Below are 144,179 nucleotides of genomic sequence, written 5' to 3'. Positions count from 1 at the left end.
TACTTAACGTGTAAGCAAGCAGATTTTACATGGTTAATAGTCTCTTTGAGGGTGATACTGCCATAATACAGCATTTCAAGATTTCTAAATTATACACTGTTTGCCCAAACATTAAATACCCATTTACTGACACACACACACACACAACATTCTGGAGCAGCCACAAGTCAACATGCCCAGTGCCAAGTGTTGGCTAGAAAGTAATATTCTAGACTTTGGAGTAATAAAGCTGCACACTTTAGCACTGATGGACATTTAATCCAGTACTTTTGAGATGGTTTAGAGTGGCTTTAGTCTTCCAAAACTAATAAGTCCTCATCAGCATCTGACATTACTAAAATTTTCCTGCCAGAATGCCATCAAATTTTACAGCAATGTTTCTTCATCTGGTTTAAAGTATACAGATAAATATACTCTTTCCAATGTAGACCAGAGGAGGATGGGTTCCAATTTTGGGTCTTGGTTCTGATGTTTTGAGGAAGTTTTCCTTGCCACTGTCACATCAGCAACACACATTTGGGTCCAGGTCCCGAAACACTGAATTTAATTGGATCTCTAATTGCAGAAGAATATTGTTTGAACAGGGCCCTATACTTCTGGCCCTATGGGATAAATCAGTCAAATTGATTAATGGTATGGTGTTCATTCTGGAAGAGGTCTTTTTGTGTCGCACTACGATCCGTCAGCAAACTTGCAATCTTAGCCTGAAGTGGACAAGAGAACGTGGTTCACAAAACAATATCTCAGATCATCTGAAGTGATAGTGGTTGATGTATTTGTGTACACAGTCACAGTGAATCAAAGTTTGAAGTCAATTCTGCTCTTGTTCTTGACTCTGCTGGGTCATTTTTAAATGTTCATGACCACAGTTCCATCAATGTGATTGACGCTGTGCTTTTATAGAAGCAGACCTTAAAGATATCAGGATTCTAGATTTCCAGTCCTGATAAAAGTCTAAAAAGGTGTGTGAAGTGTGTTAGAATATTCAGCCTGTTTTGGTGATTTCAGTGAATGAGAACTGAATTAGGATTCAGTCATTTCTTTACAGTGCTCGTTCTTATCCATTTTATTTCTGAATTCAAGGGCAGTGATGGGACATCTGTAACATACTCGTCTAAAAAACTTTAGACTAAATGTTGGAGAATTACGGTTGGGTTTTAATGGCACTCATCCAACATTAGTACAATCAGGTACTGATGGTGGATAATTAGTGATGGATCATAATCACAGTTTAATCACATCCCAAAGGTATTGAACGTACTTCCACTGATGCACAGCCCAAATCTCTCTAGCTTTTTTTTTGTGTTTATCAGTGTAGACCATAAACATGTATACATGCACATTTGAACATCTGAGTCTGCAATGGCTGCTGAATATTACTGAATGATAAGGTGACTACAAACATTGGGATGTAGTACAGTGTACTTGACCTTCCTAGGAGGTGTTTATCTGAAGTGTTCCTCTGAAAAAGAAAAACAGTTTTGAATCTACTTTTCATCACTTATTTGTTAACGTTTTGTTTATGTTTGTGTGTGAATACAGGATGCTGAATTTTACTCAGTGGACCTGGAGAGAGACAGTAAAGGCTTTGGCTTCAGCCTGAGGGGAGGGAAGGAGTATAACATGGATTTGTATGTGCTGAGACTAGCAGAAGACGGAGCTGCAGTGAGAAATGGCAAGATGAGGGTGAGAGAGAATTTCACACTGAGCTGCACAAGGCCACAATCAACAAGCGTATTTTAGTGACCACCAAAAATGCATCTCTTTCCACCCATTACAGTACTAACAGTGCAGGAAAACACCTACATAACATATCATGCTGTCGTTAATTTTATGTCCATATAAGGAGGACATATCTAGGACTCATCTAGATTTCTGTATGGCAAAGTTTTAGAGAATCGTGCCTTGGAGAATAATACGTTTTTTTTTCCTTTTTGGACAGTCATATAGGCTCTAACTAGCTAACGCTCTTTTCAAACGTGACCAAAAGTAATGATACCCTGCTTTCCTGAACCAGCAAAAGCTACACATGATTTCATGAAGCAATAAAAGCTAGTGCCAGTGGCATCCACACCAATTTTAACAGGGTGCACTCATTATCCAGCTCTTTTGGGTGGAGCAATTAGTTTAGAATGAGTGGGGGAGTGGTAGCAAGCCAATTCCATGAGGTCCTTCACATCTAAATACAACTGCAGACTGGTAACACTGAATCTCTCATTTGTTCACATTTCACAAGCAGTGGTCACAGATAAACAGATAGATGGTTTGTTGTGGATCCCAAATGTTCACATGTGAATAATAATAATAATAATAATAATAATGATTAGTTCCATTTAGTGCCTTTATCAAACCCAAGGAGGCTTTACATTGGACTAGAAACTGAAGCCTTACACCACTTGTTTTTAATTTATTTATTATTTATTTATTTATGCTTAAACCACTCCCACTAACCCAGCTAAATCAATATATCATTTATTATCATCACCATGGATTTATTGAATTTTTTTATAAACAATATCCAGCATCCAGTATTTAACAGTGTAGGTCCAAAGAGGACTATAATGCCCTTTATTGTTTCACATGGTCAGAATAATTTGCCTGTTTTCATGGATTTTTCTTTCTACTATTTACACATATGAAATTAATCCAATTATGTATCCACAGAGCATTTATCAGTGAGAATAACATACACTCAGTATTTACAGTAGCAGTAATTAATTAATCATTTACAGCAGGGGTCTCCAACCTGTAACTCATAAGCAACCCATAGTTTGCAGTTTGCCAGAGAAGCTAGCAGAGCTGTTTCTATGTGGAAGAAAGGATATAAAGGCAGTAATTAATCCACGTGGACAAATTATGTGCACAACTGAATTACATGCATCTAATGTGCTCTAATAAAGTAGATAAAGGGTTAGGGTTAGGTATACCTGTAACATAACTGCACACTGAGTATATAAACAGTGTCTGTGAGAGTGGTTTGAGGACAACTATAAATTTCAGAGTTGGAGAAGTGAAAATTGCTAAGAATAATAGAGATGAGAACCAGACATCCAATGCTTTTGAAAGCTCTAAATAAATCAATATTAGAATCTGTTTTGTCTGTACTGGAGAACAATTTGAATGAATGTTTGGACTGAAATGCCTTGTAAATGTGTTGTTTACACCAAGCAGTCCCCCCAAAAGACCTTATGTTTGATATTTACCACTATTTTACTTTTACCTACATTGCTTATAAAAACTGTGATTTGATTACATTGTCATTTTTGGGTAGCAGTATAATGACTGCATTTCCTCTGTGTGCTTTCACATAATCTATTTTAGCTTCTGTCAACACCAGTTGAAATAAAAACAGCCCCAATGTTACTGTTGACTTTGTTTTCCTCGATGACTGAGTTTGGCAGAAATCCTGGGATAAACAGCTGCATACCTTCTGAATACTCATTGAACCCAATGTTCTTGAGAACTGTGGTTTGAAGATTTATAACTGCACACCTTGCAGAAAGTTTCAACTTCAGCATGCAGTTCACCTAAGAAAAGCTTTGTGATTTACAGTATGTACCACATCTCCTTGCTTTCAGGTAGGAGATGAGATCCTGGAGATTAACGGAGAGAGCACCAAGAATATGAAGCATTCCCGAGCCATTGAGCTCATCAAGAACGGTGGCAGACGAGCGAGACTCGTCCTGAAGAGAGGAGACGGTTCTGTCCCAGAATATGGTGCGTATACACACCAGCAGATCTCTGTTCTATCAGTGTATGTTTATCTGCTCTGAGATACTCTCTTACTCTTACAAACATTCCTTCCACTTTTTTGGTTCCTTCCCTTTCCTCCAGTAAAGAAAAACAAAAAATGCTGTCCTTTGTATCAGGCATTAATAGATGCTGATTTTTTTTTAATATTATTGTCTGCGATCTTTTAAGGACAACTTTCCTCTACATCAATTTTCCCTCCTCGTTTCTTCCTCATTTATAGTGTCTGATATCCCCTTTATCTGCTATATAACTCTGGGTTCCCCTTTTGTATCTGACATTATTTGAAACCCAATTATTGGCTGTGTTTGTTTGTTTGTTTTATTACATTTTAAGATTTTTAGGGCCTACTTTGAAAAAATAATCCTCACACAACCCTTGTCTAAGCCATTCTCTTTTGTAAATGTCTCCTGAATTAACTACTAGAGCAATTAGTCCTTGTTTTCATCAGTTTTTAACAGAAACCTCAATGATTTTCTCTCGGTTAACTTTTAAGAGTCATTTTATTAGTTTCTAATGCCTGTCATTTTAGAATAAAATTGTACTTTTTTTTTTAATCAGGCTTTAACTAAAATCATAATATTTTTGGGATTTTTTTGAGGATATATTTTTACGAGTCTGGAGCTGTTTTCAATGAACAATCACAACTTCATTTCTTTGGCTCCTAATGTCTCCTGAAATGACTTATAGGAACAAAATGTTCTCCTTTTTTGTTTACAGTTTATATTAAAGAACTTCAAATGACTTTGGTGTAAACTAAGTCTCACAGAGATCAACTCTTTCTCTCACTCTCTCTTTCTTTTTGGTCTGTCCAAGTCAAAGGTCTAAACATTTCTCTCTCCCCTCTCTTTATTTTCTCTAACTTCTCTCTCTCTCTCTCTCTCTCTCTCTCCCTTATTCTCTTTCCTGGTGGGCACTCGCTCTCTCCTCCCCAGCGATGATGGCACCCCATCTCGCTGCTTGTCTAAGGAATGATAAGTTGGGAGAGCCCTGCTTCTACCTAATGGGCCAAAACCAAACCACGGTTTGTAGAGCGCCATTCATATTTGTGAATCCCCCCCTAATGCCCAGTGAAAGCCTGTGGACTTCACTTTGCTTACACCATCCCAGATCCCACCTCACCTCTGCTATGTATTCATCTTGCCACTGTGAACCCATACACTGCATTAAAATGATGTTTTGGCAAGTGAAATCAACTGCCATCTTATCTTTACAGCGTATATGTAGACATTTTGGTATCGTAATATTTTATTTTAATTTATAGATGTTTAATTTCTTATTTTAATGGAGAAATTAGTCCAACCCACATTAAATCAAATTGTTCGTACAAAATGGAGGCAGCCAAGTTTAAAGTAAAGTCTCTGATACATCCAGGTCACTAGAGGTCAGAATAAGCACTTTATAATATTAATAAGACTTACTGGGGTAAAAAAAGGCCTGTAAGTAAATATAATTTGACCAATCATTTTATTGTTTGTAGCATGTGTATTAATAGAAGAAATAAGCCAAATAAATTGTACATGAGATATATAAAACAAGATATTTTACATGATAAATTAACTGAAAATATATTCAATGTTTAGAAAAAAACATAATTTTCAATATCCTGAAACCATCTTAAAATGAGAAAAAATACATACATCAACTGGATTTAAAGTTGATACCTCTTGCCAATACATAATCAGTTTTTTGCAGTGTGTTACCCATAATGCACTGCGTTGACTATGACCCTGCTCTAGGATCCATGAGGAAGCATGGATCTGTACCCTTAAACCCAAAGTTCTACCTTAAATGTGCATGTTATTGGACCGCTTGAGTGCGATTGCTGATGTTGTTGAAGTTGTCTTCTGTTGCTGAATAGACTCATGCTGACCTCTGTTACACGGCTTATTCAACACCAATAACATAAGTTGATGTAAGTGCTGTATGAGTGACGCATACAGTAGTATAACAGTCTAGAGTTCCTTTGTGTGTAATCTTACCACCATGCATTATGCTAACTAGTTGGCCACTTCAGTGAACTTAAAGGGGCACTCCGGCCAAATGAAATATGTAGCTCTAGCTGTCTATCCAGCTAAACATAAACATTCCCTGTGCTATTTAAGTGTCAGAGAAGTGAGATTTGTTGTTTTAATGATAGGGAACAACCCTTAGTCTGTCTTGGGATCTTAAAAGTGTGAGGGGTTTTGATAATCCAGATGAGATTTGATCACATATGTATATATTAGCCTCTATATAACAGTATTTCAAATGGTTGTATAGTGTATTGGCGTATGTCATGATTACGATTTATTGTCGGAAATTTGAGGAATACTACACTCAGAATACCCCTTTAATTGTTCACAGATGTTTAGAAGCCCCTTGTCCACTCCATGCCACATATTGCCTTTTTAAAGCCTAATTTTAAACATCTAAGCTTGCAATTCAGTTAATATTAATCAGTATTAAATATCTAGAAACTACAGAGGGGGCACCTTAAGGAATTTGTTTACTTAAAGCAGTGTAGTAATATTAGTTTATAATCTGTGAAGTGCACCATTTTGGGACCAAGCCAACATATTCCACATATGAGAAGCGCCTCCCTTTTCGTTTCCTATTGGATTATGGGACAATAGTGCCTTACAGTACAAGCGTCCTTATCGTAATGAGCATTATTACCATATTCAAAAATCAACTGGTTCTAAGTGTGCAGTGTGAATTTCTTAGTTTATTCAGTCTTGACCCCTGTGATTATATTACAAACTACATACTCAAACACTCGTTATAATTTGTATTAAGTGCACAATTAGGACACAGCTTATATTTGCCACTGCCAATGCACCTGACTGGCCAAGTATAGTCTCATACTGACTGACCTTTTTAAAATCCCAGCTTTGATGACCTCTGGCCTACAGTCTAGATAAAAGTGGGGGGGGGGGTTCTTTGTCTTGCTGTAAAATGTGTAGATGTGGCCTGAATGTACAGCACATTAGCTTTGGGTTAAAAAATAAATAAATATAGTTTTTCTGTGGCAGTGTTCACACAGCAGTTAAAAGAGGCCCAAATCGGATTTGTTTCTTCATATGTGACATAGATATGTCATTTTGTGTCTTTGTGAACGGCAAAAAACTGAATGTTTAGATCTGATTTGAGCCACCGTCACATGTGGTTTTGATATCCAATCCAGAAACACCCAGCACATTTGCACTTATAGTGGAAGAAAGATCAGTTCATGTTTTAATATTCTTTTAAGTCTTTCATTTATACTGTGTTTTTAAACATATAAATCATCTTGGGGGGAAGGGTCGGTTTGCGATACAGTGTTGTACAGTAACCTATTCACTGCTGTGTGAACATAGCCTCATAATCGCTGCTGTGGGCAACCATGCTGAACTAGTTTTAATATGATTACTGTCAGTATGAAGGCTTCTTGCCACTTGCCAAGTTAAACTTAGAGTGTTCTCTGCTACTCATATAATCTCTGAAGAGATGCTACATATAAAGATGCACACACAAGAGCATGTATGAAGTCCAGTTTGTGGAAGTCTGTGACGTTTGTGAGGCTTTGCTCAGTGCATGTCCCTGTTTTGCATGGACTGTTACTTGTCTGTGAGGTGAGAGATGTGTGAAAGGAAATGAAATTTGTTGTTCGAGGATGTTTTTCGAGTGGTGTTCAAAAATAAAAGAAGAAAATTCCAAGAACATCTCTTTGGAGTTCTACTAAATGTACTAAATGCTTCTGTAAGAGGCTAACACCAGAGGCAGCTTATTATTTCTACAGCAGTGCCTAATGTAGACCAAATGTGTTTTGTTGTAAGCATGTCCACTTTGATTCAGATCTTTTTTATTATTAATTCAATTTTTTTATGGTCAAAAAGTTATTATTTCCTGCTAATATTTCTTATTAGCTGGGGGTTATTGAAAATATGTAGTTTAGTTATTTTAGGAAGGTATTAAGTATGACCATATTGTTGTTGTCCATGCTTACAACGAATGTTTGTTATAGACCTGAAATTACTAACAAAGTCACTGAAACATTTCCTTAAGACAAATTTTCCATCATCTTTCTCCCTGCTCCTTTCCAGACGGGCCCAATGACGGGTACCCTGCCCCACCCGGGCCACAAAATCTTTCGGAAATGAGAACCCTGCCGTCCAACGGCCGATTTCACGTCTCATCGGAGTCCAGCTACACATCAGACTACCATCCACCACCCTGGCCCCAGGAGCAGCGGCTTAGAGAGCGAGAGCGAGGGAGGGAGGATTATAAGGACTACGCCCATTATCCCAAAGCCCCACAGCAACAGCAGCATCACCTCCACCAACAGCAGCAACAACAACAACACCTCCACCACACCTGGAACAACAACAACCACAACCAGTCTGGCCCCCGCGCCCGCTCGCCCTCGCCGTCCCCCGAAAACGACAAAAAGAACTCACGCCGCAAGGTCAAGAAATCCGAGTCCGAGAGCGGCATCGCCAAACTCTTCAAGACGCTGCGGAAGGAGGGCGGGTTTGGGAAGAAGTCTTCTGACCGGGACCTCCGGGGACGCGGCCACGAACGCTCGCCCGACAGGAAGGGCCAGAACAGGCCTCAGACGAGGCAAGGCTCTCTGGACCGCTCCACCAACCGTAAGCGCAACTCTTCTCCGGATCGCCGCAGAGCCAAGTCCATGGACAGGAGAGCAGACCGCTGGCAGCGTGACTATTCCCCAGACTCTCGCACGTCCAGCCAGATCCTGCTGCGGCAGGCGACCACGCCCGAGAAGCACCTGCGTCCCCAGAAGGAGCCCCAAACTCCAGGCAGGAATTACCTCCGGGACGAGAGCTACCTGACCTCCACTCCAGAAAGATCCAACAACGCTCAGGCACTGATGTTGGCCCGGGGACGCACGCCCGAAAGAGGCCTGAAAAACGGCAACCTGCTGCGGGACGTCTCTCCCTCCAGCCGGACGGACAGCCTGAGCAATGGCACGCCGGACAGACGCTATCGGAGAGAGTCGGACAGCAGCAGCAGCAGCAGCTACCTGGAGGAAATGGTCAGCCCTCGGCTGAAGGACTACTACAACGCACTAAAGGCCAGCGGCGCAAACGGGAACAACGCGGCCAGAGCTCCCACCCAGCTCCCTCAGTCCAAGAGGAGGCTTTACAAAGAAAACCACACGGACCTCAGCATCTGAGCGCGGGGAAGCCTCAAGACCCCACTCACACACAAACACACTCACAGAAGCACTCGCCGAGCTGGACAACTGACGACATCACACCTTTTTAACCGAGCTGATTGAGTGAATGCTTGATTGTTTGAATGAATGAACGAGTGAATGATTTTACATGTTTCCAAGCCCGAGATTTTCCAGAGATCAGCCACAAACGCAGCAGCGAAACAATTTACATTTCCTTTTTTATTTGCTTTTTTGCTTGATTTGTTTTTTTTCTGTAGAGTTGTACTTTAATGTAACTCTACGATGTTGTGTCGATCAGAGTGTGGGCTTCGTACAAATCCTTGTCACTTTTATTTTAATGAAAAACAAACTTCCTCTGTCCACTCTCGAGTTCCTCAGCGTGCACCAGAAAAACTGTGTAAAACCTTCTCAGACTTTTTATTTTTTTTGTACCATTCCTTTTTTTGCGTGCTGCCTGTCCTCACGTTTCCTCACACCTGCGACCTCCGCAGCAGAGAGCACAAGCCTTGAGTGTTTTGTTTCTACATTTTCTGGATGAATACATGTGTTTACATACGTACGTGCGTGATCATCTCAAGTGAAGGCGAAATAAATAAAATTAAAAAAAAAAAAAAAAAGGACAAAATAAACAAATGATGATGCTACTGTCTTAATGAAGTAATATATTTGAAGTGTATTTATTTGAAGAATTGGCACATACAGGAAGTGGACAGGACATGGTTCTCTCCTCCTTAAATCTGATGTTCGATTCTGACCTGCTGTGGATGATTATCGTACTGAATTTTTTTTTTCTTTTTCTTTTTTTTCCTCCTGTGAAACGCTGTGGACTGCTGCACAAGGGCAGAGCGCTCCTCCTCCCAGACCTCCCCAAATATCACGAAAGAATGCCAATAACGGCAAATCCATTGTTATTCAGAAAGTCCCCGACCCGACGATACTCATCAGTAATCACAGAGGGAACAATTGGAAAGAGATTGTATCTGGGTTCGCTAAGGATATTACCTGTTGTCCTGAAGGTCTGAAAGAAAGGAAGACGAAACCGAACGGAATAACGTATTAACGGCTGACAGAGCTTGACCTGAGTAAATGACGCCTGTGTGTTCAGGCCCTGAGGAAGCCATACGTGCTCGTCCATGGGGTCTCTTTTCAGAGCTCGGCAAAGATTTCGGAGCGTCTAGACTCTGGGTAGCACTTTGAAATCAGTGAGATCAGAGAGCCTGCCATTCCTACCACACAAAGACAAGGCCTGAACCACGGCAGATGATCTGGTGCAGTCTGTTCACCTGAGCCATTCTGTGTCTTTGCACTGGAGTATGATTAAGGCTAAGATATGTGTGTTATTGTATGAATGTTGTTCCTTTGGTTTTGTTTTGTTTTTTGTTTTTCGTTCTGTGCGTATGTGTCTGTGTAACACGACCTGGAGGTCAACACAGACGTGATCTCGGAACACAGAATACACAATGGCAAAAGCAGAATTTTTCATGCCCTGCCCGTCCTCATAGCACCGTACGGAAAACCAATAACCCGTCAGCCACCATCTTGTGTACAGACTTTTACTACTGTATGTAATTACTAGCAACCTGCGGAAGAGAGGAGACCGTTGCCTTTTTCTTGTACAAAAGAGAATTTATGAGAGATCTCCACTTTGAGGAACACGATACTGCGTGTGTTTCTACTCCTCGAGTGGAGGCTGCCAGTCATAGATACTATGTGTAATTTATACTCCGAATCAGGCATGTGTAAAGATGTTTCGATAAACCAGAGCGGGCCGAATGTGGATCCGTTTTTGGGGGTGTAGGGGGGTCACAGTGAATAATAAAAAAAAATACATAAAAAAACAGAATGGGGTTGATCTGACCTATCTTTTGGGGGAGGGGGTTGAATATCTTCGTGATGCATAGCCTGCCTTTTTATTCTGGAGCACTTGTATACTGTCTGTGGTCTCTCTGCAATGTTATCTGGACTTTGAATTGCTTTTTCTGTGTCGATGAAAAGCAGTACATGTATATGGGCCAATCTTTTTTATGAAACACTATGCATATATAGATACAACATTGTCCATAGCTTTATTTGACTCATGAAGCTATACATAACATTTAGTCTAAGTACAAGTAGATGTTGACTTATCCAGTAAAGCTTTTTTTTCCTCCTCCTTCAGATGAATCGCAATGTATATGTAGCTATCAAAAAGAAGTCTGTGAATGCTATTTTTATTATCAAATAAAGTTTTCCATACAAAGTCACAAATTCTCTGTCCCTCTTTTTCACTGGACACTCAAACTGAAATGCCGGTGTGATACAGTAAGTGACACTTCAAGGAGCCCAACTGAATGACCCTTCATAACTCATAACTGAGCCACTGGACCATCTCACTATTGGGGTGAACAATCAGACCTGCACTGTTCCCATGGTGGACATTAAATTAGCCCTCACCAACATGGCGTACACTTTTCCACATATCTCTAGATCAGATTTATTCACTGCTGCTGTAGAAAGACACCCTAACATTTCCATCTTGAAAGTTTACCAGACTATTTTTAACATAGAAATAACCTCAAATGTGAATTCAATCATTTTTTATTATTATTTATTAGCTCCCAAATGTCGACGGATGGTGCTTAGATTTAGATGAAGAAACATTGTTCCCACAAACGTTAAATAAACAGACCTTACTCAGACCTTGCTGCCCTCTAAAGGTGTCATAACACTCTAAAGGTTTTATCACAGCAGACCTCTTCTTTTTTTGTTTTTAACCTTTTAATCTTCTATCGCTTCTACCATTCTTATTGTCTCAGAAAATGCAACATTCTCATTGTGACATCATCATAAACACATTAACAGTATTATAAACAAATGAAAAATATGAGGTGTTTCAATAATTGTGACAAACCTAAGAACTGCTTATTCCTTCACACAGTGATGCACAAATGTCATTAAATTTAATAATAGCATTAAAATAGTAACTACAAAAACTGATTTTGTAATAGTAACAGCAATTTAAAAAAGTGGAGATATAAATTCCTAGAACCTTGACCTCAGTTTTGCAGAGCTGCGCATGCTGCCCCTTTATAAACTGACAGAGTTTGAATTGACCAGCTGTTTGACCAGGCCATGTGTAAGGAACATATCACAAGGTTAATCAAGTTGCCTCATACGAAAGTGACATCATCATTAGACAAGCGCTCCCAGGACAGAACGAGCCCGGCTGACCTTGATGGCAGGTTTCCATGGAGACTGAGTGAGCCATGTTCTGCACTTTTGTGGAATGTGAAGGCAAGCGCTACAGTCACCAAATAATCAATATTCATGTGGAGTGAGGCACTGGGCTAGTGGTCCTCTAATAGTTTTTCATAATAAATGACATGGGCATAACTGAAACACACATTTGTACAACACAACAAGGACAGGTTACTGAATTATTAACTGATCAATAAGCACATAATTTATGGCTGTAGAAGGAATTTTTTACAGACACCAGAAATTTACAGGCTATTTTCTTGCTGTTATGCAGGAAAATGCATGAATATAAATCCAGTTTAAATGCAGATGTGTCATTACAGTCAGAATCTTGTAACTCCAAACATGTAACTAAGAATAATAATAATTATAAATTGTAATTATAAAGTGCTTTTCAAGAGGCCAAAGGAGTAACAAAGAAAGCACAAAGTACACCAAACAACAAGCAAAAACACAGTAGTACACGGTACAAAATAGCAGTGGTGAGAGTATGTAGCCAGCCAGTGTGTAGCACCAAATCCCAGTAACTTTTAATACTAATAGCATGGGTACCGTAATGTAAGGGCAAGGATGACTTTAAGGGCCTGTGACTGACAGGAGTTTATGTTTATGCCAGTTTGCCAGTTTGGTGTCCAATCCTGATCCCCTCCCCAAAGACCCTCGGGCAGCTGAGCTGAGGCCTGATAAGAAATCTTACTCATTGCTATCAATAAAATACGCAAACCAGTCCATAGCTTCCTGAATGCATACTGTGTATTAAACATTTTATTTTTATCCAGACTGCAGTTATGGATAAAAAGCACATACAGTGTCACATTTGTTCAAAGCCTGGGACTTTTACATAAGGGACTGGAACAAACAGAAACACTAAAACAATTTTAGCAGTAATATTAACAGTCCAGAGTATCCTGAATGCATTCTGTGTTTTAAAAACTTATTTCCAATCAAACATCAGTTAAATATAAGCACATACGGTATATTTGCTTAAAGCCTAGAACTTTTACCTGCAAGAACGAAAACAAAATGGAGTCGGAGGAAGCATGACCTGATGCTAATATTTTTAGTGTTAATCAGCAGTGATAATAACTGTGCACAGACTTCTGGATGCATTCTGTGATTTAAATACATTATTTCAATGAACCAGCAGTTAAAAATAAACACATACAACCCAGAGATGCAAACATACTCCCCTTCCTACCAGTTTGTCAATAGCTCAGCACTCCCATTGGACAGAAGGTCTAGATGTTGTTGGTAACCGTAACCATAGTAATGGTAACCGATGGGTTAAGTGTGACGTCACTGTGTAGTAGCCCCCCATATTGAGGACCTACACATTACTCGAACACACAACTCAAATAAAAACTGTGTTAATATCCTCAAGGATACAAGAACACAACAGTTTAGATCAAACTAAAGTTGGTAAATGAAACCTCATAAAATATAGGCTATATTATGTTTACGTAGTCTTTTAGCGTAGCTCTTCTCAAACCATTGGATCACTAGGTTGGTTCACAATTTTAGAGCTTTACAGCTATGTGTGCAGTAAACTACAGTTTTATGGAAAAAAATAGATCATATTTAAATATAACATATTAAAAAGGAATAAACAATAAAGGAACAATAAGAACATTTGATAACATTTTATGTTCAAATAAGGTGGGCAGTAACGTGCAACAAAGGCAAAAAAGCAGTCAGGCTTTTAAAATAACTCTCCTGCAAAATACAGTCCACAGTAAAGTGTTGTATGCATAGTGTTCATGTTGCAGTCCAGTGATGTGTGTGTGTGTGTGTGTCTGTGTGTGTGCCCTTTAGAGCTAATCACACAGTTGGATGGATAGTTTCGCGTCAGTGGTGGTCATTCACAAGTTTGATAGCCTGTGCATAAAAGCTATTTCTGAGTCTTCACACTCCTGCAGCGTCTCCCTGAGGGGAAGAGTGGTAAGAGGCTGTGTTGGGGGTGGGCTGTGTCCCTAATGGTGATATTTGCTCAGCTGTCTTGGTTGGCAGTGTCTGGGGTAAAAAGAAATGCTGTAAAAATATACAAGTAAAAAACACATGCTGGTAGGTGCATCGGCTGTGTGAAATTGCCTCAGGTGTGAGTGTGTGAGGCCCTGTGATGGACTGGCGCCGTGTGCAGAGTGTGTTCCTGCTCTGCAATGTGTAATACTGGGTAGGCTCCAGATCCACTGCAACCCTGAACGGTACGAAATTCATTCGTTCATTCAATAATTAATTCTCCCGTTCGTTCTTTTTTCGATTCGTTCGTTCGTAAATAAATAAATAAATAAATACACATGAACATATGCAAGGGTTTTTTTCAACTGAGCCAAGCATACAACACCCGATGACACCCTAAGCTCAGGTTCCACCCTCATCAAACCTTTGTAATAAAACTAGAGCTGGAGGATTGTGTGTGAGAAATGTGCACCAAACTGAATACGTATTCTGTATTATTAAGCATTCTGACATCGATTAAATGTTGAGCGTGTCACTATGGCAACCATGACACGTCATTGCTGGCAGCTCTGAAAGTCTTCTGCTCTGATATGATACAAACGCCAGATATAAACCAACCACACAACAATACATTAGTGAATAATGCTTTGCTGATCACGCCTCATTACAGCTAAAGACAGCATAAAAAAATAACATTTCTGCCCGAGTTCTTCAACAACTTTAGATGTTTATTGGCTGCTTTAGAGCCCATGCTCCAGTTCGGGAAGTGAAACACGGAAGCCACAAGTAAACGGATGTTTTTAAGTACTCTTCAGTGACAGTCAAGTTTCTGTAAATAATGGAAACAGATTAAGAAACTATAGCCATAAATTATGATTATGAATCGTGGGAAAAAAATCATCTAAATGCTGCTCGAATTTTTTTCCACAGTTTACAAATATTAAAGTATCTCTCAGTAGTACAGTAGGATATCGCTTTGGCTGCTGGGAAATGAGCAAATAAAACTATGGGGGATAATGGGCTACATCTAAACTCCCTCGTTTAGAAGTCCTGGAAGTAGTTGTATGCTGCATGAATTAATTTCCCCAATACATTTATTTATATACGGACTAGGCTTAATGTGTGTATCAGAAACCAGCACTAAATTAAGTCGGTTATTCATTTTGCTTATCTTCTGCTTTCTGTACAATATCCACAAAGTGACTGCCTCGATGAGTGTGTTGTTTGAAAACAGTAAAGCTGTGTTTTCTTGAAGGAATAGTGCCTGCAGGTCATAAACAAGTAGAATGTTATGGACAGACCGCATGATTATGAATAGCAGTGGAGTGAAAGTAATGGGTGTGTAGCGTTGCGTGAGTGCTGTAGGATGGAGAGTGCCCGCTTTCCCCAATGAGCCCCTGCCCAACAAAATTTCTGTGCAGAAGCCTGGCAAAAAGTAATGCTGAACCATTTCTACTGGGTCATTTATCATGAAATTCTGACATGGTGCAAAGAACAGTAAAGTATGTTTCTGCATGTATGTCTACACACTTGAGTACAGGTGTTATCTTCTGAGAATTATTTATCCATAAAAACTGTACATAGGCATATGTGACTGAGAAAATGCAGCTGTAATGTGCCTCTGATGTCAAATACATGACCAACTTTATTTGATCACTTACTGAGCCAGCTGTGTCCTGTAAAAATCTGGATCTGTAATTAGCCCAGCTCCTGTGTGTGTGGGTTAAGAGGACTGAGCTCACCCAGCTCTAACACCTGTGGATTTACTGACTCACACACTCAGCTTATATTTATACAGGAATGATACAGTCAGCTAGTTAAGACATATACATTTGTTTTAATATGCATGAGCAAAGCTGGGTAGAGCAGGGGTCCTCAAACTAGCAGCCTGCACCCAATACTGGGTGTCTTTAAGAGCCACCACACACAGAAGTATTCAGGACATGGGCTACAACTGTTGCATTCCTTGTGTCAAGTTACTCATGACCAAGAGACAACGCCAGACGTGTCTTACCTGGGCCAAGGAGAAAAAAGACTGGACTGTTGCACAGTGGTCCAAATTCTTGTTTTTATATGAAACCTTTGGCCACAGATTCTGGAAGAAGAGTGTAGAGGCACACTATCCAAGCTGCTTGAAATCTAGTGTTAAGTTTCCACAATCAATGATGGTTTGGGGAGCCATGTCATCTGCTGGTGTTGGTCCACTGCGCAGCTGTCTACCAGGACATTTTAGAGCACTACCTGCTTCTCTCTGATGACAAGCTTTATGGAGATGCAGATTTCATTTTCCGGCAGGGTCTGGCACCTGTCCACACTTGCAAAAGTACCAATACCTGGTTGAATATTTACAGTATCACTGTACTTGATTGGCCAGCAAACTCGCCTGACCTAAACCCCATAGATTGCCAAGAGGAAGATGAGAGACACCAGACCCAACAATGCATACGAGCTGAAGGTTGCTATCAAAGCAACCTCGAGGTTGGATTTTTAATATATAATAGTCTACGAACATAGCCACGGGAGTATATTTAAAGGTGGCATACATTGCTAACATTAAATGCCTCGCAGCGCCACAGGATCATAAACCAAACTTTGTAGCAGAAAAGTGAAAATTGAACTGGTGATTTTATACTGTCCATTTCTTGTTGAAATTTCCCCAAACACAAAAGTACACTCTAATATTCCTTATTCCAGTCCACATTAAAAAATGATATAGTTACTTAGTGCTAAGTTTCTTCAGTGTTTCAGTTTCACCTTAAAACCCGCATATTTGACGTTATAAGATGACACAGTGCGGCAGCTGTTACAGAATTCATGTAGGAGGGCCCTTATGAAAACCATGCCTTTTTTGAAGTAAAGTTATCAGAAATCTGTTCTCTATATAAGATATTTCTCATTGGCAAATTGTTGTAAGATTATTGTTTTGACATTATTTATTTGGTTCAAGTAAGTTTAAAAAGTGAATTTATCTGGCTATTGACAAAAACAATTGAAAAATCACTTGAAGTTAGCTCTCGATGCAGTGAGACCATTACAAGTGACGTTTGCTTGAAATTATTAATGTCAAAAATATTCAAATAAATTCAATAATAAAGCAATATTAGACCTATCATGAGCCTAAACATAATTGTGAAGTCAACATTTTCTGCAGCTGTGAATAATGTAACTAATGTGACCAATCACAGAACAGTGCAGGTAAAGTTGTCAAGGTAACTGGATAAGAAAAATAAAAAAAGATTGTGTTAATATCTAGAATGTAACTGAATAAAATTAGATTAACAATATTTTTAAGTAATTAAAGCTTGAGTAAAGCTATAATATGATTATGATTTGACCACACTCTTTTGACAATACACTATTTGACTTAGTATGTGTATTTGATAAATTATAAAACTATTAATATAGCAACTTTAAATAATTATTTAATATTCATCTCCTATTATATCTTAGTGCTTGTTGTTTAAAAAGCAATGGCTTTAATTGGAGTACTAAGCTAAGGTTTTACACGGGTGAATGGAAAATCTCCATTACCATAAAGATAGCAAACACCACTATGTTTATGTAAGAGTATTTAAGCTCCTGTTCATCTTTCCCTGAGACAGTAAATATATAATGATAATCTGCTTAACTATCATTTGACACACTGACCTCAGGTAAGATTAACCCTTCAGTGCTTATCCTACATCATCCATAGTCATAACTACCTGAGACATAATTCCTCAAATTCCTTGGGTTGTTCTTAATCCAAGGTGACTGTCACTTAGATATTAAACTAGGATAGACCTACTCTTGCCATTGATTACAGCTCTCCTATAAGTACCTTAAGGCTTTTCCCCCTTTTTACATGTTATATATAACGTATTCTCTTTATTGTCTGTGTACTTGAAAAACATATTGCAGTATTATAAAAGGTGTGCTCAGGTAAGCAAGCTGTACTCAGAGCTTTCTAGAGATGAGATTAAATGAAACTAACAGTAGTCAGTGTTCAGTAAGAAGTTGAATAATTTCATACACCACATTGGACATCTGATTTCAGATAAGTCTGTTTTTATTTTATCATTTGAAAACACTAGTTGGACACGTCCAGTTAACAGTGCAGCCTCAATTAAAACATGAACAGGGCAAGTAATTTGCAAAGTGCATTTTATTTTTTACATTGCCTTGATTACATGCCTCTACAATCACAACAAAGCCAGTAACATTAAGAGTCCAACGGTAAAAGCGCTAAGATGTTTGTGTACTTCTCATCAAATCTGAAAAGAAAATAAATAACAAACCACCTTATGCACTGTTACGTTGGGCTTTCTGAATGTACAGAAACAACTCGGACGAGGGTCGTCCGATCTCTCGACTGTCTTTAGTTTGGACCAATTGGGTTTGGTAGAAATACAAAAAGGTGAGATGACAGAGACATTACTTTTGGGATTGGTAGCGGTCGCTTGCTTCTCTTTGCTGAAGTCTTCGTCATGGTCTCGGTTGCCGTTGCGCGAGGAGCCTGGCGGGTTTTTCGAGGTGGAATGTGTTTGTGAGTGTGCGATTGGCGGATGACCGGTGCTGCTTTATGCTGGGGACACTGAGCTGGAGGAGACAGACGAGGCCTCGGTCTTGGAGGCAGTGGTGGAGGCACCCTCCTCTTCTTCGAATGGGTTCTTGCCACAGCACAGGGTGGTGATCATGCAGTGGCGGAACTGCTTGTTCAAGCAGATGTAGATGACAGGGTTGTAGACGGAGGAACTCTTGGCAAAGAAGGCCGGGAGGGTCATTAAGACTGGTCCAAAATCAGCGCCCTTGTGGGTGAAGATCCACCAGGCAGTGCCGGCATAGGGCAGCCAGCAGAACAGGTAGGCAAGGAACATGATGATGACCATGCGGGTGACCTCACGCTCAGCCCTCTGGGTGGTCTCGGACTCCTGCTGCTGGGCGGCAGCCTCCTTGACGGTGCAGACCAGACGGCCATAGCAGAAGGTGATGATGAAGAGTGGGGTCAGGAAGTGGACACTGAACATGTAGATGACAAAGGACTCATTATTGAAGCCCTCGGCGCGGGTGTAGTAGTCGATACCGCAGGAGCACTGCATTCCCTCGGGGATGTAGCGGGACCAGCCAAACAGGGGTGGGACGACGCAGGCCAGTGCCATGACCCAGGTGAAGGCCACTCCCATGATGGCATGGTTCTCTCCGAAGCGGAAGTTGCTTATGGGTTTGCAGACGACAACCCACCTCTCAATGGACAGCACTACCAGGCACCACAGGGAGTTTATACCACCGAAAGTGGCGAAAAAGCCCTCCAGATTGCAGCCCAGGCGCCCGAAGACGAAGTAGCCGTGCAGTGACGTGTACATCGTGGTAGTGAAGCCGCCGAAGACCATGAACAAGTCGGCCACAGCCAAGTTCAGCAGGATGTAGTTTAGGGGCGTGCGCAGCTTCTTGTGCTCGATGGTGACGTACAGCGTGAGGAAGTTGACGGGGAAGCCGGTGATGATTAGGAAGAACATGTAGGCAGCCAGGCAGGCATAGGCCCATGGTGCCACCAGGTAGTACTGAGGATAATCATAAGGACTCCTCACCATCCCGGTGGCATTGGACATGGGCACATAGAAATACGGCCCCTCTGTACCGTTCATGGCTGCGGTTGAGTGCTGGCGGTGCCCCTGCTGAGGTGGTCTTTGGCTTTGCCGGAGGAACAAGTCAGGACCGAGCTACAGAGGAACAGTGAGTGAGGCCCTATGCTTTATAACGAACCCAGGATTACTGCCGCTTTCCAGGCTGTCAGCACAAAACGATTTAGGGCACAGATAATAAAATAATCCCATCGTTGCTCTGCATATCTAGCAACTCATCAAGTTATTAAGGTTACCTGTCCATCCAGGTGCTTGGTCCAATTCTCCCAGAGACCTACACCTGCTGACTGGTTAAGTCCTGGTTTGATAGTCAGCAATTAGCTTCATTAAACTGGTGAAAATGGTCACTTGGTCAGTAAAAAACACGCTTTTTACACTTTTAGCATTGGAATGCACCGGTATCCATGGGGTTTAAAACAAAGTGTGCAAGTTTAATAAAGAAGTTTCTGCCTCACGTACCACACTAACATTAGGTTTGAATGATAGACCCTGCTAAAATTGAAAGATTAGGTTAAAATAACATCTAAATATAATAGTTTATTTTGATTTTTTCCCCTATGAAATACCACCTCCTAAAGGTTACATCATTTTTAAATAAGAATAAGGTTTAATGTTAATGAAACCTAACATAATCAGACAATTAATCAATGAATAAATATTCTGTGTACAATTAAGTTTTGAAGCATTTTTTGTGTAACATTTTAATTCAAAATTCAAACATTTTCTTTTGTCATTTTATGGTAAGAGCTGCATATTGTTGTCATTGTATTTAACAAAAATAACATAAATATTAAGTAGTTTAAGAATGGCAAGTGAGAATTTAATCAGCACTGCATTTATTATGAGTTGAATCAAGGAAGAGCTGCAAAAGCATTTGCATTGATTTGTTCTGTTCTTGAAGATAATATTGTACCCAAAATTAATTGTGAGGTTTGATTTAGACGAATTAAAGACTGTGATATGATGAATACTTAATTTTTAGGTTATATTTTGTTAAATAATTTGACAATTGTTGATTTTAATACTATGCAACAGTTTTCATAAAATGACAAAAGAGCAGGGCAATGTTTGAATATTGAACTACAGATATACATTATGCCAATCCACCTACCAGTGTTTGGTTTTGGTCTTTTGTTATACAAATCTAAATAAAAAATAAGAGTTGCCAGGATGAGCAGTACTCCATGTATAATTCAGAGTTAAATAAAGAAATAAAGAAGGAAGACAAGAAAATGGAGCTCTTAATTTGCGCAAGTTGTCCCTTAGAAACAATTTAGATATTGGCTCATTAAATTGGTCAAAAGATGTATCTCCACAAATTCAACAGGTTTCCAAAGAGATACGTTTAAACATTCTGGTTAAAATTCCACCATCCATTATAAACGTACAGAGCCTCGTCCTTTAGATAGTACCAACTTTTCCCAGTGCCTGAAAAACTCCATCCACATTGTTTTCATCGTAAATTTGTGTGCTGTTTTTATTCATACACTTGATGGCTTGTATTTTGGGGACAGTTAGGTCTAGTGTGCACAGTGTACACAAATAATGACAGTGCTTTATAATGAATGAAATAAAAAAAATGGCTGCATCATATTTACTTCAAGCACAGAAAAGAGAGATAAGAGCAGTTGTCTAAAATAAACACAGAAATTCGCTAACGACTTTTTCAGTAAACTTTGACCATTTTAGTGTGTAGTGATGATCCAGATTTTAAAGCTGGAGCTAGTTTGATTTAATAAAGGAAAGATAATGAAGAGGGAAATTGATAGAGAAGCAGTAGTTCTGCCAGAGTGACTACATTCACTGATTTATTGTCTGATGTCCACAAAAAAATATTCCGAAAATATTTTACTATATATTAATTTATTTTCATTGTGAAGTAGTAAACACAGACCTCTGTAGCTAATATCAAAACATAAAACAAAATTTTTAAAAAAGCTCTGCTGGGAGTTTCTAAAACGCGTAATGTGAAAAAGCTTAACGTGACTTAATGTACTAAAACAACGACTTAGGAGCACCAAATTTTTCTCATTTACTACTGATAATAAGTACTGCTGAAATATTTAACCTGTAACTCAAACGGAAAGTAAAACAAAATTCGTTAAGCTTTTTTTCTTCCCATTTAAACCCATTATGAGGAAATATGGGTTTCCTTATGGGTTTCCTATGGGTTTAAGTGGAAGAAAAAAGCTTAACGAATTTTGTTTTACATTCCATTTGAGTAAAATGTATTATTTTCTGTTGGAGTTACCAGTTTATTGTTTCAACAATACAGAGCACTTGTGATCATTAGTAATTAAGAAAAGTTTGGAGTTCCTAGGTTGTTGTGTTAGTACATTACACCACGTTAAGCTGTTTCTTCATTATGGATTTAAATGGGAAGAAAAACGTAACATATTTTGTTTTACTTTCCGTTTGAGTTACAGGTCAATTGTTTCAGCAACTTGTTAATAGTAATTGAGAAAAACTTGGTGCTCCTAAGTTGTTGTTTTAGTACATGTCACGTTAAGCTTTTTCGATTCTCCCGCTCTGCTGTTACTCGGTTACTCTCTTCTATAAGATACAAAAGTAAATAAATAAATAAATAAATAAATAAATAAACATGAAATCATTAATGTGGCATGTGGCCACAAATGGTCTGTGATGTTTAAGTCAAGGGAATGTAATGGCTATTCCAAAAGCTTCAGTTTGTGTCTCTTGCTGTTCATTATCAATATTGTTGTAAATGTTAAAAAACAGCTAAAGCTTCCTGGAGGTTCATGGCAGTCATAGGGGCATATTTATTATTTATTTCCCTTTCTTACCAGCATACAAGCAGCTCTTTCTGACGGTTTCCTTGGTTTTCCATATTTCACCTGACATTATATTCCACACTGTAGAAACCACAAGCTAAAAATTCTTGGCTCTTATAACCTTTCCCTTTTTTGTGTCCATTGATTACTTTTGTTTTGTCTCATTTAGAGGAGCCCATGATTGTGAGAGTTAGCACAAAGTTTGTAGAGTCAGGGAATGTATCTAGAGCTTGGAAACTGAACTCCAAGTCAACAGTTCTTAACAACAACTAAATCCATGCCTATATATATATATATATATATATATATATATATATATATATATATATATATCCATGCCTTTATATTTATAAAACATATTGTGTTCTCTTCAAAGTAGGTTTATGTAACATGGAAAATCACTTAATATTTAGGGGTTGCCTATGATCCTGAGCTCTGGACTCTTTCAAGCAGAAGTATCTAAGCGGCAGATTAGCAGCAGATTGTAAGGGATGAAATTCACTTCACATCAAAAGATGCATTGTGTGATCTCTCTGACCTTAATCTGCAGACATGCCATCACAGTTCGGATGTCTCTTTACCCGAACGCAGCTTGAGGTTGAGGAAATTAGTGTTGCCCTCACGACACAGCTCACAGTACTCTCTGTGACTCTCCATCACACTCCATTTTCCACCTGGATGCTCTGCAGCACGGAGATGGAGATATCAGCACAGTCGGAGTGATGGGGGTTCTGATGGTCCTGCAGATGTAGAGAGATTTCGATCCCTTGTGATGGACTGGCACCCTGCCTTGTGTCCAGTGATTCCATGTAGGTTCCAGACACTTGGCCACACTTATATAGATGACATGATTACAGAAGATGAATCAGTGTCCTGCTTATATTATTCCTTGATTTTGGCTGATCTACAAGCCATATGGATCCACTGATTAACCAGCGCTGCCAACATTTTCACTGAGGCTATGTGATACAAATGTAAAGCAGGAAGGGATGGAAGCTTTATTACACCTATGTGGATACAGCCATTGAGGTACACAGATGCACTGGCGCTACAATGGAAAATGGAAAACAATATAAATTTTGTTTATGGTTGTAAAAGCGTGTGGAAGCTCTGCCCTACATTGCCAAAAATGTTCTTAATGATACTGATCAGCTATGGTCTAAAGATCCTGTGGTCTACTTATAATACATTTCTCTCAGGGAAAATATGTCATTTTTCATTCATTAATTCATTATCTGTAAGCGCTTATCCAGTTCAGGGACGAGATGGGTCCAGAGCCTACCTGGAATCATTGGGCCCAGGAGGGAATACACCCTGGAGGGGGCGCCAGTCCTTCAAAGTGTGACCCACACTCCCACCTCTTGACACTTTTGAGTCACCAATACACCAACCAGTTTGTGTTTTTGGAACGTGGGGGGAAACCAGAGCACCCGGAGGAAACCCACATGGAGGACACACCAAATTCCTCACAGACAGTCACCCGGACTAGAACCCACAGTCTCCAGGTGCCTGGAGCTGTGTGACTGCACCGCTACCCCGCCACCTATGTGTCATTTTCATTCATTCATTCATTATCTGTAACCGCTTATCCAGTTCAGGGTCATGGTGGGTCCAGAGCCTACCTGGAATCATTGGGCGCAAGGCGGGAATACACCCTGGAGGGGGCACCAGTCCTTCACAGGGCAACACAGGCACACACACGGACACTTTTGAGTCGCCAATCCACCTACTAACGTGTGTTTTTGGACTGTGGGAGGAAACCAGAGCACCCGGAGGAAACCCACGCAGACACGAGGAAAACACACCAACTCCTCACAGACAGTCACCCGGAGCAGGAATCGAACCCACAACTTCCAGGCCCCTGGAGCTGTGTGACTGCGACACTACCTGCTGCACCACCGTGCCACCCTATGTGTCATTTTATTCTACCTAAAAAATAAACTAAAAACGACAAGTGTGAAGAATTTTTCTCTGCATTAGTTACGTGTTGCATCGAGGAAAACATTTGCAGCATGTGTATCAATTTGATCTGTTTCTGGGGATAATATTGGTTTTGGTTTAGATGATTTTAAGATGGTGGCGATTGTGAGCATAGCGCATTAATAATTAATTTATAGGCTATTTTTATTTTAACAAAATGACAATTGTCAGTTTTAATACTATGCAGCAGTTCATCATAAAATGACAGGAATAATGCTTGAGACAAGCAAATAATCTTTTTAGAATTGAATGGAATGGAATATGGCTCTTTCTATAGATAAAATCACTTAAACCCAGCAAAGAATCATCAAGTTAAAGCTGTATGATCCTTGTGAAATTCTTGCTGTAACCTCAATATTAGACATATTTGTTAGATTTAAGCTTATTTTATACATGAAAATGTCCTTTGTGGATTGTTGTGTTAGTCCTATAAGCCCAGGTGTTGGACAACTATCAGACCTAAGTCTTCCAGACTGGCTGCACTCTGAAGTCCTGCCACTGATTTACTGTACAACATGTAAAACAGGCTGCTGAAGCCATTTATGTGTCATTTACACTCTGTGTGTTACGGCTGGGTTCAAGACTGTGGCCTTGGGCTCAGCATATTTCCAGTGGTGGGTTGTATATGGAGAGGATTTAAAGATTAGTAAAGAGGGTTGTCACAAACTTAAGCTGCTTGTTAGTCTGTCACACATTCACCCTTCAGGCCCTATAGAGGATTCTCTGTTGGCCTACACTTCCCCAGCACTTTCCATTATTACGGCATTAAGAACACTGCTCTCCTCTGAAAGCATCTTTGCTGTTGCCAATGTGTAATTTAGAGGCTTTACAGTATTTTACACGGTTTACAATGTTTAAACACAGACTGGCTAAACGTTCTAACTGTGTCAAGTATGTATGCATGTGTGTATATACACACACACAGAAGGAGAGAGAGAGACTGACTTGGTAGGACTGAGCATCCCATTCTTACACTGAAATAATAGCTAATGTACTGAACTAAATTTAAAGGATTCCTCTTATTGAGTCCAGTTGAAAAGATAGTGCACACAGGCCATTTTAATTATTTGCAGGCAACCTACAGCCTCTAGTGGTCACTAAGGGTCATTAGAATTTCCCACGGTGAAAACGGAGAGCAGGTTTTTTTTCTTCTTCTTCATCCTTACTGTCATTTTCTTATTTATTTTTACATAATTATTGATCATTTAATAAATCACGCATGGTTCTGCCCCAGCTGACACTTCCATTTCAGGCGAATAAATGCTTTGCACTGGGGAAAATTTAAATGGGGCCTTAGATAAAGTATCTGATGGATCAGTTGTTTTGAGGTGCAGTTTGTCATTGCCAGATCACTCGTGTAGACATTTCTCCAAATGAAGCCTTGACACAGTAAACTCATTACAGTGGACTAAGAGGGCGAGGGGGAGGGTAAGCAGTGAGTGACCCACTGATCATCTGGATGCTGTCATAGTAAGCTTGAGCATCTTTAAAAATACAATTCAGCAGGTATTAAACATAACTGTACTGCTGGATAATACCCAATGTACAATTTCCCAAGTCTCTTTTCAGATGCAAATGATTACATTTATTAAACAGCAGTATGTATTCCACACCTGACCACACAGGAGCGCTTTATAGTTCTACTATTACAGACTGTAGCCCACCTGTTTCTTTGCATACTTTCTTATGCCCTTTTCACCCTGCTCTTCAATGGTCAGGATCACCACACAGCAGGTATGATTTGGGTGATGGAACTGGTGGTGGTGTATTAGTGTATTACTGGCACAAGTGGATCAGACACAGCAGTGCACCTAGAGTTTTTAAACAGTGTGTTGGTTTATCTTGAAGAAGTAAACAATTTGTGTTGGTTGTCCTCTAGATCTTCATCAGTGGAAAAATGACCCTGTTGGCAGGACACACTAACACATCACCACCACGTCAGTGTCACTTTAGTGCTAAGAATGTGAGAATCAAACTTAGGACTACAGCGATGTGACAGTAAAACTAAGCTACTATACCTCGCATTAAACTTTAAAGTGAAGCTAAAGAAACAAGTTTTGCTGAAGACAATATAGAGTGCAATAAACCTCGCAACATTCATGATAAGTTTGCAGATTGGCCTTGAGTTATCTGCTGCGAATCTGATTTTGCTTTGAAAATAGTATGAACAGTTTAGTCTTCAGTAAAAATATTGATTGGATCAATTTCAAGGAGTTAGATTCAGATTCAGAGCCACAGCACAGTGTTTCTTAGTGTGTGTGTGCGCTTGCTTATGCACTAGAAGTGATGCTCCAGATAAAATATTTAAAAAGTGCATGGAGCTTAAGAAAGACTAGGACTGAATTTGAAATGACTCCCTATAGAGTGCTTTATATAGACCCTGAGTTGTGCTTTTGATAGCGTGTGGAATTCAGTATATGTCAAACTGTGTGCCATATCCAGGTTTTATTCATTCCACATGTCAGTTATTTACTCACATATCAGTTCCACTGTCTGATCACACACTTTTCTTTGTATTAGGTGTTGTTGTCTGTGACCACGTTGCTGTCTGTGACCCTGATGCTCTTATAAAAAATGGGTATGAGGTACAGATATTATTAAACTTATTGGAAGTGCAAGTATCTGCCTTGTTATGGACCAGCAGTTAAAATAAACTATTGAAACACCATAAAAAATGTTAACTCTTCCATGCTGTATAAATCTTCATTAAATACAGTACTGTACAAAAGTCTTTGGCACCTAAGGTGATTATTCATTCATTCATTCATTCATTATCTGTAACCGCTTATCCAATTCAGGGTCGCGGTGGGTCCAGGGCCTACCTGGAATCATTGGGCGCAAGGCGGGAATACACCCTGGAGGGGGCGCCGGTCCTTCACAGGGCAACACAGACACACACACACATTCTAAGGTGATTATTAATTAAAATAATATATCTCCTCAATAAGCTTGGTACTTGTATAAAATTATATATAATTACAATAAATACAAAAACAAAAATCCAGATGTTCTCCTTGATTGCATGGATTTGTTAAATCAGCTTCACACTTGATTTAACATAATGGATGTTAACCTTAAATAATACTGGACTGTCCTGAGGAGAGTTTTGGAAAGGGTTAATACTTCTGTTATACTCTGTGTAGAATTATGCTCATTTGTTGTGTTTGCTTAAAGAAATACAATCACTTTATTGACCACTGTGCTTGAGGAATTTGTTCTCTGCGTTTACCAATCCGTGCAGTGAAACATACATTTTACACACACATTAGGGGCAGTGAACACACATGCCTGGAGCAGTGGACAGCCCTAGCCAGAGCACCCAGGGAGCAGTTGTGTGTTAGGCGCACTTCAGTCATGACCTGCTGGCTCTGGGGATTGAACCTGCAACCTTTCAGTTAGAAGCCCAGTTCCCCAACCACCAGGCAAGGGCAGCCCCAGCTCATACTGGTCATGATGTTGTGTTAATGGCAACATGAAAAGAAGCAGTGACTGGATTTGCATGTCTCAGGGGAAGCATATTGTAGCTGTCAGCCTTCCAGCTTGACATGTTTGAGGAAGACTAGGAGACCTAGACAAATTTGTGAGAATGTAAAATGAGTATTTTAAATATGTGATGTTTTATTCATGCCTTAATTCATACAAAACGGCCTGAAAAAAACTCATCTGGAACCTCTGATGTTGATCAGGAATTCCACTGGGTAGTATGAGGGCTTACATTACTGCAACACACTAGTGCTGCCCTAACTGAATGGAGGTGATTTCACAGTTCACAGCCTCTTAAATACATTCTACACACTGATACTACATTTTATTAATTAATACCCCATATACAATAATGCTTTCCTCGGAGGTGAGTCTCATTCACTTCTGCCTTTCATTTGCTATTATGTCTTTCTGAGTTGGCTCATAATGTTATCAAGCATGCAATGAAAAGCCTCTAAACATTGCAGCAGACAGGGCATGGTAATTTGGACACATTATGCATGCCGTCCCTTCTCAGTAATGGACTGTTAAACCAATTTCCCATAAGAATGAAACACCTCACTGTCTGGCTGTTCATAAAAATGATGTTGTGTCTGTCTATGTGTCTTGTCTGTGTCCCAGAGCAGCCTGATGGCTGTCATGGTAGCTGCCATCATATACATGCACTCATGAATAAAGGCGCCTAAAAGATACATTTGGTTCTCTAAGGCACCAGTACATTTTTCCTTTAAAAACTCTTCTTGTTTTCTCTAAGTTATTTTTTAAATATTTTAATGTTAATACAGGCTAATACCATCCATCCATCCATCCATTATCTGTAACCACTTATCCAATTTAGGGTCGCGGGGGGTCCAGAGCCTACCTGGAATCATCGGGCGCAAGGCGGGAATACACCCTGGAGGGGACGCCAGTCCTTCACAGGGCAGGCTAATACCACATGTGCATTTTCACAGTTTAGAGTGAAAAGTATTATGTCTTAAACCACATAAACAGAACGGTATAACCTTAACTTAGACCTATCTGTAGATATAAGATTCTCCTGTTAAGATGAGCTTCCTTGAGCAACTTTAACCTAGAGTTAAATCAATAAGTTACATTTAAAATGGAGTCAATATGGAATAAAATTTATATAATATAGAAAATGGAGTGCTAAAAAAGAGCATTCAGTCATTTATTAATTTATTCACATTTCATAACCACTTCATCCTGATTTTAAGAGTAATGTATATAGACTATATTTTAAAAAGGTGCCACTGAAATAAAACTTGAGCACAAATGCATAAGAATAATGTAATATTTATACAAACATTTAATCATAAAATCTTAAACATACGTATAGAAATAGTTCACGCGGACACCAGCAGAGGTCAGTGTCGACCACAGACTATGTAATGTTATCTCACGTAATCAAGAATCTACATTTTCATAAGAAAATATGCCTCCATTTTAATTGTTGTAACCGTCGCAAACCAGCTCTGATTATTGTATCACATTAATTAGTTTTTTAAATTATTATTATTATTATTCCTGTTACAGTTCACCTGTTGTGTTTGTCCATACAAAGTAGTCCACTGAAAAAAACATCCCCCAATGTGAAATTATTTTAGTTTCCCATTTTTCCCAAACGTAGTCTAAAATACAATATGTTTGTAACTCTTCTGGAAAATGGATAAAAGCCTGTTAAGAAACTATGGTGTATGGTGTTCAATACAATTAAAATTGTGTATAATCTCAAACACATTGCTATACTAGAAGTCGCCATTTTTGTTGTGGCAGGAAATGAGTGCTCTAGCTTGTCTAGTGACGGAATAACAGCAAGCTAATTAGGCTATTTTACTTAAAATATTTCACTCAGATGAATACATCAGCGTATCCAACTTCAGATAAAAACATTACTTCACAGAAAAAAACTTTGAAAAGCATTGGAAACAGAGGACATGCTTTATTTAAACAATCTCAGACCACAAACACTGGCTGAGTGAGTATATATGGGGTGAGTAGGGAATTGCTCTTTTGCTGAAATGTAACACATGTCAGTGATTTAGACTGTTCACTGTCTTGTTTATGTAAATAAAAACTGTAGAAATATGACAAAATTATCATTTTAAGTGCCTTGTTTAATATTTATGTAATTTGGAACACTAATAATTGGCTGAAATTATTGAAGCAGTAGATCTCCGTAGCAGCCTTGGTGCCCGCTGCCTTGCACTCCACCACACCTGATTCAGCTCTTGAAAGCCTTGGTAATTATTTGATGAGTTCAATCAGGTAATTTGTACATAAACATGGGGGAAAAAACAATAAACTAACAGTGGGTGCCAAGTCCTGGGAATGGGAACTGTAGTAAACATTTATCTTCTCACATTAAGACCATGGACACTGTTGATGACATAAAATGGAAAACAATTCTTTGCTTTTATTTGTTTAATTGTTTTACACCATCTGCCTTTTACTTTTTGTAATCATATCATGCCAAATGGATAAGTAGAAATGGTTCAAAATACATGATGTCTGATAATGGTTTAATGTTCATTATTAATATATCTACTAATGCCCAGTTTTTGGTATGAGAACAAGTTGCACCTGGCAGTACAGAAAATGGAACCTTTACATTATATGGTCTAAAGTTTGGGGATATCCAACATTTCTTCTGAAAAGGTTTTCAATATGTTGTTGGCTGTAGTGACAGCTTCTACTCTTTTTGGAAGGCTTTTGTATTGATGATGGAACAGGTCTGAGAGAATTTGATGTGACATTTTAGTTCTGGTATGGTGCTGTATTGATAGTTTTGGATCACAAACGCCGACATCTCTCCAAAAGAACGTCATCACTACATATAACTCATTTAAACTGTTCTACGGCCCAGTGTTTTATACCCCTCTAGCCAATGCTTGATACTGAGCATTATTACCTTCAGGTCATGAGCAGTTGTCCAGATCCTTTCTATTTCATTTCCTATTACTCTAGAGGTTAAGCAAGCTGTGTCTTGCACAAGTGAATGTCTGGGTCAACAGTGGGTTCTCTTTTAAATAGTGACTTCCCTTATTTGTATATGGTCACAAATGTTGCAAACTTTATAAAATTCAGATCTATTTCTTTAGAAGCCCTTAGAATGTTGATCAAAATTTTCTGTGAAGACAAATCTCATTGCAGCTCAAGTATGATTTAATTAAAATGGCCTAAAGCCTATACTGGGCCAAGCTGTCAGTCTATCTGCGTAGAGCTGAACAATAATTATCCTACAGTATTTATGGACAAGCACTATTCTCTAGGACCATCTCATCTTCAGCTTCAAACGGGCATCGGCCTGGAGTCTCCACTCTTCATGCACCGAGATTTGCATTTGCCTGAATCATTTACATACTGCAGTATCATAGCACCTGTGTGGCGAGACTAATAGCACCAAGTCTGGTTTCCATGGCGTTTGAGTGTCGGGGGGGAGGAGCCTGTTCTGAGCAGTATACTTATCCTAGCACACACTCTAGTGCCAAGACATGGCTTACTTTAATCAATCCACCCCCTTCCCTCCCCCCCCTCTACCTCAGCCTCCCTCCTTCCTGCTGTGGAAAGTGAAGAGTCTGGCCCCTCCAGTGCATTCCCAATCAGCACCTTTAAGCCGGGCCCCTACTATAGAGCTGCCGGACATATCCGCTCATGGTGGACAAAATAATGTGCTGTTCTGTCGGAGCCCAATACACTGTAGGAAATTAATCACGCAGCCAGGGTGCTTGCAGGCTCTGACTCACTGCTGAAAAATGGTGTTATTTTGTTCCTGGTGCTTTGATTACGACGTGTATGTGTGTGTGTGTGTGATCATGAAAACGCATTGGGGTACTGTGCGCTCCCTCTCTCTTGTTGCTTGAAAATGGTGCTGAAGTGAGTCTATTACCCTCTCTCACACACAGGAAATTGGCCGAATGGTGGCATTGTAAGGTCAACACAGCTAGTGGGGTCTCAGATGATTACCATAATTAATTGTGGTTAATTGCATCAGCATGGAATTTTGTGTAATTGCAATTGTAATTAATTGATTTATTTGCTCATATTTGACGCTATCGTTGCTCCTATTTAAAATGTGTGTTTGTTATAGACATAAAAGTGAACCAAATGAGCTTCATCCGTATGTATATTTACATCATTTTCCAACGTGTAGGTGACATGGTGGAGCAACAGGTAGTGTCAATGTAACAGCTCCAGGGCCCTGGGTTTGTGGATTCAGGGTCTGCTCCGGGTGACTGTCTGAAAGGTGTGAGTTCTCCTTGTGTCTGTTTGGGCTGCCTCCAGGTGCGCTGGTTTCCTCCCACAGTCCAGAAACAGACAACTGAGTGTGTGGTGCTCTGTGATGGAGTGGCACTTTATCTGGTGTGTGTCCCCATCTTGCACCCAATGATTCTGGGTAGGCTCCAAACCCACAGCTAACTTTGGATCCAGAATGTAATGAGCAGTCATATTATGGAGTCATTAGGCCTGAAGATTGTATGATTGTAACAGCCAAAGGATATTAGCCATATTCAGTTGATATCACATATCCTACACTTCATTTCACAATTCTGCCACCAAAACTGCAAAGGCTGCAGGCACTTACCTTGGAGATTGTTCTTTATTTATTTGTTTGTTTAAGAGTTAACAAATAATCAGACCAGCAACTTCCATTTATTCACAAACAACTACCCTTAGCAACAAACAAATAAATTAATCTTTATTTTCACCATGGAGCCACAAAAATGGCCACTTTTTTTGGACACAGAATTTGGCAGCTGTAAATTTCCGATTGTATGATGCTGAGTACAAAAACTTCCACAGTTCGGATTCTTTCCTCATTGCCTGCTGTGATGGCTCGTTTACTTACATATAGCTTTATGGCCAATGACAATAAAAACCTGCTTTGGAAAAACCAGTTGCTTCTATGAAATCTTTGTTTTTTATTTTGTCCATTTCTTTTTCTCATTGATGACCTTTTGATAGGTTTGTGCTCTTTTAAACCCAGTGTTGAGCTGTGCTTTTGCAATATAAAAATAGAATGATCTTTTTTGGATGTTTTACGAGTGACCCTTAATTCCCCCCTGCACCCCTCTCTATCTCTCTCTCCAGGATAGACATTTTAAGGACTATTAAACTGATAAAACAGTGTTCCATTTTCTTCATATCTTTTATTCATTTTTTAAACCTCAAATTTTAGAAACTTTTGAGGCTTTCTTCTTCACTTATTTTGATTCATCTCCATATGAAAGTGGATTATCTTTTGTTGAATCTCCATAGAGATATCTCCTGAAAAAGGAAAAACTTGAACTGAATGGCAATTTTAATTGGAAATTAACTGGTCGCTTTAGCAGTGACTTTAAGGTGAGATCATGCAAAGGATTCAGTGATTAAATTCTGTAATTGTGGAAGTACAAAGGGCACCCGTATGGAAATTAGATTTAGATTTGATCAAATAAATCGTATGGACTATATGAGTGTAGCTACCAGGTACAATGAATATTTCCAGTATAAATGTATCAGTTCAGCCCTTCCCATGCAAACGATTGAAAAGTACACATCTTGACGTCTTACTTGCATGTGTTACATGAATCATGGAGTCACTCTCCAGACAGTGTTGCTACACCATCTGCTTATGTCTGGAGTCTTTTTACAATAAGATGCTGAAAACAAGACTGCAGCTGAAATATATATAAAACATTTATATGTGTATGCATTAGATAGACAGTCTAGTGTTCAATACACCCAATAACTAGCTAAAAGATAGGTACACAGTGCCAATTCTGCAGTGCTGAGCCTGGAGTATCAATGACAGAGGCTCTGTTCTCCCTATTCCAGGTCAGTGGAACATCACAATGTTTTTGAAGCTGTTTTAAAGTAAAAATAGTGCGTAGTTTTTAAGTGTAATATGGTATTTTTGCCATAAGCAGGTATCACTGCTGTATTTGATTAAAAGAATATCGCATTTTTACATGCTGGAACCCTAGAAGAGCAACAGAGCAATAAAATGCATACAAAACATGCAGAGTTCAGCTTCACTGGAGTGGAATAGACGGGTGGGTGACATTCTCAGCTGCCCACTCTTTCTCACAGGATGGTGGAAGAGCCCTGAACGCCACTCAGCCTGCCACTCTGTTCCACTTTCACATTTCACGATTCTTTTGGCTGAAGGGAACAAGACTGTGAATCATAAGCCCCCAGTTTGGATCCTCAGGAACAATTAAACCTCGATTCTTTAGAAATGACTCAGCGGAGGGCCCAAAGGCCCACATGAAAAGGGGGGAAAAAAGAAAACTGCAAATTTATCACTGGGCGTCTAAAATAAGTGCATTATTGATGAGAAGAATCAATCTCAATTAAAGTGCAGTTCGGTAAGCCAGCCATCTTGGACGACAAGAATGAATTACCGTCCAATACCTCTCAGATGGGCTAAACAGATTCTCCTCATTTTAATAGCCATTTTAAAAGCTGGAGCCATTTAATTTTTGGGGGTCTTTGATTTAGACAGCTTTGTTTAGTGGGAGTTCACCCAAATCTGGATCATCCTATTAAACAGAGAAGCAATCACCATTAATGAGAGTTCATTCATTTATTGTCTTTAACCGTTTGTCCAGTTTTGGGTCGCGGTGTGGCTGGAGCCTACCCGGAATCACTGGGCGCAAGGCAGGAATACACCCTGGAGGGGGCGCCAGTCCTTCACAGGGCAACACACACACATTCATTCACACACTCACACCTACGGACACTTTTGAGTCGCCAATCCACCTACCATGAGGACACCGGAAGGACACACCAAACTCCCCCCGGAGCAGGACTTGAACCCACAGCCCCAGGATCCTAATAGTTTATAAAGCTAATAATTTTAATAAATAGTGTTTTTTTTCCAGTTTTCACTTAAAAAAGGAGAAGAGGTGAAGAGAAACACACTAGATTTACTCTAAGTAACCTACTTAACCTTTTAAATATATTTTAAAGGGGGTACATTATCAGAGGACCCTTTATATTCTTAAATTCCTTTATTAATCCAAACATGTACATTTCCCTTCATTACACAAATCTAATTTCCTCCCAATACATTATGTGGTGGACTGCAACTTAGCTTCTGCTGCTATTTCTACTGAAAGTATTAGCACAAATGAACCATTCTGTGTTCCTGAGGGTTGTTACCAAGATCATGAGCAACAGTACTGGAAAAGCCAAATGAACATAACAGTCTTCAACTATTTACTCTAAACACATCGGTTCCTATCGCTGCAATTCTACTAGCTTAAAGAAACGCTACGTTGGATTTTACCTTCCAAATCTTGTTATGATCCACTGATAATAGAGACCGTGTTGTTGCTACTCTGGGCTCAGTACTCAGTTGTAATTTGGGAATGGGAATCCTCCCCTGCTTCCTCTCCCTATCCCTTGATTTCAGAATAATGCTTTAAAAGTTAATTACACCGTGCAACTCTAGGGGGAGCACAAGAGCGAAAATATATCTTAGCTAGTGTTCCTTTAACTTTTTACATGATGCATATCTGTTTAACACTGTAACAATTTTTATCCTGATAATAATAATAATAATAATATAAAACAAGTTGACATGACTTTACAACTAGGCCTCTGAGGTCATCAAATTGTAGATCACCATTAGCATCTGGACAGTTCTGGGGCTCCCGTCCTCTTACATATTTTGATCACACCTGAGCCATTAGTTTTTCTAGGAGAGGGAATTAAGGGGGAAAAAACTCAGGTGGCTGTGCCAGAGTTATACTTTTTTCTCCCAGACTATCACCAAACTGAATGTTTATTTACAAAACTCCAGCAGCCATGCTTGGCCTGATCCACTCACACCAGTGCAACTAAAGGAACACACCACCACTGTCACTACTGTGCTGGGAATGATCTAAATAATATCTGCTGAGTGCTCCTCCTGTCGAGGTCCTTATACTTGAACAACATGGTGAAACAAAGTATGCAGAACAACAAATGGATAGGGGCCTTTATTTATATAAGTACATTTATAAAAGGGCACCTTTATATCAGTGAAGCTAATCAAATGTACAATGAATGTAGAAACACAGAATTTCTGTGGCTGGAGACTATGAAAAACCGCTATTCTAAGTGAACATTATTTTTTTCCCCATAAAGAATATTAGCTGTGTTTATAAATAAATAAATAAAAATATTGTATAGTATAGAGTATTAAAAAAAGTTAACAATTTGACCTTATTTATCTTTTTTCACTTATCCATTTGTGTGATGAGAACCTGAGCATTGTCCACATGTTCACAATTGTGTGTTCATTTGGACTCAGCTGAAGAATAAAGTAAATGTGTGTGTGTGTGTGTGTGTGTTGATTGGCTCAGCTGGTGCTCGCAGCAGGTCTGGAGAGGCTGTGATAGGATTAGAGCTGAGATTGGGTTGATTTCATTCGTCAGGGGGTCTTACATAGATTGGCTGTGATTGATGGATGAGGTGAAATGTTCGAGCATGAAATAAGCAAGATAGCGATTAGTATGCCCCTCGACACTGAAAAAGAAAGGCTTACTAATGACTAAAGTGATGGTTTACAAACCATATAACTCACTATTTAATCACGGCCAATTTACTGTGCATGATTCACTATATGTCCACAAGTTTATCGATTCCCCTTATAATTACTTATCATTAAACTGGACCTATTGACTAGTTTCTGTATAATTGCTTCTATAATGGGACTATATAGGTCTGCGGCACATGACCTTAATGTCATGGGTTGGCTAGAAGAGCATGAAGCCCCTAGCACTGAGCTGCAAGGCCATGTCTCTGGAGTGTCCACTATTGAATACCTTTGGTTAGAGCTGGAGTGGTGATTGTTTTATTGATCGTTATATTTATGTGGTGTTATGTTATGTGGTAACCTCAATGTGGTATGTTATGTGTCACCTCAAAAACCACCAAATATGCAGCAATCACACTTCAGAGGTAGGGGGTGAGTAGCAGGCCAAAATAGACCACAGTGGTAGCTTTATCAGGATGTTGGGGGCACACCCCTACTTATGTTATTTTAATTGATTTACTAACTTGTGAGGGACTGCCCTGTAATCGTTTATGTCTTCAGAGAGTCAGGACCTTGGTTTAGGTCTCATGGATCTAATTGTTCAGTACAGTGTCCCCATCACTGCACTCTGCCATTGGGATCCACACAGACCACAGGAAAGTTGCTCAATGCCAAGTATTGGCTAGATGGGTATAAAGCAAAGGAATCTTTTGGGTCCTACATCTGGGATTGAGACTGATCAAAAACTCATCATCCAACTTAAAAGAGGGCTGCCAGTCGTTTGCAGGGTGACACACACTCACACATTCACTCTTTTGAGTAGCCAATCCACATGTGTTTTTGGACTGTCGGAGCAAACCAGATCACCTGCAGGAAACCTATGCAGACACAGGGATACCACACCAAACACCTGGTGTAGATAGTCACCCAGGGCTGGGCTCGAACCCACAACCCCAGGACCCTGGGGCATATATATATATATATATATATATATATATATATATATATATTACCCTTTTAAAACCCTTAACAGATTATAGGCCATAAAGTAGATCAAAGGATTATGTAAGAAGAAACAAAAGTGGAGTTTGACAGTTCATACTGGGTTACTGTCGTCATACTCAGGGTCCAGATTCAGTAAAACAAAAAAAAAAAAAACGTGTTTATTGTGTGTAGCCCACACACACGTGCACATTCAGTGCTGAGAGACAGCTTTTGGGGACAGAAGGCGACATTGTCGCTGGATCAGGGAGCTTTAGTGGATTTGCTGTGATTGTCAGAGTAACTCTGTTCAAACCAAAGTACAATGCTACAGCAGCTAAAGCCGTTTCCCCCACTGACAACATCGTAAACATTGCTGACAAATGGACCTCCTTATTGTCTCAATGCTTTGTGCTCCGGTTTAACATTTTTTCAGCTAACACTGATTCCACAGTGGCTGAGCTTTAAAGCTGGGCCATGGAGTAGTTGTTGTAGTGGTTTGTAGAAACCTGCTAATCCAAAATGTCTTCTAAAACGAAGGTCTTTAACAAGTAGTTTTTCCATCTCTACACTAGATGTTGGAGTATATCTGTGAAGTTCTTTTGCTTATATGTCAGGTGTTGGTGTTGGACAATTAGTTTTGTTTTTTTAAACAATACTACATGCTACAGTTGTTGCTTTTAAAGACTACATTCAGTGTAGTTTAACTAGCTAAAAATCTATGCTAATGCTAGCTATAGTTCCAGACTGGCTTGCCGTTTCAGCTGGATGTGAACTCAGCTGTGAATCAAATTCGCAAGTTTTGAAAATATGAATTGTCACTGAGAGCTGCCTCATGTTGTGAAACTGGTAAATGATGGCCACCCTGTTTGGGAATGGAGCATTAGCAGTAGCATTTATCTAGAAGTAGCTTTAAGCTAGCTTATGCCAGGTTCACACTGCTCACATGACTTTAGGTCAGAGTTTTCAGTCAAGTGTTTTTGGAGACTACAGACAAAATGAGCAGGTGAGAGGCAAATCCATATTTGCTCAATATATCTGTGTGTGAACCGCTGACAGACATGATCCGAGAGCTCACCAAGTAATCTAAATACTTCACAAATGCCCAGCAAATACCTAGCAGGCTGGACCTGTCGGCGACATATGGTAGTGTGAAAAGTGTTGTGACTGGCAGTGTGTGCAGTGACCAGCTAAAGCCAGTGATAACACCAAGACACGGGGTGATGGAAGGCACTGTGCTGTCTCTTTTCATTGCTGTGCCTATCGTGTTGTTTCCTGGTTTTGGAGGTTATGCAGTATCATTTCACTCTGTACTTGTACCTGAAATGACAATAAGGCCTCGTGAACTTGAACAATAGTTTCTATCAGAATACATGTGAATGCACATGTGTTTTTCAGTAATCCAAGCAGGCAGCTAAGTTCTTACTGCAAAAATATATATTTACCTCCAATTCTCTGCAGAACAGACAGTCCCTGCTGCCAGCGTGTTCTTATCCATTTTCTCATCCATACCAACATCCATTTTTTTTCTTACCTGCTTTTACTGCAAATCAGTGTGAAAACAACTTGTACTGCTCTCTGGGAATTTAGAAGAAAAATAAAATGTCTCAGGCATGGCATCACGTCATTTCTCGTGTATGTTTTTGTGAGAAGACATTTTTTGGAGAGGGACTTGTTGCGGTTTCCTCCTCGTGAAAGATATTGTAATTCCTGACCCCATGTTGCTGAACAGTTATGTGGTATTTAAACCCAAAGACTCCAGATTACAGGAAAACAATTTATGTAATGTGAAGAGGACAGCGATCTGTTGAAAATCATGTATATGTTGAAAGTCATGTATTGTGTACATGTAAAATTGGAACACAGTAACTTTTAACCCTCGTAAAATTATTTATTTCATTATCATTATCTTTTATTATCTCATTATTATCTATGTTAATAATGAATATATTTTAAAAATAAATAAACCAAAGTAGGCAAACACTGTGATTTTGAAAACAGACAGGCAAACTCACCCTTCTCATTAAATATTAAATATTGAAACCAGTAAATACTGGATTATGTTGGAATTACATATTGATTTAGATTCTGCCAAAATTATTTGTAGCAAAGTAAAGCCCATAATTATTAAATTAAAAGGTATTGCAACATTAATTACAATGCCTTTATGAGCTGAAATGTTATGTATACCGAATTCATGACATCAGTCATGCTTTAGAAGGTGTTATGTGTGTGCACTCTGTTCTTTATTTTGCATTTCTAAAGCTTAGACTGTTAAAATGCAGTGTCTCTACGCTAATATCAGGTTGAAGTATTACTTCTGAAGCAGAGGTAGACCCTGATCCTGGGAAGGAGTTTGAATCCCAGTGGTGTCATGAGCCATTCGAAGCTGAAGAGCGCAGTTGGATGCGCTTTGGCTGGAACGGATTTCATCCCTGTCGCTAAGCGACGCAGCAGCCAATCAGGCACAGCACCACCAGTCTAGGAAGGCAAATGTTGCACGGGTGCATGATGCAGTGGCAGGTTTCACACACATCTGAGTCACATCCATTCAGCAGAAGTATCTGCTCCTCACATATCTGAGGAACTTCCCTTCTTTAAGTCGACTTTGAGCATGCATTATATATTCAACCAAGTGCCAACGTATAGTGTATTGAAGTGGATGCACTACATGTCAAAAGTGTAGACATTTTGTATTGAGTGCACACCATATGCACATAAGTTTGTAGACGCCTCTTATAGGTCCTGAATTAATAACTGTTGAAAATCCATAGAAAAGCATGATATGAAATGGGATGCTCTGGAGCAGTTGCACCTGACCCTAAGATCACCATCCTCACTTCCAAGTATTGGCTAAACCTCCAGGTTCTGGGCTGCAGTGCAGTGGATCTGTGTTCTCTCTAGTGTTGGTAAGATGAGTTGGAGTGGTATTTGTGATTTAAAAATATTTTTCCAATATTATAGTTCAGGGTCATGGTGGGTTCCAGAGCCCACTCAAAATCACTGGGACACCATTTGATCACAGGGCACAACACACACACACACACACGTTTTCTTCACTTTTTGGTGGGTACAAGTTGTCTCTCTGCTTTTCCCCATGGAGGTCCTTGCATGAAAAATTTCAAGACCCCATTCTAAGGCAATGCTTAAGTGGAATGTTTCAAATGCTCCCATTTGGCACTTTTAGTTTGAAGTGTACAACCACACTAAGTGTTTTTCAGTATTCATGTCCCCCTTGGCTTCTTTGATATGGTACTTGCAGAAACCATTATCTGTAGTTTGCAATTTGTGGAGGCAGGCTGTGTGTGTGTGTGTGTGTGTGTAGTGGGAGCAGTTCTGTGTGGATCATCTGATGGATGATGCTCTGGACCAGTTACAGTGTTTGACTTTGCCAGATAAAATAACATGGCTTAAACACACATGCTGTTATCCAAGTACAGTGAGACTGGTGCTGAGAACCAACTGGTGGGTTCAGGAGTGGGCTTTGGCTGTGGTCATTTGCAACACTTGACCATGTGTTTTCATGTGGGAAAAATGCAAAAAAAAAAAAATAAGTAAAAAAATTAGGAGAATCTATTAGTATTTTGTTATTTGTGGGTTTAGTGTTTACACTATATGTGAAAAATTGTACCTCTTGTAATTCAGCTATTTTCAATTGTGTATTTCATTTTGTATGAGGTTGTGGGTTCGAGTCCTGCTCTGGGTGGCTGTCTGGGTCTGTGAGGAGTTTGGTGTGTTCTCCCCGTGTCTACATGGGTTTCCTCCGGGTGCTCCGGTTTCCTCCCATAGTCCAAAGGTGGATTGGCGACTCGGGAGTGTCCAAAGGTGTGAGTGATGAGTGTGTGTTGCCCTGTGACGGACTGGCGCCCCCTCCAGGGTATGTTCCTGCCTTGCGCCCAATGATTCCGGATAGGCTCCGTACCCACTGTGACCCTGAATTGAATAAGACAATGAATAAATAGATTACACAAAAATGATAAACGTATTTGTACACCTAATACTTATCAGTGAGTTGTAAAAGTATGTAAACCTCTATAATTAGGAGTTGATCTGAAGCTGAAATTAGATTCTGGTGTTTTCAATCAGTGGGATGACTGCTAGTTGCTTTGTTGCATTTAACAGACAAAGATGAATTATAGTTGTGTACAGCACAGGTTATGGAACTCTATCATGGCATGGACAAATGAGTTTTTTAGGACCTCAGAAAAAGACTTCACTGAACCACAGTCAGACAGGCTGTGTACAAATGGAGGAAACTTGAGACCTTGTTACTCTCCCCAGGAGTGTTCGACCAACAGAGAGCACTCTAAAAGCAAACTGTGTAATAGTCTGCAAAGTCACAAAGGACCCTGGGTAAGTTCTAAGCAACTGAAGGCCTCTCTCACATTGGTTAATGTTCATGAGTCTACCATCAGGAGAACACTGAACAACAATGGTGTGTGTGAGAAAGGGTTGCAAGGATAAAGCAACTGCTCTCTGGACAATTCATGGCTGTGCCTGTGCAGTTTGCTAAAGATTACATGGACAACACAGAAGGCTTTTGAAAAAAAAAAAAGTTTTGTGGAAGATGGGACTAAAACAGATCTATTTGGTTGAAATGAGATTTGTTATCTGGTGAAAAGGAAAGCACTGCACTCCCATTTGTGAAACATAGTGCTGGTAATATTATGCTTTGGGTCTGCTTTACTGCATCTGGGCCAGGAAGGCTTGCCATCAGTGATGGAAAAAATGAATTTTGAATTATACCAGTGAATTCTAAAGGAAGACATCAGGACATGAGCTGAATCTCAAGAGAAAATGGGTCATGCAGCAATGCAACAACAATAAAAACACAACTCGTTATACCAAAAAAAAATTAAAGAAAATGAACATAATATTAAATGAATGATTGATAGAAGATGAACTAAATGATTTTGGATTTTAAACATCACTTCAGAGAATGCAGTTCCATTTGTCCACAGCTCAGTGCGTTATACCCTTTGTACCTGTCAGGACCGGGTGGACTGATGGAGGCAGATGCAAAAAGATAACAATACAGAGACAAATAACTAGAAAGGAAGCCTAAAGAAAGACCTGGACAGAGGGATTTGGAAAGAGAAACAGACTAAACCTAGACAGAGAGAGCTAAACAGACCTAGACTTGAGAGACAGATACATAAGACACCTAGACTGGAAGACAAATACAGACAGACCAGGATAGGGAATTACTTACTGACTAGAGACAGAGGGAAATACTAACAGACTAGAGACAGACTAACCAAACAAGTACATGGAGCTCAAGGAAGGAATAATAAAAAGAAACAGACAGACAGACCAAACAAGCATACTCAGGGAAGGAGAAACAGACTAGACAAAGAGGAACCGCAGGTGTCAAGAGAGGAACAGATGAGACAAACCGACTTGTGAAACAGACAAAAGAGGTACAAAGACTGACAAGAGTTACAAACAGACTAGAATAAAATGGTACTGGCTTCAAGGGGAAACAGATGAAAGAGAGACACTAACTGACTTGAAAGGGAATGAGCAACCAGGAAGCCACACAAAGGAACTTAAATGTACTATACTAACAAGGAACACCTGAGACATAACGAGGGGGCAGGATTACAAAGAAGACACAGATGTAGACACTGACAAGGGGGTGGAGCTAAGGCGAGACTAGGGCGGAGAGAGGAGCAATAACAAACAGAACCATGTGCTCTTGCACATGGTGGGGAAAACAGACATATGACAGGGACAAGGCGTCCCTACCCCTACTACCCCTCCAGCCAGTGATTGGCATTGGGCATGATGACCTGAGAGTCATCTGAAGCTCTATATATTATGCAGATAAATGTGCACATGTCCACAGTGGGTGCACCTTTTGTTTTTTTTAATTATAAAAGGTGTTGTCTAAGTTTTGGACATACATAAAATGCACTGTGAGCGATTGCCCCCTGAGTGTCTGTGCACAACCATTCCTATTTGTTAGGAATTAAAAGCTATTATTTATGTGTGTATTACACAGGGAGGGCAGTACATTTCTGTTTCTGCCACATCTCTGGTGGAACTCATTAGACTGAAGTCACCTGGGGTGATTTAGCCAAGCTGTGAATTTCTCAGAAACAAGGCCAGAATTCTGCATGCTCCAAGAGAAAAAAGAAACAGCAAAGACTTAAAAAGGATAATAAAATTCCAGGTGTAAGCTAAGACATTATTACTGAAGCAATGAGAAGAATGGTGTTCTGTGGGCAGCTTCCTGTGTCATGACCAGCACAAACTGTGCAGCAACAGATGAGCTCCTGTCTGTGAGTTTAAATCTACTAGGTATGTATGTCCAATTGAGTAGACATTGTGTTCAAAAACTCCAGCAGCACTGCTGTGCCTGATCCAGTTGTATCAGCAACATACACTAACACAAATCCACTACAGCAGTGTCATTGCAGCACTGAGAATGATCTACCACCCAAATGAAGCCTGCTTTGAGGTCGTCTGGAGAGGGTCCAGATCACTGAAGAACAAGGTGACAAGAGATTAACAAAGTATGCAAATCAATAGCTGGATTCTGTAACACCTACATTGTGTACCTACGGTCAGTGGAGCTAAAAAAAAAATGGACGTGTAGAAACAAGGAGGCTTTAATGTTACGGCTGACTGCAAAGAGTGAACCCAAACTGACTGCATTATAGGTACGGGGCAAACAAAATAATTGGCTGTATGGATGCACACTGCCAAAGGGATCTTGTTCTCCAAATCCCTCTTTTGGAACGACTGAAAAGATTGTGTTCTTGGAAAGAAAGCAAGTGTGACATTCCTTTATCAATCCCCATCATCCTTCGCTCCACCAGGACAGTCTTGGCTTACCTCACTGAGCTCTTGATAAGCAGTCTGTAAGCGCCAGATAGAGAGCACAGTGTTACATTGAGAACAAGCACTGAGGTTCTCTTAGGATTCAGATTTTAAAAAAACCCTAGAGATATAGATCATACATAAAGGATCAGCTTTTTCCATATACTGCATTCTTTAAAGACTACTAAGATTGTGTGCAGTGGGAGGGCAGTGGGGTTGAAAATATAGTGACTTTTGCCTTACTCTGAAACATCTTCTGATTTTGATTACATCAGCGTGCACCAGCAGGCTGAGAAAAGTAATAGTTTCATCTCCTCTAACTATCACAGACCCTCCCCTGATACTGAGTTTCACAGCGCTCTGCAAAAGTCAGAGAAAACTCTGATTTAATTCCCAGTAAAACAGACACTAGAACAAGGTAGTCACTTTTTATGATCAGATATTAGATAATCATTTTGGAATATTCACTCATTCATTCATTCATTCATTATCTGTAACCCTTATCCAGTTCAGGTTCGCAGTGGGTCCAGAGCCTACCTGGAATCATTGGGCGCAAGGCAGGAATACACCCTGGAGGGGGAACCAGTCCTTCACAGGGCAACACACACACATTCACACACACGGACACTTTTGAGTCGCCAATCCACCTACCAACGTGTGTTTTTGGACTGTGGGAGGAAACCGGAGCACCCGGAGAAAACCCATGCGAACACAGGGAGAACACACCAACTCCTCACAGACAGTCACCCAGAGCGGGAATCGAACCCACAACCTCCAGGCCCCTGGAGTTGTGAGACTGCGACACTACCTGCTGCGCCATTATGCTGCCCCATAAGGAATATAAATGCAAATTATGGAAATATAGATATGGGACTCCTGGTAAAACCAAGCAAAAGCTGGCTGACCAGAAGAAAATGTCACTAATACCAAAAAATTCTTGCTTTGAATCTAAAAAAAATCCATAAAAAAATATCTAAAAAAAATCTAAAAAAAAATACTATAGGTCTGAAAGGATGTGGAGCTCTGAAGAAGCTGTTACAGAAAAGGGAATGTAGAAGCTGCTGCTGTTCTCAGAATGATAGACTGACAGCTCCTTAGCACTGGATTGACATGAATTGTGAGGAAAAGGAAAAAGGAAAGGAACCAAATTCTCGGACTATATATTGGAGGGGTTTATGCTTAGTTTATTTCTTTAGACCAGGTGTTCTCAGATGTTTTGATCAAAGAGCCAGCTCCCAGTTTTTAGTCTTTTGGGAGGCTGGACTGAAGCAGAATATTAAAACATATAGTAAAAGACTTATAATTATTTTGAAATTAAAGTGGTAATATTTCGAGAATGTCACTAAGCACTACCGTATGACATTTATTTCCTCTTGTGCATATTTGTTGTGTTTTACGGTACAATGTGAGTGAGGTCTAGGGAAACGTGTTCCTTGTTGATAGGCACAGATACTGAATCTCCAAAAGAGCTGGATAAAAGTGGCTCTAACTCGCGGTTGAACCCAGTGTCTAACTTTTTTGTTTGTTTGTTTGTTTTTTTCCCACTATGGCTAACGTTAGTACTGTTAGTTCAAAGATGTAAAATGGCCAAACAGCGTGCATCATTGCTGTTGAAAGCAGTGGGCCGCATTTGGCCCGCAGGCCATAGTTTGAAGGCCCCTGCTTCAGACTCTTTGAAAAACTGAAAGCAGAATTCCCAAAAGGAATGGAAGCTTTAAAGCAGAATTAAGGGGCTAATGGTGCTAGGCGATAGCACTGCAGAGTAATATCACTATTAATTAAAGATGTTATGTAGAATGTGAGTAATGACCGATTATATTGTTTTTGTTTCTTGCCCTCATAGTTCACTGATAAGACTTGTACAAGGCTGTAAATATCCTCAGGTATTAAAGCTGGGATATATATTTTTCTAATGTTGCTAGGAGCTTGTCTGTCTCTTTTGTTGAGCTATGCCTTGTTCATATCTGGTGTTGTGACTGTGCTTCAATTACTGAAACACACTGGTGAGATTAACTTTGTTTGCTGAAGCAGTTTTTTTTCTCAGTGTTTACATTTGATTTGTCTCTAAAAACAAAACATGTCCAGGTGAGAGTCACAGCACTTTTCTTTGATAGTGTGGTTTTAAGGGGACAATACATGAACACACAGTGGGGGACATAACAGAATTTAAACAAAAATTGATATATTTAAGGTGATTAGAAGTTCTGAATGTCAGTTTAGATAAATAGCTTTGAATAGCTTTGTCAAAGGTGCACAAACTAAATAATGAATATATATATACACACACACACACACTAGATTAGATATTTAAACTAATGCGTTCTCTGTAAGTGTGGTGCTTGTATAAAGTTATATATAATCACAGTAAATACGAAAAAAAAGTGTGTTTGTTTTTTTTAGCAAATAAACACTTATAGCTCAGGCTCAGATAAATATCTTTTTAAATCTTATAATCTCTTAAATATCTTTTAATATATATTAATTCATAATAAGGATTAAATATGCTGATTAGACTCATTGGAGTTTACTAAATGATATACGTGTTTGTCAGTATTTGCTGTCTACAGTAGTTCATTTTACATATGAAACTTTTGGACATGCTTCCCAATAAAGATATTTTTACATTTCTGAGCTATAAATAGTGTTATATATATTAGCAATATGCAGACTGGTGAATTTAAAAGCAGTACTAGTACTCAGATTCACTTGGAGGCTTTGATTACTTAAATATGAACAAATCAGACTCAAGCATTCATTCAGAATCCAACAATGCACTGTGTATGTGCAAGTGACAAACAGGAGCCTGCTGATTCAGTGAAAGAATCAAACAGAGCCTTATTCATGATTTCCCTATCCCTTGTGTTCGATTGATAGAATTTTCTTTTTTAAAATGACACTGGCTTACATTAGACACACAGCCATTATCTTACATTTAGGCAAAATGTGTCAGGGAACAAGAAAAAATGAAAAGGAGGTAGCGCTCTCTTTTCAGTCCACTACTCACGCTATGCTCTTTGTTTTCTGACGTATTTATTGTTCCTTGCGGCAGCAGCCTTGAGACACTCTTTGTGACTGTGTGTGAGTGTGTGTGCTTGTGTGTATGCACCCACGCTTTTGCGCATGTGTGAAAATTTGTCTTTGCAGCTGAGTTCCCAGCAGTACTTGTTGATCGCAGGCAATATCTAGGATGACACTTTCCCTGTCTCCTCCTGTGGTTGAAAAAAGGCGACTGGAGCCTCTTTCCGGTACAGACCTCAATGCTAGTATTCAGGAACAAACAGAGAAATAATATCGCTTTTGCTCTTTCGGTCACTGAACGTGTTGTGATGATTTCTAAAAGTCTGTTTTTAACAACTGCTTATCTAACAGTTCTTCTAAAATTAAATACAACCCTAATTCCAATGAAGTTGGGACATTGTGTAAAACATAAATAAAAACAGAATACAATGATTTGTAAATCCTTTTCAACCTGTAGTCAATTGTATACACTACAAAGACAATATATTTAATTGGAATTGGGGTATTAAATATGTCTGTTCCTACTTCCTGTAGTGACAGCTTGTTCTCTTCTGGGAAGACTTCCGTGAGGGTTCGGTCACATTTAGGAATGAGAACCTTGGCAAGGTCAGTTACTGAATTTAGATCATTAGTTTTGTATCACAAACTTTGCTGCAACTTCTCCTAAATATATGAATGGTGCTCCATCCCTCCAGAGAACAGAGTTCCCCTGCTACACAACCCAATATATGGGGAGGGGGATTTATACCCCTCTAGCTGACTCTGGGACTTAGTGACTTTTGACTTCTGTGCAGCTGCTCCTAAGCATTCCAGTTTATTTAATGATTTTCAGATCAAGTTTCCTCGAGCAGTGGGTGCATAACTGAGCTTCATTTATGAGGTAATTATGACTATCTCAGAGGTATTCGATCTTTTTCACTTCTTTCAAGTAGTAGGCCTATGTATTTTAGATGGTATGTAGTGTATGAAGGATTTGTAGCACTGAATGTACAGGTTAAAGTTGAGTACAGTGTTTGATGTTTTTTTTTTTTTTGATGCTCGTTAACACACTTATTCAGGTGTAATCAGAAAATTTAGATTTCCTGTTGTTTGGTAAGCATACATGACTGTGATGGCTTGATTTGGCAAAGATATACTCTTGAATGAGAAAAACACATCACACATATCATCTGTTAAAAAGAAAATGAATGGAGCTAGAATCATTGATGCTTAAAGCTTGTTAAAAATGCTAAGACAAAAAACCTCAGTTTACACCTTTTTATGTAAAAATATACATTTTTAAGATATTTTAGCTGATGTTAACTATATATTTACAGAATTAATTTTGGATATCACATTAGCAGATGTTTTACATTATATCTCTTGCTCTTTTTTAAAATATATTTTCTAGTTTTTGTGAATGGGTTTTTTTTTGGCAGTGTTTTACTGCTGCTAATGCTCTTTGTCAAATTATGGATCAACACCACAAGTGACAGGTTGATCACAGGATCCATCTGGGCTTGTGTTAGCCGCAGTTGCTATTTCCATGCTAGGAGCACACATTCAAAATAGGCCTAGCACAATGTTAAGAAGTATATAACAGAGAAAACACTGTCATATGTCCACAATACAATATATTTTTAAAAGTAACTGCTAGTGTATATATGCTAAAGTTTGTGTCCTTTTAGTGCCGTGTTAGCTAGTGAGGACTTATAAACAATGCTCCCAGACTACACTTATGAGCGTACATAATAAAGCTACAATTACATTTTACAGTGTACTGGTATGTGGGCAGGTCATTCAGATTCACAGCTAAACTGTCAATATGACTAAGAACTCAGATGACCAAGTGAGTTCTGTAGGCAGGAGGTCCACATGTTACTTTGACTGGATAGTTTTCTGAGAAATTACTTCACAGACACAGCTCATGCTAGCTCCATTATTTTTTGCACTATTTTTCAAGAAAAATTTTAAAGCTTGTTGCTTGATTAATAGTCTTGTGGAGAATGTCTTCTAAAGCTTTTAGCAACCAAGTTTTTTGAGCTTTTTAGTACTAGGTAGTTGATTCGATTATGAAGGAAATGCTACGCTACCCTTTTTAACACAGGAACACATTAGATTTGCTCAGCTAAAGTAATGGTCCTTAAAGTTCATAATTTTTAATAGTCTTTAGGTCACAACATCTGTTGGTGTATTGAAATACAGTTGGCATAGAATAAGGATCTCTGTCCTTTCACCCTTTTTAAAATAATTAGATCAAGCCATGTGGGTGTCGAAACAGATTGTGTCACTGTCACACAGCTCCAGGGAGGTGGACTGGCTACTCAAAAGTGTCCATAGGTGTAAGTTTATGAGTGAATGTGTGAGAGTGTGTCACCCTGCAATGGGCCCCCCCTGTAGATTGTGTTCCCGCCTTGCACCCAGTGATTCCCACTGCAACCCTGAACTGAATGAGCGGTTAAAGACAATAAATATATATTTTCATGGATAAGCATATAACAAAATGAAGTAGGTGCCATGTCAAGAATGTGGTACACATCAAATTCACCAGTGTAAATTCAGCACTATTAGTGGTAAATTAACACTGGCAGTGTAAAAGGGTGTTCATTTTAACAGCCACAGTGATAACGTAACACTAATGATGTTGATTTAACACTGGTGAATTTGCTCTGTAGAGGTGTATAAAGCCCCTCAATCTGAGTTGGTTGTTCAGGTAAATTGCATTCTCTTGAAAAATAGGAAAACATTTTAGTACATGTAGAAAGCTAATTGGGAAATAAAACCAATCATCCAACATCTGTATCTTAATTTGATTCTGTCTTTGAGTCCTTGAAATGTGCTAGATAATAATAAATTATTATGTTCATATAAGTAAAGTTCTTGTAGCTGAATGCAATTTAATCCACATAGCAATGTTGCAACCTCTAGTGTAGAGCCTTCCCAGAAGAGCAAGAAGCTTTTACTGTAGTAGAGGGGACAAACTACTTATTGATATGCTAAATTTCAAAAGAAATATTGAATAAATAGGTAGTTACAAATGTATGGCATGTATTCACATGATGCAACAATATTAACATCAAGTGGCCAGGAGGCATCAGAGATGTACTAAATGCACTAAAGCTAATTTAAATGTTGTTACCCCCTTGTGGGGGACCCAATATGTGGGGCGTAAACTGGTTCATTTAGGGATTGTGTGATGTACAGTACCTCTGACACATCACCAAGAGAAATCATTATATGTATACTTACCTGTACTTAGTCACCTGCAGACGGGTCATGTGAGAGGGAAAAGAGTACTAGCTCTTGATGCTGAGATTTACTTACCTGGTTGAGTCCATCCTCCATGGAGAGAAGGGAGACTTAGCACCTAGAAGAAGGAAAATATATTAACTAATAAATATTGATATTATTAATAAATGTAAAACATGCCATGGCCGTAAATGAATCTTGGGAATGTTGTTAGTTCATTGTTATTTTTATTGTTTATGAAATTTGTGTCTCCAAGATACAATACCTTTTTAGGGAATGGTGTATTCTAGGGGGCGGGGCTACCTATATATATACCACACAATGGTAAAAGATGGAGAACACTCTGCTAGACCGTAGCGAGAGAACATAACTTTAAGTGTACAAGACTCAATTGACTTTGTCGTCGTTATATTTTTTGGTTCTGCTAATAGAGAGTTTTTGTTTTGTTAATTTCCTGTGATCATGGAGCGCGCTTGTATATATTGTAAATAGTGATGTAAAGTCTGGTGTGTAAATAAAGGTGGAAGGGAACCAAAAATCGAACCCCTCTGTGTTATTTCGAGTCTACCCTACATCGTCTTAGGCCGATCGCCCGAATCTACCCATAGAGAACACCTCCCACCATTTCACCTTGCGATGGTTGAGGGGTGAGCTTTATCACAGATTGAAAACTATTTTCATTCATCATCTCATGTAAGAATAACAACAAGCATGTTGATAAATGGCTCCATATTTATATTTACAGCACTATTGAGTACAATGGACATTTGGGAGGGTCCAAATTGATAAAGCAAATTTGATTGTAAATTTAAGGGCACTACAATCTCCCACAATGCACCCATGGTTTATAGTAAACACCTTAGTTCACTACATGAGCCTGATGCACCAAACTGCATTGTGGGTTTCTTTGTTACTAAGCAACGGACACTGAAAATGTCCAAATTTACTTGTGTTTCTTAGTGCTACTTAATGGACTAAATAGTGCCTCACTGAATAACACAATACTAATGAGGGAGTTGGGAGCCATTTCGTTCACAGCCCTAGTTTACTATTTTGTACCTGCTCCATTTGAAACAAATTTTTTACTTGAAGGCCTAGATATAAAAGTCATGGCTCATATTGGTGTTGATATTACCACATACGAAGCAGTCATAGTACATCATAAATCTCAGTTTTGTGCACTGGAGTGGAAATGTATTTTCAGTGACAATTATTGTTACTGTTTTTATTTCTCTATAACATTTAACACTGCCGTGGAGAAAAGGACTGGCGGATATATACACGGCTTAGGAGCAGAATGGGGACACTGATAATGAGCGAGACGACAACTTCAACAGACTGTAATGTCTCACAAGAATGTAGTCAGTTATATTCAACACAGAAAATACCACTAATCCTTTTTCTCTGTATGTCTTTTCTTTCCATATTAAATTAATGAAGTGCTGTTAGCAGAGACTACAGTATTCTGCTGCTGTGTTATAGATTGCACAATCAAATCCGCTGAAGTAGAGATTCGCTTACGCCACACTAATCAAAGCCATTCTGCAATCATGAGTGTAAGTACCCTATATAGCTATTATTGCAGGTTGTTGTTGGCTGCTGTATTACATTTCCTTTTTATGAATTTAATAAGTGGGTCAAGATACTGATGACAGTATTCTTGAAAATCAGTCATTGCATTTTCTTTCCCACAGTAATAAGCACTGATTCTACAGCTACACTCCCAAGCCCTGGAGATGTTTCATGGAAAGCAGTACACGATTGGATTAGTATAAATCATCTTTAATGTTGTTTACTCTTCTCTTTCCGTAGAACCAGTAGGCATTCTGTTAAGAGTGTGTCATTTTTACATGTTGGAGTCTGTGTCATTCTCAAAACCTCTTCTGCCTTTGATTTCCACGCCTTGCACTGGCTGTACTTTCTGTCATCAGCTGAGAACATTCTGACTGATGTGGCAAAAAAAAAAAAGTCATACTTGGAGAAGAACTACTTTGGGCTGATGTGACATAAGGCCAGCTAAAAGCTGTTAGGGGCAAAAAGAGATCTTAATATTTCACTACTTTCTTTGACAACAGTAAGTTCAGGTGGAAAGACAAATGAGACTAGAATACTCCTGCTGCTCAAGTGTCACTCCTGAGATAAAGACTTCATTGATTTGATTTGATCTCTCTCTCTCACTCTCTCGTGTCCATCATTTTGGCTCATTGTTTTTCTCCTAAGGAATTTGAGAAGAATCACCATTATTTATCCTCAGCCATTACAGAGCAACCTGTGAGCTATATCATTTTACTCTAGGTTTTCTATTTTTAAAAAATTCTTACTTATGCATAGAAAAGAAATACTGTTGATTGGTCCTAATTTTGAATGGACATCATTATGAGCTTTATTTAAATGTACCTGAATTTATTAAAAACGATGTTCATATTTTTGCTCAAAATCAGTGTAATGTGTTTACAAAGCCCTGGTGATCAGTAAATGGCTAAAAGAAAAAAGTGTCTCTGTCTGCTCTGTAAGCATTATCTTTTAAAGTGGAATGGTATGTTTGAGGAAAAACATGTTAGTTCTGTAACACTTTGGGTCTGTGTTTACTTTCATGCAGTTAGCCTAGCATATCAGACCAAGACCCATTGTAAAAACCCATTTACTGACACTGCAGCTTCGTTAACACTTTAGAAAACTTTCAAACACTCAAACCTACTAGAGAGCTAGCAAATGGTGAAGAAACATTTGAATTTTATAAACATTTTTAATTTCATTTTAAAAGGTGATCATTATAGCATTACCTTTAATGAATTGGAGTCTTTAGAAGAAGCCCCTTACAGAATGTGCTATTTTTTATTATACACTTTATACACATTTTTTTATTCACTCCATTTTACAAGACAATATTCATGGTGATTTGGGGCCATTACTATTGCTCTGTTCATCAGGAAAGGTTCAAACAATATAAAAAATTGTGGAATTTTGGTCTAAAAATCAAGAAATGGGGTTTTTTAATGATTTGTTATGACAAGAAATATACACAAAGTATAAGATGAGAATTATATTAAATGTATGAAAACAATGATATTAAAAATCTGATAATTTCCCCTCTTATTAAAGTAAGAAAGCTTAGGCCCAGTGATTCCAAGTAGGCCCCAGACTGGGAATAGGATGAAGAGACAATGAATGTATGACAACATTTAAAAGTTTTGATACTGGTATGCATTGAGTCAGAAAGACACATATCCTTGGATGTTGGAGCTGGAGAACTTTGGGACTTTCAGTAGTTTCAAGCTGAGCTTATGAGGCGAAATCCCATTGCCACCTGGCCTAGCCGCAATTCCAGTGGAAATGAAGGTGATGTGAACACAAGGCTCCAAATAGCCAGAGCTCAGGTGGTGAAAATAGGCAACAAAACTTTACCTCCCCTATTCTGAACACCCTGTCCCCAATGGCTACAGCCAGAAATCACCCCTTTCTTCACATTATATGACCACAACGTTTTGGCCAAACACTCATTCGACACAAAATGTAGTCTGTTAATAGGTCATTTGTTCCTTATTTCAGCAGATTCTCCCTTTCTCAGGAAACTTTTCACTAGATATTGGAACACCTGTATGAAGATTTGACAACAGTCAGCCATGTTTAGTGAGGTCAGGTACTGATGTTGGATGGTAGGTTCTGCATCCCTAATGCTACTCCAACCCATCACAGAACTCTCACAGTCCATAGTTTACACCTCTCTAGCTGACACTTTGTATTGGGCCAGGTTACCTTAAAGGCAATGTAGATGATTCTGGGGAACTACTGTTCTCACAGCAAATCTAACTCCATCCCCCACCCCCTGCCATGTTTCATGTATTCATTCAGAATCTCTGCATATTTTAAGGTGGAATGGTATGTTTGAATAAGGTAACTGTCTGTGAGGAGTTTACTGTGTTCTCCCCGTGTCCGTATGTGTTTCCTCCGGAAGCTCTGGTTTCTTCCCACCCAAAAACACACGTTGGTAGGTGGATTGGTGACTCAAAGGTGTCCATATGTGTGAGTGTGTGTCGCCCTGTGAAGGACCGGCGCCCCCTCCAGGGTGTGTTCCCGCCTTGCACCCAGTGATTCCGGGTAGGCTAGGATATGTGGTTACAAACCAAGAATAAATGAATGAATGAATGAATAACAAGTCATCTAGGGCAACTTTCTCATCTCTTTTCATGCACTAATTCTAATGGGTACCCACAAATGTTTGGACATGTAGCACAAACTAATATGGCCCACTTTAAATCTCTCAGACTTCTTTTTCTCCTTGGTTCTTATTTCCGTTTTTAGTTTTTGGCTCTTACCAGAGCTCCAGCTGATAAGGCAGAAATGACCTAAATCTTTTACAGTTCAATAAAAGTCTCCAGGATTCCACCACAAGCTCCTTTCAACATGACTCTCCCGTAAGTGTCTAGACAAAGATTATTCCATGAACTTTAGATCTTCAAATTTGATTCCCAGGGGAGAAAAGAAGCCCAGGACTTCACTTCCTCCATTTCAGCAGTAATTCTCTGCTCTCATCTGTTTTGTCTGTATATTTGAGTGTTTTGACCCCGTGTCTAACCGCTGGCTGCTGGAAGGGTGGCGAGGTTATTAAACAAGCGGAGGCTCCTGGCAGGGGTCTGTCGCTACATTGGATGAATCTCAAAAGCCCAACAGTGTGCAATTTCTTCAAGGCGAGAGCCTGGGGGGCGATCTGCTGATAGCTGCATCTACAGTTTGTCCTTGACCAGTTTTTGCTCAGACACTTTGTAGCATCATCTTAGTTTGCTTTTGGTCTCTCTCTCTCTCTCTCTCTCTCTCTCTCTCTCTCTCTCTCTCTCTCTCTCTCTCTCTTCTGTTCCCCTTTTTTTACTTTCTATGTTTTATCTTTCCTTTCCCTCTTTCATTCACTACCTTGCAAGCTCTCACTCCTCTTTCTTCTCTCTCTCCCTCACTCTGTTTTGTCTTATGTCTCCCCAGAGAAAAAAGAAAACATGTTAAACATGTAAATGTTTTCTTAGGAGGGAAATTATGAGACAAAAAAGAGACCTGAGAGATAAAGGAGAGAGTATAGTTCATCTGGCAAATCTGAGCACAGATTGGGACTTTACTGAGATCACTAAAACCCAAGAGGAGACATGTGTGAGATAACTGAGTGCTTTATCTCAGGAGACATAATTGAGCAGTAGAAGACATATGCTATTGAAACTACAGAGATATTAACGAGGTCCTCTTTTTGATTTCTCTCTCTCTCTCTCTCTCTCTCTCTCTCTCTCTCTCTCTCTCTCTCTCTCTCTCTCTCTCCTGTTCCCCTTCTGTGTGAAATTGATTATGATTTCTTGGCCTGGCAGCAGACAATATAAGTACTGGCCTGCTGCTGCTCAGGGTTAGTGTGTAATATGTGTAATGTGTGTGTGTGTGAATTTTATTGAATTACTGTCCAGGTCTTTTGTTGCAACATGCTGGACACTGGGCACTCGAGCGGATCTCCTGTAAATGCAGTATTATATTAAAGACACATTCAATCCAGCCTCAGCCTGCAAATTATAATCCACCGATCTAACTGACCGTCCACTTCTCTCGGCTCGGTCAGTCAACACAAATCCAGTTTACTCTCGTCCACTCGGCCCTTTCTGACTCCTTATTTGATTAAACTTGATCAGAAACGTGGGGTTGGGTGCACTGAAATTGAGCGCTGATGCACTGCCCACTTTCTCTGACAGTGTTAGGGACGCTATTAGAAAATGTAAAAATATTACATTTCTCAAATATTTGTAGAATTAAGCCATCATTTTTTGAGAATGATATCTTAGTTTTTCAGAAAACTGATGTTTTAACAGTTAAAATTTAGCCATAACTGTTTGAGGCATGTGCTGCTGTTTGGAAGGTTTGGGGTGATTTGTGGCTTAGGGGAACTTCAGACTCATCTCCAAGGTGCTGTGGAACTTCTACACCTGCACCAACAAAAAGATCTTCATGGGGAACATCACTGTCTGGTTTGGGAACAGCACAAAGCAGGATAGGCAGGCCCTACTGTACGGAGGGATATTTGTGATATTCATTCATTGTCTGTAACCACTTATCCAGATCACGGTGGGTCCAGAGCCTATCTAGAATCAGTGGGCACAAGGCAGGAACACACCCTGGAGGGGGCGCCAGTCCTTCACAGTGTGACACACACACACTCACTTACTATGGACACTTTTCACGAATCCACCTACCAACGTGTGTTTTTGGACCGTGGGAGGAAACCGGAGCACCCGGAGGAAACCCACGTGGACACAGGGAGAACACACCACACTCCTCACAGACAGTCACCCAAAGCGGGAATCAAACCCACAACCTCCAGGTCCCTGGAGCTGTGTGACTGCGACACTACCTGCTGCGCCACCGTGCTTTAATGTATTTAATTTGAAAACAGAAGCTTAAACATGTCAATTTGATATATTTAATGATTTAACATGCTTATTAATATTTTATTAGTATTGAAGCTTGTTAAATCTGTTTAAATCTGTTTATAAAATTATTAAATCTGTCAACATCACTGGTGGGTGGGCAGCACGGTGGCGCAGCAGGTAGTGTCACAGTCACACAGCTCCAGGGACCTGGAGGTTGTGGGTTCGATTCCCGCTCCAGGTGACTTCCGGGTGCTCCGGTTTCCTCCCACAGTCCAAAAACACAGGTTGGTAGGTGGATTGGTGGCTCAAAAGTGTCAGAGTGTGTGAGTGAATGTGTGTGTCTGTGTTGCACTGTGAACCCTCCAGGGTGTATTCTCACCTTGTGCCCAATGATTCCAGGTGGGCTCTGGACCCACCGTGACCCTGAACTAGATAAGCGGTTACAGATAATGAATGAATGAACATCTCTCGTGAGAATGTGGGAGGACCTAACTCTTTACAGCTTGATTGCTTTGGCCTGTTGTTATTGTTTTCCAAAACATGAACATAGTGTCTTGGCTTACTGTGCCTCAGAACAAATCAACTTGTAGTGATCGAAATTAGCCCCACACACTGACTCTGACAGGACAGGTAATGTAGGCAGGTTGAATTATTTCATGGTACATAGTAGCAGCAACTATAACTATTGATAATTAAATAATATAATTATTTTGACAAATTTCATAATTCATAAATAAGTAATATGCATGTGTGAATAACAAAAATATATATTGGATTGACATTTTAGCTTCTTTTTCAAAATTAAATAATATAATCCATCATTTAATGAATTAATTAATAAATTATTTACATTTTCATTTATTTATATAATAATGTCACTAATTGCTCCATAAACCATCACACAGTGGGTGTTAATGTCCTTTTCACTGGACATTAATACCTAATAAATAAATATTAATTTTATTCTATGTTTTTGTTCTATATTCTGTTTTCTCTGCACTTTAAATAGGACTCTTCACCACTATATTGCAAAATAGTCTGATATGCAATTCTTTGCATATTTTCCATTATTATATTACATTATTGCCTCTGTATATATCTTATTCTATGTTTATTTTATTTTTTATCTATATTTGTATTATTTTATTCTTTAGTAGATCTATACTTTATAGTCTCAATCCCCACCCTTATATATCTTTTAATATATTGATTGTATTGATTCTTTTCTATAACAGCAGGGTGGTGCTACAGGTAGAGTCAATGTTACACAGCTCCTGGGGTTGTGGTTTGAGTTTATTTATCATGTGGGGTGTTTATCATGTAATATAAAGAGTGGTGTGAGGTGCGGGGTGTGTGAATGTTTGAATTACTTGGGTGTTTGAAACAGTTGAGTGTTGGATGGTGTTTGGAGAATGTGGGTGTGTGGGGATATCGATTGTGAAGTGCTGAGATTGTGTGTGTTAGGGAGGTACTGTTAAATGCTTGTGTTTGACAGCAGAGATAATTCTGTAACACATGAGGGGCTGACTGTGACATTATGAAACCCACTTAAATTACCCCCAGCTCCACATTCACAAAGGCCACTCATCACTCAGCTACTGATGACCAGCACCGAACATGAATTACTGTAAGTGCTCTCTCTCTCTCTCTCTCTCTCTCTCTCTCTCTCACTCACTCACTCACTCACTCTGATTATCCCAATATCTTTTTCTCTCTGTCTCCCTCCCGCTTTTTCTCTTTTCATTTGATTCTGTCTTTTCTCTTTTTTTGTCATATCACTCTCTCCATCTTTGCCTTTCTTCTTCTATCTTTCTATCTCCTTCTCTCTCTCTCTCTCTCTCTCTCTCTCTCTCTCTCTCTCTCTCTCTCTCTCTCACTCTCTCTCAGAGCCCCCCTTGTGCTTCTAATTAAAGTCATTCCGCTGGTCTCTGATTGGCCGAGAGCAGATGACTCACACCTACAGGGCTTTTAGAGTTGGGGCGGGTGCTTGCTCCATCTCCCTCCCTCCCTCTCTCTCTCTCTCTCTCTCTCTCTCTCTCTCTCTCTCTCTCTCTCCAAAGAGAGAATGCATGCTTGTTTCTACCATCCACCGTACACACACACAAACACACACAGACACACACATGCTGAGCTGAGCCGAGCGTAAGAGAAGGGGGTGAACGGCACAGAACTAAAGAAAGATCACTGCATCCCCCTGGGTTTTCAGAGAAGAGGAAGAGTTCAGGCATCTCTCTCTCTCTCTCTCTCTCTCTCTCTCTCTCTCTCTCTCTCTCTCCCCCCCCCCCCCCCTCTCACTCTCTCTCTCTCTCTCTCTCCGTCTCACTATATACCTTTATCCCTTTCTCCAACCTCATCATTGTACCCTGCCATCACACACACAACAGGAGAGACAGCAAGAACAACAGTGCGAGGGGAGAACAGAAAGACAAAAACAATTGGTGAGTCTCTCTGCATGCCTCCCAGCTTATGAAACTGCTGCATGGATCGGGGGTGTGTGAGAATGTGTGTATGTGTGTGTGTGCGTGTGTGTGAGTGCGAGAGAGCAAGTGAGCAAGTGTGTTTATGATTTAATAAATATCTATTCAGGTTTTACCATGTGTACCAAGGGAGCCTCGCAGTGACATGTTATATATATAGTCCTTTACCTGGTGAGACCTGTGATGGAGAGTCTCTGTTGTTTACAATTCTTTAAAGAGGTTCTACACAGCACAGAAAGGGATTCCACTTTTGGAAGAGGCCATAGGACCCCCGCTGGCAAAAGAAAAAGGTTCTTTAAGGATGAGTTTTTACAGCAGAGAGGGAAAACAAACTCTTATTTAAGTTGTCACAGTTCTGTACACACTTATAAACGAGGGAGCCAAAAATGATGCCGTCATCAATGCGTCATAAAATAAAAAGAAGAATCTCTTTGGTTCCCCTAAAGATCCCTCAACTACTACATACAAATGAGTTCTGGGCAGAAGCCTCAAACTGTTAAAGATATTGACATTTTGAAAGGTTCTTTACACATAGTTGTTCTTGGAGGAACCAAAAGTGGCATCCCTTGAAGAATCCTGCCACCCTGTGGCATCTGTTTCTAAGAGTGTGTAATCACTAATATGTTCTTCGCCTGGTGAAATGGACCTTAATTATGATGGAAACCCTGCATATATATATATATATATATATATAACAACATTTTAAAGTAGTTATTTTACTATATATACACTACTGTACAATCAGACACTCAAGACACAATGCATAGTTCAGCCTCGTGTGTGTGTGTGTATAATTATTATTACTATTATTATTATTATTATTAGGTATACAATTGTAGTATTGTAACTCTAATAATGATGTACTCAGAAAATATTTGTCCCATTGTATACAATTGTATATTGTGTTTGCATAATATATTTTAGCTGGAATTGCTGTGTGTTTTTTTTATTTATTTATTTATTTATTTATTTTTTTGCTGAAACATTCAACTGGTTGTTGTGTTGGGAGTGTCTAGAAATCTCCAGAAAGTTTCTCGGGAGTGCTGTTGTGGCGCAGTTACAGTTCAGCCCGTGTGTGATGCAGAGAGAGAGAGAGAGAGAGGGAGAGAGAGGGAGGAGGGGAAACGAGGGAGGAGAGGAAACGAGGGAGGAGAGGAGGAGAGCATGTGTTATGTCTGCATATGTGTTTGTCTGTCTGTATGTATATGTACATGGATGTGGGAATGTAAGACAAGTGTGTGCGTGCGTGTGTATGTATTAGTAGGTACTTGCATACGCACATTGGTTTTGGTGTGTGGGGAGGGTGCGAGTGTGCTCTTTTGGGTCTGTGTGTGTGTGTGTGTGTGTGTGTGTGCTCGTTCAAAGCCTTCTCTGCTCTGCCAGAGCGTGGGTGGGAACTGAGAGATCTTTCTGCCTATGAGTGTGTGTGTGTGTGTGTGCATGTGTGTGTGTGTGTGTGTGTGTGTGTGAAAGAAAGAGGGAGTGATAGAGTGAGAAAAAAGCGACAGTTGCAGAGGAGTGAGAGATGTATGAAAGAACGGTTGAGAGGGATGACTGTTAAAGCAGCTCTTTCTCTTCTCTCTTCCTCCTCCTCCTCCTCTTCTCTTGCTTACCTCTCTCTCTCTCTCTCGCTGTGTGAGCCTGAGGGGCAGCTGCTCTCCTGCGGCTTTTTACGTTTTCTTTCACCTTTCCACTCTGAAACTGAGCTGCAGGAACTGACCACTGGCAGCAAAACATACATAAACACACTTAAACACACGCAGAGTGACCAAATACCTTGTACATTTAATGACCTCACTGAGCCCTGTGTGTGTGTGTTAAACTGAACAGTTTACTTTCTTATCCTCATTTTACCCTGCCTTTCAATGGTCAGGACCACCGCAGATAAGTTTGAAGAAGATGATTTTGGGTGGTAGATCATTCTCAGTGCTGCAGTGACACTGACATGGTGGTGGTGTGTTAGAGTGTGTTGTGCTTTTACAAGTGGATCAGACACATCAGTGCTGCTTGAGTTTTTAAACACTGTGTCCACCCACTGTCCTCGTTTGTCCATGTTGTTGTAGATGTAAGGTCAGAGACAGTAGCTCATCTGTTGCTGCACAGTTTGTGCTGGTCGTCTTCTAGTCCTTCTTCTGTGGACTCAGGATGCTGTAGGCTGGATATATTTGGTTGGTGGACAGTTGTGTCTAGCAGTGACCTGCTGTGTCTGATCCACTCGTACCAACACAACACACACCAGCACACCACACACACAAGAAAATGACTCAACAGGTGACAACTAACGTGATCTAAACAACTTTGACGAGGGCCAGATTGTGACAGTCATAATGATTGGTCAATGGTAGTTTGGTTGCAGTATTCCTGGTATGTAGTTACAAGTACCTATCAAAATGGTCAAAGGAAGGACAACTAGTGAACATGTCACAAGATCACAGACGCCCAAGGCTCACTGATATATGAGGGGGAGCAATAACTAGCCTCCGTCTCCCAGAAGAGCTACTGTCGCACACATTGCAGAAACTGTTAATACTAGGATAGGACACTTTTAGAATACACAGTACATTGCAACTTCCTGTGTAAGGGGCTCTGTGACTATACAGACCACTTTGCATGATCCCTTGTGTGTCAGAGAGCCCTGGGCACCCCTGAGCCTGTAAGCAGTTCACATTTCTATAAATAGAAGTCCTATAAATTGTGATGTTGGGTTGTTGGTTAGTTTATATATATATTTGTTAGGATTATGGCAGTAGGGAACTTACTTCTAGATATTTTCTGACCTCCCCATCCTCCCACAACACACAAACACAGATTTACGTCACATTTCCCATAAATATGATGGAGTGTTACGCACTTGCTGCTCCTATTTCAGACTTCAATTTGGAGCTAATGATGTCATCCTCACCACAAGACTCTTGAGTATAATGGGAATGCATGAAAATGATTGAAATTCATATGGATGACAAACACAATCCATTATACCCAAATGAGAGCATGCATTTTCAGCAACACCAGCTCATTTATATTTGCTGGAAGCTTCAGCCAAATCAGGGTTGTTGTTTTTTTTTTTTTTTTGTTTTTTTTGCTTTTGGCATAGAACTGCCTTATGTTAAAAGATTATAGCTTTATGCATGAGTCATGAATATTGCATTTGGCCTCTTGTCCTTTTCTTTTGTTCTGACTTTAGACTTCATTTGTGTCTCTCACACACACAAACACACACACACACACAGCTAGGGGGTCCACGTCACTGCGACGAAAAAGAGAGGCACATTGTTCTAGTCCTCCCTCTCATTCCACCGTTTCTATCTTTCTTCTGAAATTTTGATGCTGGATGCCACAGCGCTGTGAAATTGCATCATGCCTGGGTGGACTGTGAGGAGACAGCAATGGCCATATCTGTCCAGCAATAAGATCCTAATGTCCCTCCTCCTGTTTACAAACAGCCACCCACTTCACTTTATGGACACAGCTGTCCTCCTGACTATATCTAATTTCAATGGATGCCAATTTCCATCTGATTTTCAGTACAAATATGGTCAGAACACATATAAGAATATCATATAATAGTGATGCAAATGTAAAAAAAAATAACCTGGCTTATCAGATTTATATCATTTTTGGAAGCCTTAAAATGAACTTTAAAATTGTCCAAAATTGGCCATCGCCCAAAATGTACATATATTTATGCTTATTCTATAACAGAGGGGCCAAAACTGGTTGTGAAATAGGGACCAAAGAACAAAGCTTATAGAGTGAAAATATATGGTATGAGGACATTCCAATTCAAAAATATAAATTGTTCATAAAAATAAATATTGAGTAGGATGTATTATGTCATAATTTACATAATTTGAAAACACAGTCATTTAAACTGACCTGAAATTTGAAATTGACCTGTTGTCCTAAAGTTCTAGAAAAAAAAAATGAAAACACTTACGTACATTTTACTGTGATGTTACAACTCTGAAAATACGAATTAATTAAAACTGACAGTGACAGAAACATTAATTCATTCATTCATTCATTCATTATCTGTAACCACTTATTCAGTTCAGGGTCACAGTGGGACCAGAGCCTACCCGGAATCACACCCTGGAGGGGGCGCCAGTCCTTCACAGTGTGACAATCACTCACACACTCACACCTACGGACACTTTTGAGTCGCCAATCCACCTACCAACTTGTGTTTTTGGACTGTGGGAGGAAACCAGAGCACCCGGAGGAAACCCACGCAGACATGACAGAAACAATATATATTCATTCATTGTCTGTAACCGCTTATCCAGTTCAGGGTCGCGGTGGATCCAGAGCTTACCCAGAATCACTGGGCACAAGGCAGGAACACACCCCGGAGGGGTCAACAATATATACATATATCTCAATTAGTTCTGGAGATGCATATATAATCTCAAAAACATTCCAGCCATACTAGATTTATTAATATCATATGGACTGAGTTTGTAGGGTAAATATCAATATATTCATGGTTCAGAGCAGCCAAGTGTATGGGTGACTGCACTTTAAATGCTGTAGCAATTGTTCAATTTTGCAGTATTTGCATACACCAAGCTGTACTACACCCCTATATATCACAGACACAAAATAAAGTGTGCTCCTTTCAAGGCAACGGCCAGCCTTTTTTCCTGCTGATAACCCCATTACTTCAAGTCTGCTGACAAACAGGAAAAGCAGAAATATGGGATTTTGCAGCAAATAACATAATTTCCAGTATCTACATTCATCCAGCAATGCTGAGCCATAGTGTTCAGCTCAACACATGATTTCACTGTAAGGAGAGTGTGGTGATGTCACAGAGTTGACTTACATAACATCTGTAAAGGAGAACAGACTGGGCCTGAAGTCTGCTTGATCCTTAGCTTAACACTTGAGCCTTTCTGGAGAACCCGGATATGGGCTTTTCTTTCTTCCCTGTTTCTGTCTTTGTCCATTTCCTTGCACCATACTATGGATCCTTGAGAAGATGGCTGCCGTCACAAGGACATTTTGGTAGCTGTCAAAAAACAGCATCTCACCATTGATTTCAATGAGAACAAACGTTCAAAACTTTATCCTTTTCTGGTTGCAGCATTGTGATGTAACCTTGTGCCAACCAATAAGAGGCGCTTCATTCAGTTACACTGAGGGGAACGTATTAAGAACAAATCTTTTCTGTTCATTTGCATATTAATGTGGCTTCAACACAGTTTGGCACAAACACTTACAAACAGTGCGGAGCCCGGTTTCCTCAGAGCATTTCGCTAATCATACTCAGGGCCACAGTAGCGTTCTGAGGGCGGGCTTTAATGAAATATCAATCTGCTGATTGGCTTTTTAAGACTTTTGCTGCACAAACAAAAAGAATGCGAAAAAAGATTGTCCCACCCCCTCTTCTGTGAATCTACCAATCACAGTGTTGAGTGTTTTATGTGAGAGCACAAACATAAGGCTAATCAGTGTAAAACAGACACAAATAATATGGAGAAATGAGTACTGATTCAATATGGTGAAAATGAGAAGCTATAAAAAGTGATGTTTTGGTAAACAGTGGATCATTTTCATTTAAAGGAACAGGCGCTAAAACCGGTCATTTTGAACAGAGTTGTTTAGACAGACGGGAGACTGGTGCTGTGGTGTTGGATCTTTGTGGTATTTTGAACAAGGCAGATCACATCTGTTTAATCATGACCCCAAGTAACTGTATTAACAGCTGGAAAAGGGCTATGATATGTCCCCTTTAGTGTAAAGTAAGCTGGATTCAAAACTAATCATAGGTGTCATGTCAGGAACATCATAATCCAACTAAGGACTGTTTAAAATGAATTTGATATTGTATGTAAACATTATTAAAATTTAATTCACTTCCCCAATCATGTGGTCAGTGTATAGTGTTGACTATATAGTGGAAGACAAAAACCTTTCTAACATTGCCTCTTCATGTAAAGAGATTTTATTCCAAGTAAGTTAAGGGCATTCCTGTTCGATTTATACTTTAGACACACCCAGTCATGGTGAAGTTATATATATATACGATGTATATGATGTATATGTATATGATGAATGAGTGTTTCATTCAATATAAGTTTTGGGATAACGTCAGAACTAGTCTTTATACATTCAAATCTAAAAGGTTCATCCTGATTAATTCTGGAAGTTAATGGGTGTTGTGAGAGGATCATGTGATCACATGATTTTCCACAGTTCTTGGGGCATAAAGTCACACGGATGCTAAGTTGACTACAGAGCAAAGTAGATAAAATACAACAAGGAGTTGTAAGATTCCAAGTCACGAGTTAGGATAAGGTCAGCCTCTGTCCACAAACATGTCAACAACAAACCAGCAATGCTTATTAATACATTTCTTTGGTCAGATCCCCTCATGTCCTTGTGAAATGGGCCTAATTGCTGCACCGGTTGCATCTGGACACCCAGCCAAGGTTAGAAACCCCTGGATGATCTTGTGGGGATTGCAAGCACGCTTCCATCTCAATCCCAGGTGGGCTTCAAAGTGCCAAGGGAAATCCCTGAAGAGCAAAGCTCACAGGACAGGACAGGAGGCATCAGCCGCCATCTATGAGCTGAATTAGTAAGAGAACACGTGCGGACATTCACACCAAAACCAAGACTAATGCTCAAAGGACATTGAGAGCAAATCCAGAAATGGCCGCCAGATGAAGACGCTTTTTTTTTGTTTGTCCCACCACCAGCTTGGACAGCTAACAGCTGCAGGGACATTGGATGGACAGGGAGAGAGAGAGAGAGAGAGAGAGAGAGAATGAGCACAGTGGGTGTAGTCTTGCCAAGCTGCCCCACTGGTGGTAAATTAGGGTGTAATGAAGGTTGTTCATCTCTCTCTCTCTCTCTCTCTCTCTCTCTCTCTCTCTTTCTCTCTCTCACTTTGTTGTGATCGCCAGTGAACTCCAGCCCTTGGCAAACTGTCTCATATGCAGACACGTCCAGCTCACAATAACGAACGTTCAGACAAACAGAACATCAAACACAAATCACTGCAAGTGATGCTTGACTCAAATTGTTCTTTCAACCTGGTTCCTTTTAATAAATCCTTCAAACCAATTCACAAAGTAGCAATATCAGATTCACTCAATGACTGTTTTCTTTAGATTTGTTCAGATTGTCCCTTTGTAGAATGTAGCTGACTCCCAATTTCTCTGTGATGTGGTTCTGATTTGAATCAGTGAATCATTTTGGTAGTGGTGATAATAATAACAAGATTCACTAACTGGATCTAGTGCAACTGCACATAAAGGAATTTTCAGGTCATTTCTGAAATGTTTGATTGAAAAGAATAATCTATTAAATCGAATTGTAATTCTGGTCATTAATCTTGAAGCAGAAGTAGCAACATTGAACCTGCTAAATATATCTCTTCATTATATAATGTCAAAATAATTGACTTATTGTTGTAATAACCAGTGAACCAAATCATATAAATGAGTGGCAAAGAATCAGTCAAGTAAACTGCAACAAAATTGCATTACTGAACTAGTAAATAAAACTTGCAACATCAGACTCATTGAAGCAAAACTTACTGCACATAGAGGAAGTTCATAGATTACATTTGATTCCTGAATCAATAAACTATTGAATTGGATCTATGAAATGACTCATTCCAAAGAATCAGTTAAGTAAAGTGAATAATAATTCTGATCATTAATCTTGTCAGTGGAAATAGTGAGATCATACTCACTTGTTGAATCCATTCTTTCTGCATGTAAAAGAAGCAAAAATAAAGTTGAATCCTTGAACGATTTAACTGAATCACTGAAACGAACAATTCAAATGCATCCAGATGCAGATGTAGACAATACACTGCAAAACAAGTGACGTATAAAACACACAAGAATGAACCTAAGACATGCCTTTTGATCCCCACTGGTTGTTTATCAGAGTCACAGCAGTGGTATAGTCTAGCACCCAATCTGGTGCGGTGTGTAAATGCCAAAATCTACTGCTTGATTATGCAAAATGACCTTATGGCATGTCTGAGGTCAGATGGAGAAGCTCTATAACCAAACGCTGGCTGACCTAAGGGATCCAACAGTTGCTCGGTGAAGTGAAGCATGCTGGTCCATGCTTGTGGAGTGAGTCTTGTGAATGCTGATGAGCAAATAATGAAGTGCTCTGTTTTTTTTCTCCTGAAATGGCTTGCCTTGGTAATTAAACCTTTCCCCATCTGTGTGTGGGCTTGTGCACTGCATTAAAAACTTTACAGTCTGGTTGCAAGTATATATACAATATACATTATATGGTCAAAAGCTTGTGGAAACCTGCTCATTTCTTCTGAAATGAAGGGTATTATTAGTAGTGGTGCTGGTTCGCTCTTCTTTGCGCTTCAGTTACATCCCCTGTTCTTCTGGGAAGGCTTTAAACTAGATGTTGGAAAATTATTGCAAAGATTTGAGGGCATTCATTATTTCTGAGGTCACAATGTTGGAAAATTAGATCTGGACCACGAAAACCTCTCCAATTCATTCTGAAGGGCCTGAATTGTGCTCAATCATTCCAGGAACACAGCTCCATCTCTACTGCTGCTGAGAGGCAAAATTTCCAGTGGTCAATGCTTTTCTATGGAGATTACATGAAAAATATGTGCCAATGTGCACACCTCATTTCCCAAACTAGTTGGGACATGGTGACAAATGTCAATAAAAACAAAGTGTGAAAATCATTTAAACACTATATTTAATTCACAATTTATAAAAGCTACCTTGCAACACATTTCATAGAAAATGGGACGAACTCGTCTTTGTAATATTTTCAAATAAATATCAGGTTTAAAGGAACACTAATGTAATATTTATCTTTAAAAATTACAACTTCAAAATTATAGTAATGCTTCACTGACCTGCAATGGGGAAAATAGAACCTATGCCATTGCTATTCCCGACTCTACACTGCAGAAACTGCAATATGTAACTTTTGGAGGAGGGTAGGAAACACCCCCCCCTCCCCAACTCCCCATTGTTTTTATTACACTGATGTAAAATGGAACACTAGGTGGAGTCCCTGGAGCAAAAACCCAAATGTTACCTAGTGTTACTTTTAATTATTTGTCCATCATTTCATTCTGTTTTAATTGACATTTTGCGCAGCATTACAATCTTTTCTGGAAATGGGGTTTGTACTCCTGGGTCAGTAGTAAATAAAAATGCATGACATCCATAAATGTTTGAATATACTGCTGTGTGATTTATAGCATGGATGTGTAAACATTGCTCTCATTGATTAAGTTTAGGGGGAGAGGCCAAGGAAGGCCTTGCACTGAAAAGGTTATGTGTAAACAAGTGTGTGGTCAAACTGTCCTTCAAGTTGAATTTCCACAGCGTTTTGAATGATGTCAGACTCGTGCTTCTTTCTCCTGTGGACGGATGACATTTACGGATCACTCTATGTATAGGGTCTGCCTGACCTTCGGATCTTGCAGATAAAGTACCGTTCGGATTAGTTTTGATACATAATACATGATACAGATCAGACGGCCTTCTCAGTGCTTCAGGTCAGAAGTAGCTGAATGTCTGCTGAGTGTCCACTCTCCTGTCTCTCTCACTTCTACATCCTGTGGCGCTGAGGGAGAGGTGTGACAGTAACATGCTAACCTTCCTGTTGTCGCCTACATTTCCCATCTGTCCCTCTTCTCTAGCCATCTGGCCCTTCCTGGACTAATTAGCCAATCAGCTACTCCGGTGAGAAAGCCTTGTATTAGATTGTTTGTACCATGTTAGCAATTTGGCAGTTTTACACTAATGGCAGTTTAAGAGAACTAGAGGACATTTGTTCTAATGGAAAGCAAGTGTTTTGTTTGGTTTTGGGCTTTTTTCAACATTTTTTCAACAATTTCTGCCAGACTGCCATCAGGACTTTGGTAAAACTTTGCAGTAGCCTAGTTAGCATTATAAACATGAATATGGAAAAATGAACTGAGGCATATATCAAAACTGTCATGGAACCCCATGTTAATATATAATCATCAATAAACCTTCATTCATTCAGACATGTTCTATAAACACTTCATCCTGCTCAGGGTTGCTGTGGGTACAGAGCTTTGCTGGGATCACTGGGAGCAGGGCAGGGCCCCAGTCCACCAAAGGGCATTAGGCTGCATCAGAAACTGTGCCCTATTCACTATATAGTGCACTATTGTGATGTTCCACCATTTGTTAGTACTGTCTAAAAACATAGTGGACAATATTCAGTGCACTCAAACAATCCTTCAGTGCATGACAACTCATGTACACTAGCTCACACTAATGGATAGCGTATACCCATAATGCACTGTCTGAGGTAGTATATGATAATTCACTGTACCCTCCTGGGTTCAGTTCCCTATAATAGTTTATTGCACAGTGAGAAATTAATTCACACATTCACCCCTGTGGACACTTCTGAATAGCTAGTCCACCTACAAAAATGTGTGGGAGGGAACCAGAGCACCAGGCAGAAACCCACCCAGACACAGGGAGAACACACCTCCTCACAGACAGTGACCAGACACGGGGGTTAAACACACAACCCAAAGACCCTGGAGCTGTGTAACAGTGACACTACCCTTTGTTTCACTTATGTCAGAGCTTTACAAAAATATTAACCCATAAGAGCCCAAACACATTTTATCATAAAGCAAAAACATGAGAAATATAAAATAGACCAAAGATACAAAATTGAACAGGTTTTTTTTTTCAAATTTGTTGCCATATTTTGTATTTTTTGTGGTTTAAATCCTGATGTAGCAAACATCACAACAAACATTTTGTAACACGTATTTCAAAATTGTGTCCTTGAAATGGATTCAAAATGGGGCATATGTAATATAGGACAGGTTACTAAACATTTGATTTGTTAAGAAGATTTTAAAATGATGGTACTTTATGTACTCACCAAGCCCACGTCATGTGACTGCATCCAGGATATTCAGTACATGTTACTTAGGGGCACCAAAGTATGCCACAACCTGTCAGGATTTTAATTACTCATTTTGCTAGCCTAGTTAGCATGTACAAACAAAATTTTGTCATACTTATTTCCAGCAATGTCATATGTTTCAGACAGATTTCTCTAAAGTTTATAAACACACTATGCTAGCTTTGTTATTAAAATGAATTTATTTTAGAATTGCCCCAATGCCTTGTGCCATTTTCTTACTGTATAGCATTATAGCTTAGCTTGTTCCAAAATAAGGAAACAGGACAACTGTGTTTAAAATAAAAAAAAATAAAAAGACTTGTTAATTATCAGTTGAGGATAAGGACAATAAAGGGGTGTAATAAGAATATGTTAGAAATGATTCAGTATGACGGAAAAGAATGAACCATGAGTCAAAATATGGAAGAGAAAGAGGTTCAAGAAAAATGGTCTTTTCCCATTAAAAGGGACCTTTAATACACCCCCTTCACAGCAAATCAGTTCCAAAGGGTAAGCCATCATATAGTGTTTGTTTTGTAAATGACTTATGGAAGTCTAAAGAACATTTATTAAAGTTTAAATAATGTCAAGATGTCAATATAAAAGCTTAACATAGTTCACTATTCACATGGTGTTGAGCTGAATGTTCTCCTTACCCATCAGAGCTTCTTTAGAGAAAACATGTTTTTTTTTAAAGATAGTTTTATTTTATTGCTCATTGAACCTTGTGTGGCACCTTTTTTGCCATCTGTAGATCCTAATAGGGTATAGAGGAATGTAGTAGTATAAGAGAATATGTGTATTTACCTTGCAGTTGTGTATGTGTGAGTATATGGTGGGTATATATGATGGGTTTGTGTGAGCGTGTGTGTGTGCGAGAGAGAGAGAGAGAGAGATGAATTCTCCCTGTGGCACACAGACATGATGTTCTCACAGTAATTATTGTTACACCACCGAGCTAAGTTCACTCATGAGTCAGAGACGTAGGAGCGAAGAAAGCGAGGAACGATGAACTTATGACTACAGATGTGACGACAGTAATGACAATTTCTGCAATGATTAAAACATAAAATCTTCATGGGCTTACTTCACAGACCCAGATTATGCATAACCTTGGATTATGTTACTCTGTGGATAAGAATTTTCTACTGAAAACCTAATATAGCTTTAGCTTAGGATTAGCTATTAGATATGGCCAGAAAGAAAATAAAAAAAACATCCCTATCTTCTCGTGTTGAATCAACTGAATCATACATTTTTAACAACCTTAGGAGGTGAAGCTGGAGAATGTTTATGATGGAGTTTGTAGGATTGCTTGCAGGCTAAGGAGCAAGCAAAGAGCTTTTAAATGTTCATCACTGAATAATAGTCTAAATTAATCTTTTCATTGAAGGATGAAAGCTTGGGTTAACTTTCATTAGATAATAACCTTACATTTGTAGAAGAAATGCTATGTATGCCATGTTTTATGTGAAAAATCGGACAGATTTTTCTCTTTGATAATAAGTAACAGAGGACAGTCAAACAAATTACAGACAGGAATCAGGCCAACTGTGGCTTCTAACGGCGCTTTTCCACTGCTTGGTACCTACTTGGCTCAGTTTGGCTCGACTTTTTTGCTTTTCCACTAGGCAAAGTTGATATGTGGAACTGGGGATTGTGGTCCTAAATGAGTTCATGGATTAAACATTATGTGTAAACGTTGTTGAAAGCTGGTTGGCCAGAGTGACTTGTCAATCACTATGCAGTCACCCAGCACAAACTGTGTGTAAAATCTTCAAGTTACAGCAGTGGTGACATTTGTGTTTATCTGACTCACAACAGCAGTTCATAAAACTGCACTGTAGGCTTTTAAAGAGGTCAAACGCTTCTTGGATCTGTGGCAGACAAAAAGCTCCAGCAAGAGCTGGTCATGCAACAAGAAACGAAAACACTGTACTGATCTGTCTGAACTTGGATGCAGCACTGTGTTCAATCCCACACATGAATACATGAACTATGGGTGAACAACGATTTACATTACCACCGCTGCCATAGTGGTTTTCAGAGCCTGCATTTCCCATTAAAGATGGTGTTTTGCAACGTCACTGGCTACATACATACATATATGAGGGGAGGTGTGGTAGTGGAAAAACTACCAGGGAACAGGGACTGAAAAGTGTGTAGAGCCATGCCAAGGTGAGTAGATGCCATGCATTGGAAAACCATCATGGCTGTTAGCTAACCTTGCCTGTTAATGTTCTCCTAAAAAGCAGCATTTCAAAATGACCTCAGAGAACACATGTGCTACACCTTCCCATCTTGGTAGTGTCATGTAGGAAAAGTATTGGTTAGCAAGTGGACATTTTGGTCCTACTAGAGTATGATTGGTATTATTCAGGTCATCTGTTAGGTCACGTGAAAGAATTAGCAGTTAGTGTTCTCCTCCTAGCATGTTCAGCTACCCATTGATGTTTCATGTCATGGCATATGCATCTGCTAACCTTCATTCTCCTAGCTTGTTAGCATGGTAGGACAGGGTGAAAGCTAAGTAGTAGGTGGGATGAGACATGATTGAAATGGGGAAACAAATTGGAAAGACATATATACCCTTAAAGGCGACATTGAAAATTTTAATCAAAAACCACCTTTTATAAAATTCGGAGGATTTATCCTCAATATTTGCTGGCTCTCCAGTCTTTTTGTTTGCTGAAAAAAGATTTTATATGTTTATGAAACCCTTGTGCCAGTAAATAGTTAAAAAAAAAAAAAGGTCTCTGCCCGATATGCTAGGCTTTCTCTCTCTCTCTCTCTCTCTCTCCCTCTCTCAGCAGAGAAAAGGCATCTAGATCAATGGAGAGGGCATCTAGATCAATAGGCATCAATTGAGAGAACTTCAAACTTTAAAAAGAACAGGCTGAGATGAGGATATTGCTCTATTCCAGCACTATCGGTGGGTGATATTGACCTTTTGTGGTTTTTGATTACTTATATCTCCAAATTCAGAGGATGGCTAACTGCATTATCAAATGTGCTAAACATCTCATATGTGTTACAACGTATTAATTTCTCTTGTAACAAGTTAAACGTCCGCCACGTACAAGCAACAGTCAATTTTTCCTCAAACATACTATTCCACCATGAGAGACGTGGAGCTTCTGAACGTTAACGAACCAGAGAGAACAGCATTTCCCCACCATCGTTGATGTCCCCCTATACGGCAGCAATAAACAATTTTAACACTACAATTTTGATTGTAAACTCAGCAGTGGATATTTTTTTGTTCACTGAAGAAAACACTTTTGTTACCGTCCCCGAAATGGACGTGCCTCCCTCAGCATTTCCTCAAGACCTCCAGTCCACTGCTTCTGATTTTCTGCGAACATGACACGAACGTCAAAATGTGCCTCTTGGGTCAGGGCATCTGCTGGCTATTCCAGATGAGTTCCTCGCTGTCTATAATGGAAAGAGTGCCATCAGTGAAGCACTTTGAATTCTCTGTCTATTTCTGCTCTGACAGTTCCCACAAGGACTTGCAAATGTCACGCTTGGAAGTACGGGGGCTCTCTTTGAGGCCTGCTGTTCGAGTGTTCTCAGCCTGTGGGACGTCTAAATGTCGAGCCAGCCGCATGACCTCAGAATAGCTGGCCTGAGACTCTATCAATGTAATCAACAAGTGGGGACGACGTCGTATTGATGATAATTGAGTTAATGCTGGCACTAATGGTTTTTCCTAGGTTCTGGAGTCAGCTCTATGGCCTTTTCTTATAGCTATGCCCTCCATCTCTGGCCGTGTGTTTGTATGTGTTTATGTGTGTGTGTGTGTTCTGATTGATCTGTTAGCGAGTGTTTGTGATATTTCATTGATCTGTTGTGTGCCTCTCCTGTAGACCTTTGACAGACGATGCCACAGTGTAATTTGATGGTTTGCTCATGGAACCCTGTATTGACACTACGTTTTGCGCTGTGGAAAAGTGGCAGCAGGCATTACATAATCTGTACCAGGCTGAGCTCAGTGTGAGTGCGCAGTTGTTTTTCTTTTTTTTTCTTTTTTTTTATGGGGGTGGGGGGGTGGTTTATACATAGGGACCATCTTTTGCTTCCTTCCTGTTTTCAAGTTCCACATTTAGTCTTGATGATGTCACGCCCACTGAGTTCACTACCCACAAACACCCTGCATGTGGCCCACCCTGGAATCGCACATATACAGCACTAACGAGGAGCAGATTTCCTCATTAATTAATCCCCTTCGTCAACACAATCCAGGAGCCGCTGCCCTGACATTTAAGGTTATTAATAATTTGTAACAGTGGAAAGCACATCCACGGCACACAGCACACCTTCATTAACATCATTGTAATTTTCTTATGTAGCTCAAGCTTGCTCTGTCTGTGTATTAAAAGGTTGTTCTCTCTTTATTAGGACTTTTATTAATAAACCACTTCCGTTTGGATCAGGGTTTTTTTTTTTTTTTTTTTTTTTTTTTTGCAGACCTCATTGCTTTGTGAGCGTTGAGTCTCCAAAGGCTGCATTATACAGAAACTTAGAAACTGATGTGTGTCATAACAGCCTTCAGTTGCCATGACAACTAGCGCAACCTGTCATCAGCTTTCTAAATGCATATTCCACTGGCGTCTGAAAGAAATAACTCTTCTTTTGCATTCCAGTATATTATTGCGCTCCTCAGAGGTGTTTCTGTGGATCATACCTCTTAACGACGGAAGTGGTGGTTATTTAAATCAACCAAGACCTCTGTCTGCTGGAGTTAAGTAACACGGTGGCTTCGAGATGCTGATGTATACATCTAATAATTGCTCTTCCTTCATTGTCTGCGGCGTGATGCAAAAAAGAAGGAGTGACACTTTGAGACGACAGGCCTTTGTGCTGTGGAACGACGCTGCCACTTGTTATTAAAAGCGCTTTTGTTAATTGAAAGCGTAAAAAGCATGGAAAATCAAAAGGCAGGAAAGTGAGTCATGGTCATTAAACAACTCTGCTTCTGTCTGTGTGATCTATAGGATTGTTTCGATGGATGGATGATGGATGCATGGAGGATGGATGGTGGTGGCAAAGATAGATGTTCAAAGAGATGGATGGGTGAATGAATTGATGGCTGGATGGATGTCTAGAGAGTTGGCGGTAAAGATGGAACAATGGTTGAACATATGGACGGATGAATGGAAGAATGGATGACTGTTTACCCAGAATATGCATAGATGTACAAGGTGGCTGATAAATGGATAGGTGGATGACCTTTTGAATGGAAGATTAAATGCACAGATGTATGGGGGGAAGGATGTACGAATGGATCGGGGGATGCATGAATGAATGGATAGATGGATGGATATACCGATAGACAGATACAGGGATGGCTGATTAGGACAAACTGACACAGCAGCTGTTGTGGTGTAAAAAGTCTTGCAGGCATTTTGTTTCTGTTTAAAGACTTGTTATTGGTCAAAAGCCAGGCCATCTGTTTGCGATATTATTCCCCATAAAAACAAAGCAAAACTAATTCACAAAGAGCTTATCAAGCCCTGGGGTAAAAAAAAAATCTGACGTATATAGTGCTGTGCTTTGGTGATGTGTGTTCTAAATATTGTTTAAAAAAATAATAAACCAATAAAAAAGTTAAACCAAGGATTTCTAACATGAGTGTGAGTGACTAAAAGCTACCATTAGAACAACGCTATGCCACACTACAGTTGTTTGGTTTAAGTATCTCTTTATAGATTCCATTTTTAAATGTAATAATTCACTGTAATGTACTTGCCATTGCCTGGGATTCCTAAAGCACACTTTGTAAAATAGTCTATTTGACTTTGTTGTCAAAGAAAGCCAAGAAGGAATATTTTCCTATTTTCTGGGAGGAAAGCTCTTTTGTTGCTTTTGCTTGTTCTTAATGGCACACATATGCGCCTGATAAATGGCTCACATATGGAGGAGCTATTGCCTGTTCCCTGATCTGAGACCAGCTTGAGAAAGCGCTCCCACGCCTGTTATCAGCCAAGGGGTGGCTTGGATTATGGGAAATGTATTTGGATTTATGAGAGGCTCCATCTCTGTTGGAGAGAGGCGCTGTCACGACTGGCCCGTCTGTCCCACTGAACACAAGCATGCATCGGTCAAATGGGATAATGGCTAATATGAAATGCCATTTCGCGGATGAGAGGACAAGAGGTGGGAAGCTCAATGCAGCCAAGGCAGTCGGCCAGAGGGAGAGTTTGTGTGTGTGTGTGTGCATCGGTGTGGCAAAGTGTGACCAGTTTAAAGCAGGGGTGTCCAGCATTGGTTGGCTGGACTAGAGTGTGCTAAATTTGTTGAGCTTCATTGTTATAGTAGAATTATTGAAACAGCTTTAATCAATTATTGCTCTTTAGGGACCCCCTCTGGTGAAAATCAAGTTTTTTACCTTTTTAACGCGGCCATTTAGTGTTAGAGGTAATATGCAGTAAGTATATCATCTTTAAAAATCCCAATGTTCCAAAGATTCAAGCAGGCAAATTCAGACAGCCATGGTTTCTGATGTCATAAACCTAAAGAGCCAATGACGTCAACTTGCAGATGGGGCTTTCAAGCTGCAGGCAAGTGATGGAGGGGATGAGGAGCTAGAGGCAGGGACTAACTGCATATTTATATAGATTTATGTTTGCTGAATTAAGGCAAAGGACTGGTGTTAAATTTTAAAAAATCCCTTTGAATATGTTTACATTTGGATAAACATAAATGTGGAGTTTTTTAACATAACAGTAATATCACTTCAATAAATGGTTCTTCCGCTTTTTTATACCAGGCACAAATTGCAGTGTTTTTATTTTTGTATTTATTTATTTATTTATTTATTTATTATTATGATTTTTTTTTTTGTTTAAACTGCTGAATTGTAGGCTAGTGGGCTATTTCAGTGGAACTGTGTGTAAGAAAAAGTGTTAGCAAACTGTATTATAGTCATATCAGTCATATAGTCATATATTCATATCAGAAAAGCTCCAGTTCTGTTTATTTGGAGCATTCTTTGTGGAAAGGTGCACCTTCTCACAGTACAGAGTTCTCATGTTTTTTTTTTCCTTACACACCTCATTACTTGTTAGCATTTAGATGCAGAGCCACCATATTTAAATAACAGTGTCCTAATTATTGTGATAACACAATTACACAATGAATATTTTTATTTCATTATGTTACTTAATATGAGCCTAAGAGGGCCACTAGGGGGCATGCAGAAGCAGGCCACTGAACCAGCCATGGAAACATTAGCTAACAGTGTTTGTTTTAGGGCTCCAAACAATTATTTATTTTTTAGCATAGTTATTTATAAAAGAGTTGTGTGTGAGCAGGGAAGCTTAACAAACTGTACTGAAAGTGGACTGTAACAGACTTGAAATTGTAGACTTAACTGTGCGGAAGAGTGTTAGCTAGTTGCTAACTCTGCTTGTGGAGTAGGTGTTGGAAGAAAGACATAGAGACAGAGTGAGGGAGAGAGAGAGTAGGAGAGCTTTAAAAAAAAAGTGCATAGCAACAAGAGAGCCTTTTTCAGTGGTTGTGCTGGAATAATGAAGCTTGGATGTGAGGTGCCTTCAAGCTAACAACTGTGTGTGTGTGTGTGTGTGTGTGTGTGTGTGTGTGTGTGTGTGTACAGCTTCGCAATGCGCTTTAGCATCAGTGGCTGAATCACGATTGGCCAAAGGAAGATGGTGCTCATTGTCAGTGCATACAGAGGTGACCTGTGTCTTCTATATCCATCTGACAGAGACTCGTGCCACCTTTCTCAGAAACACGTCAGGTTACCAAATTTGGCTCGAGGCCTGGATTTAGCATCACATCTTAGCCACTTAGGGAATGGGCAACAAAATGGTAACACTTTGTGTTTTCTTTCCTCCATCCCTTCCTATCCTCTGCACTGCGTGAGTGCAATTTGACTGTTGAAAAGCTGCGTTCCTATTTCAGGCCATCCCACACACTTCTGCTGACACACATACACACACACACACACACACACACACACACACACACACACACACACGCACTCCAATACACAAAGTCATTGTGTGCGTTTCCCACACATGGTAAGAAAGGGAACTGAAAATTTGTCACTGCCTAATTACAGTGTTCTGCTGCCCAAGGAGATGTTTTCTTTTCTCTTACTTATTTATTTATTTCTATCTATTTTTCACTCGCTGGAGAGGATGATAGCAAACACAAACACACACACACACACATACACACAGACACACACACAATTTCGCATCAGCTTTCAGGAACGGTCTCATGGCAATTAGCACATCAAGGAATGGTAGAGAGTTCAAAAGCAACTGAACTGCGAGTGTGTGAGACAGAGAGCTATGTGGTTGGTTTCATTCGTCCTAATATGAGACAAATATGTGGTTATGCAAGATCTGTTGCATATAATGTGCTTACAAACAAACATTGAATATTTGTGATGCCAGACAAACACTGAGTTGACAGATATCTCTATCAACTTTGACAATGTCTCTATTAATGCTAGAGGCATGCAGCAGTGAAGCGGAATGATAGTATATCACAATGATAAGTGATGATTGCTTTTTGTTATATGGCAGCAATGTGGATTTTTCATGACAGATGCTGTAGTTGTGCTGGGTTTTTTTATTTGTGTTTGTTTGTTTGTTTGTTTTGTTTTTAATGGAAAAGAGTTCCTGGTCTGTCTCTTTTAACCTCCCTTGTTCACTAGCAGCACAACACATTTCATACATTGAAAACCAAGTGTCCTAATTAATCTGATGGAAGAATGACAGGGAACTACTTCGTTATGTAATATTTGTTCCAAATAACCTGCTTACAAGCAAACGCCAAGCACTCGTGACACAATATATTGCAGTATCTCTATCATCTCACAGTTTCTTTGTTAATTCTGGAGGCACAAGGCAGTAAAGTATAATGATATTGGATCATAATGATAAGTGCTGATTGCTTTTTTTAATGTGGTAGTTATGCACTACAGCTGCAGTTGTGCTGGCTTTTTCATCAGAGCATAGCCAGCTTAGTCTAGGTGCATTATTTTGTCTAAAGAAAAACACTCATCCAAACACTTTCCTCCAACATTGCTCACTAACAGTTCACCACATAGGCACTTTACCATTCACAAACTGATAATCAAGTGTCCTGCTTAAAGCAACACTAGGTGTTATTTTTACCTTAAAATTATAGGTTCAAAATTATTCTGATGTTTCACTGACCTGTAATGAGATGAACAGAGCCTCTGTTGTTGCTGTTTCAGGCTCAGCCCTGCAGTAACTGCACTATGTAAATTTTTAGAGGAGGGTAGGACCCCCCCACACACCCCATACACAATTTAAGGACAGTACCGTAAAGCCACTTGCACTTATCAACTGTAGAGGGCAAGAATAACAAATCTTACCTAGTGTTGCTTTAATCTAACGATGGGGCATTATATTACTTTATAAATAATTACTTTGTTATACATATTATACTGAATAATCACTGGATTAAGAACACATACACTCATTGTCCATTGTCCATTTCATCAGCTCTACTGATGTTTAGAGTGGATCTGACACAGCAGTGCTGCTGGAGTTCTTAAAGCCCTTAGTGTTACTGCTGGACTGGGAATAGTTCATCAGCCAACCAGCCAACAGCGTTCTGTGGGCAGCGTCCTGTGTCCACTGATGGACTAGAGCATGGCTAACACAAATTGTGTAGCAGCAGTTGAGCTACTGTCTTTGACTTTACATCTACAAGGTGGACCAACGAGGTAGGCGTGTCTAACAGAGTGGACAGTGAGTGGACACAGTGTTTAAAAAACTTGAGCACCACTGCTGTGTCTGATCCAGTCGTACCTGTGGAATGCACACTAACAAACCACCACAAGGTCAGTGTCACAAAGTGCAGAGAATGATCCACCACCCAAATCATATTGGGGATAAGGAAGTATGCAGAGCAACAGGTGGACTACAAAGTGCTCCTGTATGGTCAGTGGAGTTGATAAAATTTACAGTGAGTGTAGATACAAAGCAGGTGTTTCTAATCCAGTGATTGTTGCAGGTATTAACCTGTTTGCATAACCTGAGAGCATTAATCTTCCATTGCTCACAGTGTTATTGGCTTTTCTCAAACACACATTCTTCCCCATTTTCAATTTTCAAATTAGCTTGTGAATGTATTGGCATTTATTCATAATTCTGAATGATTTTGATTCCTAAGAAACAACGTATGATTTATAGCCTCATTTATCTTAGGGTGTTCATTACCCAAAAATAATACTGTGTAAAAGACTGGTGCAGGTGTGAGAAGCTCTCTGTTTGAGGAATCTGCATGGAATTGAAAAATTCATAGTGATGTACACCTGGCTTCAGTCAGCAAGGAGGTACTGAAGATAATGGTCAGCTCTGGGTCCTTTGTGCTTCTGAGTGTGCTGTGGCTAATGAAGCCTGCTTATAAATATCAGTTGGTGTTTAAGGACTTTAGTTGAGAGAGAGAGAGAGAGAGAGAGAGAATGGTAGTTCATGTTTTTTGGGGCTTTTGGCTCTGCATTCCTCATCTGCTCCTGGTGTGTGTGTGTGTGTGTGTGTGTGTGTGAAAGACTGCTAACCCCAGCGGTTTATTCGCTGTTAGCATGGATGGCAGCGCCCAGCCTTCAATAACAAAGTGCTGATCTTCTGAGCTGCTGAAGGGAGCGGCGCATTGGAAGCGAAGCGTGTGTGATTCCTATCCAGTATCGCAACACTACACTTATGACTAGACTTTATCCTTATCCTATACTCCATCCTGTATTAACGTGACTCATGCTCATCCATTATGGATGATCAATTTAAAGCATCCAATGACATCAGGAATGAATCTGCATAGATTTGCTTGAGGATGGCAAGATATAAAAGGACATCGTACATGAATGATTCATAATAGGTAACATCGTTTCATCTCTCTCTCTCCCTCTCTCTCTCTCTCCCTATGTTTGCACCCTCCTTGATTTCCTTTGTAGATCCTGTGTTGATGATTATAATGTGTTGTGTATCGAATTGATTAGAAGTCCTCCCACTCTCTCTCTTTCTCTCTCTCTCTCTCTCTCTCTCTCTCTCTCTCTCTCTCTTCACAACACACACATGCAGACACTCTCAGAGGTCATGCCTTTTCAATTGAGGCCTTGTTACATGTGATCGAGATAAGCAGTGTTCGGAATGTAATGGCTGTGATTGGATTATTGTGAACAGGGCTGTGAAGTGAGCTCCTCATCCTTTCCCTTACCCAGCGGGAAAGCTAATATCTTGATGAATTCATATCTATATAAGATGGTTAATAATCACCAGGCTGTTACTTTTAGGCGATTACTTCCACTTGAAGAGATGACAATTAACACTGTAGCAAGCTAAGTGTTTTTTATTTTTATTATTTTAATTCTAACTGAGACGTACTGAGGTGATGCCTTAAGGCCTCGTGATTTTATTGATATGAACATGGGCATGTTCACAGCTACATTTGTATGCACCTTAAAACTTCATTATCAATGTTGATCTTCAGCAATGACAGCATATTAAATTCAGGAAATAAATAATATGTGCACAGTGTGTATACTTACCATTGGCCCCCATTTTTCCCACTGAGGCCAAATTAATCAACACAGATACATATTGACTCTTGATATGGACAAAATAAATACATGGTAATGACAGTAGTCAATGTGATCTTTTATCATAGTTTGAGGGAGAATGCTTGGTCTTAACCAGGAGTGCAGTGTCTGTGGGCTGTGACCTTGTGGCAAAGCAATTAATCCAAACTGTCTGACAAGACTAATGTTCTTGAACAGTTTCAGATTTTCTGGAGCTAGCACTTGGGGCACAGCAAATGTACACTCCATCACAATCTCACCTTTAGTATATAGCCTCAGTCGTTTTGCGATCAGTTCACTCAACACATAACTTGCTTCTGTCACATTGCTCAGATCTTTTTTAAGGTCAATGGGAAGAAGATGGCTGTGTAGTCAACTTATTCTATAGTTGTTTTCTCCTATCTTTCCTTGTAAACTGACATAATTTTGCGTGATAGGGATTTTATATTTTTGAGTATTTGTTTTCTGAAAAAAAAAAAAAACAATACTAGCCTTTCTTTCTCTTCAACCAAAAAATAAATCAGTAGTCCACATTCTTAAAACCAAAAACACTGCACTTTTTTATTGACATTCTTTGGCCTAGAAGTTTTTAGACAGACCTAACTGATGACCGACACAGCTATTGAATGAAACTGTTATCATTGTTCTCTCGCCTGATTTTATCATTTGAAGTGCTTGTATTATTTGCACAACATTAATTTGCTATTTAATAAATCCAAAATATATAAAAAATATATACATAAAAAATAACAAATCTATGGCTGGTTGAGTGGAGGGCTGTATATGACTCACAGGCCATATGTACTGCAACTTTTATTTTGAAAATCAATAAATGTAAAAAATATGTAATTTTGACAGGGGTGCTAAATATTTGACTTGACCCAAGTAACCTGACAGTAGGAGTAGACGGACAATATTAGGTACAGTCCTAAACAGTGTCTAATACATATCAGATTCCAATGAAATAAATAAATAAATAAACAAACCTGAAATTTCCACAGGCTTACATTTAAAATGGCTGCCAGCAATCTATCAAATCCCAGAACTTTGGCATATTATATTAGATGTTTTTTTTCTGCATTTATTCCTTCTGGTTTTTATGTAGTGTGCCTTGTTACTTCTTCTGATTTGAGCCTTTTACCTGGCTTTGTTTGTTGATGCCTGATTGACGGATTTGTCTGCATTTTTCCCATCTGCCTGGTTTGTTGTTGTGATCACTGCTGCTCAAAATTCATCCAGTCTAAATACATATCAGCATTTGACCTTCTGTTTCTGATTTTATTTTCTAAGCCATATATCCATTTTTCCTACGTTAATTTAAATAATAATTTAGTTAGTTAAACAGAATATGAATAGTTTTGCTAACTTGCTAACATTGACAAGCTGGTATGATACTTGCAGAACTGTTTTATGATATAAGGCACTGAGAGACCAGTGCAAGAAATTTGTGTAGCTCTTTTGTCTAGTCATGAAATCCACTCTAGTCACTAGAGACCCATTTAAGACACATGGATATGTCCGGTGTAAATGACTATTCATCTCTCTGTCCAGTTCATTTCATGTTAATACCAGCCTATGCTTCCACTCGCAGCATAAGGCCCAGTGTTTTTAACTTTTCTGACCACTCTTAAACAGAAGTATCTCTGTGGTTGCCACAAAGAGAAAGTGAGAAAAGGAGGAGAGCATCCAAGTGAAACGTGCTATCAAAGAAATGAAATGGGTGGTCTGCTTTGAGAGTCTGCTTCTCCAAAAATCCAATCTGATGTTTGGCGGGAAAGATATTGAGAAGGGCAACAGAGGCTCTCGGGGTTGGTTTGTTTTTATTTGGGAAGGTATCTGAAAGAGTGAGTTCCCTCCATCTTCATTACTCTCCCACTGTGTGCGGATTAAAGGCACATCTCCTGTGCTTCCTGGCGAGCTTTGTTTCCTCGCAGCTGCGCAGGGTTTCCACGGAGACCTGTCGTCGCAGTGAGCTTCCATGGCGACCGGCGCAGAGAGAGGGATTGTATGAACAGCTATGTCTCACTGAGAGAGAGGCAGGGAGAGGGAGAAAGAGATTTGTAGGCCTAACCTCCTTAATCATTAATACATTCGCAGCAAGGGTGAGCACTCCAAATGCCACCGAGCGACCAAGTGTGCCTCTGCACAGTGGTGGGGTGAGTTTACATAAAGTTTAACAGTGGGTAGCCTATGGTTGAGCGGGCACCATGCCCTCTGAGAGCCTGCGGATCTTTAGGTTGTGCCTTTCTGCCGCCGTGACGCCACCTCGGCACTGGCCGGTAAATGCCACCAGCTCTTGAAGCTTATTGTAAAAGTGTCAAAGAAAAATGTTGCCGGCCCTGCGACACCTTTTTATATGCAAGAACAAAATGAGAGAGAGTGGGCGTCTGCAGCAGGGCTAAGGCAATATTTTTCACGACATGACTGTGCGATCGAACACTGAGATTCTTGCTGCTGCAGTAGGACTACTGGCAGCTTCTTATCACTATGAAAAGAAAATCATTTTTCCGTGTTAGATTGCAGTAGGTTAAGAGATGCCAAAAATAAACAACACAGGATGTCACGCACATTCTTCAACTGATTTCATCATGTTGCCATTGTAAGCAGTTACTTATCTAGTTTGGGTGTATACCTGCAAAGCGTTGACCAGATCTAGTAAGCTCATCTGACATTGTGACATTTTGTCATACACTCTCAAAAAAAATTAACTGTCACTGTACTGGTACCTTTTGGTACCCTCAAGCATACATATTCAGTAATTTTAGATAGAGGACATATCATTTTCTATATTAAGTGTAATAAGTAGTGTTGATTTTTATGTTGTGTTGATTACATATGCCCCATTTCTTCTCCAGGACATATATTTTAATATTTAGTTTCATATAGTTTATACAGAAAGCTTACAACGCTTCACACCTCCTTTTTGTTGGTGATGAAAATATAATGTACCTTTAAGGAACACAACTGAACTTCAACACCACTGTCGTACCTTTAAAGGTACATTTACGCTGTTTCTAATCTTAGTGACCAGTGATGTAGTGCTACAGTCCCTTTTATTCTGACAGTGTATAAAAAAGGTTTACAAAGCCATACCTACACCTTAAACTAAGCTTAATATGTCATTATTGTATTATGCAACTTTGTATCCTCAGCATCATCTATACATCATTCTCAATTTTACACTGTGCTCCTGTTTACATTCATCACTGTTCTTTCACAGTGTTACCAATATATTATGCTAAAACAGCCAATGCTAACTGCTAGTGTTTCCATTTTTACCTCATTCATGGAACAGAATAGTAAACAAAATTACAAAAAAACAAAAGTATGTTTATATTTAGCACAAAATGAATCCCAGGATACTGTTAATGCTCTTTCAAACTGAGAACTGAGGAAGAACGCTTAACTGACGTAATAATTAGTTACTAGAAATGGCAAGATGGCTTCCTCATTGCTCTTAGCTTTTTGTCCTCATCTCTAAAAAACTGGACAATTTTACACCGTAGACTACAGCAACACTAAAATAGGATAGCAATAAGATGAACTGTAGATGTTTACATGTATTTATTTATTGACATTTTGATAGATTTTTGATAGACTATTGAAGGCTAGTAGCATTTACAGCAGCACTTATTCTGTCCTTGCTCAACATTTGTCCATCATTACCAAACAAGAACCCCAACACCCCAGAAAACCATACATTCACTTACAAACCGGATTCCAAAAAAGTTGGGACACTAAACAAATTGTGAATAAAAACTGAATGCAATGATGTGGAGATTGCAAATATCAATATTTTATTCGTAATAGAACATAGATGACAGATCAAACGTTTAATCTGAGTAAATGTAACATTTTAAGGAAAAATATGTTGATTCAAAATTTCAGTGTCAACAAATCCCAAAAAAGTTGGGACAAGTAGCAATAAGTGGCTGGAAAAAGGAAATGGAGCATATTACAAACAGCTGGAAGACCAATTAACACTAATTAGGTCAATTGACAACATGATTGGGTATAAAAAGAGCTTCTCAGAGTGTCAGTGTCTCTCTGAAGCCAAGATGGTAAGAGGATCACCAATTCCACCATTGTTGGGCAGAAAGATAGTGCAGCAATACCAGAATGGTGTTACCCAGCGTAAAATAGCAAAGACTTTTAAGTTATCATCATCAACTGTGCATAACATCATCAAAAGATTCAGAGAATCTGGAACAATTGCTGTGCGTAAGGGTCAAGGCCATAAAACTCTACTGGATGCTCGTGATCTCCGGGCCCTTAAACGTCACTGCACCTCAAACAGGAATACCACTGTCAAGGAAATAACAGAATGGGCTCAGGAATACTTCCAGAAAGCATTGTCAGTGAACCCAATCCACCGTGCCATCCGCCGTTAACAGCTGAAACTCTACAGTGCAAAGAGGAAGCCATTTCTAAGCAAGCTCCACAAGCTCAGACGTTTGCACTGGGCCAGGGGTCTTTTAAAATGGAGTGTGGCAAAATGGAAGACTGTTCTGTGGTCAGATGAGTCACGATTTAAAGTTCTTTATGGAACACTGGGACGCCATGTCATCCGGACCAGAGAGGACAGGATAACCCAAGTTGTTATCAACGCTCCGTTCAGAAGCCTGCATCACTGATGGTATGGGGTTGCATGAGTGCTTGTGGCATGGGCAGCTTGCATGTCTGGAAAGGCACCATTAATGCAGAGAACTATGTTCAGGTTCTAGAACAACATATGCTCCCATCTAGACATCATCTCTTTCAGGGAAGACCCTGCATTTTTCAACAAGATAATGCCAGACCACATTCTGCAGCAATCACAACATCATGGCTACGTAGGAGAAGGATCCGGGTACTGAAATGGCCGCCTGCAGTCCAGATCTTTCACCTATAGAGAACATTTGGCACATCGTAAAGAAGAAGGTGCAACAAAGAAGGCCCAAGACGATTGAACAGTTAGAGACCTGTATTAGACATGATTGGGAGAGCATTCCTATTTCTAAACTTGAGAAACTGGTCTCCTCTGTCCCCAGACGTCTGAGTGTTGTAAGAAGAAGGGGGGATGCCACACAGTGGTAAAAAATGGCCTTGTCCCAACTTTTTTGGGATTTGTTGACGCCATGAAATTTTGAATCAACATATTTTTCCTTTAAAATGTTACATTTACTCAGATTAAACTTTTGATCTATGTTCTATTACGAATAAAATATTGACATTTGCCATCTCCACATCATTGCATTCAGTTTTTATTCACAATTTGTTTAGTGTCCCAACTTCTTTGGAATCCGGTTTGTATATAAACAATGCATGTGCAAGATGGCTTCAGTATTATTTTTCCACAAGTCATCATCAGCACACAGCAGAAAGTTAAGGAATATAAAGAGAAAAATTAAAAAAAATGAAGATTGATTTTCAAAAAGCTGTGGGCAAACAGCAGAAAAACAGTAGTAAAATTATATACACTACACTAGGAGCATGGCACAGCATTCCTAAATAATAAGCAATAGCTCACAATATAACAGACCAAATAGCATATATATTGGTACTAATGAGTCCATAAACAAGGAGCAGGTGCAGTTGTGAGCAGCTGTTGCCAAGGCAGAGCTGAAGCTGATAAGTGCCAACCAGGAGTTGAGGAACATATTGTGAGGTCTCATAAAAATCTCCTCCTGCCTTAGAGCCTTTTCCTGAAGGTCCCCTGGTAGCCATTCTGCTTGGGAAATGGAATTTGTTAATAAAAATTATGATTTTTCTGTAATATCATATTAATAGGATGTTTTCTGTGATGTTATCTCGAGCTGCTGGTGAGTAATTAGGTTTAAAATTGGGGAGGTGTTGAAAACCTCCTGTGATTACAGTAATTTACACTTGTCCACATGGACGGAGGCATGCTTAAATGAAATGGACACCGACTCAGCTTTTTTCAAAGTTAAAGTACGAAAAAAAAGCATTTCTACTGAAATTGCTTATAAACCTGCACAAAGGAAAACACAGTTTTGTAAAACTATTATATGAAATATGAACAGTGCAAAACCTTAAAAAGCAGAAAAAGTAAACCCTGTAGCTCCAGAGTGGTCAGTAATATGTCAGAAAAGCAGAGTCAGCAGGAAAAGCTACCTAAAATTAAGCTTGACACTGGAGGTCGATGGAGAAGGATTAGTACTGATGGAGAATGTAAAAAGCGATCCAGCCGTTATGGACACTACCGTATGTCTGTTGACCCTGAATGAACAGGTAAGTATCGGGCAGAAACGGAAATCCATATTCTCCTAGTCAACAGTAGGTCAGCAGTGGCAGCAATGGAAGCAGCACCATCCACATCTCCAGCGTAGGCAGAGCAATGCTCTCCAGAACTCCAGGTAGTGTAGGTGGTGCAGAATGGATTGGAGCTGGAAGAGAACCAGACCTGAAGGTTGGTGGGACCTGAGCCTTGATACTGCCTAAGCTGGAAGCTGGAGGCAGAACCTAGTACCCATATATATATATATATATATATATATATATATATATATATATATATATATATATATATGAGAGAGAGAGAGAGAGAGAGAGAGAGAGAGAGAGAGAAGGGAGAATACAGAGCCAAGCATAGCAACAACCCTCTTTAATCTTCAGTCTGAACCGGACCACAAATGGAACCCAAAGCTGGAGAATCCAGAACAGCCAGAACCACTGCAGGACACAGCCAGAGAAAACTGAGACCTAGACAGTGCCAGATTCTCAACCCCCAGGCCTTCTGTCAGGTTGGAACCAGGAATGGATGGTAGCTGGGATCAGCAAAACATGGACAGCAAAGCCAAACAAAGCAAAGAAGGAAATAGTCAAGAGCTGAAATTACAACCAGGAGTGAAGTGAGATTCATTTACATGAAACACAGTATTTTGTTGCTGTCAAATCCAAACAATATCTCCATTTCTCTCTATCAATTTTATATAAACACATTATGGGACAGACTTGTAACTCACTCATATATTCAGCTTCACTCAGTCAACTTTAACAAAATTCTCAGCAGTTAGATCTATTTAGTGTTTCATATCAATGAGTCTTTATTCTTGTTACCTTAAAATATCATTTGCTAATTCCAGGGCAGCATGGTGGTGCAACAGGTAGTGTCTCTGTCTCTCAGCTCCAGGATCCTGGGGTTGTGGGTTCAACTCCCACCTCATGTCTCTGTATGTGAGGAGTTTAGTGTGTTCACCTTGTGTCTGTTTCAGTCTGCAAACTTAATGTGGAACCGTTCGCTGTATTTACACCAACATAAATTGGTTCCTGAATAGAAAAAATAAAATTCCCAGTCGAAACCAGACTTTTCAGCGCAAATCTCAACAGCATCTTTGGGGGTGTCAAGCTAAAGAAGCTCCAGAAAGAGCACAGAGACTCAAATAAAGTATCATGCAGTGGAGCTGGACATGGTCATTCACAGGATATTATATAAGTAAATAAAAAAATAAAAAACAGTAAAGTACTCCTGTTTGTGTTTTTTCTGAGGTTGTGTTCAGCACATCATAAGGCATGTTGCTTAATTTTCTCCACTGTTCACAAGCTCAGTACAACGTTTCACAACTAATCAACATATACATACCTCTATCATATGTCAGCATGATCAAAACCCATTGTAAACAGTGGGTAGGCCAGTGGCATTATCCTGACTTTATCAGTTTATCTTTTAGCTCTGCCACTAAAGTTAGCCACAGCAGCGCTGGACTCAAACAACCCTGCTAACAATGTATCCTTGGTTCATATCAAAACCGGTGAAAAAGAAGGCCAGTTGTCCTTTGGGTGTTTGTGAGCTTAAATTGGATTAAGTGGTTTCAGAACATGAATGAATTGGATGAAGCCACTTGTCCTTTACATGATGAAAACCTTTCATGGTGAATGCACCAAGGTTTATTATTACTTGTAATCTCCTGTAAAGTAACCAATTTGGACATACGTATTTTAGTTGGGGCAGTGAAGATTTGATGTGAAAACTGGATTCTGAACTGGATGAACAAAAACCTCAGCAGGCACAGGAAAACTGGGCAGGACTTCTTGTTTCTTTAATCCCTTCCTTGAGCACTGCAATAGGCCCCTCAATTGCTCTATCTGTGAACAAGCATACAAAAGCCACCCTAGGTTATTCTTATAGAGGGGTTCTTGCTGTGTGAGCAAAATAAAAAGAGCTGGAAAAGCAACCCCCTTGGAGCTGATGGAAGACTTGTCATACTTGGCAGCACAAACAAGCAGGACTCTAAAGCAGGCTTCTTGACAGGGCCAACAGATGCTGGTGGACAGGGTTGATTACCAACGCTCTGCACACATTTAGATGTGATGGAACTGTTGTAATATTGTCCTCACTTAATTGTGCTGTGCCATACAAATTTGCATTGTTGTTGATGCAAGCAAAAATGATCTTTCAGGAACGCAAGTAAATGTGCTGAATTCGAACAGGTCCTTTTTCAATATGTGAACACAGGCTACTTAATATTGTCATAATACATGGCTTAATATTCTAGAAAGGTTTTACATCAGTGGAACATTTCTATGAGGATTTGATTGCATTCCATTCTGACAATGTTTGTGAGATCAGTTACTGTTTGAGGCTTAGGTTTGGATCACACAAGTCATTCCAACACATTTCAAACCTTTCAAATGTTTCTTCATCACTCAAGAGAATGCCGTTCCACTGCAACTCAGCCCGGCTGTGAAGGGGCTTTATACACCTCTATCCAGTGCTTGGCATTAAGGGTATATTTAGGCTCAAGGACAGTTACAAAGTCATTGCATGCTTCACTGTATGTGTTTTATATGCATAATTGAATAACCAGTTGACTAAAATGGGTAGATTTTAAAGTACCTGAATTCACTAATTATAATTACAAGGGGTATCTACAAAGGTTTGGACACACTGTGTATGTTAAACTTGTGACCACTTGCTGCAGAAGTAGAGGAGTGATTAGCAAGTAGTGTAATGGATTTGCCATTTTAAAATGTGAATCATTTTGGACTCTACTTTGACTAAATATTCTGGCTTAGTTTACCTTATTTTCTTTTTAGTTTTTAGCTGTGCACAATTTAGCTTGCTCACTAGCAAGCTAGCAGTGTTATGCTAGCGGTTATTTTTCTGCATTTCTGCTTCAGTCATTAACTAATTCTGCTCAGCGTTACTAGAACATAATAGGCACGGTGTGTTAGTGCTTACTGGTAGAATTTTCTCCAAATGAGAGAGGAAGACGATTCTAAAAACAATGCTTTTAAAACTACATTATGGTCATTAAACATTAGCTTTATCACAGGCAATGAATATTTATGAGCTCTTTGCGTATCCATGCGGTGCTTGCATCAGCAACTGACTGCTAGTGTAATTGGAAAAGTATTTTCATAATTTCAGCAGTCATTGTCTTTAAGGTCACTTTACTCCACCATTACAAAAGAAAACAAATGCTGACACATTTGATGTGCTTAAACTGGGACATAAAAAAATATCTACTTTTTTTAATAGCATTGGAATGAATGATAACTAGATTTTAAGAAAGGGTACCAGTAGATGATGTAGTAAATGTCCTAAGGTAATGGAAATAATATGACTAATGGGAAAAGTAAGTGAACCATTAAGATAACCACTTCATGAAACTAAGGTGGGCAAATTAGTGGTAGGCAGCTCAGGTTCAAAGGTTTGACCAAGTTTGCTTTATATAGTTGTTAAAATTCTCATAAATATTTTTTTTTCTTCTTTAATGGGGCAGTCTGGCTTATAGATAGCATGTGATGGAGTATTTTTTCTGTTGTTTAACATTCTGTAGGACAGCATAGCATTCCTCAGTGGTTTGGAAGGATTCCTAATGTATCTTTTTTTTGCCCCTATCCATCACTGTTCCCTCACTACATTACCCAGCATCCATTATGCAAAGACATCAAGTCATTTCAAATGTAGCCAAGCTTCTTCTGAATTAACCAAGCACGCAGGAAAGGCGTCCCTTTAAGTATCCACACCAAAGCCCTTCTAATTTTTAAAAGCACCTCCCACCTTCAAGGAGAAAGGTTCCCGAATCCAGAAAGTGGAAGATCTCCATGAATTGACTATTCTGACACTGTTATTCTGAGTAGATATGATTATATATAGCAGCACTAAATGTTCTGTTAGGCCAGTATGCCCCTTATTATTGCTCTAGGAATTAAGGCAGGTTTATAGCAATTACTTATGCTTTTAATAAAATGTGTGAAAGAGTTCCAGTGGAAAACAAACAGATTTCACATGCAAGAACATTCTGTCTTGGAACTTTTCTATGAGTACAGTTTATACTTTATTCTTAAGCTTGGTGGAGAATGTGACAATGTGATTATTTGTCAAAGTGAATTAAGGCTGGAGCTACTTTTGTTTTGCTTGGTTTTCTGTTTCCCTGAAGCAAGAGATAGTTAATTCTTACATGCCACCAAAAGATGATCATCCTTCAAAGTTCCCTTCTAAAAAATGACCCCAGATCAGCAAAGCTGGTCTCCAAAACAAAAACGTATTGTCTGTTGTCAGAACAAAATGTAGTTTTGATTTAATGAATATAGCAGTTATTATTTACACAGTAAATAACCCAACCCATATGGACTGAATCTGTCTTAAGTTTGTTTATGTATTTATTTATTAAATAATTTAGACATGCACTGAAAGTTAAAAACATTGTTTCATTCTGCTGAAAAGTTAACATTTAAAGCAACATTAGGTATGATTTGGGGCTTTTGCTCCTGGGTCTCCCCTAGTCTCATTGATTTTTACAGAACTGTATTAAAATTAAATGGGACGGCGGTTTTCTACACTCCAGCAAAAGTTACATAGTGAGGTTTCTACAGTGCTGAGCCCAAAAGTAGCAATGACAGAGGATCTTGTTACAGATCAGTAAAGCATCATCAAAGATTATCTTTGAGTAGCTGTAATTTTAAAGGTAAAATATACATATATTTAAAATATACATTTTACATAGTGTTCCTTTAACATACAAGATGTTTGCCCAGTGTGTTGAACTGTGGCAAAGGGGAGGCTGATATGCCAATTAGCAACAAAACAAGCTTATAATGTGTTTTGAGCACAGTTATGCTTGTCTTCCAGTAGGACCCAGTAAAAGACCAGCATAATCCAGTTTAAAAAGCATGGAAATAACCTGTTTTTTTTTTTCTTTCAGATGGGTTCACATTTGGGCAGTTAGAATTCTCACTTAAGAGAAACTCATCTGCCTTCCAGCTCTATTCGGTAATTGACATTTGTTGTATACTTGTTGATTATGTGTAGTGCGCATCTTATTCAAGCATGCCTGTGCCTCTTTCCAAAATGAAAACTGATTGGTATGCTGTGCAAAAAAGCAGGTGGAAATTAAACCAAGCCTTTCAGGATGAGGGCCTCTCACGAAAACGCTAAAAGTAGCCTCGAGGGTGTCGTTTTAATGTTGATTGCTTGTGTGGTTACGTGAAGGGTTAATTATTGACTTCCATCCAGTGATTACTGGCGCGTTATGAGACGTTGTTGTTCGCGTGTGGGCTCTGGAGTGGTTTCTCTTCGCCAGATTCATTATTTTTACCCCACTAGTTTTCAGGCAAAACTTGGGCTGGGATTGAATGGGGGATTTTGCCTCCTGTACTACGACCGACTGATAGTGGAGGTGATAGATGGAAATGGTGTGTAATGCCCCTTAAAGAAAAGTATTCAGTTATGTCTACTTTTCTGGTGAATCATATCTGTGCATTTACAAGATGAGACATAAGCCTCCACATAGTTAGGGGAAATAAACTTAAATAGCAGTAAATGCTGTTTTTAATAGCACAAGAAGGATATCTTCTCAGCCTGAGATTGAAACTTGTGACAATTTGTCATTTCTAGTCAAGTGTGTTATTAAATCATAGCAGTAATATATCATAGTTTGGCATTAAATTGAAGCTCCTTAGATTGTCTTAATTATTAATGATGTATTAAGCTATAAACAAAGACTAATGACTAATAGCTTATGGGATTATTCATTGCTCTGAATATTCTTTTAGGACTCCATAAGTTATGGAACCTCCAAATGGTTTAGTACTTAATCCCCATACCAAATGGCACTATAAGCCCTACAGTCCTCCCCGAATTCCACGCTTTGGTGATATCAGCCACATGCAGACTTCCAGGGCAACAGGCCTCAAGGTTGCAGTGACATACTGGTCATTCAGTTTATATTCCAACTATGAGTGTAATTAAAACACATATGCATTCTTACCTTGCCTCCGATGTATCTTGTTCCAATATTATTAATAAAAATAAAAAAAACCCTCTCCATTCTGATTGGTCCTCACTTGTACACTATGGTGAGCTGTGTAAAAGGCTGCTGCTGAGTCTGCATCATTGTGGTTCTTGCCAAAGACTGCACTAAGGGAGCACTCCTTTGATCGCTGTAATGAGACATGGACACACTAGAGCCTTTCTGTCCTCACTAGGTCCTGCAGATATGCTTTTTGAGACCTCAAGTGCAATGTTTGATTGCAGTTTAGTGAACATAAATTTTCCAGCACATTTTCCACCAAAGGAACATGATGTTCTATCTCATCTTTCCACCTATTTTTTTGGGAGCCGAGGATAAGTCATCAGCAAGGGGGGGCACAGCAGGGATGCTCAGGTCCAGCATTGTTGTGACTGAATTCGATGCCAGTGCTGGCACCATAGACATAGAAAAACTGATAGAATCAGGAAAGAGTCATGGTTAATCCACTGTTTACAGTGGCTTCAGATCATACTGATGTATAATAAATATATAAATGTTTCAGCATTCTGAGCCATCGTACTGAGCTTATGAACAGTGAGAAGAGCAGAGAAATGTAGCCAATGTGCCTCGTGTCGTAATTAACACAGCCCTAGAAAACACACAGAAGAAGCACTCTCCTGTTTTTATTTTATTTTATTTATTAACAAACTGCAAATATACTCCATCCAGCTCCACTGCATTTTAATACTTATATGAGGCTCTGTGGTCTTTCTGGAACTTCTTTAACTTGACACTAATGCCATCAAAGTTTGCACCGAAAAACCTATTATTCCTAGGTTCCAGCTGGGACTGAACATTTCTGATTCAGGAACCAATTTATGTTGGGGGTAACACCAAAAGGTTCCTTGTTGGTGGAAACAGGCTATTAGTGGAGCCTACATGGGTGGAACAAGGTGTTCCAGGGCTTAGGAGGGGCTTAGGCTATGGGTGTATTGGTACATGGCCGTTACCGGGGCCCAGGTGGGCTGCCTATATCAGATTTTGAGCAGCAGTAACACTCAATATATGGGACCCATAGTATATTGTATACAACCCAGACGGCCTTATATTTAACCAATCCTATTTTTGACCCCGGCAGGCATCATATGCAGGGCTAAGATCTACCACATGGAAAAAAACCTGCTGGCACACATAGGTAGGCTGCCCATATGGACCCCACATGTGTGTTGTCTGGCTAATACATCCTTGACAATAGCAGGTAACACTACTGCACTTTATGTGGGTAGAGTAGGACTCAATTTCCAGCTCAGACAACCACTACATTCTGTACAAATAAGAGACATTGGGCAAGACTCATAATACTATGATCTCCCACATCTATGGTTGTAAATGGTAGTCGCTTTTTTAAAAAGGGTGTCTGCCAAGTGTAATATGCATATCATAGAGAAACCTGGCCTGATTTTATTCTATCATCTTTCTCTTCTAAACTGCTATTGTTGCTTTTCGTCAGATGTTGTATATCTAAATGAAGGTTTCTTTTTTTGTTGTTTTTTTTTTTTAATGGCTTTGGCTTTAGAGAGGCAGCCGCACCTCCAAGAGTTAACCTATTTCAGCTGAAAGAGCCTCCTCTCACGTTGCCTTTTACATAAATAAGAGTTCTCTCTCTATCTCTCTCTTTCTCTTTTCTCTCCTCTCTCCTGTTCGCTCTCACACACACCCACACAGAAACAGTCAAATCCACTGGCAGAGAGAGAGAGAGAGAGAGAGAGAGAGAGAGAGAGAGAGAGAGGAGGATGAGGCAGGACACGTGAGAGAGAAAATCGTTTCTTTCAGCACGGCTTTTGCACCTTTCTCTCTCTCTCTCTCTCTCTCTCTCTCTCTCTCTCTCTCAGCCCTCTGGTTATTTGTGGGATGCTGATGAGAAGATGAGATCTAAAGCAGGTCTGTGTGAAGTCTTTCCTTTTGCCTTGATTCTGTGCCGTGTGTCGTAGTGAGCTTTACACTGAAATGGCAAAAAAGAGGGTTGGCATTGATCTCTATTTGGAAGTTCGTTCCTCTTTCTGCCTTGGAAATATGTCACTTCAGGCCACAGCAAAATGTGAAGTCAAATATTAGCTGGTAGGTATTGATTTCTCTCTCTCTCTCTCTCTCTCTCTCTTTTTCTCTCTCTGTCACTGTGTATCTGTGAGGATAGGAATATTGGGAATACCTCAGTGTAGTGTACATAAGGCTACGTTATACCCACATTAGCCTTTTATAGACCTACATGAACATCAGTTATGATGTATGTTGCATTTGCCAGCTTTGATGACGTCTGTAGTTAGGTGATGTCATAATACTTTGTGAGGTGTAATGCAGGCCCTGTAAAAGTGGGGAATATACTGAGGTAGTACCCCACTAACTTATTATCAACCTCATCTAAACCCTGTACTAACATGCTTTTATTGCTGGTGGCAAAAATATAAACTAAAATAAAATACAATATAAATTAAGTGAAACCAATCTTTAAAAGTTTACATCAATTAAAATAATTTTAAATTAATTTTATTTCTCTGTATTGGTTGCATTGTACAGACAAATAAAAACAAACATAAGTGCTGAAGATGATAGGACAAAAGTTTCTTGTTTTATTTTAAAAACTGAAATCACCATTAAAGTCAAATTAATTTTTTTTTAATTAAGGAACAACAGTTTTGAAAAATAATAATAATGAATGTGAGAAGTGCTTGAAATGTAATGCCCAAAAAAACCTAAAACTAATTTTGTATATATTTTTGTCTAGTTATCTTACTTCTTTCTCAATTCCAGTCAAGCTAAGCTTACAATTTTCTGCACTATGCAAGCAGACGAAGTTGCACCCAGCAAATCTAGCTGGATTATTTGCTCTTTGCTGCTCTGCTAGTATATCTCACTCTGCACAAGTTTGTATGGCCTTTATCAAGAGCTTGCAGTTTTATTTTCTGGGCTTGAGCTAAGCACAAATATTTTAAAGTGCTGTATTTGAAAAAAAAATCCTTTGGAAAGGATTTTAACCATGATTTTATGTCACAAACAATAACATAATCCTTACTGTATGTCTAAAAGGTCCTGGAAATACCTTATAATTTGCAAATTCAGCTACTTTAAGGTGCACCTAGGGGTTCTTTTGTGCCCACACAGCTTTTATGATCGCTTTCATGTGAGCCAGATATCACCATGGCAATGTCAAGTTTACACTAGTAGTTATGGAGCCATCAGCATTGGTCTGTGGAGTAGTAGAACAGTCCAAACTGCAGTAATGGAGCACTACTCGATACATTTGGGATCTGTTGGGGTGGTGGTTGTGATCTACAGCTGATCATCCAACATCAGAACCTGAACTCAGTAATTCTCACATGACTGAATGCCATCAAATCCTCACACAAGCCATGTTCCTGCAGCTATTATAAAGCCTTCCCAGAAGAGTAAAAACTATTACTGCAACAAAACTACCTAATATCTTTAATATCAGAAGAAATGTTGGCTGAGCAGATGTGCAAACACTAGTATCCAATATCCAATAACTGACCAGATTAACAAATGCTAGCTGTTATTCATTAAAATATTTGTCAGGTGACTGATTAGAAGAAGTGCACATTAATTTCTTTTGCATTTTTTTAAACTACCATTGACAGAGCACCTGTAGACTATTGACAGAAATTGAAAGAGAGCTTTGACAGCTCAATTGACAGATGCCTCTGATTGGCTTATTGCCCTGTATCAACTGGTAGGGAGGAACTAAGCCATTCTATCTACCCAGTGAGAGCAACAGGGCCAAATGTGCTCTTGTAGACTCTCTTCCATGGTTGGCTTGGACTTCACTGGGAATTCAGCTTAGGTTTAGGTGTTTATGTGGATGCCCATAGGTCTCAGCATGCCCAGAATACAATAACAAATATTCTGTTCTGTCACAGCAGGCAAACACCCAATTGGCTGGGTATTCACAATTATAGACAAAAGGACCCTGCCATCATTCTCTCCCAATTGCTTCCCAATAGGCTTCACAGGCATGCCTAGGTATGGACAGCAACATGACATAACTAGAATTTCAGCTGTAACTAAGCACAGTTAAAAGATACTTTTCCACCAGGGTCTTTCTTGACAGAGCATACCTCACTCTATTAACTGGGGGGTTTTACTTTTGTTTTTTAAACCCAAACTGCAAGTATTCTGACAAGGTGAGAATTGTTCAGTGCACTAAATTTTACTGAAAGTCAGTATGAGCTTATTACTTTTGGCTAGTCAAAGTGTCTTGTCTATTCTGTGGTATTTATGCTCGGAGTGAAGAGTGGAACACCTGCACAAATATGTCTTGAAGTTGATATGGTTTGGTATATGTATTGTTTTTACAATATACACCCTTGAATATGTGTAATGTTGGTGAATGTAGCATCCTTGGTGCTATCGCCCCCTGTGGTGAGAAAATAATGACTGCATTTGATCTAACATTCTCTGACATCAGAAAATTTGCAACTTCACCAATGTACCTTATACCATCAGCTAGTTTTCTCAGATGATATAGCTAAGAGGCTTTGGCACTAGTTACTTAAAGTCTGTTTAGTGGATGTTGAGATATTATATGGGCCATAATTCATACAAAAATTGAGGTCAAAGGAAATAACAGGATGACAATAACATTTTTAATATTAGGATAGCAACAACATTTCTAATGATATTACGTTGATGTTAGGAGCTCTGGTGGTTTGGTATGATGATGTTAATGGACTCATAGACCTTGGTGATGATAATCAGAGTTGTTGTCATATCATTTATAGTTATCATAATTATATCATAATTTAAAATGCACCATTGAACAATTTTGCCATAAGCTAAATTCCAATGGTGTGTGTAAGAGAGAATTCAGCAGGCCTTATTGTACATGACATAATGTTCTTCCACAGTAAATTTAAAAAGTAAATTTAGCAAAGCTAGCTGATTGGTTCATTTGTGCTAGAATCTGAGGCATCGCTACAGGCGTATGCACATTATTCTAAATTACCAGATAGTCATTGACTCCAAATAGGAAACTGTAGGTGCTGAGGCTAACTGAACAAGTCTCCTTTTTAAAATTACTGGCTTATGCATAATATATTTCTCAGTGTATCCCAAGAACATAGTGAAAAGAGGTTACAGTCTACAGAAACCAGATACAGTCTCCACAAATGCCTTTTTGACTAGTACATTGTATCTCACCAAAAAAGGGCACCTGAAAAAACTGTTTTTACCTGCCCTTTTCATACACAGTCTAATATACATATTTTCTAAAGTATTCCAAGAAAATGGCTGTGCTGAGCTAAAATTCCACAATCAGACACAGTCTCCTCCAGGGCCCTGTTGCTAAGACTAGCGCATTGTATCACCCCCAAGTTTGGCATGTCAGCCTTGAAGCTACAGCTAGTAATTATGCTAAAACAGTAGCAGCCCACTAGCAGTGATATGCTGGTCCTTGTACCTGATACATTGGATCATTTGAGATGAGTTTTTTTTAATTAGCACTACATTTTCTGCCCTCTTCAGTAATTGCTGCTTAATTTTTCTATTTTTTGGAGAATCACACTAGTACATAAACACACTACTCAGCTAATAGCAAGCTACTTGCATGTTAGCATTCTCTTGCTCTTAATGGTTCTTCCTCTTCCTGTGGATGGCAAACAGTAATTTAAATGCAAATTCACATTTACACTCTCCAGCCCATCCTGTCTGATTGCTGAGATCAGAACGTGTTTGATTGGCCATCAGTTTAATTCTCCACACAGTGCTATTTACTTTCCTCTCTATCAGTTAGAGGGAACTAGAGATTCCTGTCCACATGACGAATTTTAATCAGTTATCTGTCAGCTTAAGCAATGTAGATGTCCATAGATCAGTCAAGCAAGCACCAGTGACTTATCTGACTGTTTTCATGGTTTATGCACTCGAGGCAATATTATATTTTGATGTGGCTGCATGTGGTTGCTATGTGTGCGAGTGCTACATCTGCATAATCAAATCTAAACATTATTACTGGATGCCGAAATCCGTTAAAGTTGTTCTGGACTGACATTTTGACAGAAAAATACAGATAGGCAGAGATGAGTATTTATAGAGTATCATCAAATATGCACTGTGGACTTACTCAACCTTAAAAATGTTACAGTAATGAGCAATCGATTACATATTTTTGCCCATAGCATGCTCTCATTTTCTCCCTCCCAACATATTCAAAGCCTCTGTGAAAATTTAATGGGCTCTAAATGAGCAAATTGGTCACATCTGTCTGTGTTTTGTAGCTAGCATTTGTTTTTATAGGCTAGTTATTTCTGTGTCTTTCTCTGTTTTCAGTAGGGAGTGGTATGAGGCGGTGATGATGGCTCTGGACATGGAGAGGACAGTCTCTAAGCTCATGTTCGACTTCCAGAGGAACTCCACCTCAGACGATGACTCTGGCTGTGCTCTGGAGGAATATGCATGGGTGCCCCCAGGCCTCAAACCAGAACAGGTAAAGCCACCCACCAATAACTGCTCAATAAGGTGACTTTGGATGTGTTGGAATAATGTTGGAGATTCCTGAGAATCCACTGCTGAATTAAAATTTTTATTAACTTAAGAGGCAGCATGGTGGCACAGCAGGTAGTGTCACAGTCACACAGCTCCAGGGGCCTGGAGGTTGTGGGTTCAAGTCCCGCTCCAGGTGACTGTCTGTGAGGAGTTTGGTGTGTTCTCCTTGTGTCCGCGTGGGTTTCTCCCACGGTCAAAAACACATTGGTAGGTGGATTGGTGACTCAAAGTGTCCGTGTGTGTGTGTTGCCCTGTGAAGGATTCGTGCCCCCTCCAGGACGCGCCCAATGATTCTGGGTAGGCTCCAGACCCACCGCAACACTGAACTGGAAAAGCAGTTACAGACAATGAATGAATTTCTTTAAGCGACTTTTGTGTGAGACCTCTACGTTTGGAAAAAAAAGTAGTGATAAAGATGTGTGCTCATGTGTACCATGGTATGAGGAACAATGAGACGTGTGTGTCTGTGCATGTATAGAAGAGACCCTGGGAGAGGAGAGTGGCTGAACATGGCTGATTAGCTGTAGAACATTTCATGGTCAGGCAGATGGAAAGGAAAGGCTTGTGTTAAAGTGTGACCCCACACGATGTGTTCCTTCACACACCATCGCACACACACATATCACCTCACCCAGCAGTGCTGCACAACCCACATCAGCAGCTCAAATCATACACAACTGGCCCTAACCATTTAATTCTAAGTCAAAGGACATAATTTGGGCCTGTAATTTTTTTGTTACCTAATGTGTCTCCTCAATATTTTTTGTCATTATTTTAAAATAATAATCATTACTTAGTAAGCTACAGATTAGTTTATTTTACAAGGAATCATCCAAATTTATACAGTCCATCCAAGGAAGGAAGAATATACTCCACTGTTCATACATTTTTTAATAGAGCTTCATAATATGTATGTAGATGTGCAATTAAATTATTATATTAAGTTATACTGTTACTTTCTAATGTTCAGTGAGTCATATTAACATTTCTTCATAGTCCTTAGCGATCTGGGTTTTTAATGACGGCACTTGAAATAAAGTCTGCATCATGCTTCTTTTATATGGTAATAGAGATTTGGGCAAATTTCTAATCTGAGGCCAGTTGTCATGGGTTAAAGAGGACAAAGACAAAGTCTCTTAAGTTCTAACAGATGATTCAGAAGATATATATGTTTCAATGGTGCTTTACTGCAGGCTGCACAAAGGGAATATTTATCATGTAAGTGAAATGAAGACATGGTATGACTTGCATAACTGGCATTTTTAAAAGTACATTCATAATATATTCTTCTTTTCCTTGATAAAAAATCAACCATATGTTGAAAGGGAAGGTTTTTATTGTTATTATTATTTTTTAAGACCTATTTATTTCATTTGAGATAAGGATAATATGCACATGTCAGGATTATATATTTAATATACGAAAAAGGACCACTAGGCAATATACCAATACATGTATCCTCAAGGCATTCTTTTGGGTAATGACTTCACTAAAGAGCATTTTATTGCAGTATTTCTCAACCCTGGCCTTGGAGGCCTACTGCCTTAAACATTTTAGTGGTTTTCCTGCTTTAAGACACCCACTTTAACTCAGTAATGGGCTGCTGATGAGCTGATTAGCTGGTTCAAATATGTTGGGAATTGATGTTCTAAACTAATCATATAACAAAAATAACCACACATACGAATGCCATCGGATCCTCACGGCAATGTTTCAATATCTAATGTAAAGGCCTTTTATTAGAGGCTGTTAGAGCAAGAAAAAAGGGACACAATGGTCTGTTAATGTCCTTTTATTCAGATGTGCACAAACAGGAGCATGAGTCCACAAAGTTTTGGCCATTCAGCTTACCTGCTTGTTTTAGTGAGGAAGGCATGACCCCCAAAAAATCATAGTAATTTTCCCCATGGTTTTGTGATTACTGGTGATAAAGCAGTAACCTCCCTCCTAAGGGTTAAACAGATGATGAATAATGGATTCGTTTTGAAAGCCCTTCTTTTCACTGTGCTACTTATTCAGAAAATATTATTTTTTGGAACGAATGAGAGTTTAAAAGTGCTCTGAAATCAATTGACATGGTCCATAACAACCATAACGTCTAAATGCTGATTCCTCAATGTCAGTAGCAAGGAGAAGAAATTGCAGAATTTGACATCCCTGATGGTGTGTAAAACCATATTGAATATCAGTGGGCTTGCCTGAATCCAGACAGGGTTGGACTGGGAACTAAATTCATCCCAGATTTTTTTTAAATTAAGAGTATTCTAAAAAGTCATGATTTCATACATCCCAACTAGAGTTATGATGTTTTAAATTTGAGCACAGAACAGAAAATGTATAGCTAACCCTAGCTAGGTATATAGCGAGACGTAGTATATGAGCCATCTATAACTATTCCTAATGTTTAGGAATTCAGTGAAGATATATGGTGCTAAGCTTTAACTTATGGGGTTGCACTGATGCCTCTAACAAATAGAAATGTCATAGCTATTCACAGAAAATTATCTTAGCAAAATTATGTTTAATAAAGGCTCTGAACTTTAAACACACCGTTTTTGCACTGACAACAAAACAGACCACATAGTTTCATGTGTTTTCTGTGTCTTGATTAAGTCACTTATTTTTATCCTTTCAAATCCTCCATAGTCCTTATTGCTTTTTCCATTTTGTTCTCGTTGCTCCCCTTTTTCTGAGTTTTTATTATTTTTCTCCCAGTTTTATCATGGGGATTGGGTGGTGTGTGTGGCAGCATTTTCATGATCGGCCAGTGAGCACTTCAGCATTCAAATACCCATATCAGATTCTCTCTCAACGGCCCACGCACATTGCCCCATCGGGAATTGTCCCAGTCCTCCCGATGGCCAGTCGCTCCCTGATTTCAGGTAATATTGCAGAGCTCTGCACCAGAACAGCAGGGATGATGCAGCAAACATTTATCCTTGGACGGCACATTTCCATGGACTTCTTTAATCTGCTGGCACAGCTTGAATAATTTCAGTAGAAAAGCAAGAAACAAAACAGAATGCTCAGGGGAAGCAATGCATGAGCTTGAGGTCACTACACTCAGTGCCAATCCAAAGGCTCCAGGGTTATTTAAACTGCAGTATCTGGAGTGATTGAGTTGGAGTGATATTTCAGATCACCTGTCCATTGCTCTTCTCTTGATTGAGCAGGTATCTAGAATCATTTGGTCATTTATTGTAGTTTTATAGTATTTTTAAACTTGTTTACATTTCAAACAACAACATGCCTTTCCAGCATCCAATTCATGAGGAGCCGTCCAATTTACAGGCCCTGGAAAATAGCACATTTTGTTTCTGCTATCAAGGACCCATTTTGGTGTCCATTAGAGGGCTTACTCTGTGTTGCTATTTACAGTTCCCCTGTGGCCTTTTTTAATAGAAGAAAACAAGTATAAATTGTTGTTAGCAGCGTGGAAGCGCAGTACTAATATCATTAATAACTAAGATGAGTGCTGGGCATAGTGTGGAGCCGTGTGGGAGCCATTTCAAAACTACTGTACGCAGAGTTTTATACAAGAAATAGGAAAACATTTACACAATTGTGTTGTCAAGAGTAAACAAGAGAACACACACACACACACACACACTTCATAAAGTAAAACTGTCACGCACTCAAAACCAGAAAGATTAATTAGCCGTTTTTAGACAAATACACACAGAGTAGCCCTTTGTCAAATTAGGGGGTTTATTTATTTGTTTGTTTATTTTTGGTATGTTTTTTTATTATTATTATTAATATTATTATTAATTATTATTATTATTATTATCATTATTATTATATTCCAAGAGAAAATAAGTGAACACAGCCTCTGCAAATATACACTGCTGCAGACTTTTATGCACAACCATTATTCACCTGTTGATTTTAAAATATCTAGCGTGTAGGAAGCAGAAGTGTGGCAGTTTATTTTTGTCGCACTCAGCAAATTGTTCAATAAAATGCAAAAAAAAACATGTTTGTGCTCTGTATAACATTTCTATCTACAAAATCATCATGTAATATGATCAGGGCTGTCCGAACTGTGGACACACCCTTTTGCCGAAAGCAGTTGCTTTATACGGACTCGGTCCATTTTCAGAGTACCAGATGCCTTATGAGGTTAAATTCCCAGACGTCTTGTCTTTGTCTTACTTCTGTCTCACTCATGTGCCTTTCCTGTCCCTGATTAAAAACTGTCATCCATAGAGAGATCGCTAATCAGTGGAGTCACATAGTTATCAGCTAATGTTGCAGCCAGTCCAAACCAATTACCTCCCTCACCCAGTGAATAAACTGGGCCTTGGTTGCCTGGATACGGCTAGTCCTCAGCCGACAACCCACCGGTACAGAGCTAAGAACGAGTTATGAGCTTCTCTAGAAATAAAGCCAGAGACCAGAGCCTGATACAGTGTTTGCACACACTCGAGCAGGAAATGAGTCCTATCAAGAACAATCATCCTGCCATTGGTTTAAGGCACATGCTGCATCTGTGCGACTCTCAGGGAGGAAATGTCTCAGAAACAAAGGTGCGTTAGATAACGGCAAGCAGAATGATGAGAGCGGAAACTGTTTGTGTTGTCTTCTCTCTGAAATATGACACCTAATTGATTTCAACATCCTTTTTTAATGTGAGCAATGAGGAAGATGCTACATTGCAGCCAGTATATTGTGGTCTTTCCAGGAAATAAGATATTAGTGCTTCATGGACTAAAATAAACGTGTGCTCGTTGCATTTGAATCTTGCCTCATCCTGTATTCATGCGCCACAGCTTTAATGTACAATCAGTTCCTGCTGAGATAACAGTGATTTTCTCGCCCCCTCCCTCTGACAACTATAGAAATCGCTCTGGCCTTTTCACAGAGCGAGCGCTGAGACACGTGCCTCCACTGTCTGCCTCCAGCTTGTGCGATCATTTTTTAATATCCAGCCTACCAAGCTTTCTGCAGAATCTTTAAGCACCCTGGGATTCTATCAGGGCACAAATGGGCCCAGTGCAACTGACCTTCGACAACATACTGTGTACTGAGAGTCAGCTCCATTGTCTAAAGCTCATTTGATGTGTGTTTAAAGCAGCATCCTAAAGTGTAAAGTGAAAAACATGACAAACAAGTAGCAGCATTTGCATTTACTTGATTAACTTGCTTAATTTATTTGCTTAACTAATTTCCATTAATTTTCATTTGTTATGATAAAATATCGCATCATTTTGGGGAATTGTTGAAATGTGCTTGTTTAGTTACAAAGTGCAGCTAATGTAGTTAAGCCATGACCTTGGCTGATCTGTACAAAAATACATTGCAGCGATCCTGAAGAGGGCCTTAGGGAATTGTTTTTGTTATTCCTTTGGCGTGTGTGTGTAAGGACCGTACCCAAACTAAGCTTGTGAAATGGCAGGTGAGAATGTTGGGGCACTGAAGAAAGCACTTAAAGAATAGGAAGTGATGGGGTGGTGGGATGCAAAGCATTTTATTTATTGGGTGAGGAATTTATAGGATGAAGAATTTTATACATATGGTCTTTTGGCCAATCTTAAAGACACTCTGGTGAAAAAAGTCATGAAGGATATAAACAACCAACACCATGGCTGAATATTTCTACATTGAAACTGCACCATTCCAAACAGTCTCAATCCTGTGTGATATACAGAGTGACTTTCCAGTAGTAGGCAAGTGGTGGAGCTGGAGATCTGTGCACTGAATTAACATAACAGATAGTAATGAAGCCAATTTTAAAGCATTGGTGGATTTTTTTTTCTTGGAAATTGCTAAATATATTATTTTGATGAAGGAACTATTTGATGACAGTATTGGGACTTTTAGGTCATTCATTCATTTTCTGTAACTAGTCCATATTTAGTTGCTTTAGTGAGAAATATGTAATTTGTAAAAAAAAAAAAAAAAAATATATATATATATATATATTATATATTCTTTTTTTTTTAGCTTTTTTTTGTGTAGCAGTGTGAAAACCGTATAGTTTACAGTGCAAAAAAAATATGTACCTTACAATTTCTCACATCAGAAAAATGCTGTGTGAATTATATTTAGCTCATATTTTAATCAGTTTTAATAGATGACATGTTTATACATGTCATTATGTGTCAGAAATTGCAGTCTGTTTGACATACATTGAAGTAATGAAATGGAATTTTGAGGATATGTGTGATGCAGTTAGCATTATGCTAATTGTTGGTGTATTTTACAGTCATAGACTTGTAGCCCAGCTTGTTGCTAAAGAACCCTACAAGTGTCAGACAGGAACAGTCTTGGCTGATTTACTGCTTTTGCTATGAGATGAATAGAGTATGTTTTATATTTTGTAAGAACATTAAGTCCTTATTTAATCAGATCAAACACTCTCACACTCAATGAAGTGTCTGTGGGAGTTAGTGAGATAGCAAGAGGATGCTAGATTTTGATTATACATGCTAAATATTTTTAGACCCCTCATCTCATACTTCAGCTAGCTCAGCAATTTGTTTCTTGACCCAAAGTAAAAGGCCTTATCACCTCTCAAAAAAAAAAAAAAAAAGGGAAAGAAAGGAGCTCCAAATTACACTGATTCATGCGGTAAGTGTGGACCTGTGCGCTCTCAGAGGGTGTGACAACTTGATTGCGCTGACAACTTGATTGCACATCTCTGGCATAATGATGCTGAGGCCTTCTGAACAAGGACAAGGTTGAAACGGCCCTAGACAGCTGTAAAACTGTAAAGAAAGGAAATGTGTGTGTGTGTGTTGGTTGGGTAGTAATGCGAAGAGCAGTATGAATTCATCATGAACGTTGTCCTTGGACTTGTGCTTTCTTCGCTCCCTGGTTTTGTTTGAGTGAAATGTGACTGCTGAGACACATGAAATGTCTTGGCAAGGAACACAGCCATCCATTCTAGCCTGACTTTAAACAATGTGGTACTCTGTTTTGTTTATCTGAAAATACAGTCTTTTTTCAACACAAGATGAACAAATGCCGTGTTCAGTGTATTGTGTTAGAGCTTGCGTTTCAGTCATAAATCAAGGACTATTAATATTATAGTGATTATCAGATTTTGTAATGTAGACAACATATGATGATGATGATGATGATGATTATTGTTATTATTTAAATATTTATTTTATTTATTTACATTTTTGATAGCTTAAATGGCCTATAATAAGGAAGTGTGGATTTTTTTTTTTTAAACCGTATGGCCAAATGCACCCAAATGCTGGGGTGTTTATACCTTCCACCAGTCATGTTAATTTGGATATCAGTCAAGAGGCAAGAACACAATAACAAAATAATGTATTTTTACCAGTGTCCTGACCACTGGAGTGGTCCCTGGAGACCATTGTTTTCTTCTGTTCTAATATCTGTTTGACCCCTGTATATGTGTGTGTTTGTGTTTTAAAATACAGGTTCACCAGTATTATAGCTTTCTGCCTGAAGATAAGGTGCCCTATGTTAACAGCATTGGCGAGAAACATCGCATTAAACAACTCCTGCACCAGCTGCCCCCTCATGACAACGAGGTTAGCAAAGAATGGCTGTTTTTGTGTGGCTTTGTCTGTGTTAGCATTAAACCTGACAACCTATATACAGCAGTGGCAGAAGGTCTACACCAAAACAAATGTAACACACTTCACTTTCCTTTAATGGCTTTCTATCCCAGGTGTTGTGAACTAATCTTGACAGACAATAAAAAATGTATGGAACTCTAATGTGTGAATGAGATAAACCAACCCCAGGTGTCAACACACTTAAAAAATCCATTTATTTATGTAAGGATTTTCCATCATCTCACACCAACAACTTCTATTTTGAAACACGTGGTGTATATATAGCAGGTCTCCAAGGGGTTTGGGGTTCAAGGCCTGTCTACAGTGGAGTAATGCTGGTGTGAGTTTCCCTATTTGCAGTTTTAAATTGAAATGGTGGGCGAAGACACTTTTGTAAAGCGTGCTAACAGGTTACACGTTCTTCAGGGTATTGTTCATTTCCTCTGCATGTTACTACATGCAACAGTTAATCCATAATACATACAGTGGCCCAGAGAGTCCAAACAGAGCAGAATTTAGGACAAAAACTATACATTAAGCAAATAAAAAATAAAAATAAAATCATCAATAATCGGCATAAGAGTAGAAAAACTAAGCCAAGACCACATCAGTATTAAACTAGAGAACACACAAACACACTCACACACACACACACATACACACACACACACACACAGAAAAGAAGGGAAAAAAGGGTGGAAAAAATTTGACCACATTTACTCACAAGCACAAAAGAGAATATGACAATAATAGGTAAACACACACACAAAAAAGACGGGAACTCAACTAGATTAAGTGGGAACATAAAAAATGAAAGCACTGCAGCTTTAACAGGGAGCACAACATCACTATAAAAATCCCTTAGTAATTTCTGTTCTACCTTAATGTTGTTGTGCTCTCTTGTGCTCTTTTGTTTGCTTCTAAATATTGTTGTGTACTTCCTGGGCCACCGAATAAAAAAGCTATTGTAAAAACACAATGAAGAAATTGATAGGTCTAAAATAAACACATTTATAACTTGAGCATGAAATGTTTGAAATCACTGTTTTCAAAAATAGAGGTCCAGGTTTGTTGCACAAAACATATGCAACAAATATGTAATATGCTAGTCTAGTGCATCTGTACTGTTATATTACAGATATTAAACTGTTACAGATATTAAAAATGGACTGGACCAGAATGAAAAACAGAGTTGGAGAAAGCTGTGCAAAATAGATGAAATAAAATGAATATCCTATTATTTGGTCCTCAAAATATTCCCCAGGAACCTCTAAACAATCCACATTTTTACTCACACTGAACTCACATGAGAATAGAGGGAAATAGTGAACTGCATTGCATTATTATTGTGTGTAATATGACATCACAATGAGAACCTGTCCATAAAAGCCCTGTTTAGAGGATAATGATGATGATGTCCACAGGTGAGATACTGTAACTCATTGGATGAAGAGGAAAAGAGAGAGCTAAAGATCTTCAGTAATCAGAGAAAGAGAGACAACCTGGGCAGAGGAACTGTCCGCCCCCTTCCCCTGACTATAACTGGAGCTGTTTGTGAGCAGGTAAAACCTAATAATTTATTAATTTCCAAGTTTTTTTTTTTTTTTTTTTTTTTGGAAAACTGCTGCTAATACAACACCATTGGACAGCTCAGCGCGCTTGATTTATAAAATTAAATCATTAACATATTTGTTAAAAAAATATAATAATTTATGCCAGTGTTTGCTGCTGTAATTGTAGTAATAAAAATGTAATAAATGTAGTAATAAAAATATAAAATATCTTGCTTCTTTGAGACCTCAGTATTTTTTCATTTTCTCCAGCCACTTAGACAATATAATGTTATTTAAAAAAATAAAAAGGCAGCCCTATGCAGTTGCTCGTAAAACATGGATTCAGCTCTGTAGTTAGCTGTCTAAGTCCAAAAATGATGTGGGGGCACTTAAAAGAATGTCTGATTTAATTATAACTCTTGCTTCTTTAGTCAAGGGTTAAGAAGGAGATTTGAAAAAAAATTGCCATATATAATGTACAAAAGAGTGCTGAATAGACTGTGGGGGTGTGCATGGAGGTGGGGTGGGGAGGGTTTGACTTTTAAATGCTTCTACATTTATGGCATTTAGCTGATGCTTTTATCCATGGTGACTTTCAAAAGTGCTTTGTTGTTGTCGAGTATGTACCTTACTCAGTACAACTAGGTTAGAGTAGGGAGATACAAGGTTTTGTTCCATCCGTGATAAAACATGTGGTAATCTATCTGTTTGACAGTGTGGAGGGCAAATAAATGGTGGGGATATTGCAGTGTTTGCCTCACGAATGGGTCATGGACTCTGCTGGCATCCTCACTGCTTCGTCTGCTGCGTGTGTGCTGAGCTGCTGGTGGATCTCATCTATTTCCATCAGGACGGCAAAATCTACTGCGGTCGACACCATGCAGAGCGCCTCAAACCTCGCTGCTCTGCGTGTGATGAGGTCTGTACCAGAATGTCAGTTTATAGCCAAAAAACGGTTCCACAGAACTACAGTACTAATCCTAAACTGAATCTTTGCTACAAAAGGTTCTTTGAAGACCATAGAAGAACCATTTTTGGTTCCATAAAGAAACATTTTTGCTAATACCTTTAAATTGGTAAAGAACCTTAAGATTGGGTGATGGGTTTTTAAACCTTTAACAGGTTCTTCACACATATGTACACCTAACAAACATGGATTATAGAAAGTATATGGAACCAAAAGTGGTTCCTCTATGGCATCGCTTAAAGAACCCTGTAGCACCTTTATTTGTAAGAGTGGGTAATATCGCAACTTGACTCCTCTCTTCCCACTGCCTCTAACTTAAAAGGAGCAGTCAGTTGTGTTTACCACCAAAAAAATATGATTAAAGATTATGGTTAACATTAAAGATTTTCTTTAAAGTTGTATTCACACAATGAAAAATCAAACCGCTTTATAGTGTATGCTCCATATATTGGGTCCCTTACATAGGAGCCACCATGATCAAAATTGGTTTAGTACAAAATCTCCTAAACATCCACATCACTAGGTGTAAAAATAAAGCCTGTTTCATTACATGAAATGGGATTATTGGAGAAAAACACTGATTGCTCCATAAACTGGGATTAAAAACCCTTTCTATTTGTTTGACTCTGAGATTTGGAATTGTCTAGAATTAACAGAAAACCTGTTAATCCCATAGAATTTGAATCCATGTTCTCATTTTCTGTTCTTCAAAGCCTTTCACCAATAAACAGCACTCATCTCTTAAGTCTCAGTCTGCTGCTATAGCCATATCTTAACTCTCACTGTCTTCCCGTTCCTTTCTCTTACTCTTCTCCTACGCCGTCTGTAGATTATCTTTGCTGATGAGTGCACGGAGGCAGAGGGGAGGCACTGGCACATGAGGCATTTCTGCTGTTATGAATGTGAGGCACCGCTTGGTGGACAGCGCTACATTATGCGTGAGGGACGACCTCACTGCTGCAACTGTTTTGAGTCACTCTATGCCGAGTACTGTGACGCATGTGGAGAACATATAGGTACATTATATCTGCATAGATGTTGTCTGTTGTTGTTGATTTCAGTCAGCTCCTTTAAATGGCTTATGAGTCATTTTAACCATTGAGGAAAAAAAAATATCATCAACATCTTCTCTGCCACTTAATCCATTAATCCATTTCAGCATCTCAGTGTCGCACATATATATATATTTGGTATTTTTTAAATAAAAATAGCACTATACATATATATATATATATATATATATATATATATATATATATATATATATATATATGTATGTATATCCTTCATGTATATTTATAAAAAATACCAAATTTATTGCAAAGATAAACTGTGTTTTCCATAGTTTGTCAGATTTATAGCCATTTTCTGAACAATATCTTTGCATTTCCCTTGCATTCATTTAGATCTCTCTAAAGAACAATCAAAAACAACTTGGCCATTCCATTGTGATGTTGTTATTTGTCTCCATTGAGCACTCAGCCTTGATCATTCGTTAAATGTTTGAGTGTTGTTTTCAGTGGAAAAGGAGCTGGAGTTCAGCTGTCAGTTGTCTGAAACATATCTGAGTTATTGAGTGCATTTGATAAGCAGCACTGACACGACCATAAAAGACTGCTGCTGGCAAAGTAACTACAGGCACAATATGTGACTTATTGTATTTAGACATATTACAGTAATTTGAGAGTTAGTGCATGTTAAGGGTTTTTTCTACACAAACATAACTTCTGTTTCACAAAATGTGAGGTGTTAAAACATGATGAAAAAACACGACAATAAGCTGCTATCATTCTTTAGCCTTCTGGAATTTCTATCCATGACATCCAAAATGAAGAAGAACAAAGAATGAACAGATCAGCATTGAATTAAAATTCATTGGCAAATATGAATAATCGAGTCTGAATGAGGTGAAAGATAAAGAATTATATTGTTATTAATGTAATGCCAAATGTTTTTCCCTCCACGTTTTTTAATTATGGATAAATTGGTATGTTTTTTTTTTTACTACAAATTCAATACCTTACTAAGTGGACATGTGCCTCTGACAAAAACTGACATGTATCTCCATCCTCAGGCATAGACCAAGGCCAGATGGCTTATGAGGGTCAACACTGGCATGCCACCGAAGAATGTTTCTGCTGCGCTCGCTGCCGGCAGTCTCTGCTGGGCCGCCCCTTTCTGCCCAAGCAAGGCCTGATTTATTGCTCCCGCCTCTGCAGCCAGGGGGAGGAGCCTGACCTGTCAGACTCCTCTGATTCTGCCTTCCAGAGCGCCCGCTCTCGCCAGTCACGCCGCAGTGCTCGAATTGGCAAGCAGGGGGCCAAGAACAAGGCAGAAGGGGGACGGCAGCAATCGACCAGTTCTGCGTCAGCTACCGGTGAACGTCTTTCAGCAGAGGCAGACTCCCTTACTGTGCAGATGGACTTGCTGAGCGTGTCCAGTCCTGCGCCCAGCCGCACACCCAACCGCACGCCAACGCGAACCCCAAGTAGGACCCCAAGTCGCTCTCCAAGCTTGAACCGCAAACAGTCCGTCTGGATGAGCAGGGATGAACCATACTCCTATGAGTCCAGTCAAAGAGATCCCTCCCCTTCCCCAAATGCCCACCAACTGAGGACCCAGTGCAGCATCCGGAGTGCTTATCCACCTTCTCCTAGCCAGCCACCGAAGGTTGTGAGCCCTCCTGAGTCTTGGCACAAAGAACAACAAGGGAGTAACCCCAAAAAGCCCCCGGTTATGGCTGCCCTAAGGGGGCACTCCTTCAACGAGAACTGGATGCATCATGGGCAAGACTCAGAGTTCCATCCTCCCAAACTCAAGACCCAGATGAGTTTCAATGAAGTATCCAGCCGCGGAGCTGGGTTCTTAGACAAGCGAAGTGTAAGTGTGCAAGGGTTCCCCAGAGACGTGCGCCCCCCACTTCTGAGGAGCAGGCACCACATTGGTCCCAGTTTTGGAGAACTGACTCCACTAGAGCAGACACCTCGAGGATCTGCAGACTCCCTGGCCCTTTCCTATGCTACAGGTATAAACTCTCAAGTGCTTTCTTAGCATTTGATCTCAACATATACACTAGGGTGAATTTTATTTATTAATTTTACCCCTACCTCTTGTTTTCAAATGTTATCTGGCCTCTTGAAACTGAGATACAATTTAAAATCTTCCCCTACATAATGGGTCAACCCTTCAAGAGCCTGATACATCATCAGAACACACAAAAAAAGCAGAGCTTCAGTGGTGATCTGCTCAGTTTATAGTGATATCAGAGAACAGCTGGACTTTAACATAGTTAAATTTAGTGCATCATATACCTTCAATAACTTTTGACAATTCTATATTATCACCCAATCCTTAGTTATATGAAGCTCAATTAAGCTGCTGCTTCTGTGCTTTTTGTTAAAATCTTCCAGTTCCACATTAAAAGCAGGTACCAGAATGTAATTATTTAACATGGAACTGGAAATTCAGAGACATCAGCAAACTACTAGCAATGTTTTATTATGTTTTTGTTATGAAATAAAGTGACATGATGCATTGAAACTACATTAAACTAAGATAATACACTGGTTATCATAGTTTTAAAGGACAAAATACTGACGTTTGTGGCTTTCTTTGGTCACTTGTCCAACCATCTAGCTGGTGTTTCACAAGGTGGTCATAGATATTCGTTTGAAGTGTACCTTGCCCCTGCCACTTATTCCTACCCCTCTATTTTTCCTAGGGGTAGGGGGCTCTCCATTCTTGTTGGTAAAGAGGGTTAGGGCAAAGGGTTAAGTCTATATAGCTCTTGAAACTGAGATTTTCAGAGACACACTCCAATTGGAATGCTATTAATGCCTTGTGAATCACCAGCAAGATGGCTGTGCAAGCGACGAAAGAAACCCACGAATGTCAGTATTTTCATCTTTAAAAACTATGATAACCAGTGTATTACCTTATTTTAAAGTAGTTTTCATGTATTATGGCCCTTTACTTCATAACAAGCGTAAAACAATCTCTACAATCTCTAGTAGAGCGCTGTTGTGTCTGTAATTCCTAATAAATATTGAGTTCCATCTTAAATGGTAAAGCAAATTCATTCTGGCCTCTCACTCTACTACAACATTTAAGGTGGAACTGGAAGATTTGAACAAAAAGCTGACGAATGAGAAACTGAATTCAGCTTATATTACAAAAGAGTTAGCTCTTGAAGGGTTGTCCTTAGGGAAGTTAGTTTCAAGGGGCAAGCTAACACTCGAAAAACAACGGATAAGTTAAAAAACAGAAAATGGGATTCACCCTACTCCTGGTAATTAGTTTTCATAACAGAGGAGAATATTTATAACAATTCCTGATTTTGCTGAATTTGTTTCTATACAGGAAACTCACTGGATGGGACAACAAGGCGCCAGGAGCATCTTTCCCGCTTCTCAATGCCTGACCTGAGCAAGGACTCCGGTGTGAATGTATCTGAGAAGAGCGCCATGGGAACCCTGAACTCCTCCATGCAGTTCCGCAGCACCGAATCCTTGACGTCAGCCCCAAGACCTCTTGCTGATCTGGGCATGCCTGTCCGACTGAGATACCCTCCCCCACTCTACTGGGACTCACCAAGGGGCCTAAGCTTTGATGAACAAGCCAAGGGGCGAATGGGCCATGCCGGAAGCATGGGCAATGTCCACGTGGTGACTCCACGCCCAAGACGAGCTAACACACAAGACTCTCCACGACAACAGCGGCCGAGGCAACACCACCATCGCAAAAGCCACAAGGGACACAAAGGCCACCATCGTTCCCGTCGCTCTCGCTCTGACAATGCCCTTCACCTGGCTGCAGAGAACCAGAACTACCCTAGTGACCCTGTTCAGAGGTTCCGGGATGACTTTCAGCGGTTCCCTTCATCAAGGATGTCACGGGACCCTTTTGGCGGAAATTACACGTACAGGCAACAGTTTTTCAGGCCTTGTCCTCGGACCACCTCCGACCTGACCTTGCAGGATCCTGGAGGTCCAAGACTAGGCCAGTTCCTCGGCAGGTATGGAGACTTGGCAGAGGATGAAGATCACTTTTGCTCCACTTGCTCCTCTTCATCAGAGGCATCAGATGATGAAGGTTACTTTATGGGAGAACCCATTCCTCGGCCAGTGCAGGTGCGTTATCTCGACAACGAGGATTTGCGGCAGCGTTACAGCCCCACTATGATGGGCGGTCACTCCCAGCTACACACACGTAAACGCCGGAAGAGTAAGAACTGCATCATCTCATAATAGAGATTGATTGTACGTATGCGTGTCGGCCTGTCTGTGTGTCTGAATGTGTGTGTGTCCTTATTCTAATAACTTACTGAATGGATTGTAAACTTATTTACGCATGATCAAATTATAACCAAGACAACTTGATCATGTCTCCTGGACCTTATCTCCTCTGTTTACTGTGACAGAAGATGGCACAAAGATTTAATGTATGAACAATTACCTATTTGAATATTACATTAAATATTGTATATTTGACGACACTTAAGTTCACTTGTAGAGGCGTGCAATAAGAATGTGCAATGTACTTTTGGTTTGACTGGAAAACGGGAAGGAGGCTCAGCCTGCACTGAACTGTTCCGACACAAGAACTGATATTGGTGAGGTTACCATAACTGGCTTTTCATTATTGTATTCTAATCTTTATTCAGAATTGTCTTAACTTAAAGTCATTTGTGTTACTGTATATGTAAAAGACTGAGAGTGCGGTAGCACAGCCTTTATGGCTCGATCTGTCAATGCTGAATGTGGAGTCAGATACTGAAGACTGAGGGGACTTGGCTTTAAGTGCAAATCTTATCTTACCCCAGCTTCAACGCCCTTTCTATTTTCTCTCTTTAACTCTGTCTTTCTTCTCATCTTTTAGCAACCCAGGTCTAATAACTATAAATAGCATATATACTACTTACCGTTTCCATTGTTCTAATTGCTTGCACCCTGTCTTATCAATGACACTTTAAGATCACTTACATTCGCTTTTGAGCATAGCAATGTTTGGTATAGTCCTGTTTTAAATGCAATATACTTTCTTTTCCAAAGTCCTCATTTTAATAATGCTATCTTTAACTTATATGTATGTACAGTGATTTTAAAAGGTAATATAAGTTATGGCTGTAGTATTGTAAATGTTCTGTAAATATAGTCTTAAATATTTCTATATTTTGTAACTTCAGATGCATTATTTGTATCATATTGTAGAGTGTAGAAACCCGAGCTGACTGCATGTATCCCCGGTTCTTGTCTTGTATCTGAATTAAATAACATTTCAATGATCAATATCCATCAGCCTGCTTTTTTTACACAAACATGTGGGTTATGACTTTTGAGAATTTAAGTTTGAATGTTGATATTTAGTTGGCTGTAATTGTCTTTAAAACATAAGTGGCTATTGGAAGCAATATCTCATAGTGTCTTCTTTTAATTACATGATTAAAGCAGATAATGTGTAAAAAATGCACCATAAAGTTATCCCTATTATATATATATGGCAGTAATAAACTGCTAAACTGCTGATTACTTGATAAAAGAAGTTTCAGATTCAACATTTTGTCTTGAAGCTTCCTGAGAATACGACTGTTTCACTGGATGGAATTATCTGGAATAATGACTTTGACGAGTGTGGGGGTGGTTCAAAGTCCAACAAGCTGAAATGTGCACAGGACAACCAGAAGAGAGGGTGTGTCCATGTGCATGAACTCACAAGTGGGTAATTGGCTGTGGGTGACTGGGTGGGCCTTGGTCCCGTTTTTCTTTTTTTCAGGCAAAAGTTCTCTCAAGTCATATCACAAGATCTGGCAAGGTCCTTACTGAGCTATAACTCCTCTATCATAGATGAACGTTGCATTGCACAAAAAGATACTCAGTGACTTGAAGACAGAAAAGTAGGTTAAGAAGGTTATTTCTGCAGACAGTGATTAAAAATGTAATCATTTAAAACACATTCTCTCACAGTTAATAGAAAATAGGTTGCCTCTGCTGATGATATATGCTTTGCTACATAAAAAGTGAGTTCCAGCAACACAGAACTAGTTTGAACCAGAACTGACAACCAGATAATAAGTTACTAAGTGGTGCTCACAACATATTAAGCAGTGAGCAAGACATTTGCCTTACAGCATATACCATCAGTGGATCTGTTTATGAGAGGGCCTTCACTTCTCTGTGTTAAAGATTTGCACCTCACTAAGATATATTTTAACAAAATACACCATAAGGGGCACTCTTCAATGCTTTACATTAATGACATATAGGCTGCAAAATCTGCTGTCGTTATTGCCACCTAACACTGCTGTGGCCCAACACAGGATTACAACATCTACGTGTTTTTCTGTAAAGAAAAACTATTCTATTGTGGATAATAAATGTGAATTACGCAGCTGCTGTGTCATTGTGCAAAAAAAAATCACTAAATTGAATAATTATAAATATAAATCATTATGTTAAATTATGATTTTTCCTCATCAGTGAACAATTTTATTTTTTGTTGTTATTATTATTATCACTATTATTATTAATATGTGTTATAATATTTCACTACATAATATAAATATATATTATATATAAATATATATTTCACGATATAATATATCACTACAAATTTCAGAATCATTTTAATAATTATTATTGGTATTTTTAACAACACATTATATTATTGTTGTTTATAATTATTATAAGACCATTTTTTTGTTTTGTGTATTGCAATAGTTACATCACAATTATTTAAATGAAATATTAAGAACAATAATAGTAAAACACATCACCTTTGTGCTACTGCATGGCTATTTAATGCCTTAATTCTGTGCTTACTGTGTGTTCAGAAAAATAAAGCCTGATTTGTCCTTGTTTCAACTCAGCAGAATTATTTATCTTAATCCCAGACATGGTTTTACTTGTTTTAAATCACTTATCTAGAGAATCTATCTCACACTATTGGAAGGACATATCAAGACCTATCATTTAGAACCGACGTTGAAGAGCTAAATGTCCAGGTTCTCCCTTATGCACTATGTCTGTGTGCAGGGATGCAAATGTAGTTGCATATTTGCATAGTTATATTTCCATTCCACTTTTCCAGGGGGGGAAAAAGAGTCATGTTCGTTACAACTTAAGCAAATACACTGCTGTAGAACTGCTTTCACATCTCAGCATTTGTCAGCTGTAATTGAATTTTAAAAATTACTGCTTCTTGTGTGTTGTGTGTTGAGATATAATTAAAGTTCAGAGGAGTCTTGCACTTTGTCAGCTACTAGCACAACCATTATTTCAGAAGGAACATGGAATATGTGACTAAATCCGCTGGTCATTTCCAATTAATGCACTGTGATATAACCACAACTTTTCTGGAACAAAATTGCATTTTTATTCAGATCCACAGTATTTAAGCATGGCCATGACAGCTCAATAAATTATCCACATCAACAAGTTGTTGAGAACAGAATGGAGAATAATAAACATTTACACACTCAGTTTATATTCAGTATATATGTTTTATGACAGACAGAATTTGTACACAGCCATAAACACCTCATCCTTTACTAAAATGAAGTATCTTCCTTTTAAAAAATGTCATTTTTCCCCAGTGTATATTTTAGATTGAGTACTATGTCCATACTATTATTATCATATTGCAGCTGAATTCAGGTTAACACAAATGAGATCTTCACTTAGGAACCCAGAATGACCCAATGTATTGTTGTTAACTGACATCACTATGATCCTCTGGTGTACACAAAAACAACACTGTATTCTTAAAGCAAAACTTCATTCATTCATTGTCTGTAACCGCTTATCCAGTTCAGGGTCGCGGTGGGTCCGGAGCCTACCCGGAATCACAGGGCACAAGGTGAGACCACACCTTGGAGGGGGGCGCCAGTCCTTCATAGTGCAGCATACAATCACACATTCACACCAAGGGACACTTTTGAGTTGCCAAATCCACCTACCAACGTATATGTTTTTGACCACAAGAGGAAACCCATGCGGACACAGGGAGAACACATCAAACTCCTCACATACTGTGGAGTGGGACTCTAACCCACAGCCTCAGCCCCGGGACCTTAGAGCTGTGTGACACCTGCTGCGCCACTGTGCCAAATGACAAATGCAGTTGTCCAATTTTGCTTAAAGCTTTAAAATATAAAGTTTTATAGAGTTAGAATGTTTGTCCTGAGAGCAAAATTAAGAAAACTGAGAAAGCAAAGAAAGATGAATTGAGGAATATAAAATCATTCCTTTGTAAAGTCAGATCCTGAAGAACATACCACTGACTATTTATATCATTTTCTTTTGTCATATCTCTGGTCACTGTAATTAAAATCACTGAATAACTCTTTAAAACATTGATTGTTTTAAAAGATTGATTGTTGCTTTTACAAGAAATTAAATAAATGAGTAATTGCTGACTTTTTTATATGTATAACGGTTTTGTAGCACCCAAGTGAATTCAGTTATATAACTTATTTGCTTCAGGAAAAAAACAAATAAAAAAAAAAAACAGCAGCAAGCAAACAAATGAAAAATGTGCAATCAGCTGCCTGTAGCAGCTCAGTTCTGTTGAGGTTTTTTTTTCCTTTCACCATAAATGCACACCAATTTTTAAAAGAACACATAAAAAAGACTAAAATAAACTAGCTTTTCCTGCATATTACCAGTGCAGAGCTCCAAAAAAGGTCAGAAGTTCATTTCTAAGTGCATTTCATAAATGGACATGGGTAACAAAACTGATAATTTCCTGCCATTATCTTTCATAAGTACAGCGGTGAGATCACGCCGCTAGGCGTTTTGGCATTTAAACCAACTTGATTAAGTGGCGTTTGGCTTGTGCCTACTTATTTATTTTTTTAATCCTTGGCGTGGAAAAGTGAAAAAAGCAAATCTGTTAAGAATGTATTCTGCATTTTATGAATTATGCCTAATTTAAATATAGCTATGATTTTAGACCTTGCACTAGGGCCCTTCACTAAACTGAGTGGGCCTCAAACCATTCACTAAACCCCTATTAAGTGCTGTGAGAATCCTGACCAATCAGGAATATTCTTTAATATTCTTCTGAGGTTTCTTAATGAGGGTAAATGAGTTTTCATTTTGTCTAAATAAATACTGTAGTCACAATATAACTGGAATATAATATCTTGGTCCGCGTCATGAAATCCAACGTGGAAATAGAACTTCTGCCTCAATTCTCCCTCTAAACACACATTTTCTGTAGCTTTCTGAGTAAAACTTCTTGTTTTTGAATATCGCAGTATTTATGTTAATGTCCATATATCACTCAGCTATCAATAGCAAAGACTCAGATTCCTAAAACTATATGAATTCCAAGCCTAGACTAAGCACAATGTTAAATAATCCTTCACCACATGCACTTCAATTGAATTCTAGAGGCCCAAATGTGAAAAAAAGGAAGTCTTTTACATACGTAAACTAACGGTATAGACTACAGGTTGAGGTCCTATTCAAACTGCCCTGGTGTGCTATCACAGGTGAAGAGCAGCTTGAGGCATATGTTGGAAGTATGACTGATGTGCATATGATCACTAACAAGGTAAACGTCCCACACTACACGTTCCTTCCTTTCATGTACTAAAGGTTGGATGAATGTGCTTTACTTATGGTGTGTTATTATTAGCCTTAAGGACAGAGGCTATCCGCAGCAGTAAGCGGTCAGGGCTAAGGTCAGTGAGGCTGTGAGGATGACTGAGTTCCTGGCTCTCTGGAGTCGTACTCCAGAATGAACTGGTCCATGGCCTCCACACAGCGCAGGCCAATCTCGCGCAGGTTTTCTCTCAGGGACGACTGGATGGGCCTCTCCAGGGATGGGTCCTTAGCTACCAGCATCTTCACCACAACGCTGAATGTGTCACAGTCTCGTTTATACACCTGCGCAACACACACACACACACACGTTCATATGAACTCAGAGTCAATGTACGCTAGGAATTTAATGGTCCGTGATGGTCCTTTCATCATGAAATTTCCACTCAATGTGAACAACAGCAGCTGTGTTCAGGTGATGTAGTAAATTAAAAATTACTAAAAATGAATAGATATTTTTACTTCAGATATTGATGGTTGGTTACCCCGGCAAAAATGTAGTAATATTTAATTCAAAGTATATGGGCCATTCACAACTAAAAATGTGAAAAGTATCACTAGATTTGGTGTAATGGGGGTGCTGTATAAATCCCATTAGCTACTATTGGGGGCAGCCATGGCCTTTAAGTTAGAGAAGTGTTTCTTGAGGCCGGAGGGTCGCCGGTTCAATTCCAGGGACTGGTAAGGAAATGTTCATTCACGGCTGAGGTGCCCTTGAGCAAGGCACCTAAGCCCCAAACTGCACCCCGGGCACAGAGGTGGTTGGCAGCCCCTTGCTCCAGTTGTGTGTGTGTTCACTGCCCCTAGTGTTTATGAAGAATTGCTGACTAGTGTGTGTTACTCTTCAATGCCACGGATGGGTCAAATGCAGAGAAGTAATTTCCCTAAGGGGATCAATAAAGGTGTTTCTTCTTCTACTAAATGCACAAAAATATGATAGCTCACATATACGCAATCATTGTAGCTGGAAATTAAAATTTGTAAAGCTTATTCAGTGTTGCCACATTTTATTTGATAGAATGTATGCATAGGGGCTGAGCTAGGAACAACAAGCCATTTTAGAGAGAGTCAGTATATTCATGTACATTTGTCACAGGATGAGCCACTTGCACTACCACAGATTCAGCCTCTTGGATTCCACAGAACTCCGAAAATCAGAAACATCGACTCCCCTGGGATGAGGAAACCCGAGCATCGAGCAACAGGTCTGTCTTGCCCTTATGTGAGGTAACATTTCACACCCTGTGGAACCCAAATGAACCTCCAACTTGGAGGAACAGGATGGACTTGTTCTTAATAGAGGAAAGGCCTCACACCTTGTGGAACAGGAACATGTTATCTTGAGAGACAACTTTCACCTTGGCAGAACTGATGTGGCCCCTTCGAAAAAGGGCAAGGTTCTTTAACCTTTCCTCCAGGTTTCCCTCAGCAGGGGAGCCAAGAGTTTTTGAATTGAACAGGTTCTGTATCTGTGGTAGCAGAGCAATGGTACAGTGTGACAGATTTAGAGTTCTACATGGGATGACATTTTAAGACTACAGTCTGAAGACACAGGTCCCATACAAACACTATTTAAATGTCAGGAATTTTTCAGCATTCACGCAAGTCGACGGCCAAAGTTGCGGCACACAGCTAAGAGTTAGCATGAATAGAATCTTTGAAACACCCCCGTTTAATCAGTTCTCTTTGGAATGGTCACATTCCCAACATCTGGAGAAGACTCCATCTCTCTCTTCTTCTCTGTCTTCATTAGACAGACAGGCTAAAGATACCTCTCATTGAATCACACACACACACACACACACACGCACACACACACACACACACACACACACACACCTAACTCAATTACCAGGAAGGAATGCCAAGAGTCAGCACACTGCCGATGAAGTAGGGGGGACAGGAAGTGTGAAAATGTGACACACACACATTCACTCACAGGCACATAAACACAAATTACTAATTCATAAGGATTACTGTGTGACCTTTACAACACTTTAACACTTCCACTGAATGCAAATGCTATTACTCTGTCTCTGTCACACACACAGACACACACACACACACACACACAAATATAGCATGCTCTAAATACACTTTGTATCTCAAATCACACACTGAAAATAATACACAGTAAAATGAAGGTGCTTCAACTCAAGTATAATCAGTTATTATTTCAGCTCATTATTCTAGCTCACTATTTCATCTTTTTTACAGGGAGATTTTCACATAGAATCACTAACATAATTATCTATAAAGAGTTACTGTCTGTTTATTAGATACTTAGGTAACATATGCACCAGCATTTGGAACCATTGTCATATTAATAATTACTGTTATTAAATTGAATGCAGGAGAAACTGATACATAGAATGTTTTTCACCATAGGATTTAGGGAACATTAAAACATTATTTAATAATATAGAATTTACTGTACTTACTTACTGTTTTTAATTTCTTAAAAGCCAATTAACATAATTGCTCAATGTTTATACAAATTCCTGTTACATTACAGGCATGGTTATCAGTCTTTACACATTATTTATGCATTTTACCCTTTTCCTTTCCAAACTGTAGTTATTACTTTTCCACCTGTTGTCTAGATAGCCCCACTCATCACACCATGCTACCAAGTCTGTAGAGGGGGAGACAAGCATAGGCGCGCTCTAAGACATTGGAAAGCCAGCCACTACATCTTTTTGAGCTGCTGCCAGCACAACGCCAATGGTCAACCAAACACGGAGCTAATGCTAACTGACCAGAACAAATTAAGTTCTCAAGCAGCAGTGTGAACATCACACTGACCACTCTCTCTCCATTGTTAAGATGATATTACCACTAAGATGTTTTTGGGAAAAGGGAAACTGGGCCCAGATTTGTTAAGAGAGGCCTACATTGACTACTATGACACTGATTAATGGATGTAGAGGTAAGGCCATCCTACACACCCAGAGTGAGCAATGCCAGTTGTGCTCTCTTGGACCCCTGGCATCACATAAATAACATGGTTGGAATCTGTTGTGAAATAGCAGCCATTTTAGAGCCAATTAGTGCATGTATGGTCTTATAATAACATAATTTGTATTCTACTAAAAATAGCAACCCGCATCTTCTTACAAATTTCCCCTTTTTTTTTTACATTTATAAATGTAATACAGGCGTACTCATTGGCCATTTTATCAGAAACACATTCTACAATGGCAAAGGTTTTTGGACATTACCTCATTCCACATTTCTTCTGAAATCAAGAATATTAAAAGGTTATTCTACACTCCTGGTAAATGGCTTTAAACTTGACGTTGGAACATTTCAGTGATGATTTGATGACATTAACCCACATGAACGTTAGTAAGGTCCGGTATTAGTGTTAGATGATTAGTTTCAGATTCAGTGTGTGGGGTGCAGCTATGAGTGTATGAAGCACAGCAGTGTTATTGGTGTTTTTACACACATCAGTGTCGCTGCTGGGCTGAGAAAAGTGCACTGACCAAAAATATCCAGCCTACATTTGTCCAGTCAGAAACGGGTCACTGATGAAGGACAAGAGGCTGACTAATATAAAGTCTTGTAAAAAGATGAGCTGTATTCTATGCCTGTGCACTTAAAAGAAGTACCCAGATGGTTGGTGTTTCAAATAATTTGGACATTAAATGGTCATATTATAGCCTTCTTTTATTTATTGCCCAGTTTAAAATGTAAATGCAGGTTATACATATTTCTGAATCTAGAAATAGGAGACAGACTTTATCTTGCCAGCCCCCTAGTACAACGTCCAGCTAATGTCACAGTGAGTCCATTTGTGAATAGGGCCACTAATGTTCTTGAGAATTCACTGGAATTCATACTGTGCCCCCTGCATGTGCTATACAGACAGCACCACCTGCCTAAACCACACAGAGCTTTTACTGTAGTGGGAATGCATTTGATGAAGAAAATCTCCAACTGTAAACTACACATGTGAAATGGCAACTAGGGAAACAGTGGGGAACTGCAGTTCTCTCTGGTTTGTTTACATTCAGGAGCTCTGTGTCCTTTAAGGTGGAAAGGTATGTTTGACTAGAAAAATTACTGGGTTTTTTATGTTGCTGAAATTGAAATTTTTAAGTTTTTATTCACTGTTTGAAATACCACAGAAACTCATTTGTAACTCGAGTTGTTTTTTTTTTTTATAGCACTTACAATTTATTTCATGATTTTCATTGTTTGGAGGTCTCTCTACTGTTTCTCTTCTGTGAGCATATCTGACCAAGCCTTTTTTTATTTCTTTTTATTCATTTACTGATGCTAGGATTTCATAAACACATTAAACTGGCTTCCAGTGCATCAAAAAAATTAATATCACCTTTAAGGTCTGGACTGGTTAGTATATTGCACTGACAACATCAGTACATTTTTGGACGGATGTTTTTTTTTCGTCTATTTCTTTTTCTCAGTAACAACTTCTTGACAGTTACTCATCATCAGCTGTATTGACTGGTCATCTCAGACTGGAGGAATGGACTGAAGCCTATGGATTTTCAGATCTGAAGCAAGAGTGCATCTCGCTAAGAGGAATGCCCTGTTTACTGATGCTGACATTTTTTTGGAGTCTGCCAGGTCTGGCTCAGTTGGGGCTATTTTTTTTGTGTAATTTGTTCTACAACACTCATTTTGAATTTTCATTCCCATGTATGCCATTGGATTATGTTATATATAAACTATTAATATCCCCTGCTATATAATTGTTGTTTTGACAAGAAGTGAAATGAAAAGAGGGATGGTCTCTGACTTTTGCACGGTGCTGTACACATACTGACTTCAGCGTACATGAAGAGTGAAAACGAGCCCTACATTTCTCAGACTCACACACACACACACACACACACACACACACACACACTCCCACCCTCATCAGTGCAGCCAGGAGTGGTACGAAACCCTATTTATATCTATTTGTTTTTGCCTGCTATGGTGTTTGATCAGTGTTACATAAAAGCATTACATAGTGGGTTACATAAAATAGCATTGAATGGTGCAATCCGCTGTCAATCAACAGACAATTTCTGCCATTTTCTCACTGAAGTAATCCTTGAGCTTTGTGTCTTCTTGAGTGTATGATCTCTATGTGTGTCTATGTGCATTCTGTAACGTGTGTTCTGTTATCACATCACTTCAAAACAACACACCTATCTAACCTGCCAGAACCACAGGAGTTTGAAGGGCTTCACGTATTTAAGAGTGTTACCCTCTCTCTCTCTCCCTATCTCTCTCTCTCTCTCTCTCTCTCTCTCTCTCTCTCTCTCTCTGTGTTTGTGTGTGTGTGTGTCTGTGTGTGTGTGTGTGTGTGTGTGTTTGTGTGCAGAATCTACCTGCTACCAGAGCACTTCAAAACCAAACCTCTACCTGACCTGAGGGAACAATAGACTTCGGAGTGCTTTGTGTATTTATGAGTATATATCTCTGTATATGTGTGTGTGTGCATGTCAGTTTATTTTCATATGTTTGCTTATGGTATGTGTGTGTGTGTGTGTGTATGTGTGTGTGTGTGAGTGTGTGTGAGTGTGTGTGCAAGCACGCAATCTACCTGCTACCAGATCACTTCAAAACAGCACCTACTGTCTGCCTTGTGGTAACCATAGAGATTGGACGACATAGAGAGTGAGAAAGAGGGAATGTGTGCATGTGTGTGTGAGTGTGTGTGTGTGTATGTAGCATAATTTTCATTCTGCTATCTGAGTCAGACCCCTGTGTGCTCTGCTTGATGTTCACCAGAGCAAAATAAAAAAGCGGCAGGAATGACTAGCAAGGCCATAGTGCCCTCCAGCCTGCAACACCGATTGTTTGACACACAGAGGGTCGATAAAACCGCCAGATTTGTGCTATTAAAAGTTGTTGTGTGTGTGTGTGTGTGTGTGTGTGTAGGTGTGTGTGTGTGTGTGTGTGTACAGAATTGGCTCTGTGTTTACAATTATTACAATTTTTCCCTTCTTACTCACTCTCTTTGTCTCTCTCACACTCGTCCCTCCTCCTTCACTTTTCTCTCTCCCTCTTTCACTCTTCCCTCCTCCTGCACTTCTCTCACTCGCAATATTCCTTCCGCTGTCACACCTCTCTCTTCCTCTCACTCTTCCCTCCTCCTTTACCTCTCTCTCTCTTTATTTCTTTCTCTCACTCACTCCTCCCTCCTCCTTTACCTCTCTCTCCCTCTTTCCTCCTTCATTATACCTCTCTCTCTCTCTATCTATCTCTCTCTCTCTCTCACCCTTCCCTCCTCCTTAACCTCTCTCTCTCTCATTCTTTTCACTGCTCTCTCCCTCTCTCTCTATCTCTCTCTCTGACTAGTGAAAACATACACACTTGTTTACCTCTTCTATCTCCTCTCTCTTTCTCTGGATTGCTCTGTTTCTGGCAGCTGCACGGGTTACTGAGGCGAGAGCTTCTCTACTGCTGCACATCTGCCCTTCCTGAGTGACCTGAGATGGAGAGAGAGAGAGAGAGAGAGAGCGAGAGAGAGAGAGAGAAAGAGAAAGAGAGAGAGAGAAATTAAATATCATTAAATAAATGACAAGGTTAAATCTTACTAAATCAATATGTAATAGGGTGGTAAATATGTGGTCTCTGTTAAAACACGTTTACCAAAAGTCAGTGTGACACTAGCCAACAGCTTTTGGTTTTAACCCTTGAGCTTCAGTTCAGTATCATTACGTTGACACATTCTCAGTTCTCAGTGCAAGCATCAGCTGATTTTTCCCTGGTTTTATCTCATTATCTCACACTAATAATGCATTATTAACCCCCTCTGTATAAAAGCTGGGTAAATAATTTTGTTTCACTATCACACTGTAGTCATTCTGGGGTCATATTAGTTAAAATAATAATAATAATAATAATAATAATAATAATAATAATAAACAACTGATGGCATTGGGCAGCAAAATGGGGACCCTGAACTGGATAAGAAGTTACAGATAATGAATGACATAAACAAAATAGCACTCTCTGCATATTAGTTTAAGGTCACCATAACCAATGCCAAGTGCTGACTAAAGGGCTAAAAATCTCCTCATCATAGAGGGGAAGTGTATTCTCTAGATTAGTTGAACACTGTCCAATATCTTAAACTACATTTAAATAGATTTGGAATGGCATTTTAATAGCAAAACTAATCAGCTAACATCTGTATCTGACATCACTAATGTTGTCATAAAAGAATGCCATCAAATCCTCACAATCATGTTTCAACATCTAGTCTAAAGCCTTTTAAGTATAGAGGCTGTTACAGCAGACTTAATAATCCTCTTAATTTCACAAAAATGTTAGATAAGCAGGTGTCCGGATACTTTTGGCCACACAGTAAATGTGAAAGTATATTTTTGTGCTTAATAAGTAAAGAAGCATGTCTTTCTGCTAATTGACTGGCTCTCAGTGTTACAATCCATTAACCTGAAAGCTTATTCTTTTTTATTCATTATAACATTTATTATCAAGAACCACCCTCAGCATTGCTAATTTGGACCTCTACCATCTGGAAGACTGTTTAGGTCCATTTGAGTAAATAAAGCTCCTGACTGAGATATTAAAGGAAGGAGCCACACCTGTTTCAATATATTTCAATATATCAACTCCCTGCCCTTAAAAACATCATGGCTTTCAACATTTAGATTTATTCCACCTATTGTGGTCTACATGGGATATTCGTACTTTAACGAGAACCTGGAATTTGCAATAACTGTCATATAAAATACACACACTATATTCTTACACTTACTAATGTGCATATCTAATCATTCTATACTTTACTTACTACACATTATCATTCACTGATTCACTGTCTGTAACAGCTTACGCAGTTCAGAATCATTGTGGGTCCAAGGCCTTCCTGGAATCACTGGATACAGTCCATCACAGGGCATCACACACTCACACATTCAGTCCTATAGATACTTTGGAGTAGCCAATTCACATACAAACATGTAGCCTCCGGAGGACACCCACTCGGACAACGGGAGAACACACCAAACTTCTCACAGACACTGACCTGAGGTAAGACTCAAACACAGAACCCTAGGACCCTGGAGCTGTGTGACAGCGACATTACCTGTTGTTTCACCATGGCGCCCTATCTATTATGAACCGCATATTTGATGTTATTTAATGTTTGATGTTGTTTAATAAGGTGGACTATTAAGTGTGTAATGTGTTTTTGTAGGATTGCTGCTGAACACATTTTCATTGCTTGCATGATAACAATAAAGATCTATTTAGATGGATAACTATTATGAACCAATGAGCAACTGCTACAAAAGCATTCTTTAAAATTGCACTGAAACTGCTCTTTGAATGAGATGTATTGTTCATTTTAAACAATAGAAATATTAAAAATAACTCATGAATAAAATAGTTAAATATTCAAAAACTAAATATAACAATCCTCAATGGAACGCAAACCTTAACATGGCGTTTCTATGTATTAGCTTAGTTTAACATATTGAGAAAAGGTGAAATTTCATTACAAACTAAAGCTATAAAATGTGCTTTAACTTTATCACAGTTCACATTTCTGATTAAGTTTTATCTAATACATTCAATAAATAGGAACTGTGCATTACAATGAGCCAGTGTGTTTTCTGTAGCTGTGTTACATTAAGTTCACACTGAAAACAAAATAAAAGACTGCATTTGACCTGGGGCTCAAACTGTTGCAGACAACATAAGTGAAGGAATGGAGGTCTGCACTGGCCTGCAGGTATGTGGAGTTCAAGTGTATTTGTGAAGCTCAAAATGTTTATATTTGCATAACAAACACAGCATGATCACTGTATGATATCAGCTGTTTATGTACACTGAACCCACGCCTTGCTCTGCTATTTCCTGCTGCATCTAGGGGTCATACAGTTCAAAGAATAGCGTCTGTGTGACTTATAAATTGTGAAAGGGTGGTGGATAAAGCGTGGGAGCAATGTATAGAGTCAGGTTTTCCAAAGCAGACATCATTCAGTGATGCACCTCTAATTCTGCCAGCAATAATATGCATATAGTTATTTCATATTAAAAAAAGGTCTTAAAATCTTAATAATGCATTTATCCTGAAATTAAGATTATTATTAGGAACACTGAAGAACACTGTTACACTAGATGAAAATATCTGTGAGGTTTTGATGGAATTCCCACGTGTGAGCATTAGGTGATTATATTAGGGGGCAGCACGGTGGTGCAGCAGTCACACAGCTCCAAGATCCTGGGGTTGTGGGTTCAAGTCCTGCTCCAGGTGACTGTCAGTAAGGTGTTTGGTGTGTTCTCCCTGTGTCCGCGTGGGTTTCCTCCGGGTGCTCCGGTTTTCTCCGACGGTCCAAAAACACAAGTTGGTAGGTGGATTGGTGATTTAAGTGTGTGAGTGTGTGTCACACTGTGAAGGACTGCCGCCCCTCCAGGGTTTGTTACTGCCTCGCACCCAGGCAGGCTCCAGACCCAAAGCATGGACAATGAATGAATGAATTATATATTTCAGATAACCATTCCACTTAATTCTAAAGTTACTAAATGGGCAACACAGGCACACACACACATTCACTCACACACTCACACCTACGGACACTTTTGAGTTGCAGTCCACCTACCAACGTGTGTTTTTGGACTTTGGGAGGAAACCCACGTGGACACAGGGAGAACACACCAACTCCTCACAGACAGTCACCCGGAGCAGGAATCAAACCCACAACCTCCAGGTCCCTGGAGCTGTGTGACTGCGACCCTCAGAATGCAGTTCTGTTTAATGCAGAGTAGCTTTATACCCCTCTAACTGACACTTGGCATTAAGCATGGCGATCTGAAGCTCATGTAATACTGTTGTTTGTAACAATACATTTAGAGCAAGAGGTTAAAATGGGTTTCAGTTTCAGTGTGTGCTATTTCTTTAAGATGGATGGGAAACTCTGGGTCCTTTCCCACTTTACACAAAGCTCTAACAGTAGAGAGTAACCCACATGCTTCAGGTCAGTGGTTTTACAGTGTAAGCGAAAGTAGAGAGTCTCTGGTCTCTTACTGTGAATGACATCAATGGTCTTTCAGAGGCTAGTGAGGATGACTGGGAATGATCTGCAGAAAGAAAAGGGAGAGTAAGCGAGAGAGTGAGAGTGGGAGAGAGAGAGAGAGAGAGAGAGAGAGAGAGAGAGAGAGAGAGGGTGTGAGAGGAGAAAAGAAAGAGAGCACATGTGATTTCAAACCTTCACACTTACAGTCTCTAGAGATGGCACAGTACCATTTGTTCTTCTAAAATACTGATAACATTACTGAAACCTTGAGTATCTGACAATACCAACAGCAAGGCAGTTTTTCTACTTTCTATTTCTATTTCCTGGTAAAGTGCTACTCTTTAACAGAAACTGGTTTTAATTATGGTTTACTTAAGACAAGCATCTGAAAATAGATCTGCATTGGGGACCACAGCTCAGCCTGTGCTGCACTCTCAGAAAAACTGTCAGTGCTGTGGTACCCTCAAGGGTTCATATTCAGTATTTAATTAGGGAACATCATTACCTTATGTTGCTTTATTCTATAAGAATTGATAATGCTTAAATTGTATTGACTTTAGACGCCCCGTTTCATCTTCAGATCTTATATTATGTTATTTACTTTTACACAGTTCTCTAATGAAATCTTATAGATATTCGTGTCTCTTTCAATTAGGGAACACAACTGAATTTTAAAACCAGGTGTTGTTCCTTTTAAAGGTACATTTACACTGTGACCATAATGTACCTGCACAGTAGCTTTATCACAGATCCAGCCCCCTGGACTCAGAGGAACTGTAAAACTTGAAAAAGTGGAACTCTTGGTGAGAGAAAACAGGGTGGCCTTGTCCTTAAGCGAGGGAGCACAATGTACCCTGTGGAACCCCAAAGAACGAGAGAAAACAATAAACTCGCCAAAGGTGGTGAGAGAACAGCCCGGGGGGTGATGGGGGTTCACGGGGTGTCCACATTAAGCTCTAATTTTGGGGTAAAATTATTACCTAGTGTTCCTTTAAGTTCATAGTCATAACCAAATAATACACAGTAGTTAATTAGTCCACATATCTCAATGTACTCATAATTAAATTGTTATTGAAATCAGACATAACATTAGATGTGAAAACTTACTAATGACTTACTACCTCACAAATAAACAATTACACAAAAATTGTTATGGAAATGTGACCTGACGCATGAGATTCTTTCTGAAATTAAAGATATTAACATTATTATGCATTCTAAAGTGAATCTGTAACCAGTGAAAGCTTACTTTTGCATTTAACACTGTTTTACCATTGTCACCATGACATATAAAACCTGTAGAGGCTCACTGGTGGTTTTGGATAGTAAATAAATATGACATATTTACATTATTCACATTGGGTTTCTTATCATCACAACTGTAAATAATTCTGAGTCACTACATTTCTCCACTATGTGCCATTTCACATGAAATTAGTAACATGTGCCTTTAAGTAAGTGAGCAGCAAGCCTGCAGTTGAAGGGATAAATGGTTTACAAGGTGAGGGAGGTAACGAAGGCCTTGGGCTTCCTTAAGAAAATCTGTGGGGTGTGATTTGGAGAATCTGCCTCGCAACATTTGAGAGCTTGGACTGTTTTGCTATATACTGGCTCTTGGCCCAGATGCTTAAATCCCCCCCCCCCCCCCCCTCTCTCTCTCTCTCTCTCTCTCACATACACACAAAAACACCTTCGTTTCTCTCCCACTCACATCGACACAACATTCGCTCATGCTCTCTCTCTTGCGCACACACACACACATACACACACAGCACAAAAGCAATGACTCACCCTCATCTCTGCATATCTCACAGGCACAACGAGCAAACGAGTGATGGAAAGAGGAAGGCAGAGCAAGAAAAAGGATGAGAGGGAAAAAAAGAGAGGAGAGGAACCTATATAAGATGGCATCTAATCAACCTTGTCGCCATTTTTACACACAAACACACTCACTAAAAGGCACAGTGACGGCTTTCAGGCCCACCATCAAAAGATCATCATCAAAAGGCCCACCAAATCATTCACCATGTCTCACTAAAGAATGCTGATTTAATTCACTGTATTTGTGTATTTGAATTATTATTAAATGAAACAGTATTAAACTTAATACATAAGTGCTCAATGCTCAATGTTTGTTGACCACAAATACTTACAGCATCCCTGATATAGGCCAAAGGCTAAGAAAGTTGTCCCATTTAAAACTTCTATTTCAGAAGTAATTCAAAAAAATTATATTATAAAATCTCTGAAAATATATTTAAATGTTTTTATGGTAGCATTTCACAATCCAGGTTTTCTAGGTGGCAGTCTCAGCACTTCCTCCAGCAAACCAAATAATATAAGGTAGCCACAGGTGTCACAGATGCTGAATAGAGTTTCATATCTTTACAGGATCACAGTATATTAAATGTATGTGTTTTGTGATTGAATTCAATCAAACAAACTAATGAACATATACAAATAGGCATACTTTTATGACTGTACATTTATTCATCTATTTCAGGGCTGTGTGTCAGTGGTAGCACTATGACTTTTGTCAGCACATTGCTTTAAAGGTAATAGTAAAGCCGTGCATTTGGACGCTAAACCTGCCCTCACAACGAGCCAGAAACCTTCAATTAGAAAACCAAGGGATGCTGAGTTCCCGAGTTAAGACACCTGCCTCTAAATGTGCTTGAGGAGAAAGCCTGCTTAGGGACATTGCTCTATAAATAGCCCACTATAAAAAGCAGCATGCAAACCACTGCAGTCCAATAAATATATATGTGCTTTTGTTTCTGAAGGACTGTTCAGTGGTTCTGGACACTCCAAAGTCCATTAATCGAGCTGTTTACTTTGCCAGCGACGCAGGTGCTGCTGAATGGAGTGTATAATGATGAGTGCTGAGAAAAGATACTTTCACTGAAAAAGGCTTGGTTGGATGAAGCAATGCTTGTTGTGGAAGAATGCATTGCTGCTGACACCTAGTGACTGTGATGAGTGAGTACAAGTATGTAGCAGAGTAATAAGTACCTGGGCTGCCACATATCTGTTCTTTGATTGTAGTGGACGTGCTCTTCTTCTCCGGCTTCTTGACGGAGTACTGGCTAGACGAGGGTGTGGAAGACATCACGACTTTTCGTTTCAGTACCAGGGTCGGGCTTCTGGATCTGGCTCGCAGTCGAAGAAAAGGGCCCCTGTGAAACCTGTGGAGCCTCAGGTCAATCCCAGACCTCATCCTTGAAAAACGCTCATCCCTGTTCCTGTAATAAAACCTGTAGGGGGAGAGCTGTCTTATTAATGCAGTTTGCCTTAGCATTACTCCATTAATAAATTATTGACTGGGGAATGGTGAATAAATTGTCTCTTTTCTCATCTATTTTCCCAGCAGGCCAATCCAGTTTTGAGATCCAACAACTATTAGTAGATTGGATTCACTGGAGATATTTTTATGTATTAAAATATTCAGATTTTAAATTAACAGTTTTCAGCTATTTGAATGAACTATTTCCATATTATAATAAATCAAAACTGAAAGCTAAAACAATTATCCCCATTATTGGCTTCATACACAGTTCCATAAATCATACTTTCATAATTTTTTTTACATTTTTAAATGCAATTACATTGTCAGAATATATCAATTTATGCTGATATATAAACATACACCATGTATTTCTTAATATAAATACCAAAAGGTCAAATACTATAGATAACATAACCACTGTCAGAATTGTGGCTTGCCGCCCAGGCCAACATTTACATAAACATTTCCAACAGCCTACAGTGGCAGAAATTACCACAAAGTTAGAAAAGAACCAAGCAACAAGATTAATGTGTCCTGTTTGTTTCTGACGTTTCAGATCCAGATTGCTATAGATTGATTTAGAGTCACTTTGTGTCATCTGCAACATGAGATTCTACAAAAGCCAAAGACATAATTAAAAAAAAATAATAAAAAAATTGATGTCTTGCATGATAAGACACCATTTGCTATTTCCAACAGTTCTCATTATGAATAAATAAATAAATAAATAAATAATGGAGAGGAAAAAACATAACCATAGAAACACTGAAACAAAAAAGACATTTTTCAGCATGCAAATAAGTGCATATCACAACAAACCATATTTGTTAATGCAGTTTCCAACACCTGTAGATCAAGATAATCATCATTCCTGGATGGTGTGCAAAGTCTGTGTTGGCAGCTGAGTAACTTATAAAAAGAATTTCATGTGCCATTGCAGTATATTCCAAAGTTAATCTCGGTTTGTTCACAGAAAACCTTGTGTGTGTATTTGTAACAGTATTAGTTAGTATTGTCAGTGTACTGTCAAATGTACTGAAACTTCAGAAGAACTTGCTAAACTGGCTATTAGCAATTTCAACTGAATTTACTGCTAAAAAGAAAGTTTGTTAAGGAAAAACCTGGTATTTCACGTCATATTGATCATGATTTTGCATAATTTAAAATTTAAAGCTAGCAAGAGTAAACTTAAATTCTTAGTAAAGTCAAAATATCAACACTTCACATGCATGACATCAAGTGATTAATTCTCGTAACAATACAAAATATTATATTTTTATAAATTGAAAATCCTAAAGAGTATTATGTGGTTATTGTGAGCTTGTTTCATGACTAGCTCGCTAGGCCGTGTCTAATATGTTTGTGGCTAGCCTGGTTGCTGTAATTAAGGAAAGCATTTATATATTTTCTATGCTGCTATCACGCTAGCCACTGAACTAGTAAAAATAAACAGGGTCATTCATAAAAAAAAAATGATTTGGGGCTTCCGTGTGGAATAGTGTTTTACTGGTTACCTGATGTAACAGATCTGGTTAACTGGTGTTCTCTTCCTGCCAGTTAAAGTATCAAATAGCACTTTGTTAACAAAAGTTGGAAAAGTTGGCCAGTGTTAGGCTTCATGAGTCTCTCAAGAAGCTTTGTTTTGCAATGTGTGCAACTGCAGGACTCCTAGCTAAACAGCTGGAATTAGGTAGAATTACTAGGGAGATGGGATTATATATATTTTTAAATATATATGGCATTTTTGTCATTTTAAATGATTTAATAAATTAAATTTTGAAACATTAACAGCTTGTTTCTGTAGACACCACTTAATCAACGATAGCTATTCATGCTTCTATCTCCAGGGGCAGGAGCAGGAGCAGGAGCAGGAGCGAACAAACAAGCATTTTTTTATCATTGTTTACTTATCATCTTCCTCCTTCCTAAATAGCCTTCCATTTCTGGGACCGGCATTTCTGGCTTTTCTCAATTGCTCAGTACACACAATTTAAAGCTTGTTACAAGAGGCACTACCTTATACAGCTAGGAACTGAAAAGATTAAGTATAGGGTTATGTTTACCTACACTTACATACCAAGGAAAACTCTAGATTCAAAGTCAAAATCAGATCAAGGAGTTCTTCAAGTGCTTCTAACTTGCCATAATTATTTCAACAAAATTAATGCATCATTATGAATATACAAATGTGAATTTTATCTGATACTATTGTGTTATACCAGTAATATTTTATGTACGTCTAAAGACACAACCTTTATTGGCTGATTTCAAGCTAATCTGTTCCTATTTTACACTGTGAGATTTCTCATTCTGAGTCTTGTTTTTAACTATTTTTAATTACATATAATGCCCCATAAGACAAAGTGCATATAAAAATATCTGTTTACCTGTCTGAGAGAACAGAACTGCTCTTAAATCAGAGCCAAAATGGCTCCCTGTTTTATCTACAGAATTCAAGTTAAACTGATGGAAAACTATTATCTAAATGCGTCTCCTCACACAGGGAAAGTGTTAAGAGTAAAGTCCATACATTCAAGCAGTAACACTATATGTTCTAGAGTCTGTAGACACTTACTTATCTACTGATTTCTTCTGGAATCAGGTGCATTATTTGGGACTTTGTACCTCGCACTTCAATAATCTTCTGGGAAGGGTTTATGCCAGATGTGGGAAAACGCTTTGAGGTTTGAGGTTGCAGGCTGCCACAAGCATTCTCATGTCATGCACTGATGTTATCTGATCAGCGCTGGATGAAAAACATCACTGTAGTTCATCCCAAAACTATCTCAAGTTACCAAATTCAGTTTCAACAGTACACAGCCCAGTGCTGAGTGGCTTTATGCCCCTAGTGGCATGGTGTGGCTGATCTAGAGCAACACATTCTATTTGCAATACATTTCAATGGAGACTATACAAAATGTAACTGCAAAATTGGACTTTACGTTTGAACTTAATATGTAGAAAAAGTGTCTGGAATATTAAACATACAGTGTATATATTTTTATAAGTATTTTATAGGTACTAAATAAAAAAACTTCCGTAAGTGAACTACAGTCATAATTACTGTATATCATCAAAAAAGATAAAGATTTATGAACTTAAGAACCATTTAAATCTCCACAAAATATAGTGTATTTCTTTAAGGTACAAAATATTTTTCTTGACAACTCAATGCTAGTCAGTGTCCATGTTTTTCTTCTGTTGACCAAAAACGTTTGCAGTAGGGTTGCTGACGTTGATATGTAAATGAAAGCTGACATGTGTGAACCTACAACATACCGAGGTCGAAAGTATCTTCCTCGCATGTATGGGCGAGTAAATCTCGTGGGACTCCTCACTCTTCTGATGGGTCGTTTTTGATCCTGAAAAAAAAAAACTATTTAAAAACATGTACATACACACACACACACATGCTTAGCATATTGTTGGTGTTAATCAGACACACATTGTATCATACACCAATCAGCCATAACATTCAACCCACCCCCTTATTTCTAAATTAATCCTCCATTATATCAGCACCACTTCCTTTATATGTGCACTTGGTAGTTCTACAGCTGCTTGTATTTAAAGAACTATTAAGTGCAGCTATATTTAAAAAGAGGTGGTTTGAATGTTACAGTTGATCAGTGTATGGTTCTATTATTTTATCCTTTTTTTCTACAGAATGTTCCTAATAATACAAAACATGAGCTTACACTTACTGAAATTACACAGAGGTTTCTGCAGTAAAACAGTTCAACAACACTGTGTTTTCACCTTTAGACCAGTGTGAAGTGGAAGAAATGATGCAGTGGATTGACCTCGTTTAACCCAAGCATGCATGTCTGGCCTTACACTGATACACACATTAGTTTGTATTTAAAATTTGTAGTTCATTCTGAATGGTCAAAGTTACTAAAAAATATATATTACAATTAATATCTTAACAATAGCACTGCAGTTTATGGGGTTAATCTATTATTTCCAAATGTTATTTCATTTATTTCAATATAAATTTGTTTTTTATTTACCTTTATTTATTTTCACGTATATTTCACATTATATATGTTAAATAAATATGTGAAAGTCACAAGCTAATTTGTAATAGAAACATAACAGCATTTGCTGTTCACTGGCTAGACACCACGAGCATTCAAATGCAAACCAAGGGCACTTAATAATTTTTACATGATAACTTGTAATACATTTTATGTCTAATGGCTTAAGCTAATATTGATTGTTGTCTTGTCATTAAATATACATTATCAATGCAATGTTCTCTTCTAGTGTCTTTTAGTTGTTATGTTTGTAGATTGCTTTTACCTGTAGAAATTATGAACATTTTTATCAAGTACATTTGATGCAAAAACTTGTTTTTTCTTGCAGGTGCTTGGGTGCATGAGTGAGATAATATCTTGTGTGGGGCTTATTACATTGGTACAGGAAATACTGTGGAGCATAACAGTATGTGTGTTGGGGGTGGGTGCAATTTACAAAGTCCAATATAACAAAACATTTTAAAACTGAAACATATGTAGAAGCTTATAGGGAGATTCAAGCAAAATGACAACGCATGATACAAAGATATCTGCCCCTCATAACAAAATGGGCCTAATCAATGGGCAGACTCCATTACCTAACTTAGAGGCACATCAAACAAACCTAAACACTTACTTTGTTGCATATGAATCAAAGAGTTTTTTTTTTCAAATGTATGAATACTTACATCAGTGTTGGTAAAGTCACGGTAAGTGATCTGATGTAAAATTTGCTGTTCTAGAGAACATTTTTGAATCAAATTTGTTTCATTAGGCGTAATAGGAAGTAAATTCTTAGGCAATTAATGTCTGTAAAACATTCACAAAAGGTTTGTTATGATTATGCTCCTTAATATCTGGGACACTGGTTTACAGTTATTTTGAGAAACAACATTTAGTACATTCATTCATTCATTCATTCATTCATTCATTCATTGTAACCGGTCTGTAACCGCTTATCCAGTTCAGGGTTGCGGTGGGTCCGGAGCCTACTCTGAATCATTAGGCACCAGTCCTGCACAGGGCGATACACACTCACACATTCACTCACACACTCAGACCTATGGACACATTTGAATCACCAATCCACCTACCAACGTGTGTTTTTGGAGGAAACTGCAGCACCCGAAGGAAACCCACGCCAACACAGGGAGAACACTCCAAACTCCTCATGGTCACCCGGACCCACAACCACAAACTCCAGGTCACAACTTTCCCTTATTTTCCCTTATATATATATATATATATATATATATATCAGACAAATAGTATGGCAATACACTGTAAAAAGAAAAAAATCATCCAAGTCACTTTCTTTACAATGAGCACTTTAAGCCTATACTTAGGGTAGTGTAGCTTTCCACTACACTACTGACACTGACACTACAAATTTAGTTTAAATCCAAGTAAAATTTAACGTTGCTATATCCGTATGCTCCACAGTTCTAGCATTGAGCACTTTATAGCATTGATACAGCCAGTTTGAGTCGAAAATGTCCATTTTGCAGCTTTTAACATTCTTGTGTCTACAAACTCACAAGGCTTAGAATGAATGGAGCACACTTACAAAAACGCCCACAGAGAAAAACAACTCTACAGGGCGCAGAAACAATGAAAGAAAAACACGAATTGTTGGTTCTAAAAGACAGTAACCTATATTTGTTTATTTTGTCTGGTTTATTGTCACTCTTTCACTTTCGCTTAGACTCGCAGAAAACTTAGAACTAGGGCAGAATCCCTAATGGCTCCCTCGCTGTCTATGTAGTGCACTAGGTCTTAAAAAGACTTACTGCGCTCGACCAGCATAATACGTCTATCGTGTGAACTAAATTTAACTTAGCGATGGACTGTGCTGGAAAGTGAAATATTTGAGTGAACAAGCATAAATTTCGTAATGCATAAAGTGCCCTCTGTAGGGAACAGGGACCCGTTTGAGACACAACCTCGTCATTGTAAAAAAAAAAATTGAACGAAATACAAAGAACGCGCAAGTCGAAGAAGCAAGAAAAAGAAAATATAACATTAAAAACACGCCAGAACACATGGTTTTATGAAACATAAACAAATAAACTGCTGTAAATCATATACGTGGACACAGCGTAGTTCATACCGTTTTCTGTGAGTGAGGCTGAGATGTGTCCATGCTCTTTTCGCTTCTCTTCTTCCTGATGAACCCAACTGTTTCTCTCTACTTAAAAACACAACTGAAGCTCGAAACAAGAGGAAGTATGTGTGTGGCACTTGACAGGAGAGCTACACACTGCAGAAAATGCTCGGCGTTGTCCCTGCATTCCCATACCTCCTTTTACTTTCTCTTTCGGTTTTTCTGTTGGGCGTTTTTCCTAGTCCAAGGATTTTGAAAGCCACGGTTTTCCCCAGAGAGTCCGCACAAAATATACATCTCTGTGGGCTTGTCCTGACTGAAAGGGATAATTAAATATTTGGCTATATATATTGGACCTATAACAAGCTTTATTTGTGTTGTCTTGTGGCCGTATGATTTTGATACTGGACTAAAAACAAATAATCCACTTTATTATACAGTTGAACTGTACACTGTGGTAGACACACAGTCACCAAACAGAAGAGACATGACAGAGGAGTAACTCCATTACTGCACTGTTAATCGTGCACTACATTCACTGGTGTGTCTGTCTGTAGGACTTAGCTGCCAATGTGTTCACTCTAAATCCCAAACTATGCACTTCTTCATTAGTCAAAGCGACTGCCAGAGGCCAAGCATTCACATTACAGAAGGTCAAACAGTCAAAAGTATCACTTCTGAAACATATTTCTCAGGCATAAAATAATCTGAAATAAAATAACTATTTTAACCAGGTTTTACATGTTCAGGGTTAAATACTACTAGGTAGAAAATTCTGTTCGCTTGAGGGCGCTGTAGCTCTGTGAATTCAGAACAAGTGCCAGAGAAAAATATGTAGAACACGTTTTACAATGAGCCTTTTTACTTGAATTTTTTTCACTTAAAGTTTGTATTGTGCAGAAAATTAGAAATTTTGTGGCACTGTCCTTTAAGCCTACACTTAGGGCGTGTTTTCTTCATTCATTTATTCATTCACTACCTGTAACCGTTAATCCAGTTCAGGGCGGGAACACACCCTGGAGGGGGCGGTGTGTTTTCTTTCCAGAGCAAACTCTTCATTCTGAATTTTAACTGTTTCTAAGACTAAACTTATTCCTAGTTAGCCACTTAAACTGACACTAGTGTATACTGCACATATCTAAGAAAAACAGGTAAAGGATATAAATATGAATAAACAGAGGAATATAAATATTAATAAAACATTATGTAACATGTTGAGATGTTTGTAATGTAAAAATAAATAAATAAATAAAAAATCTCCATTAATTTCCATTGCCACCTGGAGGTGAGAGAGGGAAGAGGATTTTGAGGCAGCAGCATAACTAACTTCTCTGAATCTAATGTTGATGCAGCTTTTCTGGGATAGCTGTCCCCAGAGCCGAATGACCATCTGCTTGAGCGGGCTGAGATACCAGTTCAGAATGCATGACCTATTCGCTGCAGAGGTAATGCAGTAAAATGCCCATCTGAGAAAGACAAAGGCAATCCCTGCATGCTGAGTCCTTTGGGGATTTGCAAACCCACTAAAAATGACTCACCTATGGACTCATGAACACCTAAGTATCTCTGTGCATTGCAACTGTTCGAAACATGTGACCCTTCACTTGCTACTGCCTCGCTCAGCAGACTGCCCACAGTAACAAGCCACATCCTGCTGAGCAAAGGAATAAAGCCTATGAGCCAGTACTGAATGGCTTTGTTTCAGTGTTGAATATATAGTCTGAGGACATTTAGAGCAGGAGTGAACACCACAGGGTCATGTATCATCCCTGTAAACAATTTACAACATTCAGTCACAGTATATACTCCAGGGTCAGCCCACTCACTAACCAATCAGTACACCGCCCACTGCGTAGCCAAACGTGAATAGTGAAAGTGCTTCACATTTATTAGTCAAAGAGTGGCCACAGTTTAATGATGTTCAAGTAATGATAGAGAGCAAGATGCCTGCATTTAAAGGCCATGTTGGTCATTAGAGAGCAAAAAAGCCCATCTGGAGCCTGCAGTCAACAGAAATTCACCAAATGAAGCTGTAGCTAGAGAGAAAAGTGCAGCAGCATATCACATGCCCTGGCAGGGCCAGCAGGCAAAAGAGCCACTTCAGCTGTGTCTGTATGTCACTGGTGCAGGGGATCCAAAAGCCAGCTAAAGTCCAGTACTGCTCCAAAGCCTGAAGTTAGTGGGGGAGGAGAGTTGATGATTACTGAAAATGAAATAAAATAAAATAAAATAAAATAAAATAAAATAAAACAATACATTCATTCATTATCTGTAACCGCTTATCCAGTTCAGGGTCACAGTGGGTCCAGAGCCTACCTGGAATCATTGGGCGCAAGGCGGGAATACACCCTGGAGGGGGCGCCAGTCCTTTACAGGGCAACACACACTCACACCTAAGGACACTTTTGAGTCGCCAATTCACCTACCAACGTGTGTTTTTGGACTGTGGGAGGAAACCGGAACACGCGGAGGAAAACAATACAATGCAATAAAATGAGATTTTTTTCCAACTTTAATCTCAGAATTATTTTGACTTGTTTTTTCTGACATATTTTATAATTAAATACAATAAAATATTGTATTTGTATTTATAATTAAAATGCCTCAGACAAGAAAAAAAAAAACATCGAAACCATCTTCCATCTCTTCCATCTCCATCATCAACACAGAGCATGGAACATCTAGAACATTCCTATTAGGAGATGGCAAGATTCCTAAGGGTGGAATGGAGGCTGATAATGCCACAGATATAACTGAAAGCCATGTTGAACAGCAGATCAAAGCCAATGTAACATTCTGAGTAGAGTGGGATAACCCTAAGGTGAATTACAATAGCTTCTGAGGGTTTAATTTCTTCTTTACAGTGAAGACGACTTTCTCTGTTTTACACATCAGAATTTTATCTGGTACTCTCTCTGTTTTCTTTTTACTCAAAAATCTTTGCTTCATCTGTCTCCAGATTTTCTCTGCTTCTCTTATTCATGACTTTCACAGCCTCTGGACTTTTTTCCCCCTCAGTTTTCCTTCATCTTCATCTGTTCTTTCCAGTCTTTCTTGATCAGCTTCTTATTGTTTGTTGTACTAATTTCTGTATTTTTCCCTCCTGTAAATTCATAATTTTCATCATCATTCTCTTCAGTTCAGTTATTCCTTTTTTCTCAAACATGATGTTTAGTTATTCCCAAATATGCACTTCATCTAGAGCTGCAACTAATCCACAAAGGTGATCAAAATTGACTCAAAATAATAATCTGTGTATTTCATTAATTCATTGGATTATTGTTTATTATTGTGGGATATCTGACATTTGGGTTAGGGCAAGTGAGGATATCCCTGTAAATATCAGTCTAATAATTTTAAATATGGATTGCATATGTTTGATGTTATATAGAAGTCAGAGTACATTTAGAACTCACTACTTTTATTTTTTTATTTGCGATG

At 39.1% G+C, this 144,179-nt stretch overlaps 4 protein-coding genes across 12 annotated transcripts in view; 2 read left to right on the top strand and 2 right to left on the bottom strand.

Moving 5' to 3' along the window:
* Positions 1–11,141, top strand: part of LOC136666634 (membrane-associated guanylate kinase, WW and PDZ domain-containing protein 1-like) — a 185,210-nt gene extending 174,069 nt beyond the window's left edge. For 5 of the 6 annotated variants that reach the window (XM_066644947.1, XM_066644945.1, XM_066644944.1 and 2 more), the window contains 3 exons: positions 1,543–1,686; positions 3,579–3,717; positions 7,815–11,141. In XM_066644947.1, the coding sequence (XP_066501044.1) occupies positions 1,543–1,686; positions 3,579–3,717; positions 7,815–8,908 (1,377 nt within the window). In that variant the 3' untranslated portion in view covers positions 8,909–11,141. Of the gene's footprint in view, positions 1–1,542; positions 1,687–3,578; positions 3,718–4,685; positions 4,775–7,814 lie in introns of all 6 variants that reach the window. The other variant, XM_066644948.1, reaches the window with a different exon arrangement.
* Positions 11,142–18,663: 7,522 nt separating this feature from the next.
* LOC136666496 (rhodopsin) lies at positions 18,664–19,728 on the bottom strand. The gene has a single exon (XM_066644701.1). It carries the CDS (start codon positions 19,726–19,728, stop codon positions 18,664–18,666), a length of 1,065 nt encoding a protein of 354 aa, XP_066500798.1.
* A 10,146-nt stretch (positions 19,729–29,874) lies between these two features.
* prickle2a (prickle homolog 2a) lies at positions 29,875–116,994 on the top strand. Of its 4 annotated transcripts, none has more exons than XM_066644671.1 (8): positions 29,875–29,973; positions 100,442–100,598; positions 108,055–108,168; positions 109,620–109,757; positions 110,464–110,667; positions 111,545–111,731; positions 112,790–113,740; positions 115,075–116,994. In XM_066644671.1, exons 1-8 carry the CDS (start codon positions 29,969–29,971, stop codon positions 115,959–115,961), a joined length of 2,643 nt encoding a protein of 880 aa, XP_066500768.1. In that variant the 5' UTR covers positions 29,875–29,968; the 3' UTR covers positions 115,962–116,994. The 4 variants fall into 4 exon arrangements, with proteins under 4 accessions (XP_066500768.1, XP_066500772.1, XP_066500770.1 ...); XM_066644675.1 differs by lacking the exon at positions 29,875–29,973 and adding an exon at positions 59,150–59,368 and having other exon boundaries at positions 100,445–100,598; XM_066644673.1 differs by lacking the exon at positions 29,875–29,973 and adding an exon at positions 59,150–59,368.
* A 2,090-nt stretch (positions 116,995–119,084) lies between these two features.
* On the bottom strand, positions 119,085–140,927 carry LOC136666432 (periphilin-1-like). The gene is made up of 6 exons (XM_066644609.1): positions 140,745–140,927; positions 137,895–137,977; positions 134,342–134,583; positions 131,341–131,393; positions 127,664–127,771; positions 119,085–121,604 (listed from the first exon to the last, which is right to left on the bottom strand). The coding sequence occupies exons 1-6, from the start codon at positions 140,775–140,777 to the stop codon at positions 121,401–121,403; spliced, it is 723 nt and encodes a 240-aa protein (XP_066500706.1). The 5' UTR covers positions 140,778–140,927; the 3' UTR covers positions 119,085–121,400.
* Positions 140,928–144,179: the final 3,252 nt, after the last annotated feature.

This window comes from Hoplias malabaricus, chromosome 14 (genome assembly GCF_029633855.1).
Source record: "Hoplias malabaricus isolate fHopMal1 chromosome 14, fHopMal1.hap1, whole genome shotgun sequence".
In the NCBI taxonomy this organism is placed as follows: Eukaryota; Metazoa; Chordata; class Actinopteri; order Characiformes; family Erythrinidae; genus Hoplias; species Hoplias malabaricus.
This window is presented reverse-complemented; position numbering and strand designations above follow the sequence as displayed.

What these genes read in the sequence shown, in the direction of transcription:
- LOC136666496 (XM_066644701.1), bottom strand. Translation starts at nt 19,728, where the DNA reads ATGAACGGTACAGAGGGGCCGTATTTCTATGTGCCCATGTCCAATGCC.
- prickle2a (XM_066644671.1), top strand. An exon ending in CAGGCCTCAAACCAGAACAG is followed by an intron (nt 100,599 to 108,054) that starts GTAAAGCCACCC and finishes TTTAAAATACAG; the next exon opens with GTTCACCAGTATTATAGCTT. An exon ending in CTGGAGCTGTTTGTGAGCAG is followed by an intron (nt 109,758 to 110,463) that starts GTAAAACCTAAT and finishes TCTGTTTGACAG; the next exon opens with TGTGGAGGGCAAATAAATGG.
- LOC136666432 (XM_066644609.1), bottom strand. Translation starts at nt 140,777, where the DNA reads ATGGACACATCTCAGCCTCACTCACAGAAAACG. An exon ending in GGAAGATACTTTCGACCTCG is followed by an intron (nt 134,584 to 137,894) that starts GTATGTTGTAGG and finishes CTCCCCCTACAG; the next exon opens with GTTTTATTACAGGAACAGGG. An exon ending in ACAGATATGTGGCAGCCCAG is followed by an intron (nt 131,394 to 134,341) that starts GTACTTATTACT and finishes TTCTTTCTGCAG; the next exon opens with ATCATTCCCAGTCATCCTCA.